A 144179-nucleotide genomic window follows, 5' to 3' on the forward strand; every position below is an offset into this window, starting at 1 on the left:
ACTTGGCTCTGTCATAACCTCACATGGTCTCTCCTATCATTGCTATGCAGACGCCACACAATTAATCTTCTCCTTTCCCCCTTCTGATGACCAGGTGGCGAATCGCATCTCTGCATGTCTGGCAGACATATCAGTGTGGATGACGGATCACCACCTCAAGCTGAACCTCGGCAAGACGGAGCTGCTCTTCCTCCCGGGGAAGGACTGCCCGTTCCATGAACTCGCCATCACGGTTGACAACTCCATTGTGTCCTCCTCCCAGAGCGCTAAGAACCTTGGCGTGATCCTGGACAACACCCTGTCGTTCTCAACTAACATCAAGGCGGTGGCCCGTTCCTGTAGGTTCATGCTCTACAACATCCGCAGAGTACGACCCTGTCTCACACAGGAAGCGGCGCAGGTCCTAATCCAGGCACTTGTCATCTCCCGTCTGGATTACTGCAACTCGCTGTTGGCTGGGCTCCCTGCCTGTGCCATTAACCCCCTACAACTCATCCAGAACGCCGTAGCCCGTCTGGTGTTCAACCTTCCCAAGTTCTCTCACGTCACCCCGCTCCTCCGCTCTCTCCACTGGCTTCCAGTTGAAGCTCGCATCCGCTACAAGACCATGGTGCTTGCCTACGGAGCTGTGAGGGGAACGGCACCTCAGTACCTCCAGGCTCTGATCAGGCCCTACACCCAAACAAGGGCACTGCGTTCATCCACCTCTGGCCTGCTCGCCTCCCTACCACTGAGGAAGTACAGTTCCCGCTCAGCCCAGTCAAAACTGTTCGCTGCTCTGGCCCCCCAATGGTGGAACAAACTCCCTCACGACGCCAGGACAGCGGAGTCAATCACCACCTTCCGGAGACACCTGAAACCCCACCTCTTTAAGGAATACCTAGGATAGGATATGTAATCCTTCTCACCCCCCCCTTTAAGATTTAGATGCACTATTGTAAAGTGACTGTTCCACTGGATGTCATAAGGTGAATGCACCAATTTGTAAGTCGCTCTGGATAAGAGCGTCTGCTAAATGACTTAAATGTTAAATGTTAAATGTTAAGCCCAGTACTGAGAGGAAGCCCAGTACTGAGAGGAAGCTCAGGCAGGTAGTAGGCTCCGGTAAATCCTGGCTGGCTGGTGGAACTGGATGATTCAGGTTGTCTGGCCGATCTAGAAGATCTTGGCAGACTGGCACTTCTGGCGGATCCAGGCAGACTGGTGACGCTGGACCGACTGGCGGCGCTGGGCAGACTGGCGGCGATGGGCAGACTGGTGGCACTGGGAAGACTGGCGGCGCTGGCGGCGCTGGGCAGACTGGCGGCGTTGGGCAGACTGGGAGCACTGGGCAGACTGGGAGCACTGGCGGCGCTGGGCAGACTGGGAGCACTGGGCAGACTGGGAGCACTGGCTGCGCTGGGCAGACTGGGAGCACTGGCCGCGCTGGGCAGACTGGGAGCACTGGCCGCGCTAGGCAGACTGGCGGCGCTGGGCAGACTGGGAGCACTGGCCACGCTGGGCAGACTGGGAGCACTGGCCGCGCTGGGCAGACTGGGAGCATTGGCGGTGCTGGGCAGACTGGGAGCACTGGGCAGACTGGGAGCACTGGTAGCGCTGGACAGACAGGAGACTCCGGCAGTGCAGGAGAGGAGAAAAGCTCTGGCTGCGCTAAACAGGCGGGAGACTCCAACAGCGCAGGAGAGGAGAAAAGCGCTGGCTGCGCTGAACAGGCGAGGCGCACTGGAGGCCTGGTGCGTGGTGCTGGAACTGGTGGTACTGGCTCGAGGACACGCACAGGAAGCCTGGTGCGGGGAGCTGCTACCGGAGGACTGGTGTGTAGAGGTGGCTCTGGATAGACCGGACCGTGCAGGCGCACTGGAGCTCTTGAGCACCGAGCCTGCCCAAGCTTACCTGGCTCGATGCCCACTCTAGCCCGGCCAATAGGAAGGGCTGGTATGTGCCGCACCTGGCTCTGCACCCGCACTGGAAACACCGTGCGCTCCATAGCATAACACGGTGCCTGCCCGGTCTCTCTAGCCCAACGGTGAGCACAGGGAATATGCGCAGGTCTCCTACCTGGCATAACTATTCTCCCTTCTAGACCCCCCCCCAAAAAAAATTTTGGGGCTGCTTTTCCGGCTTCCAACCGCGTCGCCGTGCTGCCTCCTCATACCTGCGCCTCTCTGCTTTATATGCGTCTATTTCATCCTTGGGACGGCGATATTCTCCCGGCTGCGCCCAGGGTCCTTTTCCGTCTAATTCCTCCTCCCATGTCCAAATCTCCAAGTGGTGCAGCCTCTCCCACTGCAACTGCTCTTCACGATTAACAGGGAGAGTAAGCTCAGGTCTGACTCCTGACTCAGGCACTCTCTCTCTGCGCTCTCCCCCGTTACTTTCGGTTTTCGCTCTGCGTCGCCGTGTTTTCCTTTTTGACTCCATTAGCCTGTAGCCCTCTTCGCACTGCTGAAGCGAATCCCGGGCGGGCTCCTGCACTCGCTCTGGGTCGGCCGCCCACCTGTCGGCCTTTTTTTCTTCCCACGACGTATACTCCATGCTTCTGCTGTCCATAACGTCCTCCTTTAGCTCCTGCCAGTTCACACGCTGCTCGGTCTGTGAGTGGGGATGGGTGTTTCTGTAAAGACGTTCGTCTGTTGTAAGAAGAGAGTCAGACCGAAATGCAGCGTGTAGGTTACTCATGACTTTAATGAATGAAAACGGTACATGAAATAACTGAAATACGAAAACAACAAACGAAACATGAAACTAATTACAGCCTATCTGGTGACTACTACACAGAGACAGGTACAAACACCCACAAAATACAACGCGAACTCAAGCTACCTAAATACGGTTCCCAATCAGAGACAACGACAAGCACCTGACTCTGATTGAGAATCGCCTCAGGCAGCCAAGCCTAACTAGACACACCCCTAATCAGCCGCGATCCCAAATATTACAAACCCCAATGCGAAACACAACATATAAACCCATGTCACACCCTGGCCTACCCAAACATATAACAAAAACACTAAATACAATGACCAAGGCGTGACAAACAAGCAATAATGGAAAAGTACTGGGTAAATGGACATGTACTGCTTTAGTTCTCAGGCTGAGAATTTCCTGCAGCTGCTGATAAGTCACGCGGAATCAAGGCCAAGATAGTTGAGTGAAAAACCACAGTCTAGACATGTTCTTCTCATCTTAGATACTTTGCATGTAATCCAATGCAACAACGTTAAGATATGATTGACGGTAGGTTGTATAAAGAGTGTTGTCTCCTGTTTCGCCACACAGATGTTTACTATCGACTACTGAGGTACTCTGTATGTGAATCTCTGTTTGCGATTGCATTTTATTACTAAAGAGTTTCATACCAAGGTTCCTGTGTTTGTGTCATCCATCTGGAAGACTGACTGTTAAAGGAAACTTACCCCCCCCCCCATGCAAAGGACCACCAAACACTAGACAGTGCATTCGGAAGGTATTCAGACCCCTTTTGACTTGTTCCATATTTTGTTACGTTACAGCCTTATTCTATAATGGATTCAATTGTTTTTTCTCCTCATCCATCTACATACAATTACCCATAATGACAAAGCAAAAACAGGTTTTTAGAGATTTTTGCTAATTTGTTGAAAACAAAAAACAGATATCACATTTACATAAGTATACAGACCCTTTACTCAGTACTTTATTGAAGCACATTTGACAGTGATTACAGCCTCGAGTCTTCTTGGGTATGACACTACAAGCTTGGCACACCTGTATTTGGGGAGTTTCTCCCATTCTTCTCTGCAGATCCTCTCAAGCTCTGTCAGGATGGATCGGGAGCGTTGCTGCACAGCTATTTTCACGTCCCTCCAGAGATGTTCGATCGGGTTCGAATCCGGGCTCTGGCTGGACCACTCAAGGACATTCAGAGACTTGTTCCCCGAAACCCCTCCTGCATTGTCTTGGCTGTGTGCTTAGGGTCATTGTCCTGTTGGAAGGTGTACCTTCGCCCCAGTCTGTATCCCAGTCCCTGCCACTGGAAAACACCCCCACAGCATGATACTACCACCACCATGCTTCACCGTAGGGATTATGCCAGGTTACCTCCAGACGTGACACTTGGCATTCAGGCCAAAGTGTTGAATCTTGGTTTCAACAGACCAGAGAATCTTGTTTCTTATGGTCTGAGAGTCCTGTAGGTGCCTTTTGGCAAACTCCAAGCGGGCTGTCATGTGCTTTTTATTGAGGAGTGGCTTCTGTCTGGCCAGTCTACCATAAAGGACTGATTGGTGGTGTGCTGCAGATATGGTTGTTCTTCTGGAAGGTTCTTCCACAGAGGAACTCTAGAGCTCTGTCAGAGTGACCATCGGGTTCTTGGTCCCCTTGGTCACCTCCCGATTGCTCAGTTTGGCCGGACGGCCAGCTCTAGGAAGAGTCTTGGTGGTTCCAAACTTCTTCCATTGAAGAATGATGGAGGCCAATATGTTCTTGGGTGTCCTTCAATGCTGCAGAAATGTTTCAGTACCCTTCCCCAGATGTCTGCCTCGACACAATCCTGTCTTGGAGTTCTTCAACCTCATGGCTTTGTTTTTGCTCTGACATGTACTGTCGACATCCACTGTCAACTGTGGGACATGTGTGTGCCTTTCCAAATCATGTCCAATCAATTGAAATGACCACAGGTGGACTCCAATCAAGTTGTAAAAACATCTCAAAGATGATCAATGGAAACCAATATCGAGTCTCATAGCAAAGGGTCTGAATATTTATATAAATAAGGTATTTATGTATTTTTTATACATATATGCATTTGTAAACATGTCTTAAAACTTGTTTTCACTTTGTCATTATGGGGTATTGTGTATAGATTGCTGAGGATTTTTTTTATTTAATCAATTTAAAAAATAAGGCTGTAACATAACAAAATGCGGAAAAAGTCATCAGGTTGGAATACTTTATGAAGGCACTGTATAATAATATATTCCATTTGGCTGGATGCTTTTATCCGAAGCGACTAACAGTAACAGGTGCATACATTTGAATAGCACCCACTTCTGGCATTGCAAGAGCCATGCTCTTCCAACTGAGCTACAGAGGAGCAGATACTGAAGCAGTTGTGACGGACTCAAACATGGAAATATGGTCACGAATATCTCAACAGGAGACTTACTGCCACGATGTGGTGTAATATGGAATAGCATGGTGGACGGCAGGAAATTAGAACGAAAACGGAACATTTTCCGAAAAAAAGACTGATTTCATCATGTTTCATTCACAAGAAAAAATTATGTATTTATTTATTATGCAGTGCTAGAAGGAAACCCTTTTGCTCACCATCCTCATTTTCAAATTGTTTTCTAATACACGCTAAAACACACAAAACAACGGACTTTGAAAACCCACAGCTGCACGCAACAATGGCTTCATTGGCTCTGTCGGTATACAGCAGGCGGTGGTGCTGATTTAGGACTGTGTGAGATCATATGAAAAAATCTCACAAGTATGATCTCACACAATAACTTCACTGTGCAACCACCAACCACAACCAAACTCTGACACCTCTTTGACTCTTCCTCCCAAGGCCTCTATCCCTCCTCTCTCTTGTTTTATTTTCTTCTGATGACAGGATGCTAAGATACTCATTAAAATTCCTGCCTTTACGATCTTCTGGCACGAGAACAAGGCGAATGTCACTTGGCACTTGTGAACAAACCTTTAAAAACAGGCATGTTTTTTGTTTGCTATGGCCTCCATGAGTCCTAAAATTTGCCATGTGCGTTGTAGAATGCACCGATCTCTACCATGATGGATGGGGTTACTTAGAATAAATTGTATTTGATTTCAAATGTTCTGCACTGTAAACCTGGAAGCTACGGGGGCCTTGTTGATAGCTCTCTAAATGTCTTTGTCCTTGCAAGTTATCCATTGCTCCACTAGATGTCGTTATTTTATATGAAATGACCATATTCAGCCTTGCTACTGGACTATTGGTTAAATACAACACAGTTATGTTCTATTGGTGTCTCACCACATACATTATTAATATATGAACATATTTTTAACGACTGAGTTATGAAGTAACAGACCGTAGGCCTACCTATATGCTTGTATTGAAACACTAACTGAATTTTAAACCGGAACTAGTCTGAATGGTTAGAAAGGAAAAGGGCCCGTGCTGTGCTGTCTGCAACAATCACGGCAATTACTGGAAGAGGACCTTTCAAAATGTGTCAATCACCACCAGGCCTGTACACAACAAATACAGTTCTGGCATGTAAATACAACGTTTCAATGGTCTAAGAAGCAATGGACATCATCCATTTTTTGTTGTTGTTAGATTCAATTCTAGAAATGAAATAAACCTATATTCTACAAATGTCCAAAATCATTAGTTCGATTGATTAATAACCGCGCAACGAAAAAAATCATCCAAACACAGGTGCTCTAGAGATTTGGGCTAGACAACATGCCGTGGATTGATATGATTGTCCAAATGAATACATTATTAATAAATTAGAGTAAGACTAAATACCTATAGCATACATTAGGGTAATTACCTTGTTATGGCAGATTTGGTTTCTTGGCTCCAATACACCAAATAGGCATTAATGATCATATTTGTTATAGTTTATGTAATTCATTTAATAAATCGTTAAATTGGGCTACACACGTTTCAGTGTCTGCACTTCAAGGTAATAAGAAGGGCTGGAATTCGGGTGGCAAGGACGTTGGTTGTTTATTATTGAGGATGAATAAATTGCATACATTTCAGCTCACAGAATGACTCCAGTTTATTCATTTATCTAAATGTAATGTTATTATTATGCAATTATTTCTTAATGTTAAGGCCTATCTACACATACCATATCCTACACGTACAAACTAGTCTAATATGTTTTAAATAAAACATCATAATTAAAACATGTATATTTCAATTGGCTGAGACAGTAACATCGTATAGGGAGCTTGGATACAGGTCAATCACCTAATATTAAACAATGGTGAAACGTTTACACAACTTTTCCCTAAACCTTGAGCCTTAGTTGGTTTGGCTAGACCGGCCCATCTGGTACAGCAAATGGAAACACTCACCAGAGAGCTAGAGCAGTACGAGAAGAGAGAGAGGAGTGAGAGAATGAGGGGGACCAGATTGAAAACATATCAGCCTGGCGTCTCAAAAGCACATTTCTGACGAAGAACGAACCACCCTCAAACCTTTCAGACCTCTTTAGGCTACAAAGTTCGATATCCTGCAATGTCTTGTTAGTAAGGGAGGATCGATTTCAAGAACTTGTTTCGTTATTCTCGGTGATGGATTGGATAAAAGTTGAGACGGCGCACATAAACTCTACGGTGAACTTTATGAGAAGTTGAGAAGAGGAATGTAGTTAGTCTTGATCGTGTTTAGGCTACTAGAATATACTTTATGGATTTCATCCTTGCATTGGAAGGAGTTTGTTACTTCTTGCTTTTTGACGGAGAAAGTTAGACCTAGCGGTAATCTTCGATAGCGTTGCTGAAACTTGTACAGAACTAGTGGACAAACAGAACGGAGGGAGGCGCACCGGGTCAGACTCGGACCATACCGACCACAGGCATCACCACTGAGGTAGGTGGACTGGACATGCATGTGATGATGAACTCTGGAAATCATCGTTCTTATTCATTATTAGAACATTATTCTTATTATGAATAGGCTAGTAAATCATTTTAGTGCACATCTGAAATTGTTACTTTGAATTGCCTAAAATAGTATTTAAACGTAACCTTTTAAAATAGCGGGGTTTTTTTATATTTAAAATATTGATTTTTTTTACTTTAAAAAATGTATTATATACCCATTGATTCTTGAAGAATATAACTTATAAATGCCTTATGAGTTTAGTTCAACTGTCGTACCCCATCATAACCCCAAATATAAGCTTGTTTTAGTCCAATATTTGTAAATGTAACAAACGCTGTAAAACCTCAAAACATGGTTAAAACTATCATTTCGATACCATGGAGGGCCAGTCCTTGCATCCATAGCTATGCATGAGTTTGAGAGTGGTTACATTTCTCCAGGCGCATCCCTCAGCTTTGTACCAAAACAGAGGCTGGATGTTCGCTTTGTTATTGTTTCAATTAAGGAGTCTAGGTTTAACTTGAGCTTTCGTGAGTTTAGGCTGCTTGAATGAAAGAGACCCTTCCTAAATCCCCTCAATCTGAAAGGTACCCAACTCGCAAAAAGTTACTGTGTTTGCTACTGAGAGTCATTAGCAGTCACACCCAATGCAGGAAAATGTACATTGCTGTGCATTTCAATGGCTGCAATTAATATGCATTGTTAATGTTTCCCTGGTCTGTTATCAATGTGTGAATAAATTACAATCAAAACATGAAAAAACATTTGAGTATGCATTTAATAGTCATCTTTATTTGAGAGAAAATAAGCTGGGTTCGTTGTTAGTAGAGATAAGCATTATAATCAAAATGTACGAAGATGAGTAATATCAAAAACATATTCTAAATAAATCAATACCTTCCTCTACTATGTTACCACTGTCTGTTTCCAAACAGAGTTGGTTCTGGCCTGGGACGTCTGTGTATTTTTATGTGAATGGCCCGTTGGTTGGTTTAGTTCATTTGCATTAGAAAAAAGTTTTAGTGCATTTTCTATTGTGCAGGATGAAGAGTTCCAGCAGTCAGGCTGCGAAGAGTTGAAAAGATTTAAAGAAATGATGGGCCTTTCACATTATTCAAAGGGGACTGAGGCTTGGGGCTGCGGTCATCAGCCTACCCCCACTTTCATCTCAGCCTCTCAAATGGCATCCTATCCAGCCCTGGTCAAAAGCAGTGCACTATATAGGGCAGTGCACTATATAGGGAATATGGTGTCATTTGGGACGTGGACACTCACCAAGCAGAGCCATTCTGCAGCCGTTTTCACACCGCTGGCCCACTCCACGAATGCCTTTATTGATTCTGCTAGCTTTTCTCTTCTCCAGAGAACACAGACAAAAAGAGAGGGACTTCCTGGTTTCTTAAGTGTTTGAAAAAGTGGAATAAAAGTTGAGTCTGGTATTCAGGAGAGAGAGAGAGGAGCAGGGGAGATGTCTGAATGAAAAGTGAGTCAAACTCCCCACTGAGAGGATTGAAAAGTATCTTATCCCCCATAAACAAGAACACAGCACCAATTAAGCTATCTGGCCTGGTCATTCAGGCAGGGGAAAGGAAATGCCACTGGCTGAACACTAGAAATAACAGGTTGGTTAAGGCTTAAACCATTGGCATTACCATGTAGCGAAATAAACTTTCCATTGGATGCTACCTTATTCTTATTTCTGCCTGTTTGAAAATATGAGACATTAGTATGAGATACCTACAGTATACACAGTTATCTTTAATTGTATTCACATTTTTAACGTTATCTGATGTCCAACTGTTAAGAAGTGTCCATAAACCCTTCCTTCCCTCTCTCAAATCAAATTATATTTGTCACATGCTTCGTAAACAACAGGTGTAGACTAACAATGGAATACTTATTCTCTCTCTCTCTCTTTCTCTCTCTTTCTCTCTCTTTCTCTCTTTCTCTCTCTCTCTCTCTCTCTCTTCCCACACAGAAAAGAGCAGTAATTGCTGCCATACCCTCCAGAAAACTAATATTTTTGTTTGTTCAGAGAGGCCCCTGACCACAGCAGTCTGCCCTGGAGGCTGTGCGTGTGTGCGTTCTGTGTGCACGCGTGCTATGGCTCTATCGACAAAGGCAGCATTAACTGTCTCTGTCCTAAGGGGACGACACTAGAACCACTAGAAAACAGTGGCTCACCTCACATATTTCTTATGGAATAGTCCTTATGGATTACATCATGTGAAGTGAGTACATTTTGTCAGGTTGCTTAGCTAGACGTTTTTCAGAGGAAAAACTATGACCGTAAAGTTTGAAACTGTCACTGTTAATACCATGAATTTTCACCTTCATGTAAACGGTATTCTACAGTTATCCAGCTTGGCTGTTTCTACAGCTTTGGCTCAGACAAAGGCGTGAACATTTTTGCACTATTCCTCTCAACATCACATCACATCTGGCTCAGGTCAAACCAAATGCTATCTTTGGAGGGAATTGGAATATTAATCAAACGTTGTTAATTCCATTGTTTAACTTCGCCTCCATCAACTATTTATCTGCTTGTTACACTACCTTGTCTAATATAAGTGTTGTTTAATTTGCAAATATGTTAGCAAAAAAAAGAGGCCAATATCCCAGCCAGCACATAACGTTCTGAGAACCATATGTTTGTTAGAGCTTGGTGAGAGTGTGGTTGTCCTACGGTTATTTTGCATACAACCTACCCACAAAGTTCTGGGAATGGTGCAGGATACCCAGCTAGCGCATAACATTCATGTTTCTTAGGTGTGAATTTCAGGACTTCAGCATAACCTTTCTTACACGTTTCCTCGTGGTTCTACTTAAGCAATGTTCTCAAATTGTTCCGAAAGCGTTCCTCTGCGGCAATTTGAGTAATTCAGCATAACATTTTCTATAGGTTTCGTCATGGTTCTATTTAAAGCCATGGTCTCAGAACATTTCATAAAACGTTCCATTAAAACCACAAGAAAACAGTATCATTCAAAGAACGTTGTAAGAATGTTGTTTAAAAACATATACTTTCCGTTCTCAGCGTAAACAAATCGCTCTCTATGCTCTATTTTGTTAAGTGTGTTCAGGGGTGTTGGCCACGCCCACTAATTGGCCACACCTGGTCCTAATAAGTGCTTTGTTTCTTTTGAAATGAGGTCTGTTTGAACAGACAAAAATGACCAGCTCTGTATGAGTTTTTTAAAAACACATGGCATGCAAGCTGAAGATTATAGTTTTGAATCCCCCTGAAATCTCCCACAATGAAAAAGAAACGTGTTTGCATGATTGCCTAAGCAAATGAATGATTGCCTAAGCAAATTCATTTCTGTCGGAGTTCAAAACTGTTAACTCAAGCTAGCAGTATTTTTAGGTCTTATTGAAACATGTTCTAAGAACATTAAATCATTATTCAAATAAACTATAATATTAGTTCTCTGAACATTAATACAACCTCAGAGGAAAACTTTCAGGGAACCACAGTAAAACGTTCTTACCTCCCTGCAATCTAAAAATGAACTTTCCCAGAACAGGCCATATTTTTACTTCCGTTCTCAGAACGTTTGAAATACTTTCCCTTTTACCAGTCAGGAAATGTATGGCTTCATTCCCAGAATCAATGGGAAACCTAAAATGTACGTTCCCACAACTTCCAAGGAATCAAATGTGCTAGCTGGGATGTATCTTGCATTATAAAGACCATCTTAACAATATATTACAATTGCAGCTTTAAGGGGCTCAGCTCAACCACTGTGTTTGAGGATATCTACAGGTCATATTTATTTCATTTCTTTTGATCAAACAAACAGTGAGTTGTGTTTTCTCTCTCAGCACTCCACAGGAGCAGGGTCTCTCTCTCTCTCTCAGCACTCCACAGGAGCAGGGTCAACGACACAGAGCTCAACTCCAGAATCAGTTTGGTCTCACAGCTAGACTGCCTCTATTATTCTCTCTTTCTCGCTCTCTCATCTTTGTTTTTGCATAATCTAGATTGTAATTGTTATTCATCAATCCCAACCAGTTGTGTCCCTCATACTAAGATACTGCATCATATGCAGAAAGATCTATTTTAACGCAAATGCAATTATACATGATGAAAACAGAGCTCCATTTCATGCAATGGCATCACAGATTACACACACATGACAAGACATTACACACAGACCAAGATACATCACACACGCATGCACGCTCGTAAGCAGACACACACACACACCAAGAGACATGAGAAATCAAAGGTCCGGACCAGAGGGCCACAGGGGACATGGGCCTCTCTCCTCCTCTGCTCCTCGTCCTCAATACTGTATTTAATGTAGTATGGCTCTGCTTTGATTCACCAGTTAATTAATTCCTGAAGGGACGCTATAGCCCTGACGATCTCTTCTGACTCTTTTTGACAGCAACAGTGTGTGTGTGTGTGTGTGTGTGCGTGATATCAGTAATAGAAATGTCCTCGTGCAGTGAAAAAAAGTAAACAGTATCAACAACACCAACCATTTCAAATGCAGCCCAAAACCAGTGACGGGTGCCAGGGAATCAGTGGACTTTGAATGGTGTCAGAGGGTAAGGGGTCGTTTTGATTTAGCTTAAAGAAGTGCCTTCATGATTTGGCCATGGCAAGGCAAGAAACTTGAGATGTGATAACTTATTTGTCAGCGCTGAATAGCTTCAAAGCAGGCAACCCAAATCCTGCCTGTAGGGGTTCTGTATTAGATCAGAGTTAAAATGCTGCCAAGCCACAGACTCCTTACTGACAGACTAGAGAACCCAGGACAGGGCTTGTCTTACATGTGGTATACACCCAGCCCATGTGTTATCCCTTAGCAATCAATCCCCTTTGCCTTCTTCCCCCCACAAGGCAGCACACTCAGCTCCCAGCTCCTACAATCAGGCGCAGGGTCAGGACATGGTTGGGGCTCTCCGTGGGCCCTCTGAGGCCTCACTCCTCCCTGTTGAAGGCAAGGACTGCATCCTAAAGGGTGACCTATTCCCTATTTAGTGCACTACTTTTGACCAGGGCCCATAGGGTAGTGCACTATATAGGGAGTAGGGTCCCACTTGGGACGCAGCCAAGGACTGACAGAGGCAGTAGTAGTCTTCATCCTGTGGGCCCTCATGCCTTCACATTGAGCAACAGAGCCTCGCTGGGGTCACTGGGCTTTCCACTGTGTCAGTGGCCATTAGTACCGCATGGCTTTAAGGTGAGCTGTGTGTGTTTCACTCTGTTATGCCGCTGTTTGGCAGCTGTGGCTGGTGGACTGGAGAGTGGTTACAGCCATGGCTTAAGGGTGTTTGAAGAGATCCCCCTGGCTGTGGTGCTTCCCTGTCATGGCGACAGCTTCCTCGGAGCAGGAGCTTACTGGTTGGTTAAGAGGTTAATGTTGTGCTAAATGGGGAGATCAGGGCGTTGCTGATCAGGGTGGCGTTTTGGGGATTAACAGTTACTCACCCTTTTAGAGCCTCAGCTGCCAACAGCAGAGATGACGGAAGGAGTCCAAACTGTGACTAAAACATGAGGTGTGTAACACAGTTTAACACACCATTTGGCATCCGGATAAAAAGGCATAGCGGTTAATAAATGCCCACATGCCATTTCACTGTTGATCAGGGATATGAAGGGCCAGGGTGTAACCCTCGTTGCTCTGGGCAATACACTTAGTGGAGCGAGTCCTGTTTGCTACTGTGAATCTCCTCTTTGCCTGAAGAGGCCTACATCTCTAGCAGACGAGAGAGGAGCAGGGTGACAGGCTAAATCCTCTAGTAGGTGATTTCTCCCCTGAAGTGGAGTTGTAAGCCCAATATCTGCCAGGACCTGAAGAGATCACCCACAGGATACTGCACTTACAGACAGGGGTTGGGTTCCTCTCTTCGTCTCGTCTCCTCTCTGCTTTGTCTGTCCACAACAAGCCATCCAACCAATCTTCAGAGAGAGAGAGAGAGAGAGAGAGAGAGAGAGAGAGAGAGAGAGAGAGAGAGAGAGAGAGAGAGAGAGAGAGAGAGAGAGAGAGAGAGAGAGAGAGAGAGAGACCCCTCAGTCTCACTTCCCTAATTGAAGTGAAATAATAATGATATGGATCGGGTGATAGTGAATAGCGTGCTTCAGTGTGGATTCCAAGGCTCCGGTCTGCTCTTATGCGGTAGTGGTGCGTGGGTAAAAATCACTGTGGACGCCAAGCCAGGATAATTGTGAAAATTGCGTTGTTTGCTCTATAACCTGCCTTGCCGCCGTGAAATATAGGCCGAGACTAAATTCAACCACACCTTTGTTTCGTCACAAAACCAGAGAGTAACCTCTGTCCTGTGTAGTCCACTAAGCATATTGCATGTAACAGACAGTTAGTTACATGACGTACAGCATGGTCAAGCAAGTTAATGTTTCTGACATTTTCGAGACCACTAAACAACGACTGATTTAGAACCACGGGGAGTTACCTCAAGTTGCAAAAAAAAACAGGATCTGCCTCCTCTATTCCAGCACCCTTACAACATCATCAAATCACCTCTGCTTAGTCTAGTACAGTGACATCTAAAAGATACCAAAAACGATTTCGTCCAATCAACGTAAGCTAAATATGATGTGGCTGTCCATGGTTCTGATATCTGTGTGTGTGTGTCTGCGTGCGTTTCTTGCAATTAGAAAAAACATGTTGACAGGCATCCTCTTTTTTATGTTGACGGAACGATCTATGACTCTGTCATAGAGTACACACTTTTATTTTTTGTTGTCCTAGGCTACCTGGCTAAAATACATGCTCACTAGCCTAACTCCCTTTTTATGGGCAACGTTAGCTAGTTAATGTTAGCCTTCTACATCTAGCTACATATTGAACTTCCATTCTCTCAGGCCAGGGCCACAATCTATGACTTTATGCTTGGATCAGAATCACTGTTAATATCATTGGCCAGTATGGAGAATTAAGTAAAACCACAAGTCCAAATCCCTATCTCCAGACATACATAATTTAGAAAAGGGCCAATTTTAGCTAGCTAGCTAGCCACCGGACAACAACACAACGAGATGCTACAATTCAAGTTGATTCTGTCAATGATGTATTGCTTTCGATGTGATGTGATTGGAGTGAAGCCAAATCCAAACTGGCTTCCCTTGACCCTTTTTTTGGTGAGCCAGGACCATTCACAGTTCAGCTCACTCAGCTCACTCAATTTAGCTCAAAGCCAAATTCTTGCTGGCTATTCCTTGCATTCAATGCTATGGGCAGCAGCAATGTCATACTCTTTTTGCCCAGACAGCATCATATAGATGGGCTAAACATACAGAGACAGAGGGGCGCTGTTTCTCTCACTCGGATGCTTTCTCCGGTGAGATACATTCAGCCTATTGCATATTGAAGGAACATTATGAAACACAGAGAGACGAACGAATGTTTTCATGGTAAATGTTTTAGGGATGCCCGGCTTCCCTTGGCATCCATGAATACACGCCACTGCTCTTGTGTCAACGATAGCCCTTGTTGTGATGAAACGTTTCTAGGCTAGAGACTCGTCCAGTGACTAATACACTCCGAGGAGTGTGTTCTCAGGAGACCCTTGGTGGGCCTTTTGAGAGGGAAGTGATTCACCTATTCAAATTGTTAGGCACAACAACCTTGTTTAACTTGACATTTTCTGCATACATAACAGTACTCCGAATGGTAAAGATTCTTCGTATTCAAAAGCCACACCACAAGTGATCTCCCTACTTGTGCTTATAGGTCATAAGCAGTATGTGGGCTGCTTTTACGTGACTACAATTTTTCAGAAGGGGGGGGGGACACGTAACCATAAATTCCAGAAAGTGCCTGACGTCCGGGCTTCAGTCCCTTCAGAGAGAGGCTCGGTAGCGGTCCTGACTCTGCTCTGTGATTTTACTGCACTGCTGTGACCTTTCAGTGTTCAGTCACAGTCATTTGTTTGGCCGACAGCTCGCGGTATAATAACTAAGCGTGGTGATGGTTTGTGGGAAGCTGTAAGTAATACTCTGTGACGTGCCAAACTGCATTCTGCTCCCGGTAAAGCAGGAGACCAGCACCTGGAATGCAGAGACGTACATTTTTCCCAGACACTGGGAATACCCTTCTCTCTCACGGCCATTTTGAATCCTAGGACATTTCTTACAAGAATAACAAATGTATGTCAGAGTAACTCAGAACTACACCCAGATATTTTTGTTGCTCAGAATTAACCATATGATTCCATACTTTTTCTCCAAGTTTCTTTTTCATACAACTATGTCTCACGGTCTAACGATCATGGCTAATGTTTAGTTCATTTCTGCCCTTGGAATTAAGAGGATTAGATCAACAAGAGGAAAGTCTCCATTGGTTTAGCTATGAGTGGTTAAAGCTGGCCTTGCATGTTTAAGCTGTGTTTTCTCCACTTGAGTTTGCACACAGGAAGTGGACTGGACAGTGGGTTAACTGGATAACTGTACTCAATCACTTCTCAGTCTCATAGGGATGAGGAACATCTTTGCATTCCTATCTTATTCAGACAGTTTCCTGATTATTACGCTTTAATGACCTGAAACTACACTGACTCATAAGTACCGAGGCCATGTTAAATATATAATAGTTGAAGAGTAGGAACAGAATACAGCGCATTAAATCTTTACCTTTGTAGCTCTAGTAGGGTGTGGTTTAGAGGCACATGGGATAGACCCTGTACAAAATTGCAATACCTAAAACAAAACAACAAAAAATCCGGGAAGAGGCTTGAGCTTCTTCTCCTCTCAGAGGAAAGGAGAGCTGAACCGTATCGGAGGGAACATCAGTTAAAGACCGAGGTTCTAAAACAAACAGGCATTGGTTTCAACACACAGACAGAGGCTGAATGAGAAAAGTAGTTTGAGGAGGAGTTGTTCTTCTGTCATAAATATCCTTTTTCTGTTAGGCTTTGCATTGTTCGTTTTCACGGTTAAATGGAACATTGGGTGTCGTCTTTAAAGGTAATGGCGGTTAACTATAGGAGGTAGAAGTTCATTATTCCTCACAGCTGCGTATCTAAATCTACTGCTGGGTTTATTATCATGGTAATTAACCATCTCCTTAGCTACTAAAATAATACTTGTCTATTCCCTCGCGTTTATTTATTTCGCTTTTCAACTTTAATAAAGGTATGATTTATTGTTTCTACCATCAATAGATTTAGCTATGACTCTCAGAGATAAGAAATTCATATCTTGACACAAAGGCACACACAAAAGGAACACGAGCGCGAGCGCATGCACGCGCACACACACACACACACACACACACACACACACACACACACACACACACACACACACACACACACACACACACACACACACACACACACACACACACACACACACACACACACTTGAAATGAACTGAATTTCTTGTGCCATCCTTGAGAACCCATTTAGTTTTCACAGACTGAGTCACAAGCAGTTAACAGAGTGAAACAGTTAAACACGCCGAACAGAGAGTGAATTTGTAGGTCTACATTGTTAAAACACAGTTTACTGCCCCTTGAACAAGCTGGGAGGGTTGGCAGGATGTAAAAGCCTGATGGACAGCTTTGTCTACTGTCTTTACTGTTGTGGTGTCTCTTTGAGACAGCCTAGCAGGTGTGGGGGGCCAGGGGCCCTTTTTCTCCACCGACGCTGCATTGTGGGAAGGTGGTAAATGTGGCACATGAGACAGTAGTGTCGTGGCATTCATTCATGTCCCAGTCAGCCAGTCCTTTGGTGTATTTTGGTTTTCATTAGTAAACATCAGTCAGGCTAGAGATTTTAGCTGCTCAATCCCCCTTCTGGTCATTCATTTCACCTTAGAATTAATATGTGCCATTCACACATTTAGGTGAGGTTGGGATTAGTCTCACAGAGTGTTGAAAGTCTTTAAACTATCCGTGGATCTTATTGACATGCCCTCCTCATCAGTGTCATGGAACAAGAGAGAGGAGAGCAGACAAGAGCAGACAAGAGTGGAGTGAGCCCTGGTGACCAACAGGAGAGATCAAGCGTGCCCCTGGTCATTTGTTTACCTTGGTTTCCATCGGTCAGTGTGGTGTCTGACACCTGTAGTGTCCCATAGCTCTGGCTCTTCTGTCTCCTGTCTCCTGTCCGTCCGGCCAGTCTCCGCTGGGGGAAGATATGACCATGTGTCACAGCTCTTCAGAGGAGGGACAGTTTACCGCTCCTCCTCCCCCATCTCCACATACCCCACTTGCACGTAGTCTGGGCTGGAGGCTAGTCTTATTAATAAGACACCCATTATGATCTAGATACACTAAGGCCAGAATTGACAACACCTTCAAGGAAAAATGGTTTAGATGGCTGTTTGAGGACGTTGATGACTGTGCTCAGGTCAGTTGATATTATAGTTTGCTACACCTGCTTTACACAATATAGGGTAGATAGATGGATACACTAAGCCCGGCCTTCACAACAGGTTCAAGGAAAAACCTCCCCTATATTGTGTAAAGCACGTGTAGCAAACTATAATATCAACTGAACTGAGCCCAGCCTGCAGTCTCAAACAGCCATCAACACGCTCAAACAGCCACCTAAACGAAGAATGACTTGGCAGGCAGCGCGTCGCTTGTTTATCTTTGTTGAACCTAGCCGCTTATCTTTGGTTGCAGTGCAAACATGTAGTGGTTTTGTCCTGAAAGAAATCTAATTTGAGTTGCTGCTTTCTTCCAGGACCCCAGTGATTCGTGCTACGGTTTGCTGTCTCCAAAGGTGGTTTAGCGTAACCGAGCCTGGCTGGCATCCAAGTTTATTTAACTGTGGATCTTTTTATCAGCGCTATTTGAACTGATTGTTCAGCCTCGCTTGCTAAGAATAATACACCCTTATATCTTCAAACGTGCTGAGAAAACACATTGGATCTCTTCAGAGGATGCAGCCTACTGTTTAATGCGGCCTACATATCACTGGCCTACTGTATACAAATCACTGGCCTACTGTATACAAATCATTGGCCTACTGTATACAAATCATTGGCAGACTGTATACATGTCACATAATGAAATGATAATGACGATGCCACCCCATGTCGTTTCCTTCAGAGCTTCTGATGTCCGGAATGGAGACCTCTGCCCCGACGACCACAGAGAAGAAAGGCTCTGGTCTGGATGGAAACGGCTTCACTGACCTGCCGAAGAAACTCTCACCTTCAGCTGTCACCAGAGGTACTGTCCACTTTTCTTCAATGACTTTAAAGAAGGGGGGGGGTCAGTTTTACTGGAAGGATAAGGGTCCGTCTCTATTCTTTTGTGCACATCCACTCCAGGTCAGTTTCTCCTGTCGACACAGGTTTTACTGTAAGGATAAGGGTCCCTGCATCCCTACATACTGTAAGACTGTCACACAAGCCAAGGTCTTACAGAGACTGACAGGGCCCGGGGGTAGGGAGAAGGTTTGAGAGAGAACATGCACATGAAATATACATATCAAAGATAAAACGCGGTCTTGGGAGAAGTTGCTCTGGGCTCTAATCGTCCCTGATAAGGCTCTTCCTGTAGCACCTGGAGCAGTCAGAGGTGACTTACAGTAGAGCTGATAGGAATCAGTAATGTAACGCAGGGCCCTGTTAAAGAGCATCATTAATACTGAACAGGTACTGCAGCACGTGTGCGCGTGTGTGTGTGTGTGTGTGTGTGTGTGTGTGTGTGTGTGTGTGTGTGTGTGTGTGTGTGTGTGTGTGTGTGTGTGTGTGTGTGTGTGTGTGTGTGTGTGTGTGTGTGTGTGTGTGTGTGTGTGTGTGTGTGTGTGTGTGTGTGTGTGTGTGTGCGCGAGAGCGCGCCTCTGTCACAGGGAGAAGTTCATAAAGACTAAAGACAGCGACGTTGCTCGATTTGGCGGCATAATCTCTGATTAATGGTTCATATAACTACACGGGGCTGGCCTGGGAAAGGTAAAATGGCTGTGTTTGTTGAAATTAATGAAAAGTAGCAGTGTGCCTCTTTCATAGGGCGGCCGGGAGAGACAGAGAGAGAGAAGGCATGTTTTAAAGATGTCAGTGAATGTGTGATGAAAGGCCAGTATAATGAGGTTGAAAGACCTTGTTCTTACCTCCAGAGTATCACACTGATGAATTTCTAAAAATGGCTGGTAGAGCAGAGCTCAGTGGGCGAGACGGACCTTCCTTCAGAGATTGACAGAGATGCAGATTGACGGCTAACTTTGAAATGGTAATACAACTTCTTGTGATTTTTAGTGACATTTTTACTCTTTAATGAAGGGCTTGGTGACCTGCCATGATAAAGAAATATCCATTAATTGTTTAAGGGAAGAACAAAGATAAAAAATAGGCCATCAATTTTCTGTCCCTAACGATTGACATCAGGCCCAATTTTTTTTTTAAACCTTCTACAGACCTCAAGTTTGTTTTCATAACCTTGTGGAGTTGCAGCGCAATGCCCGTTAGTCCAACAATAAATGAATGATTTTGTGTAAGAATAAGGAAAGACAATTTGAGTTGACAAAGAGTAAAATAGTAGGCGTCTATAGGGGCGATTCTGTGATGTCTTAAATGTCTACTAGGAATTCCTGCAACAGAATCCAGCAGTTTTTCTCCTAATGTAATTCAGAGTGAACCCTAATTCCTTAACCTATCAGAAGGGCCAAAGCTAATTAGTTAATTTGACCAATTTCAAGATGTCACTGATAACTTCAATTAATACACGTGTATGATGACACGAGGATAGTTTGTCTTTGAAATGACATTCAAGACTAGTGTCCACCACGATGAGGAGAAACAGACAGATAAAGAATGCATGTTTTAAAGATGTCAGTGAAGACCAGTATAATGAGGTTGAAAGACCTTGTTCTTACCTCCAGAGTATCACACTGATGAATGACTAAAAATGGCTGGTAGAGCAGAGCTCAGTGGGCGAGACGGACCTTCCTTCAGAGATTGACAGAGATGCAGATTGACGGCTACCTTTGAAATGGTAATACAACTTCTTGTGATTTTTAGTGACATTTTTCATTCTTTAATGAAGGGCTTGGTGGCCTGCCATGATAAAGAAATGAAAGACAAATTGTTTATTAGGCTAAATGAATCTAGGACGTATTTTACATACACTATAAATGGGACATGAATCAAGCGGGACTTTGTTTTCAATGACTTGTTTCATGTCGACATCAATATCGTTAACTCAATTATATTGACCTACCATTTTATTTCCAGCTAACTCATTAATTTTTTATCACTCTACAATTACTTCAATCATATAACTGGCCATGAATAAGCATTTCTAATATGGAGCTTGGAATGTCTGAACAATGGTTCTTTTGTCGTGAAGGTTTCCAGACCTGAGACTTCTGGCAATTAAGAAAACATTTGACTGGCTACAAACCTAAAATTCTAATCTGTTAATGTGATCACCCTCTCTAATTTAATCTCAGTATGCCTTCCTCAATGGAGCCAATTCACACACGCTGAGGTCATATGTGGAAATACTCTCGGCCGCAGCAAGCGATAGAGAGGCCCTTCTGTTTGGGCCAATCGTCTTCTGTGGATAAGCCCCCTCAGCCCTGTAGAGAGGGTCTTTTTAAAGTAGGTTGATTTAACTTTCAAAGGGGCCTGGAGAGAGAATCTTGATTACCAAGCGCAGGGTAACAAGGCAGGCCCCCTGTGCCACCCCACAATCTGTCTCCTCCCTGCCCTGCTATAACTATGCTTTTCCCTGGTCTACAATGGCTCTGGTTCTGCAGGGTCTCTGCCTGGTCTGCTTGGCCCAGAACAAGTGCTGTGTTCCAGGCTTGTGTTGCTCTGTCCCCACCCCCTAAAGTGGAGCTGCTGTGTTAAACCCGCATCCAACGTCTTCTCTCGTCCCATAACTCCTTTACCCTATCACTATTAGAATAGTGTCACCGTCCATATTTTAATCTTAATAACACCACACACTCCCACCCTCAGTCCAATAGAATCGGGTCTGGGTAGAACCAGCTTATAGAGTCGCAGCTTCATAGGTCTAAAATCTGCCAGCACACCAAGACAGGGCAATTCCTTATCTCAATAACATGCATTATTATTCCTGTTTGCCAGACACCGATAAGTGAATATGCAGTGAGAGTGCAGCCAAAAGAGACAAAGTCCTTGAAGTTAAAAAGCACATTCCCGAGCAGAACCGCCTCCTGCTTTGGAATGAAAAGTAGACCATTGTAATATACCGCCTCTGTTCCCGGGCGCTGTAGCTTTACTGTCAGTGTGTAGTTTACTACGGGCTGGTGGATCCTTGTCAGCTAAGTCGGGCCCACCTCAGAGGACCAGACATGGCCGACCAGCTCCATTATAGAATCCCCCCTGTTTTCATTCTCCTGTCTGTGTTATTTATTCACAACAATATCTTCTCTATCAGAGGACAGGGCTAATGCAGAGTTTTAATGTTATTTACGCGTTTAAAAAAAAAAAACAAGCGCTCTATGTGTGTAGACCAGAAGGGTGGGGGTGAAATGAATGGTGCGCTCCCATCTTTTATATCAGAGTTTAACAATCTGGATTGCTAATAGAACCATTTATCATGGAGCGGTCATTTATTTGATGTGAACATGCAGGCAGCCCAGGTCTGGTCTCATATCCCAGAGGTCTATGGAAATGGGGGGGGGGGGGGGGTGGAGTCGACGCGTGCACACATTGGACTCAAGTAGGAGTCACTTTGTTTAAAATGGGGGCCCAGGTGCACCGACCGACTAGCCTGTCTGGTCCTGTTGATGATGTGTGTGTGTGTGTGTGTGTGTAAGTACGTGGGTGGATGGATGGAGCTTTAGTTGCTGCTCCTGTCCTCAATCTGTCATTTATATTGGTGGAAGGACCAGGAAGGTGATGTTAACTGGACCTATAAAAAGTCTGGCCTGTGACTTCCGGACTGCAGCCCATGTTGCTTATTGAAGCATGGCTGGCCTCCCTTTCTGTGTGTGTGTGTCTGTATGTGTGTGTTCATTGGTAACTGCTGGGCCTGGACACAGCACAGCTAACCCTCACCACTGGGCCGTGCACAGGGTTTTGGTTCCCTTTAATGAATTGAAATGAGCTCCTGTATTTTCTGTGACAGCCCGCATCTGTCTGGTTAGTGGTTATAAAGGCTGCCGGCCCAGGCAGACCGGGTGTATAAGGTTTATGGGGTTTCATGCATGACTTTTATGATTTCAAATCCGTTTCATAATTTGGAAGGCATTTATAGACATCATACATTGTCGAAATTGTACTCAGATTTTCGGGAAGAGGTGAATATTTGCTATAATTTTATTCAACACTTATTGATATGTGCTGGTGAATATTATTTTGTTCTTTGAATAAATAAAAAAAGTTGTAAGCGGGTGAAATATAGGAAGGTCTAACAGGGGTTGAGAAACCGGAAAGGGGCAACGTTTGTTTTCAAAGGATTAAGCTATTTGAATTCCTTTCTCACCTGTCTATCCATGTTTTCTAACCTATGCCATGGGAGCCTGGTGCTATTCGCTGGTAATGATTTGATTCACTGGCTTTGGTGGGCTGGGTGACACCCACTACCGTTAAAAAGTTTGGGGTCATTAAAATGACATCAAATTGATCAGAAATACAGTGTAGACATTGTTAATGTTGTAAATGACTATTGTATTTTTTAATGGAATATCTACATAGGCGTACAGAGGCCCATTATCAGCAACCAACCATCAGCAAGTTTATCAATAGAAAACCATTTTGCAATTATGTTAGTACAACTGAAAACTGTTGTGATGGATGATTAAAGGAGCAATAAAACTGGCCTTCTTTAAACTAGTTGAGTATCTGGAGCATCAGCATTTGTGGGTTTGATTACAGGCTCAAAATGGCCAGAAACAAAGAACTTTCTTCTGAAACTCGTCAGTCTATTCTTGTTCTGAGAAATGGAGGCTATTTCATGCGAGGAATTGCCAAGAAACTGGAGATCTCGTACAACGCTGTGTATTACTCCCTTCACAGAACAGCGCAAATTGGCTCTAACCAGAATAGAAAGAGTAGTGGGAGGCCCCGGTGCACAACTTAGCAAGAGGACAAGTACATTAGAGTGTCTAGCTTGAGAAACAGACGCCTCACAAGTCCTCATCTGGCAGCTTCATTAAATAGTACCTGTAAAACACCAGTCTCAATGTCAACAGTGAAGAGGCGACTCTGGGATGCTGGCCTTCTAGGCAGAGTTCCTCTGTCCAGTGTCTGTGTTCTTCCAGTGTCTGTGTTCTTTGCCCATCTTAATATTTTCTTTGTATTGGCCAGTCTGAGATATGGCTTTTTCTTTGCAACTCTGCCTCGAAGGCCAGCATTCCGGAGTCGCCTCTTCACTGTTGATGTTGAAATGGGTGTTTTGTGGATACTATTTAATGAAGCAGCCAGTCTACACTGTATTTCTGATAAATTTGATGTTATTTTAATGGACAAACCCTAACCTTTCTGAACGGTAGTGTACATCTTGTTGAGAGTGAGTTTGTCATTGTAGAGTGTGATTGATGTGGCCCGGCGAGCACCTCTGGCCCCCTTGGTTCTCCCCTGCAATGCTCTGGCTCTTTCTGCTGAGTCGGGCCGCCCGTAGGGAGGATGCCAAGTACTTAGCACCTCCCAGTCTAGCCCCCTGGACCCGGGACCATGCCTAAACAGAGTCCCACAGCCCCCACAGGCCAAGCCTAAAAGGGCTCAGAGAGTCCCACTGCGCCAGGGGAGAGAAGCAGAGAGGGAGAGGAGCGAAGAGGGAGATGAGAGACCAGGGACAAAACAATGAGATATATTTTCTTCTGAGCCTGTTTCCTCTTAGACAATGCCTTATGCCTATGTTATTCTTGAGGTAATAAACAGAGGTAATGATCAATGACGGGCGGCACTGTCGTAGCTATCTTTACCGGGCTAAACATTGCTGGCTGTTAAAGTGCTTAGGTCCTCTCATGCCTTAGCCAGTATGAAGGTGGTTAGAGCTACAGTAACATTATTTTGATTGGCTGGGAGGAATGGAATCCCAGACCCTGGTCATTGGAATCCTCTGCTAGATGGATGGAGATGGAGGATGGGTCTGGGCTGTGTAAATAGTGTTTTAAAGAGAGGTGTGTTAGCGATAAGGATGCTTTCTTTATCACCTCCTTGATGTCTGGTCCTAGGGCCGGGGGCTGCCTGGCTACAGCAGGAAATAATTGATGGCGGCTGAGGCTGGATCGAGGATGTACGGGCCCCAGCCCCCGGCCCCCACCACTGGCTCCCTCTGCAGCAGCAGCACATGAGCTACTGGGGGACAGGCAGGGAGCACTTGGGGGTCAGGCCGCTGGCAGAGAGAAATGCAGCAGAAAAAGCCTCTGCATCCCCTAGTCCAAAAGGACGGCCACTAATCTTCCTGAGAAGGAAATTTTCTTTTCTTTTTTCTCTCTGTCTCTCTCTCTCTGTCTAAATGAGGCCTTCTCAGGGAGGGTTCACAGGGCTTGGGAGAAACGAGAGGGGAAACGAGAGGAGAAACGAGAGGAGAAACGAGAGGAGAAATGAAAGGAGAAGCGAGCCCGCTGACACTGAACTAGGCAGACTGGAATCTCTCATTCTTAACAGCCTTGTGGCATTTTATATCCCAAAAAGTTGGATATAAAATGCAATTAACAGTGAACAGTAACATGTACTGTGCATTTGAGAGAGGATAAATAACCATAGAGGCATACTGTGTCAGTAGTGTCTAATATGAGCATGTATTGATTAAGAAGTCAATGGAATGAATTACAGTTGCACATTTTCAACTGGATTTCCTCTAGTTAGTTAGGTCATTTGTAGCTGATGTGCTTTCAGGTAGTAGTGGCTGTAGTCTTTCAATAGAGCGTACTAGTCTTTCCACATGGAAACACTCTGTTGTTCTGAGGACAGAATAATCGGCTTGGTAATGGGATTTCTTTCCGCACAAATACATTTCTGTGGCTTTTTTGTAAACATTTAGCTAGATGGCTTTCCAAGATGCCCTCTTCCTTCTCCCTTTTATCTGAACTTGTACTTGGGGGACTGGCTAGCTTGGAGGCAGCCATTAAGATTAGGTAGACTAAGTGAAAACAGAAGTTTTTTCTAATTTTGCTGTCCATTTATAGGCAGGGCAATTGATTGCCCAGATAAATATATACTTAAAATCTCTCTCTCTCTCTCCCTCTCTCAAGAAGTTGTTTCTTGTTGTGCTGGGATATCCTTGTGATTAGAGAGAGTTAAAGTTTAAAGATGAATGGCCCAGATACTCAAGATATCAGATATATTTTATGTTGCGTGATTTTTGTCTTCCTCAAGCAAAACAACTAATGGGGAAAAAACCATAGCCACTGCAGCTGTATTGAGTATCTAAGACTGAATTATTTCAAAAGGTGGGACCTGTTATTAAAATATCCCAATACCGAGGTGACTATAGTAAACTATAAATCTATGTTTTGTTAGCTGAAGTCTTGGTTTTCCGGTTCATCACTGTGAATCAAGAGCAGATTTCTAGACCTTCTAAACAATCCCTGTAATAATGGGTATCAAAATATACTTGTCCCATTGGTTTACTTCTATTCCAAGTTCAAAGTCTAATGTAATAGTGAGCTTTGGGCAACAACGTCTAGAAACATCAATCGATCAAAACCATTAAACTGAGTTGGCATGCACTGAGCCCCAAAAACAACATGCTACATTCCTGGAGATTTACAAGTGTTGGAAGAGAGGTTTGGAGAGGTTGAGAGAGGTTTAGAGAGCGATATTTGGATGCTTCAGGGGATTAAGAGTCTAACCCCCCACTTCTTTTTCCCCTTCATCTTCTTCTTCAAGAAGCGACATACCGTTCCCAGCAGGTTCTGATTTAGCGCTGCTTTCACTGTCGTGTGTTGTGTTGTGTTCTTAGAAATTCAAATGACTCCTTGTCGTCTCTGAAGAGGGTCCATGTCTGAGTTTTGGGGCAGGTTGGTTGCATTCTATTGTCCTCTTCAGATCACCATATTGCTCTTGTAGGCTGCAATACAGACCCAGTGAGCTACCCTTCTCAGACAGAGAGGAAAGGGCTCTGCAGTCCAGAACATGGGAATCTGCTGCCACTACCAGCGCCCCAGTGATCTCTTGCTCTAAGTCAGGGATCTAGCCCAGCCCCAGACTGCCACTGTTAGCTCACTGTCTGACAGCGTAGCCACAGGGCCTGTGGATTACCCAAACCATAATAAACACAGACAGGGGAAGGGGAGCACGTGGGAAAGGACACGACACACACACACACACACACACACACACACACACACACACACACACACACACACACACACAGAACAAGGGCAGCTAGCATGGTGCACTTGTGTAAACAGGTCAGGGCGTGGGACCCTAGCGAGGGGCGGACGGGTCATCTGAGCTCAAACCAGACTGACTAAAATGTTCATAACGGACCTCAGCTTAGACACATCTGCCCTCTGCACAATTAAAACACAACACGTGTGTGTATGTGTCCGTTTAGCTCGTAACCTCATACGGTCAACCGAGGTTCACTTTACCATGACGCTGTGTGTTTATCTGAAACATGGAGTCTTCATTGCAGTGGGCTGGGTCAGTTGCTCAAAGAAGAGACAAGCTGAGGCTACACCTCTCTCAGCCTCTCCCCAGACAGAGCCTCTCAGAGCTCTCTCTCCGCCTGTTCAGTAGTTAACTGTTAGGGTCAGGACTGGAGCACCAGGCAACAGGACAGCAGATGTACTCATGTGGTACTGATCTGTGATACTCAACCATCCAGAAAAGAACACATCAAGAGTTATTGAGCATTGCAAATCACTGTGGCTGCAGCAGGAGTCTGTGTCTCAGGCGCTGTAGTCGTGTGCTGGTGCTCGCCCTGCTGCACACAGTGCTCATTTGCATGATGAGGGGATGATAAACAGGTGAAGGGGAGGAGAAGAAGAAGCGAGTGAGAGGGAGGAGACAAGAGGACACCCTTGGGTGAGTCCTGACTGGCCCATGCGAGACACTATCAGAGTATTTGTGTTGTGGTGTAATATTGCTTTGTTTTTCTCTCTTCCTCTGTTTTTCTTCACTCGATCGTGTTGCGTTGTGTAGACATTACCCTGCCAAGGGTAGTCTGGCTGGCAGCCAGTTGTCCCTGGGCTCCAGGTAAACCCTCCCTCCTCCGTTAGTCAGTCAGGCAAGCCTCACCCTACTGGGGGAGACGAGGAGAGGAGACTCCCAGGCGTCTTGGATCTGTGAGGGCCGTCACGGCTGTGCCAAACCCCAAAACAGGCCCCCGTCCTCTCACGTCATTCTGCCTGGTGGTGCTGGTGGGATCAGTCTGGCAATGCTGTGTGTGGAGTCGATCCATTCACACCTTCAGGCACCCTACAAACATTGAGGCTTATACAGTACAGTGAGGGGAGGAAGTCCTTCATGACTAAACATGTATCGAAATATTTATCACATTAATGCAAGTAATGAATTAGGGGTCCCTACATTTTGTTAACTGGACCTGAAATAGTTAATTCACTTGATAACTCGGTACTTTGAATAGCTTGTGGCCTGACCCAAGTTGTTGATTTACATCCCCCAATTATTTTTCTAAAAGTATAGTGAACAAATAAGAAATGCTACTTGGAGGAATGATAATAAAGGCCCAAAGTGTTGATGTGGAAATATTTCCCATCCCAGCATGGACCCGTTCCTAACTCCATCTGACAAAAGAGAGAGAAGGAGGAGGGAAATGGAAGGAAGGAGGGGGGCAGGACATGAGGAATCTGTGGGCTGAAGCAGAGAGGCAGAGGGAGACACAGGAGACTGGATGGGTGGGTGTTGAGCAGGGTGGTGAGTCGGAGGGGGTTCCGTTTGGATCAACAATGAGACCCTCTCACATCTATTCAAGCCTCCTTCTTCATTTGTCCATCATAATGACATGTGATTCTTTGGGGGGATTTAAGACTGGTTAGTGGTAACACCAGCGTTCCCCATGCGTATTCACCCCCATACAGTGGGGAAAATGCAGCTTCTATGAGGCAATTTGTCTTTGTAATGTTATCAAAAGGGAAAATATGAGCTATGAGGTGAGATATTTGATATTTCATTTTATATATATGGTCATTTTTTGAGACATTTACCATTAACTCCTAGCCACCTCAGTTCCCTCAAACTCATTTTTTGATCTGATTTTGAGGCATTACCATTCATAGGAAAAGAAATATTGTAGAAAAGAAATGTGGGGGACCTTTTTTTTAATACAAAATAGTAATAATTTGTCCCCTTTTGTATTTCAGTTGCAATATTTAACTGCTTTACTAGTAGTGCAATAAAGTTTTACCTATTATCACACTGCTTAAAGGGGATTTGAAATAAGAGAAGGCGGACTAATTGCCCTGTAACTACGGAGACAAACAGCTGGAGATGAAGCAATAACATCTCATTAAAACTGTCAAGAGTTTAATACACAAATCAAAGCTCAAAGGAGGATAAAACACCACAGCAGTGTATTTGTCTGCTAATTATGAATCACTACAAAAAGACCAGGTTCTTACAGTACATTTATGGTTTGAAAATAAACCTTAGGTGTTCCACCTCTGTTTTTGTTTTGTTTTACTGTATAACCTATAACGCATCCAGTCCACACATCACCAGTGGCCCATGGCCAACAATTAATGACTATTAAACAAGTGCAGGGGGTTTCATTCCCTGATTGAGCCGTATTTTCCCTCATAAACACAGTGAAGTCAACGGGCCCCTATTAGCAGGCCTTGTTCTCTCTCCGAGAGAACCAGAGAGAATTAAAAAGACTCCAATTAAAGGCTCTTCGTTGGAGTGTGAACCCAGACCAAATCCAAATGTATTATACATTTCTTGAGCATTAGATTCAACGCTCTCACACCCCTCGAGTAAATACATACGTGTATAATGTACACTGATAATGTGAAAGCAATAATCAAATAGTTTAGTTCATCAATCGAGTTATAGTCCATAAAACACAGAACAAGTACACCCTTGCAAATGTTGGAACTTCAAGTCAGTCAGCCTCCAAAATTCCGGCTAGACCCCAGTAGAGCTGGGAAGTCCCACAAACCTTCAGTGGAACTGACAAATCTAGGCCCAACGAAGGTGACCATATTCCCCTCCGGTAATGAACGTCTCTTCCCCTCAGGGTTGACGAAAGACCTGCCTTTCAATGAGACCCTTTGTACTTCCCCCAAATGGGGGTTTCTCTCTCTCCCTCTCTCCCTCTCCTCTCCTCCTCCCGTCACTGCCACTCCTCCTGATCCCCCATCATCAGTCAGTCTGCCTGCCTAAAAAAGGCCTGGGACGAGAAGGGAAGGGGAAGGAGATTCCAATGGAGAAAGTCAAAATACCCAGTTGCCCTTGAGTGAAGTGGCAGGGAGGGCAAACCGAGGCATAGGGGCTGCATCCCAAAAGGCAGCCTTTTCCCTATTTAGTGCACTACTTTTGACCAGGGCCCATAGGGTAGTAGGGTGCCATTTGGGTCGCACACAGGGTTTCCATTGATCGCGGTGGTGGAGGATGTAGAAAGTCAGAAGGTGAAAGAAGACTAAATAGTGAGAGATTGATCTGTTTTCACTAGCTAATGACTTGGCTAGCAGTCCTGCAGATTTCACTGAACAGCGTGTTAAAAACAGGGCAGGGATGGATGGACCTTTTCTCGAGTTCAAGATCAAATACTGATACGCATATTTAACAAAATAAAATAATTTGACCGACAAAATCTAACTAACTCTAAATTTAACTTACTTGATACGCTGGCTTTTTCATTTAAATATTATCTCTACCCCATGTGGTTGGAACTCAACTAAAAACACAGCGGGAACACCTTTTGGAAAAACTCGTCTCTGAGCTGTGGGTGTAATGACACATTTCTCATTGAAGGCAAAACTCAATCATATCTCACAACCTGTCAGCTCTATTACCTTGTAGTGGTTGGAGGTTGTAGTTGTACAGAGCCGACCCAGCGTCTGGGGTGTAACCAGAGTAGAACTGATAGTCCTGCACAGCAGCACTCTCTCTGCTTTGGCTGTGGCCCCATAGTCACACACACACACACACACACACACACACACACACACACACACACACACACACACACACACACACACACACACACACACACACACACACACACACACACACACACACACACACACACACACACACGTGTGATGCAGCAAGCAGGGTTTAGTGAGCATCGCTCTCTAACCAGCAGGACCCATGATTTCTCCCCTCGTATCACAATCAAGGGGATTCCTCCCTTCCTCTCTCAAATTATATTGGAATCACTGAGCTCTAGTCCATGTAATTATGAGAAAGTGGTAAGATTGGTAAGATTGATAGTAGCTGAGTCTGAGGACAACTCACAAACAGGGTCTCAGGTCGGTAAAAACCTTCACTTGTTCAGTTCTTTCTTTTGAGAGTGCAGCTCAAGATTGTAGTATTATTTGGAAAACTTGAATGTGTCACGCCCTGGCCATAGAGAGGCTTTTATTCTCTATTTTGGTTAGGCCAGGGTGTGACTAGGGTGGGCATTCTAGTTTCTTTATTTCTGTTTTCTATTTCTTTGTTTTTTGCCTAGTGTGGTTCCCAATCAGAGGCAGCTGTTTACCGTTGTCTCTGATTGGGGATCACATATATATGTTGTCATTCTCCTTTTGGTGTTTGTGGGATCTTGTTTTTTGTTAGCTCTGTGGAACCTGCAGAACGTGACGTTCGTTGTTGTTTTTGTTTGGTGTTCTGAGCTGAGTAATTAAAGAATCATGAACACTTACCACGCTGCACCTTGGTCTCCTTCCGACGACAAACGTTACAGAATGAGGATTCTCACTTGTAGCCCTTTACTGCAGTCAATGACCAAAAGCGCCCTCTTTGGCCTCATGGGTGGATTGTTATTCATAATTAATAAAAAATAATTTAAACAACGTAAATCTGGAGTTTCAATGTCAAACCATTTTGTTATATTTCAGCCTTCTGTGATGTATATAAAGTGTAATATTGGGATGCAAACTCAAAATGTAATACATTTAAACTCTATATCTGACATGGTACAGGTGTCTTCTTTTATTAAGCCCATAACCACGTGTCTGAAGACTACCGAGTATCACTCTGTGTGACCCTGATTTAGACCACTGCAGTAGGTTAGAGCAGCAATATTCTCTAATGGGCTTTTATTTGAATATTGGATTATACATGTGAATGTTCTTTCTGTACAGTATGTATGTTAATTAAGGTATACGACAAATGGATGAAATGAGTGTCGTGTTTGTTATTACTGTCTGATGCTCTCAGTAGGCCAATGGTCCTTCTGTAGACTAATTGTTGGTGTAACATGCTTTGCCTACCACTGCTTTAGTTGATTGGAAAAATATATATTTTTATTAAGCATTGTTTGAATCTCTTGTTAAAATATCCCCCATCTGATTTGTGAGTTGTTGAGATCTCTGTTAATCTTATACTCGCTTAGATGAGAGGTTTGAGTTCCGTGTTTTGACTGTGTACTCTTCTCTCTTTGTGTGGCCAGCCACTTTCCCAGACTAAGCACTGTCATTACACACTGCTCTGTTTGCCTGGTTTGTGTGCCCCTGCCATTGGTATTCAGCCCCTGAATTACGGGGGTCAGGGGTGTCCTATTAGGGATGTGTAAGAGAGGGATGGCTGGAGAGGGTGGTGGAGTCAAGTCACTGCTGCAGTCTTAATAAAGGCCTGGCCCGAGCCTCATCCAGGCCCATAATGTTGCAAGTGTGCACAGGGCTTGTTCAACAATATTTGCCAGAATGTTAGAGATTTTGAATAGTCTAGTGTGCATGACCAAAGGAAAGCTAGGCGGGATGTAGCCTACTGACACACAGAGACAAGCAGCTGCTACTGCAGCCAGACTACAGAACATGTCAAAGGATGTGACTAAAGTTCTTGGCCAGGGTTCTGAGACTAGAGTGGAGGTATCCTCCTGGCTGAGCCCCGTTGGCTGGTTCGATGTGTGGCCTGGCCTGCTGCTTAGTGCTGAAGTGAGAGCGACAGCAGTGAGCACGACACAGGCAGAGCTGGAGCAAGAATGGAGCAGGCTCCCGTCGCAATGTCCAAAGAAAGGGGGATGAAAGCAAGGCAGTGGCGGAGCAGGGTCAGGAGAGCGATAATACTTGGTCCTAGTCAGAAACACTGGTCTGAGATTCACAGGCTAGTGAGGCTACAGGCTCCTGCCATCATCTCTCCATAAAAAGCAAGTGTCACTCTCCCTCGTTCGGGCGGAGTTCGGCGGTTGAAGTCACCGGCCTTCTAGCCATCGCTGATCCTCTTTTCATTTTCCTTTGGTTTTGTCTTGTCTTCCATCACACCTGGTTCCAATCCCATCAATTACATGCTGTGTATTTAACCCTCTGTTCCCCCTCATGTCCTTGTCGGTGACTGTTTATTGTAAGTGCTTGTTCACGGCTGTCCTGGTGTGCGCGGGTTTATATACCCATTTGATTGTTCTGTTTTCCGGTGTTTTCTTTTTGTTATTAAACTGCGCCGTTCGGAAACTGTTTTCGTTCTCCTGCGTCTGACTTCTCTGCTGCCAGTACACACTCCTTACAGCAAGGCTGTATTCAGTGGTTTTTTTCCTGTTCATGTAAACTCTTGTGGCAATTTTCATATGTTCGGGAAATAATCCTTTAGTAGAAAATGTTCTGGCGTTGGTCATCTTTAATAAAAACAACAGTCGTTCCTCATTAACTGTTGTGATAACAGCTGACGTGAGGTGCAGGCGAGCCTCTTTTTTGTTTGTTTTTTTTGTGCCATATGAATAACAAGTTTTGGGTCTTTGTTTTTTAACAGAGTTTCATTTCTCATTAACAGTGTGTGTTTGTTCTCTTTACTCTGCCCTTTATGTTTGAAAACGTTCCATGAGGGCATTAACTCTTTATTCTCCTGTTCCTTATCAAGGTAGTTGTTTACGAACTTGGAACGTTTCCATCCCATGTTCAGCTACGTTCGTACCTTCTAATTGTAAACTTGTGTGATGTTCTTCTGCTGAGGAGAGAGCAGAGGACAGCACCGAGCGGAGATCTAGGAGGGGCAGCCAGCTGATCTCTGAATCGCATTAAAAAGTCTTTGGGCATCACGAGCCCCGCCCTGGGGGTACCAGCGGGAGTCGCGTTATAGGGTGACCTGGGAACGCAGGGAGCAGAGAGTCAGAGAGGTCACTGCCACAGATCGTTATCTGTACCTGTCATGCACACTCGGGGCCTCTGGGACCCGGCCGGGGCCCCACAGAGCACAGTGTAGGGACAGAACCTGTGTGAGTCAGCATTCCAAGGCCATTCCTCTCACTTTGTAGTCTGACAACATGATGGACAGGCCCGTCCCCACGACACAGGAAATGGCCCCACTCCAGCAGGTCTGCACAATGCCACAGAGTATTGTGATTTAAGAGGAGTGGTTATTTGAGGGTATATGCTTTGTCTCAAGATGGCAAATGTTTGTTTTTACCTTTCCTCTCTCTGGTGTCTGAGCTTTATTTAGTTTTAGAGACTAGCAACAAAAATGCAAGCTCTGGTGAAAAAACATATGGCTTAAGAAATGTGATTGTTCTAGAATAAGGATGGTAACTTGACTGATTGATCATATTAAGTCATTGCTTTTCAATTGAAAACACGATTCAGTCCTACAGCCACAGCGCATAGTTACTGTAGTGTTCAGTAATGTTTTGTACTGCGGGGCTTGGGCTTCTAGTGGCGTTCTACCACAGCGGGGGCCTTTTAAAGCTGTTGTGTGAGTGACTCATGCCTGAGTCATATTCCGCCTCTGAAGTGTTCGTCATGGAAACATGCCCGGGGTTCTGTTTAATTTATCTAAAACCTCATAAAACAAAGTACACCTGACATTCAAAACTCCAGCAGACAGACAGACAGGCAGGCACAACAATAATGCTCCACAGCTGTTTTTAAACACAACATGGAAAACAGAGGAGCGTTGCTGCTGTAACTAACTCTCATCCCCTCAGCAGATCACTGTCTGTCTTCTCCGTAGTCTGTAGCAGTGGATCTATCTGACCGGCCTCTGTGTCTTTCTCCCCTGTGTGTGGGACAGGCGTTTTCCACCATAGTGATGTTTTGACACCAGAATAATAGCCCTCTTTGTGTGACTGCTTAGGGTGGTTGAGTGGGTGCAAACCAAACAGGCTCATTCAATGTGCCGGCCAAGTTAATGCACCATTAATAATGGTTGGGGGTGAATTATGGGAGGGGATAATAGGGGAGCGAGGGGTTGAGGGGTCGAGGTGGGACAGGAGACAAAGAGTAGCCAGAACTAGGTCACCTAAACATGACGGAGCGAACAGGCTCCCAACACCACACCATGGTGTGACCACACTCAACACTCACTGACCTATTCCGGAAAAGTGACTTTACAGTGACAATGAAAAAGACTGCAATCTGCTATTTTAATTCCACAAGCGTGCATACAGTGTTGGCCACTAATTCCATCCCTTACGGATACCTGCTATTACATTTCTCACATGTCAACAAAAAGGCTTCACTACTCGGGGGGGGGGGGGGGGGGCGCCGTCTGTAGCGTAGCCCTGAGAGAGCCCCGAGGCAGGCTGAAGAGGCAGCATGGGCGTCCTGAGCTAGTCAGCTCAGTGGACCAGTGGGGGGGATTGACCAACCCTGAGCAGGGTTTATTCCATCACCCAGACAGGTCCATTGTTCACACGCAGCGGGGGAGAACAAAAGGCGAGCGCTCTGGAGAGTTCAGGAGGCTGCATGCGTTCACCTGATTCACTGACTGGGCCCAATCCCCCCCATGGGGGGAAACAGTGTTGGAATGTCCCGGTGCTTAGGCCCTCACATCTATTAGTCTTTGGGTGATAACATTTGTTTTTACATCTGGTGGAGCACCGCAGCAGGCCCTCTCACTTTCTCATAGTCACATACACACCCTTCCCCACACACACACACACACACGCACACATGCAGAAACACTGGTTTCTAATGGGACCGGACTGTACATTGCATTGTCTGAACTGGCCTGGCCTGAAGCACTAACACATTTGATGGTGGAAAACTCGTTTATTGTTTAAACGTTACAACTCTTCATGCTATTTCACACAGAGATCCATCCACTTAGGGACATTCCCACAATTATACGAAGTGGAATCCATTCTGTGTCTGTCTTTAAGTCAGCGTATACTTACATCAGGTGTTGACAGTCCTATTGCTTTTCTGTTATACAGGCAAAAATAAATCCCTCTCGTTTCAGGTCCAAACTGATCCCAGATCTGGAGGGCGTAATAGGCTCACTGGGATTAATGGATATCCTGGGAGGAGAGACCTCAGCAGTGAAATTAAAAGCTTTTCTGTCTTACTAGCAGAATGATGGGGGGAAATTAGCCTCACTCAGACAGGAAATACCTCCAGTACAATCTGCCTGGGGTCCTAACTACAAAACCCCATGCCAACTGCTGTTACACGCAGGGCCTCATGCTGCACGGCACTCTGGGAGATGACAGGGGAACAAGCGGCTTTAGATTTTCCGATTGGCTTTCGGAATAGCTCTCAGTAGCCTCTCAATTTTAAAGCTTTGAAAGTACAAATGTGATTATAAGGAATTACACCAAAAGCTCCACCATGTCCTTCCTGTTATTGGTCAATTTGAATTGTTACCTTCAGTGTAATATTTACGCTACCCCACCATGAGCTGCGGGACAGGGAGAGAAGGGGGAAGTTATCAGAATTTGCCAGCTGGGTCCTGAGCCACCTACCAATAACCTCCATGCATCACTGTGCTGTGTTGTGCTGGTGGCTACCTGGCTGGCATTACCAAACATCCTGATGGGCCTCTGTCCTCCGCCACGGCCCGATACAAGCGGCGTGTTGTTAGCATGCTGTTTGTGTTAATTTAGGAACTTAACGACAGCAAGGGTCTCCCAGAGACTGATTACACAGTGGATGTAATCGCCCAGCAGCATCACACCATCGCTACAGGTCTGATTAATCACCACACTGCCTAATAGCACTGCTTAACACACAGGTTTGTCCTGATTTAAGTAATTACCTTAAACCAGAAGTTTATTATCTTTACGACTGAGCCCAGTGATAAAAAAAGGAGACTGTCGAGAAAAGCCAAGGAAGATTGTACCTGGTGAATGAGGGACATAATTCAAATACAATACATTAAATATGGCGCTGCCGCGGCTGTCAAAGTGCTCGCCTGCCAACATTCATATTACCCCACTGGAACACTTTACAGGGGGCGGCTTGGATTACACCTCAGTGAAGGGTGTAGGTACCAGCTGAATGGGGAATTACTCCAAAGGCCCATTTAGATCTGCACCTTTAAACAAGGTCCTAGTTCATTTCAAACAGAAAGGGGGAAAAACATTGTCGAGCTCTGAAGAGAACAACTGAAAACAAGTGACTGTTTGACGGCGTGTATATAAGACTGTGTATTAGCTGTGACCATGTCAGCTGATTTAATGGTGTGAAGTGGCGTCTTGATGAGGTTGGATCGCAGTCGGGCAATCGGAGTGTTCTCTTTCCATGGTGTGGGACGTTACTGAAAGGAGGGGGAACTAAATAACGAAGCTGGGACTGTTTATGAATGATGCACCATTCTTCTCTTCTTCTCCTCATTGTATACAGCCCTGTCGGTGATGGATGGTTGTGAGCCAGAAATAGCCCCCGCTTCCTGCCTCTTCGCGCTTCTCACCACTCCTCTCCTGCTTCCTAGTCTGATCGCTAAAACAACGCTAAAATAGAACCAGTCTTCCAACGGCCCTGTCCTTTCAGCACTTTATAAACAGTCTCTTCTGACTCGATGGGACGCTGCCCAGTATCCATGACCTGCCAAGTGAAATGTGCAACTCTATAACTTCTGTATTTGCAAACAAGGCAACGGTCTTCATGACACATATCCCGTGACCTTACTAGTGCTGCCTAGTGGTTTGACTTCTCACTGTTTGTTTTGTCCGAGGTACTTCACTGCTGTTTGTGATGTAAAGCAGGTCCCCTCTCGACTGGCTTTTATACAGGGATGTTTAGAAAGAGCACCAAGTCTTCCCAGAATGGAAAGCTCCACTACAACTAAGCCCTTCAAACAGGCCAACAGTTGTGGCCACTACAGAAACCACTCTGTGGTGGTGGGTGGACAGAACAGCTCCTATTTCAGCCCAGATTACCAGAGGTCTCCTCTGTGAATGCTAGTATAAGAGGATTGGCCCGGCTCCTCTCCGCCCACATTGTCCTCTGACCTCTGTGTCCTTAGCTTATACAAACTCTGCCCTCTCTACACAAAGAACTTGTTCAGCTGCTCAGGAGTGACCTGCCTACCCAGCACTCTCTCCATTAAAGAGGTGTGGTCAGGAGAGAGATAGAAGCTAAAGTCCCCCCCACTAACCTCCTCACTGAATTCCATTTGATCACCCTCAGGCCAGAGTCATCCAGGGTTGCTTTAGAAATCTCTGCTGTGAAACACGGCAATGCTGTTACAGTTGACGCAGCATAGCGTTCACTTCAACAGGTTCTGGATGGAGAAACAATCTCAGCCAGGGAGTTTCTTGTAAAACATAAATTAGGACCAGCTGCTGTGGGATGCCGCATGCAGAGGGATGCCTCCTGTTAGTTTGGATCCAAGACTGACCGGTACCTTAGCAGGGGGGAGTTCCCGGTTGGAGACCGGCCTGCTCCTTGACTGTCTGCTTGGGGGCCCTCAAATTTGTCTTGAAATGCCTAACACCAATGTTTTATAAAAAATGACCTGACCCTCATAAAACCTCAATTTCTTTCCTTGCTTTTTTCCGTTTTCCTTGCGTGGCCAGCTGTGCTCTCTTGTGTTTCCGGACATAAATAATACAATCCCTGTGTCCCTGGGTCTGGTTTTGGTTAAGAGACTGTAAAGCTGTTTTTAAAGCCGTTTCATGCTAACCCTAATACTTTTCAAAGTCACGTTAGTGTATCTTAAAATTATCTGTGTGTCTTAAACAAAAATGAGGTCTCTTCCAACAGCCTTGCTGAGAAAGCGGCTTCAATTACTAAGCACTTACTAAGACATATTTTGTAAATGTACTAATATATCTTAAGTAAATTAAATTACAATTTATTTCATGTGTGTTTCATTGGGCTCTGACTCTGAGCTGTAATCCTGTATAACCCTGAATAATAATTTGTCTCACAGCGAAATAATACTGTGGCATTTCGGGAATTTGATTCTGTCATGTTCACAAGCATGATTTAGACTAGAGTGTGACTGAGTGAGTAGCTGGGTACACTATACTACCCCGTCAGTGCTGTCTACGGTGTCTACTGTCTACCGCCTGCTCAGACGTCAGAGGTGCTGTTACTGTTAGGATGGGTAGTTGTTGTTGCAGGGCGCTAGAAGAAGAAGCCTCTTCCCAATGCTGTCAGGCCCAGTTTGCGTCGGGACTCCAGTTCTCCTTGATGCAGTCCATCATCCCTCTTAGTTCAAAGACTGACTAGCTGCAGGTCTTTGTCAAAAGCCCAGTTGGAGATCTTTTATGTTCAAGATGTAGGATTTCTTAGGATGACTTTGATTATTTATTTATTCCACTCCTCTTGTGTGATAGTGCCAATATTTTAGGCGAAACTGCTCAGCTTGCAATGAAATTCATGTTGCTTTATTGTAGCCCCGTTTTGCCTTTGAAACTAAGCTTTTGAAAAGCCCAGCTCTTATTTATGAGTCTGAACAATTTTTCTCTCCGTCTCGCCCTCTTCTTCTCTGTTCTGCAGCCCCGCACCACGTCTTCCCGACGTTCCACACGCCCATCCCGATTGACATGCGTCACCATGAGGGAAGATACCTCTATGAACCACACACCCTACATGCCATGCATGGGTAAGTCAGGCTGGTTTCTACTGTATACACAACCTGTTTACACTAATAGATAGAAATGAGCTATTAGATGGCCTTGTTTTAGCCAACACTACATAGTATTTATTATTATTATTATTAGTATTTAAAGGGCAACCTTCCCTTTAAAGGATGAGAGCAAAAGTGTTGGCCAGATTTAATATCACAGGTGAAATATTATTATCTTTACAAATTACTATCCAATGTCATTTCATACAGAATGTTAACATTGTTCCTTACATCTCTCGTTTCCTATAACAGTTGATGATTATGGGGGACAGCGTTGCTTTTTTGCCAGGTATCAACCTACAAGCCTGTGGCCAGCCAATACACATCCTCTTTCCATTAGTTAGCTGTACAGGGCTGGATCCATCACAAATGACTTGACACACACACACACACACACACACACACACACACACACACACACACACACACACACACACACACACACACACACACACACACACACACACACACACACACACACACACACACACACACACAACCTTTCCCCCTCTACCTACAACAGTCCTCTACGTTCCGTACTGTGTTATAGTGGACCTAATCTGTTTGGTCACAAGAAAACAACATCATTACTCTCCCACATAGTACAAGCTTTTTTTATGTAACGGTTTTGACTTGAGGTTATTATTTATAGGGGTGCCAGGTAGGTTGTGCCTACCAGAGAAAACATTGGTTTCTCCTTTTGGTTTGGGAGGGAATGAGTCCCATCTGGTACGTCAAGTCTACACCAATTCAAAGGACTTATGTAAAAGTCAGGATGGAAATAAACATTTCATAAACCCTTAAAACATTGGAAAGAACTTCAAAAACAACTATATTATTTTGCGTGGGTTGTATTAGAAACACCAATGATTACACACACACATATATAATAATATCACAATGAGTTCTGGTTCCTCCAGAAATGTCCTGTACCTCGGGCCTAAGAGTCCAGCCCGGTAAATGGAGTTCAGGGAACTCCCGTGACCTTAGTCACGCAATGTTTGTCCGTTCATTCAAGTGTAGCGTAAACCCAGTATTAATCATACAATCAATATAACCATATTTTACCACAGAACTTTAAAGCGTATCAACTCTTACTAAGTCCTCAAACTACAACTAACTACATAAATCATCACAGTATACATCACATCAAAACAAATGAAATACCGTATGCAAAAAGGTGGTGGTCAGTCAGACAATCCAATAGATCTCCAGCGGAGAAAGACCACGAAGAACGGAGAGGTGTAGTCCACGGACGCAAAGAGTGGATCCGATCCTGGGTAAACTCTCTTAGGCTACAAAACACACGTTTAACAGCAACAAAACAAACGGAATAGAGAAGCTTCGGAACTGAGGGTTGAACACATTTACTCCCTCAGTGAGATTGGTCTGTGGGTGATAGGCCGTGGTCAACTTCTGTCTCAGGTTCCATCTTTGGCAGGTCTCCTCAAAGAGATCAGAGACAAATTGGGAACCTCGAGCAGACAGGATGTAATCAGGCACTCCCCAGCGAGTCAGGATCTCTTTCGTGAGGATGTTAGAGACGGTCCTTGCTGTGGCCTGACGCAGGGAAAAGAGTTCCACCCACTTTGAATAATAATCAACAAAAACAAGCATGTACACATTCTGAATGGAGCTTCTAGGAAATGGACCCATCAAATCCACTCCTAACATTTCCCAAGGTCGGGTAACCACCGTTTGCTGCAACTTGCCAGCAGGCTTTCTACCTTCTGGTTTGTACATTTGACAAACCTGACAGTTTCGGATGTGTGACTTCACATCCATGCTCAGATGTAGCCAGTACAGTAATGCTTGCAACCGCTTGTAGATTTTGAACCTGCCCAAATGACCAGCTAATGGGTCTTCATGGAAATGTTGAAGCAGTTGAAGGCGTAGAGTTTCAGGTATGTACATTTGGTAGAGTGTTCTGTGAGGTAGTTGTACAACTCAGTAGACTTTGTCTTCAATGATGGTAAGCTTTGTGGTAGGATTGACCATCTTTTCTCAATCTTCCAAGATAGTCTGGTACAAAGCCTGTACTTCTGGATCATCCTGTTGGGCTTTCCTTATGGCCTCATCAGAGATGGGAAAGTCAGTTTTGGGCGAGTCTCGACTGCTTGACAGGACAGTAGCACATGTAAGATGAGGGCCACCGTTATCACAAGCAGGAGCTCTGGACAAGGCATCTGGAACAGTGTTGTATTTTCCTTTCCTGTATTCTACTGCAAAGGTGAACTCTTGCAACCGTAGAGCCCATCTTATGAGTCTGGTGCTTGGTTTGTTGGTCTTGAACACCCACACAAGGGAGGAATGGTCAGTGACCACAGTGAAGTGTCTTCCCTCCAGGTAGTACCTCCACTTTTCCAAAGCCCAGACAACTGCAAGGCACTCTTGCTCGGTTGTGGAGTAGTTCCGTTCTGCTCTATTCAATGTCCGACTGGCGAACGCTAGCACTTCTTCAGTGCCAAGTCCAGTCTGTTGGACTAGGACAGCACCAAGTCCAACATAACTTGCATCAGTGTAAACAACAAAAGGGCAATCAAAGTTGGGATGACCTAAAATGAGAGTTGTGACGATGTGTTGTTTCAGGGTTTCAAAGGAGGTCTGGCACTCTGCCGTCCATTGGAATTTCAGTCCTTTTCGCTTCAACGCGTTGAGGGGTTCTGCCACCTGGGAGAAGTTCGACACAAACCGATGGTACCATCCAGCCATACCAAGGAACCGTTGAAGGGCCTTGAGTGTGGTTGGCACAGGGAAGTCTTGTACAGCATTTGTCTTTTCAGGATCCACATGAATGCCGTCGAAAGACACAATATGGCCAAGGAACTTCAGGGAGGTTTGGCAGAAGTTGCTCTTCTTCATATTCAAGGTCAGACCAGCTTCTCTTAGCTTGTCCAACACCGCTTAAAGATCTTGAAAGTGTCTTTCTCTGTTCTGAGAGTAGATAATTATAATCGTCCAGGTAGATGAAACAGATCTTCCCTTTGAGCTCACCTAAAGCAATCTCCATGAGTCTTTGGAAAGTGGCAGGTGCATTCTCTAATCCAAAAGGCATCACCTTAAAGGAAAACAAGCCCACTGCACAGACAAAAGCAGTCTTGTCCTTGCTTTCCTGGTCCATCTCAACCTGCCAATAACCACTATTGCGGTCAAGGGTAGTGAACACAACAGTGCCAGACAATGACTCCAGGATCTCATGGATGGTGGGAAGAGGATAGGCATCAGTCTGGGAAACATTGTTGGTCTTCCTATAGTCCACACAAAATCTAAGACCACCAGTCTTTTTTTGGGATGAGGACAACCGGAGCAGCCCAGGGAGAGGAGGAACGTTCTATTATATCTTGTGTTAACATATCATTAATGAGTCCCTTTTGGATGATTAGCTTCACTGGGGACAAACGATATGGCTTTTGCTTGATCGGCATTTCCTGTGTAAGGAATATTTTGTGCTTCAGGAGCCCGGTGCGTCCCAGCTTTGAAGTACATACATCAGCATTATTCTGCAGCTGTTCCAACAGCCTTAACTCCTCTGGCTGTTCCAGTTGAGCTCTTCTCACAGCCTGTAAAAGGAGATCGTCGGAAGGATTATCAAGGGTTAGTGGTACCGGAGCAACAGCTGAGAAGAGTGCCCCATTTGATCCCCAATCATGTAACTTTGTAGCTTCTGATTGGAAGAAATGCTTCTTGCTCGGATTGTATGGAAACCAGTAGCAATTGTGTGCGATATTAATCTGGACACCACTGAAGTACATGAAATCAATTCCCAACACGACAGGAAAAGCAAAGTTCTTGGTTTGTAGGATAACAGAAGGAATCATATAGGAGCGGTTACACAGGCGGAACTCTACCTCACTCCATCCAAGTGGTCGTCTAGCCTCACCATCTGCCAGGTAGAGTGGACCTTCTGTCCACGGCTTCAAGTTGTAGAGTGGACCTTCTGTCCACGGCTTCAAGTTGTGTTGTGGACCTTTAACCTCCTTCCACAGTTTCTCATTGAGCAGTGTGTAGGATGACCCGGTATCCAAGATGGCTCTTCCTGTCCATGGGTCTATGGACAGGGGTAACACCAGTTGGTGCGGTATTAACTGAAAGGAAGGGGATGTCGATGGGGGGGCGTAGGCAGTGACTCTTGGGGTTTCAGCTCTGGTTAAAGCACCCAGAGTAGGATGGTCATTCCTGCGAAGAGAGTTAGGTGTGTTGGCCTGTTGTGATTTGTGGTTTCTGGAAGGGTTTACTTGATACGGTCTTGGACATGTAGCTGAAGAATGTCCCTTTTGGCTACATCTCCAACAGAACATGAGAGGGGTCTTGACTGGAGACTCTGGCTGTTGTTGATGGTCTGTCTTGGGTAACTGTTTGGGTGTCTGTTTCTTTCTCTGGTCATATTGCTGTTGGCATTCTCTGTCCTTCTCAAACTGCTGTCCCAAGCGAACCAGTCCATCGACAGTGGTGAATCGTTCTCGGAGTTGACTGGCTAGTAGTGGGTTGATGTTCTTCAAGATCAATTTAACCTGTTGCGACGAGCCATCCCGGATCCGGGATCGTGAATACAGCCTCAAGCTCATTACCATAACGCAACGTTAACTATTCATGAAAATCGCAAATTAAATTAAATCAATATGCTAGCTCTCAAGTTTAGATTTTCGTTAACAACATTGTCATCTCAAATTTTCAAAAATATGCTTCTCAACCATAGCAAAATAAGCATTTGTGTAACAGTATTGATAGCCTAGCATAGGATTATGCCTGACATTCAGCATGCAATGCATTTCACAAAAACCAGAAAAGCATTCAAATAAAATAATTTACCTTTGAAGAACTTCAAATGTTTTCAATAAGGACTCTCAGATAGCAAATGTTCAGTTTTTACAAAAATATTATTTGTGTTGACATATCGCTCCGTTTTCTTCATCACGTTTGGGAAAAAAAACGAAAATTAAGTCATTAAAACGCAAACTTTTTTCCAAATTAACTCCATAATATTGACAGAAACATGGCAAACCGATGTTTAGAATCAATCCTCAAGGTGTTTTTCACATATCTATCGACGATAAATCCATCGTGGCAGTTGACTTTCTCTTCTGAAGAAATGGAACGCGCATGGACCTAAAGATTACGCTATAATTTCGACACAGGACACCGGGCGGACACCTGGTAAATGTAGTCTCTTATGGTCAATCTACCAATGATATGCCTACAAATACGTCACAATATTGCAGACACCCTGGAGAAATGACAAAGGGCAGGCTCATTCCTGGCGCATTCACAGCCATATAAGGAGACATTGGAACACAGTGCCTTCAGAATCTGGGGCATTTCCTGTATGAAACTTCATCTTGGTTTCACCTGTAGCATTAGTTCTGGGGCACTTAGATAATATCTTTGCAGTTTTGGAAACGTCAGAGTTTTTTCTTTCCAAAGCTGTCAATTACATGCATAGTCGAGCATCTTTTCATGACAAAATATATTTTTAAAAACGGGAACGTTTTTTTATCCAAAAATTAAAAGAGCGCCCCCTATCACAAATAAGTTATTGACCTCTTCCTCCTCAATGCCAGGTTTCCACCTTCTGCACAGGGAGTGGTAACCGTATGCAAAATCACGGATACTCTCTTTCTCTCTTTGTACTCGATTTCTGACTCTTGTCTACCAATTCACCTGTGTAGTCCTCAGACAGAAATGCAGAGGAAAACTTGGCCTCAAAGTCAGCCCAGGAGGTAGTGGTGAGACGTGCCACATCCCACCAGTCTCGAGCTGTCCCATGCAACACATTCCTCAATGTGGCAAGGAGTTCTTCGTCAGCCAGGGGATTGAGGGCAAGAAAGTCATGACATCTTTCTAGATACATTAGCGGATCAGGACTGTCATCTTTTTTCCCAAAGGTGGGAAATTGCAATTTAATGGGCATCGCCCCCACATGACGTCGACTCAAATCACCATGAACAAACGAGCTAGGAGGGGATTGAGGAAGTAGAGGGGGAGGGCATTATCGGACAATGAAAATGAACACCAGGATGCATGGTGGATTGCATCCTGCAAGGGGTGGCTGCAGCATGGCCTGGTCTTGGCTGTTCAGAGGTGCCAGCTTGGCCCTCGGTGGTCTGAACTGAAGTGGACACCAGAGAAACTCTGTAAGGAGTTGTGCCTAATGGAGGCCATGTCCACAGACACGTCATCCAACATTTTAACACAATTAGAGAGTTCTGTCTGCAAGTGGCCTACAGTGTTAAACATGGGAGAAAAAACACAATTAACATCCTTGAGGACCTCAGTGTGGTGATGTTGCAGGTGCCATTGGAGAGTGGCAGTGAGTTGGTTTCTTTGGTAGTCAAACTGCCTGTCCATGGCACCAGTAATTTCCCGTCTTCCACTCTCACTGAGCTCTGTCAGCGTGTGGGTTAGAGTGCTCAGTGAGTTTCTGAATTCCATGGCACTCTGTTGTTGCTCTTCCCTCAGACATTTGAAATTATGGTGGATAAGAGTTTGGAGATGTTGTTGAGTCCGACGAATATCAAGGATGTCACCTTGAAGTTGTAAGACTACAACCTCTGGAGATAAACCAGACAATGGAGGAAGGTTGGGTGTCAGAGGGAGGGCTAGCTCAGTACTTTCACACAGATCCATGTCAATAAGTGAGTAACTGGTTAGACCTCCTGTGGCCTGTGGTCCAGACCGAGCATTCAGATTCCTAGGGCTCTGGCCCAAATCAACTCCATTATCTCCATTCACATTATGATTTGTATTGTCAGCTTGATGGTCAGAATGGCCCTGTGTATTCCCATTGACAGGTATGACATGGATGAGCACATTATCTTGGGGTGAATCCATTATTTTAATTCCACACAAAAGATTTGCTTTGGTTAGTTGTCAATGTTGAGCTGTCCCATCTGGGGTGCCATTGGGAGGGAATGAGTCCCATCTGGTCCGTCAAGTCTACACCAATACAAAGAACTTATGTAAAAGTCAGGATGGAAATACATTTTTCATAAACCCTTAAAACATTGGAAAGAACTTCAAAAACAACTATATTATTTTGCGTGGGTTGTATTAGCAACACCAATGATGCCACACACACACACACACACACACACACACACATATATATAATAATATCACAGTGAGTTCTGGTTCCTCCAGAAATGTCCTGTACCTCGGGCTTAAGAGTCCAGCCCGATAAAGGAGTTCAGGGAACTCCCGTGACCTTAGTCACGCAATGTTTGTCCGTTCATTCAAGTGTAGCGTAAACCCAGTATTAATCATACAATCAATATAACAATATTTTACCACAGAACTTTAAAGCGTATCAACTCTTACTAAGTCCTCAAACTACAACTAACTACATAAATCATCACAGTATACATCACATCAAAACAAATGAAATACCGTATACATAGATCTCCAGCGGAGAAAGGCCACGAAGAACGGAGAGGTGTAGTCCACAGACGCAAAGAGTGGATCCCATCCTGGGTAAACGGAATCGAGAAGCTTCATGTCTCCATCACAACCCCACTTTTGCGCAGCGGATGCTGGCTATTTAATTGGGAATTAAAGGGAAAGCGTCCTATTGGAAGGAGAAGCACTGAGACGGTTCAGAAAAATTCAGGGCCGTCACAAAGTACAGAGGTCACCAATACAGTATCGTAATTGGTTATGTGATGCTTACATGTACATTCATTCAACTTTCAGGTTATTGTGCTGTCTGTTGGATATTTAGCTTGCTTAGTAGTGGCCATGATTGGTTTGGTAGCAACATCTCAGTTCTTTAACAAGTGAAATTGAACCAGAACGTTTTTTTGACTTTGCTATAGAAACGACGTTATCTTTATCTTAACAATGATAGTAGTAAAACACAAAAAAGTCAATAGAATTCTGGAAATAGTGTTCGGCTTAATTTCCATTTCAATTCAGTAGATTTGATGGTGATACATACTGTTTGCCTGGCTTCAGCAGGGCTATTTATCACAGCACCAGGGAAGTAGAGGGGGAAGAAAATCTGTCTCTACACACGGCCACCTTGATTAATGTGATTTGATCTTGACAGTGGACCCCTAATTCATCAAGACCTTGATCTAGCTGTCTTTCCCCGTGCCTGTGCCAAATTCACTCTAATTACAGGAACATTGCACAGCAAATTAAGTGTGGTGTCATTTGTCGAGGAGACGCGGCAGTCAGGCCCACTTTATTATACGCTGGTGGTTGCGTGTCAGAGGTCCCCTGCTTGATTGTCGAACATGACATCTCCATACAGTCCCCTTTATCATTGTTTGCATATAACATAATGAGAGGGCTGGTTATTTTGTCACAGCTGTCATAAAGTGGGGAGGAAGCGGCGGCAGTGGGAGGAAGTGGGAAGAGTCTCTTCTTCTGGGGTTTTTCTACTGTATGGGGGAGAGATTTTTAATCACTGTCAAATGAGAGGACAGGAGCAGTCCTGGGCTCAAAGCAGTGGTTCAGCTAGAGACCGAGAACAGTAGGGATGGGGATACTAACCTCCTTTGCTGTGCTCCTTTCCGGGTAGCTATGCAGGAGCATAGCTATGATACAAACCACCCGCATGGAGTGTGTGCGTTGACACAAGCTGTCCCGGCATTCATGACACTATGACAAATCATGGCTGTTCTAGAAACCTCTCAAAACTTTTTAGGAGTAGTTTTTCACCTGTTGTAAGATATAAGCACAGCTACAGCAAAGTTAGGTACTTTCCAACGAATGACAATCCAGAGAGAATATGATATCATTTTAACACGCATTATTCGCAGAGAGAATCTTTTTTTTTTTTTTTTTACCTTTATCAATATGATCATTAAAACAAAGTGCACAAGTTGTGGTTCAGTTTCTTTAGATGTTGTTGCTCCCATCCTGAGTATCCCAGACTAGGGGGGGGGAATAACAGTGTCTCAGTCTGCCCATTATTATCTATGAGGCGGATTACGTCTACTAAACTGCCCAGGGCTATAAGATCAGATCAAGTCATTGACAGAGGCTGCCAGTGAGTGCAACACTCCCATTAATATCCTAACACTGTAGCTTCTGGCTCTGTTGCTCTGTGACTTCAGTTCTAACGACTCTATAATCGCTGTCTCATTCCCATTTCCCATCTGTTTGTTTATGGCTATCAGGAACAACTCTGCAGAGATGACTTGTTTGGTTGATTGGTAAAGTGTTGTCAGCCCAGAAGGTACAATTTTAAAAAGGGCAAATCATGTAGTTTCTTCCCACAGTGGATCGCTATGAGTCAGGCAAGCAAGACTATTTCTAATGTTATTACGGCAGTGCTGTTTCTACAGTTTTACCTGTCAGCTCTAGTTTTAAACACAACAATTAGTAGATGTTTTATCAATCAGCAAATAATGCTACAGGTTGACCAGCTTTCCTAGTAGGTAGAAGTCAGTGGAGGCTCCTCAGAGGAAGAAAGGGAGGACCTGTCATGTTTGTCATTTATTATCATGTCTTGTCCCTGTGCTCCCCATTCTGTTCGTTTCCCTCTGCTGGTCTTATTGGGTTCTTTCCCTCTTTCTATCCCTCTCTCTCCCCCTCCCCCTCTCACTCTCTCGCTCTCTCTTCTCTCTATCGTTCCGTTCCTGCTCCCAGCTGTTCCTATTCCCCTAATCATCATTTAGTCTTCCCACACCTGTTCCCGATCCTTTCCCCTGATTAGAGTCCCTATTTATTCCTTTGTGTTCCGTTCCTGTCCCGTCGGTTCCTTGTTTTGTATTCACCATGCTGTGATTGCGTTTCGCCCTGTCCTGTCGTGTTTTTGCTGTGATTGTGTATCGCCCTGTCCTGTCGTGTTTTTGCTGTGATTGTGTATCGCCCTGTCCTGTCGTGTTTTTTGCCTTCATCAGATGCTGCGTGTGAGCAGGTGTCTCTGTCAACTACGGCCTGCGCCTACCCGAAGCGACCTGCAGTCTGTGGCCGCTTCTCCAGTTATTCCCCTCTACAGACTAGAGGATTTCTGTTATTCCCTGTTTGGACTTAAATAAACTCTGTTTCTGTTAAGTCGCTTTTGGGTCCTCTTTCACCTGCATGACAGAAGGAACCGACCAAGGAATGGACCCAGCGACTTCAGACGCTCGTTACACTGCCGTCAAGATCCAAGGAGCCATGCTCGGCAGACACGAGCAGGAATTGTCTGCTGCTCGCCATGCCGTGGAGAACCTGGCCGCTCAGGTTTCCGACCTCTCTGGACAGTTCCAGAGTCTACGTCTCGTGCCACCTGTTACTTCCTGGCCTGCCGAGCCTCCAGAACCTAGGGTTAATAACCCACCTTGCTACTCCGGGCAGCCCACTGAGTGCCGCTCCTTTCTCACGCAGTGTGAGATTGTGTTCTCTCTCCAACCCAACACATACTCTAGAGAGAGAGCTCGGGTTGCTTACGTCATTTCTCTCCTTACTGGCCGGGCTCGAGAATGGGGCACAGCTATCTGGGAGGCAAGGGCTGATTGCTCTAACAAGTTCCAGAACTTTAAAGAGGAGATGATTCGGGTTTTTGACCGTTCAGTTTTTGGTAGGGAGGCTTCTAGGGCCCTGGCTTCCTTATGCCAAGGTGAACGGTCCATAACGGATTATTCTATTGAGTTTCGCACTCTTGCTGCCTCTAGTGAGTGGAACGAGCCGGCGCTGCTCGCTCGTTTTCTGGAGGGACTCCACGCAGTGGTTAAGGATGAGATTCTCTCCCGGGAGGTTCCTTCAGATGTGGACTCTTTGATTGCTCTCGCCATCCGCATAGAACGACGGGTAGATATTCGTCACCGGGCTCGTGGAAGAGAGCTCGCATCAACGGTGTTTCCCTGCTCCGCATCGCAACCATCTCCCTCCTCTGGCTTTGAGACTGAGCCCATGCAGCTGGGAGGGATTCGCATCTCGACTAAGGAGAGGGAACGGAGGATCACCAACCGCCTGTGCCTCTATTGCGGAGTTGATGGACATTTTGTTAATTCATGTCCAGTAAGAGGCCAGAGCCCATCAGTAAGCGGAGGGCTACTGGTGAGCGCTACTACTCTGGTCTCTTCATCTAGATCTTGTACTACTATGTCGGTCCATCTACGCTGGACCGGTTCGGGTGCTACATGCAGTGCCTTGATTGACTCTGGGGCTGAGGGTTGTTTCATGGACGAAGCATGGGTTCGGAAACATAACATTCCTTTCAGACCGTTAGACAAGCCTACGCCCATGTTTGCCTTAGATGGTAGTCATCTTCCCAGTATCAAATTTGAGACACTACCTTTAACTCTCACAGTATCTGGTAACCACAGTGAGACTATTTCTTTTTTGATTTTCCGTTCACCGTTTACACCTGTTGTTTTGGGTCATCCCTGGCTAGTATGTCATAATCCTTCTATTAATTGGTCTAGTAATTCTATCCTATCCTGGAACGTTTCTTGTCATGTGAAGTGTTTAATGTCTGCCATCCCTCCCGTTTCTTCTGTCCCTACTTCTCAGGAGGAACCTGGCGATTTGACAGGAGTGCCGGAGGAATATCATGATCTGCGCACGGTCTTCAGTCGGTCCCGAGCCAACTCCCTTCCTCCTCACCGGTCGTATGATTGTAGTATTGATCTCCTTCCGGGGACCACTCCTCCTCGAGGTAGACTATACTCTCTGTCGGCTCCCGAACGTAAGGCTCTCGAGGATTATTTGTCTGTGTCTCTTGACGCCGGTACCATAGTGCCTTCTTCTTCTCCGGCCGGGGCGGGGTTCTTTTTGTTAAGAAGAAGGACGGTACTCTGCGCCCCTGCGTGGATTATCGAGGGCTGAATGACATAACGGTTAAGAATCGTTATCCGCTTCCCCTTATGTCATCAGTCTTCGAGATTCTGCAGGGAGCCAGGTGCTTTACTAAGTTGGACCTTCGTAACGCTTACCATCTCGTGCGCATCAGAGAGGGGGACGAGTGGAAAACGGCGTTTAACACTCCGTTAGGGCATTTTGAGTACCGGGTTCTGCCGTTCGGTCTCGCCAATGCGCCAGCTGTTTTTCAGGCATTAGTTAATGATGTTCTGAGAGACATGCTGAACATCTTTGTTTTTGTCTATCTTGACGATATCCTGATTTTTTCTCCGTCACTCGAGATTCATGTTCAGCACGTTCGACGTGTTCTACAGCGCCTTTTAGAGAATTGTCTCTACGTAAAGGCTGAGAAGTGCTCTTTTCATGTCTCCTCCGTTACTTTTCTCGGTTCCGTTATTTCCGCTGAAGGCATTCAGATGGATTCCGCTAAGGTCCAAGCTGTCAGTGATTGGCCCGTTCCAAGGTCACGTGTCGAGTTGCAGCGCTTTTTAGGTTTCGCTAATTTCTATCGGCGTTTCATTCGTAATTTCGGTCAAGTTGCTGTCCCTCTCACAGCTCTTACTTCTGTCAAGACGTGTTTTAAGTGGTCCGGTTCCGCCCAGGGAGCTTTTGATCTTCTAAAAGAACGTTTTACGTCCGCTCCTATCCTCGTTACTCCTGACGTCACTAGACAATTCATTGTCGAGGTTGACGCTTCAGAGGTAGGCGTGGGAGCCATTCTATCCCAGCGCTTCCAGTCTGACGATAAGGTTCATCCTTGCGCTTATTTTTCTCATCGCCTGTCGCCATCTGAGCGCAACTATGATGTGGGTAACCGTGAACTGCTCGCCATCCGCTTAGCCCTAGGCGAATGGCGACAGTGGTTGGAGGGGGCGACCGTTCCTTTTGTCGTTTGGACAGACCATAAGAACCTTGAGTACATCCGTTCTGCCAAACGACTTAATGCCCGTCAAGCTCGTTGGGCGTTGTTTTTCGCTCGTTTCGAGTTTGTGATTTCTTACCGTCCGGGTAGCAAGAACACCAAGCCTGATGCCTTATCCCGTCTGTTTAGTTCTTCTGTGGCTTCTACTGATCCCGAGGGGATTCTTCCTTATGGGCGTGTTGTCGGGTTAACAGTCTGGGGAATTGAAGGACAGGTTAAGCAAGCACTCACGCACACTGCGTCGCCGCGCGCTTGTCCTAGTAACCTCCTTTTCGTTCCTGTTTCCACTCGTCTGGCTGTTCTTCAGTGGGCTCACTCTGCCAAGTTAGCTGGTCATCCCGGTGTTCGAGGCACTCTTGCGTCTATTCGCCAGCGCTTTTGGTGGCCGACTCAGGAGCGTGACACGCGCCGTTTCGTGGCTGCTTGTTCGGACTGCGCGCAGACTAAGTCGGGTAACTCTCCTCCTGCCGGTCGTCTCAGACCGCTCCCCATTCCTTCTCGACCATGGTCTCACATCGCCTTAGACTTCATTACCGGTCTGCCTTTGTCTGCGGGGAAGACTGTGAGAGCCGCCAATAAACGCAGGATTAAGAGTCCAAGGTATTGTTGCGGCCAGAGAGTGTGGCTTTCCACTCGCAACCTTCCTCTTACGACAGCTTCTCGTAAGTTGACTCCGCGGTTCATTGGTCCGTTCCGTGTCTCCCAGGTCGTCAATCCTGTCGCTGTGCGACTGCTTCTTCCGCGACATCTTCGTCGCGTCCATCCTGTCTTCCATGTCTCCTGTGTTAAGCCCTTTCTTCGCACCCCCGTTCGTCTTCCCTCCCCCTCCCGTCCTTGTCGAGCGCACCTATTTACAAGGTACATAAGATCATGGACATGCGTCCTCGGGGACGGGGTCACCAATACTTAGTGGATTGGGAGGGTTACGGTCCTGAGGAGAGGAGTTGGGTTCCGTCTCGGGACGTGCTGGACCGTTCACTCATCGATGATTTCCTCCGTTGCCGCCAGGATTCCTCCTCGAGTGCGCCAGGAGGCGCTCGGTGAGTGGGGGGTACTGTCATGTTTGTCATTTATTATCATGTCTTGTCCCTGTGCTCCCCATTCTGTTCGTTTCCCTCTGCTGGTCTTATTGGGTTCTTTCCCTCTTTCTATCCCTCTCTCTCCCCTCCCCTCTCACTCTCTCGCTCTCTCTTCTCTCTATCGTTCCGTTCCTGCTCCCAGCTGTTCCTATTCCCCTAATCATCATTTAGTCTTCCCACACCTGTTCCCGATCCTTTCCCCTGATTAGAGTCCCTATTTATTCCTTTGTGTTCCGTTCCTGTCCCGTCGGTTCCTTGTTTTGTATTCACCATGCTGTGATTGCGTTTCGCCCTGTCCTGTCGTGTTTTTGCTGTGATTGTGTATCGCCCTGTCCTGTCGTGTTTTTTGCCTTCATCAGATGCTGCGTGTGAGCAGGTGTCTCTGTCAACTACGGCCTGCGCCTACCCGAAGCGACCTGCAGTCTGTGGCCGCTTCTCCAGTTATTCCCCTCTACAGACTAGAGGATTTCTGTTATTCCCTGTTTGGACTTAAATAAACTCTGTTTCTGTTAAGTCGCTTTTGGGTCCTCTTTCACCTGCATGACAGGACCATCCTCCTCAGTGAATTTAATACAAATAACATTTTTAAAACATTTAAAAAGTTACTTTTTAGATACAACTATGCAAAATATATTCCCATGTCAACAAATAGTTGATTAAAACACTCTGTTTTGCAATGAAGGTCTACAGTAACCTCAACAGCAATCTGTAGGATAGCACCATGGTGTAGCCGAAGGAGAGCTTGCTTCCTGCCTTCTCTGGGTACATTGACTTCAATACACTCCCTTCCATAGACACTAATTATGACAACTTCCAGAGGAAGCCTTTCAGAGCTCTTGCAGAATGAACTGACATGTTGTCCACCCAATCAAAGGATCACAGAATGAATCTAATACTGAAAGCATAGCATCCAAGGAATACACCATGGATGCTATGAAAGTGAACTGTGTTTACGCATTATCAGGGGTGTACTCATTACACCGATTCTGTTGGAAAAAGTTTTTTAAACGGAAGCAAAAAAAAAAAACTGAATTTGTCCAATAGAAACTCTCGTTTGCATCTGTTGGACTAACGATTACACCGTAGATAAGCTCTCTTGACCTGTGCGCACTGATGTTGTAAAAATAATATATACAAATTGTCCTCCCTCATCATAAACGGCACTGACCGCCACTGGGAGCAATACCATGCTGACCCGAGTCAACAAATGATGGTTGTGTCCACAGAAATAGTGAAATGTTAACGTTCCATTGTTTCAAACCCCACAATCCAACTGTTTGTTGTAAGTCATTCCCCCCCTCTTGGAACTGCTGAAAGTATTGCATGCTAAGTTTAAGCCCAAATCATCCATATCATGTTGCAGTCCAGGCCCATATAAATCTACTGCAGTAGTTCATTCCAGCCCTGCAGTGGACGATGTGATTTATCTAAATCACATCTCCAGCACTGAGGTAGCTACAGAGGAGACACCGTCACATTGTAATTCATCTCTAGTGTCGCTCACCGCAGAGGCCCAGCGCAGGGTGATGACACACACAGACAGGCACACACAAACACACACACACTAGCCCATACATGCACCACACACACCCGCACCACACACACACACACACACACACACACACACACACACACACACACACACACACACACACACACACACACACACACACACACACACACACACACACACACACACACACACACACACACACACACACACACACACACACACACACACACACACACACACACACACACATTATTATCCACACCTCATTATACAACTGATATCTCATATTGAGCACACTTTTAAATCCAGACAGCCTATATAAAACCACCGTCAACTGAACAGCCGGGGGATAACATTCACTGTTCAATTACCCAAAGTGTTTCAGACAGAACACTAAGTGGACTAATTAGAACAAGTATACAACTGTATAGGCTAGGCTAGCAACTCATTGGTCTAGTCCTAACAGCCAGGGTAGGACTGGAGGAGCCTCCTGCTCTGCAGGGCGACTGAGAACCCCACAACCTCCCTGATCTCACACCAACCGGGCGCCAGGCCCAGATACGCTCCACAGCCTGGCATTGTATGTTTGAAGCTCCCGTCGCATCTGAAGCCCAGGCCTCTGCAGAGTAATGATGAAACCATTCCACGGGAGGGCCTTTAACATTTGAATATTGTATTACTTATTTAGGGTGCTGCTCTCTCTACATTGTATCATTTTAAGTAAAGGCCTTACTCTTCTTTGTGGACGAGGTTTTTGTTTAAGTTAAGCATTTCTCGTTTTTTGCATGACTGCTGGCTAAAGAAATCAATATTTATGTGATTCATATTTAAAAGTCAGTTAAATCTATTCAGGTCTATGATCTTGTGAAGGGAGTGATGCCTGATGTAGGTGCTTGCTATTGTTATGATTTTCGAACATCTCAGGTCCTATGCAAATAGCTTACTGTAACCCCGGCAACCCTGGGGTATTCTATGACAAGTTCTTGTCAGTTCATGCAGATGAAGGTGTTAATAGTTCATGGTGGTGCGAGGGTTAATGACGTTGAGGCATTTTAACTATCAATCAGATTGTTATCTCCTTCAAATCCAACAATAGGTCTTGCTTCACTCGTGACGCAATCACACTGTATTGCTGCAATAGAATACGACCGTTGGCTTCTCTCTCGAGTCACAATGTTACATAGACTACATGACCAAAAGTATGTGGACACCTGCTCGTCGAACATCTCATTCCAAAATCATGGGCATTAATATGGAGTTGGTCCCACACTTGCTGCTATAACAGCCTCCACTCTTCTGGGAAGGATTTCCACTCGATGTTGGAACATTGCTGCGGGGACTTGCTTCCTTTCAGCCACGAGCATTAGTGCACTGATTTTGGGTGATTAGGTCTGGCAGGCAGTCGGCCTTCCAATTCATCCCAAAGGTGTTCGATGGAGTTGAGGTCAAGATTCTGTGCAGGCCAGTCAAGTTCTTCCACACCGATCTCGACAAACCTTTTCTGTATGGACCTTGCTTTGTGCAAGGGAAATGTTATGCTGAAACAGGAAAGGTCCTTCCCCAAACTGTTTCCACAAAGTTGGAAGAACAGAATCACCTGGAATGTCATTGTATGCTGTAGCGTTTAGATTTCCGTTCGCTTGAACTAAGGGGCTTAGCCCGAACCATGAAAAACGCCCAACCATTATTTATCCTCCACCAAACTTTACAGCGGGCACTATGCATTGGTGCAGGTTCTCCTGGCATCCACCAAACCCAGATCCGTCTGTCGGACTGCCAGATGGTGAAGTGTGATTCATCACTCCAGAGAAGGCGTCTCCACTGCTCCAAAGTCCAATGGCAGCAATCTTTACATCATTAAAGCCAATGCTTGGCATTGCGCCTGGTGAGCTTAGGCTTGTGTGTGGCTGCTCGGCCATGAAAATCCATTTCATGAAGCTCCCAACGAACAGTTCTTGTGTTGACGTTGCTTCCAGAGGCAATTTGGGACTCGGTAGTGTGTGTTACAACTGAGGACAGACGATTTTTACGCCCTATTCACTTCAGCACTCGGCAGTCTCGTTCTGTGAGCTTGTGTGGCCTACCACTTCGCGGCTGAGCCGTTGTTGCCCCACTTCACAATAACAGCACTTACATTTGACCGGGGCAGATCTAGTAGGGCAGAAATTTGACCTCTTGACTTGTTGGAAAGGTGGCATCCTCTGACGGTGCCACGTTGAAAGTCATTGAGCTCTTCAGTAAGGCCATTCTATTACCAATGTTTGTCTATGGAGATTGCATGGCTCTGTGCTTGATTGTATACACCTGTCAGCAACGGTATGGCTGTAATAGCCGAATCTGTGAGGACAGATGCTGGGAGACGAGAAACAAGTACAGGGAGTGAATATTTAATAAATAACGTACATGAAACAAAACAACATGAATGCAGACACGGGGAAGAAACTGAGGAAGTGACAGATCTAGGGGAGGCAATCAAAGATGTGATGGAGTCCAGGTGAGTCCAAAGAAGTGCTGATGCGCGTAACGATGGTGACAGGTGTGCGTAATTGTCACGTTCTGACCATAGAGAGCTGTTTATTCTCTATGTTGGTTGGGTCGGGGTGTGATTTAGGGTGGGTTATCAAGGGGAATTGTGTATCCATGTTGGCCTGATATGGTTCCCAATCAGAGGCAGCTGTTTATCGTTGTCTCTGATTGGGGATCATATTTAGGTAGCCATTTTTCCATTGTGCTTTGTGGGATCTTGTCTATGTATAGTTGCCTGTTGAGCATATTATTAGCGGCATGTTTCGGTTGTTCGTGTTGTTTTGTTCTGTAAGTTTTCTATACAATAATAAAGGATGGAAACATACCACGCTGCATCTTGGTCCACTCCTTATAACGATCGTGACAGTACTGATGGGCAGCCTGGCACCTTTGAGCACCAGAGCAGGAGAGCGGGAGCAGGCGTGACAGAATCCATTAATTTGAAGGGGTGTCCACATACTTTGGTGATTCCTTTTGGCTCTCTGGACCTAGTAGACTCCTTCCCATGGTACAGGTAGACTCAGGGAGATGAAAAGGTCTGTGGCTAGAGCGACTGACTGAGCTATAGGCAGATAATATCATTTACATTTTTACATTTAAGTCATTTAGCAGACGCTCTTATCCAGAGCGACTTACAAATTGGTGCATTCACCTTATGACATCCAGTGGAACAACCACTTTACAATAGTGCATCTAAATATTTTAAGGGGGGGGTGAGAAGGATTACTTTATCCTATCCTAGGTATTCCTTAAAGAGGTGGGGTTTCAGGTGTCTCCGGAAGGTGGTGATTGACTCCGCTGTCCTGGCGTCGTGAGGGAGTTTGTTCCACCATTGGGGAGCCAGAGCAGCGAACAGTTTTGACTGAGCTGAGCGGGAACTGTACTTCCTCAGTGGTAGGGAGGCGAGCAGGCCAGAGGTGGATGAACGCAGTGCCCTTATTTGGGTGTAGGGCCTGATCAGAGCCTGGAGGTACTGAGGTGCCGTTCCCCTCACAGCTCCGTAGGCAAGCACCATGGTCTTGTAGCGGATGCGAGCTTCAACTGGAAGCCAGTGGAGAGAGCGGAGAAGCGGGGTGACGTGAGAGAACTTGGGAAGGTTGAACACTAGACGGGCTGCGGCGTTCTGGATGAGTTGTAGGGGTTTAATGGCACAGGCAGGGAGCCCAGCCAACAGCGAGTTGCAGTAATCCAGACGGGAGATGACAAGTGCCTGGATTAGGACCTGCGCCGCTTCCTGTGTGAGGCAGGGTCGTACTCTGCGGATGTTGTAGAGCATGAACCTACAGGAACGGGCCACCGCCTTGATATTAGTTGAGAACGACAGTTTGTTGTCCAGGATCACGCCAAGGTTCTTAGCGCTCTGGGAGGAGGACACAATGGAGTTGTCAACCGTGATGGCGAGATCATGGAACGGGCAGTCCTTCCCGGGAGGAAGAGCAGCTCCGTCTTGCCGAAGTTCAGCTTGAGGTGGTGATCCGTCATCCACACTGATATGTCTGCCAGACATGCAGAGATGCGATTCGCCACCTGGTCATCAGAAGGGGGAAAGGAGAAGATTAATTGTGTGTCGTCTGCATAGCAATGATAGGAGAGACCATGTGAGGTTATGACAGAGCCAAGTGACTTGGTGTATAGCGAGAATAGGAGAGGGCCTAGAACAGAGCCCTGGGGGACACCAGTGGTGAGAGCGCGTGGTGAGGAGACAGATTCTCGCCACGCCACCTGGTAGGAGCGACCTGTCAGGTAGGACGCAATCCAAGCGTGGGCCGCGCCGGAGATGCCCAATATCAAGTTGAAGTTTTAAGTTGCCCAGTAATCTAAAGGCTTTCTGTGTATGGAATATCTGTTTCTTCTCAGGCCAACGACAGAGCCCTTTTATGGTCATCCGTTAGCTAAGTCCCATGGCAGAAAGCTGGCTTTGAGACAAGCCTTGGTCGTCTGGGGGGCATTTACTGGAAACGGAGTGGACTCACTTTGGGTCAAGCACAGACCAACCAGCCCCTAGAGACAGACAGTACTGGGGATAACTGAGAGATTGAGGTCAATATGGGTCTGTATTCAAAAAGCGTCTCAGAGAAAGAGTACAAACAGACAAAGATTCCAGCTTCAGACACTAAACTGTACACTCATTTCTCATAGGGTAACTAGAGAAACTCTAGAAACTCAACCTGCTTTAAGTCTTCCGTCTGAGTATATCTATATTTGAATGGAGGTAGTATGTACTAGTTTCTGGTGTGCTGAAGGAAAATGAGTCTGGTATCTCCTGCATATTGTGTAGTCTGGCTTTCCAGACTCATAGTTCCAACCCCAGAGGTTCAGACATACAGTGGCTGTGGGAAGAGACTACCTGGACGTGTGCTACTGTATCCTCTGATCTTCAGCCTGTCAGAGGATCTATCTGTACAGCTAGCAGCAACCAGGCAGGAGACACACCTCGCATTGACATGCCATGAGTTCCTCACTTTCTCCTCTCCGGGTCAGGTTAGAACTCATATCAGTCACACGGTGTCTGATATATCTTCAATATCATCCCTATCTGGGATTAAAGGAACAATAACAGTTGAAATGCTGAAACCAGCTACAGTGCCAGAGCCAGACCAATGTCTTTTAATGTTGAGGGTTGAACCTTTTGTCTATCTGTCTGCCTGCCTGCCTGATGTTACAGTATATTTGTCTGTGGATGAGGTAACTTAGGGTGAATTAGTGTGACATCAGGTAATGCCGTAGGGCTGTAATATCATTACATTGCATGGTTGCGTTACACACACACACACACACACACACACACACACACACACACACACACACACACACACACACACACACACACACACACACACACACACACACACACACACACACACACACACAGTCTGCTCCATGACCCCATCTCACAGGAAACCACTGTTGCAACATATTTCCAGATCAAAGCCCTGATAGGATGAGGAATGACCTGCGTCCCAAATGGCACCCTAATCACAATACAGTGCACTACTTTTGACCAGGGCCCTATAGTGCACTAGGGGATAGGGTGCCATCTGGGATGCAGGCCATGATATTAGACGTGATCTCATTCTCATTCCAGTCTATAGACACAGAGCAAGGAGAAAGAGCGTATCAGATTCACCTTAGATTCATTATTCAGGCTTAGACCTGGCTGGCTGATACACTTATACAAACGTCTCAGGTGTGTGTGTGAACGAGTGCTCTGACTGCATCGCGCAGCGCGGTCTGCACCGCTCTGTAGTATCAGATGGGGAAATGGTTAGGCCTTAGGCTATGTCATGTAAGGACTTAGGTCAGGTGAGATACAGCAGAGGGTCCCGTTGTTTTACTTTCAATTGCAACTGTTTTTATTTCCATTGTAACTTAAAGAAAAGCACAGGAACTTGAGATACAAGAAACTGTTCAATAGTTTCCGTCTAAATACGTCATGAACCACAGTGTACGTGAACTAAGATAATAACACTCTCTCTCTCTCTCTCTCTCTCTCTCTCTCTCCCTCCCTCTCCCTCTCCCTCTCCCTCTCCCTCTCCCTCTTCCTCTCCAGTCCTGGACTAGGTGGCAGCCCGGTCATGTCAGACATCTCTCTGATCCGTCTGTCCCCCCACGCAGCCGGAACGGGGGAGTCCCCCTTCAGCCCCGCTCACCCCTACTTCAACCCTCACATGGAGCACTACCTCCGCTCCATTCACAGCAGCCCAACCCTGTCCATGATCTCTGCGGCCCGCGGACTCAGCCCTGCAGACTGTGAGTTCAACTGCATGCCTAGATTGTGCAACATACAGGTGGGCATACAGATTAGGTTAGACAGAGACGGTGCTACATCGTTGCATAAATTAGTCTTATATGCGACATATTGCTCTTTGTGAAGCTCTGACCTCCTTCTTCTCACCACGTGATCAATATAACACGGGGGTTATTGGAAAGCCATGGAAATTGATCAAACAAAACAGTCCCAATGGAACTCCCCCCAACTTTCCCCCTTTACCTCAGAGCTGAATTACAATAACGGGTGGAGGCGAGGAGCCAGAATAGGAAATAAATCACCTTTTACAGTCTGTCAACAGTAATGTGGTCCTGCTTCTAAAGTTAAATAAGCAGTGCAGGGTTGGAGATCTCGCAGTGATAAAGCCATGGGAAAGAGGGAGCAAATGAAGGAGGCTATTTTCGGTTGAGGGAACGCAAATAGGTGGTTTGGAGAGAGAGGAGAGACGGCCTTGGATTTCAGTGAGAGACGGCGGACATTTAGTTTGACGTTTGATGTTCCTATGTGAGCCTTTTCAAAAACAACTGTTATATCTTCTAGAATAGGGCAACCGTGTTTCAGTCTGGATTTTGTTCCGATAGTTTTCAATTAAAACTGATTTAATATAGAACACTACCCATAGAAATGAAATGGGTTCAGGAAAATCTCTTCTTAGTTGCTGGCCAACGCATATAACAGGGGTATAACAGGGGTAGAACAGGCAGAGTTTCTGCTGCTCTTTTCTTATTGCCGTTCCTGCGCTACATCCCATTAGCATGACATTAGCATTGACAGGCCTCAGGATTCCTTTGGGCCCAGTCTGCTGTGTTCTATTCGTCATTCACATTCTCTTTCTATGGACTTTCTGTTCATTTGATTGGAGAGAAAAAAGAACAGTTGCACGGCAGGGACGGCTCAGCTCTGCTCGGGCCTTCATCGGACTGCTTCAAAAGATATGTTCCTCATTGTGCTGATCCAAAGTGACTCCCTCCATTTAAGTGGTTATGTGATCCAGGAGAGAGAGAGAGAGAGAGAGAGAGAGAGAGAGAGAGAGAGAGAGAGAGAGAGAGAGAGAAGGAGAAAATAACGGTCTGGTTCTGCTATATGAAGTCAGTACAAGCACATGTCTGTTTTCTTTTAGCGCAGCACGGCCTAATTGTCTCTGAAAGATCACTTACAGTGAGAGAGGTGACACATTAGGGGGAGAGAGAGAGGGGAGCGAGAGGGAGAGAAAAAGAGTCCTGGTCTCTTCCTCCCCTGGACCATGACCCAAACTATAAACAGAGCAGATATTTCCTTCTAAATTCCTGGAGAAACAGATGGACTTTGGAAGCCTCTGGGACAGAGTGCTGCTATTCAACAGCAGCTATAGGCCATATCCCGCTCTTATTGCCCCTGACACTTTTAAAAGGGCTTTACTGGGTGTAGTTGTTAACAGACTAACACCATTGTCACTGTACGATTCAGGGTGCTCCTTCAGGGCGTGTGTGTGTGTGTGTGTGTGTGTGTGTGTGTGTGTGTGTGTGTGTGTGTGTGTGTGTGTGTGTGTGTGTGTGTGTGTGTGTGTGTGTGTGTGTGTGTGTGTGTGTGTGTGTGTGTGTGTGTGTGTGTGTGTGTGTGTGTGTGTGTGTGTGTGTGTGTTCAAAGAGAGAAACCCCAACACTACTTTGTTTCTGAGTTGGAGGAAATGTGCAGGAATATTGAGTGGGGCCCTCCCTCTCTCTCTCTCTCTCGCTGTCTCTCTCGCTCTCTCTCATTCTCACTCGCTGTCTCTCTCGCTCTCTCTCACTCTCTCTCTCGCTGTCTCTCTCACTCTCTCTCATTCTCTCTCTCGCTCTCTCACTCTCTCTCTCTCTCGCTCTCTCTCTCCTTAATCTGCAGGACTTCTGACACGCCTCACTGCACATCACTAACCTCACTGCCCAGCCAGCCTAGCCCTCCCATTCCCTCCCGTTCCTCTTGTCCTGCATCAATGACTGCATTCCAAATGGCACAATATGCTCTATATAGTGCACTACTTTTGATCAGAGCCCAGGTCAAAAGTAGTGCACTATATAGGGAATTGGGTGCCATTTGGGATGTAGATAATGTCTCCTTAGGACAGGGCCACGATGTCGCCAATCCTAACCCTAACCCTTTTCAAACTGCTCTGGCAGCATGTGGTGAGACCAAGTAGACCAACCGGGGCTGGAATCTGGAATGTCTTTCTCCCCCCTCACTCATTATCTCTCTCTCTTCATCTCATTCATTCCCCCTAAACCTTCCTTCCTCTCCCTGCAATGTTCTTGTCTTGTCATTCTCTCCCTGGTCTCCTCCTTCCTCCCCTCACTCACTCTCCCTTGTCTCCTCCTTCCTCCCCTCACTCATTCTCTCCTTCGTCTCCTCCTTCCTCCCTTCACTCACTCTCTCACCCTCCTCTCCTCCTTCCTCTCCTTTAATGTCGGTCTTCCCTCCCTCATTCTCCTCCTTCCTCTCCCCCTGCAGTGGCGCATGAACACTTGAAAGAGCGGGGTCTGTTTGGGTTGCCCCCTCCCCCTCCTGGAGCCAGCCCTGCTGAGTACTACCACCTGATGGCCAGCCACCGTAACCCCTACGGAGAGCTGCTGATGCAGGGGGGTGGGGCGGCAGCTGCACACCTGCCAGACTACATCACCCCCATGGATGGTGAGTTAGACTGGGACCACAGAGGCCCACTCCTCTTTACCGTATATCTGTTGTATCTACAACAGGTTGATACTGTCTGTGTGGGAAGGGCTGGAATGCATGGGAACAAAAGGGGAAACATTTTTACGAGTATTTTTTCACTCAATTCCTGGTGATTTACAGTGGGGAGTTCTCAGACTTCGCCAGTTCCCAGACTTCCACCCGTGGAAGTGTGTGGGTATGAATTGTAACATTCATTTTAGGGGAACAATTTTCTTTGTGTCCCCTGCCCCTTCCTCTGTTGGTGCCAGTGTGTACTCTAAGACTATGATATGGTGGCATTTGTATCGGAAGGTATTTAACTTTTAAAAGCAACCCTGAGATTGCAACGACCTCACCTTAGGAGAATGATGAAACTCCAGATCAATGGAACTGTAGGCAGCAGAACATTAAAAAAAAGGCTTTTATACATTTTTCATTACAAACAACTTCAAAGGGCGGGCCAGAAGCCCTCAGGTACTGTAACCACAGTATAGCTTCAGTAAGTATTTTCCCTCTCTCAAGTCTGTGCCAGGACATTCCATAAACTACAGACCTGATTGTACCGAGACGACATTTACTGGAGGAGGTTGCTCATTCAGAGGGGAGGAGGGGGACAGGGGGAGGAGGGGTGAGGCAGAGGGCGCCTGGGTCAGAAATATGTTTTAATGTAATGAATGCCTACTTTCATCCTCAACTACCTCTGTCACCTTAAAAGGGTAGGTGTGTCTAGGGGGAGACGGACTATTATACACAGGAATAGTGTTACCGTGCAGTGGCGTTACCCATTAGGCTATAGTGTGGTGTGAGGGAACACGACAATAAAAACCACCCGATACAGAAGTGTGGATATCAAACGAGTTGACTGTGTCTATATAACAGATGGGTTCAGATTAGCACAGCCACTGATATTCACTTGCCTTTTACTGTATCGCTGCGTGACATTTACAGGAATCCCGAAAGACGTTAAGGCAATAGGAGATGCTGTCAGCCCTGATCCGTCACCATATGAGGCTCACTGCTAACGGTGTTGCTATGGTAGCTACTACTACTACTGCGTCCTCGTCCGATAAAACACACAACTCACCCCATAGATGTCGCCTCAAGCAGCTCACACTTCGCTCCAAACACACAAGAGAAAGAGAGATCGAGCCCCTGCCCCAGGTGAAGGGTAGGGTTTGATTTGACACACAGACAGTGAGTTTTGCTACCTGTCCTGTACAAGTGAAATTATTGCTCTGAGGCTAGTCGGTCTACCTGGGTGTACTGTGAGAGAGTAAACATTGTCCTCCAGTCTCTGAGTTGTACAGCATCCAGCAGGCCCGGGGTTCTGAATGAGCTGTTGTGCTGCATTGTGTCTGGGCCAAGCTTCTGCTTGCTCAGGCCAACCAGGGGCACGCAGCCAAAGGCCTCAGCTTGCTGTGCGTATAAAAACTGTCATAACTTAATTCCCAAACAGTGAAATACACTGAGCAGGCCTCTCTGTAGCCCAGCTCCCAAGACAAATGCTGTGTACTGTATGATGCATTTGGCTTGTTAGTAGTGTAATATCTATGCTACACAGAGACACAATGGACCTTAACTACCAGGAGAAAAAAAAGTTTAAGTAAGACCACAGACACTTTGGCTCACACAGCTTCTCCAGGAGGCCTGGCCAGAGCAGGCCGTGAGTGTGAGAGCCAGCCTTATTTAGTGACATGGCCACTCAGGCCTCAAGGCCAGCTCAGCCTCTGGAGGAGGAGGGGTCCACTTCACACACACACACACACACACACAACCTAGCAGTCGGTCGTCCACACACACAACTTAGCAGTCGGTTGTCCACACACACAGCCTAGCAGTCGGTCGGTCGCTGCCTGGTGCCTGGCTTGCTGACATAAATCACAGGGGAAAAGGGAGGCGAGGTGCTGCGAGGGGAGGGGGACGAGGAGAGGGGACGAGGAGAGGTGTGGTGAGCGCCAGGCCCGGCTTTCCATTACCTCATTTATCAGGGGAAGTGGCACATTAATAAACACATCTCCCCCGAGGTGAGCCGCTAACACAGATAAATAAGGCTGCCATTTCTGAATGGCTTGTCCCAGTCACTGAAACTATAGAGCCAGTAATGCAATGTAAATACTAAGGGCTAAATTCACCTCAGCTTTTTTTTAGATGAACCTGAGTTATTAACTAGTTAACTACCGCTAAATTACAACACGTCTTCTCCAACGCAAACCCCCTCCCCCGATCGTGTGCTCAATGTCTTTAACAGCTCATGTGAGAAATGTATTTATACTACGTTTGACAGCAGAAATATCCCCTGAGAGACAGTGGTGGAGTCCCTTTCAGGGCTGAGATCCATTTTAATTTAAAAGTGATTTATTTTTATTTTTGTGTAAATGGAAAACTTTAAAAATAAATATCTTCTACTCATCTGTTTATTGAGAAGTAATTGAAAATAGATGCATTTAAAAAAATATATTGTTGTTATTCAAGTTGACTTCCTGAACTGACTGCCTTCAATTCGAATTGACCCCAGCCCTGGTCATTATGTCCCAGGACATTTCCGAAAGTCCCAAAACACTCAAACTGAGCACGTGTGTGTTACTGTATTGGAGATAAAATGTAGAAATTACAGTTAGCCATTATAGCTTCTGCTAAGAATAATGGCTCAGCATGTTATTCTCTGTGGTGGTACAGTAGCCTGAGTTTAATCAGCCGAGGCACTGTTTGTGTAGAGCTGCTGGTGCAGTGCCTGGTGTTGGCACACATGTTATTGAGCCATTATGGACGTCCGGTTGCAGTGTCTTTGGTTATTATCCCACAGGTCCTAATGACACTGTTGCTCTGGACCGGCTCCACTAACACCACTGCTAATGTCTAGCACCTGTTGAGCCCTGAACAACTGGCTGACTGGCTCCCCTGCTGACATCACTGGCTCCCCTAGAGCAACGGACTCCAGAAGCACACCGGTTACATATGATAGGAAATTAGATGATAACCAGCTTTATGAATTTCACCTGTGATTTGGTGTTTTCATTATTTATTACTTTTTTTTACAAAATGCCATTACCGATACAGTTTAAGGCTTTTATTCTTAAAATATGTTTAAACAGCTGGTTACAGTAACTGCTGTACCTGGCTAGTAGCAAATTAAACACAGTGGCACATTTTCATGAAGTAATTATTGGATAGTTATTATGTAATTATCATCCTACCGTGTCATTTTTCAAAGTATGACCAGGTAGCTTAGAGACGTATACAAATCAACTGTGACAAAATGCACATTATAAACCATGAACATAAGAGCGATCAAAAGCACTTTGCATGCATTTCAGTTGAAATCAATTCTCTAAATTGGCCTCATTTACCAAAGGGAAGTACAGAATGTTATTTTCGATCACAGTGAGATTTTTATCTGTTTTAATTCAAGTACATTATTTAGGCTTAGATGTATTATCCTTTACACTGAATCTTAATGAGGTCACCGTGGCATATGGGTGCATCCCAAATAGCCCCCCTATTCCCTTCACAAGGCCCTGGTCAAAAGTGGTGCACTATGTAGGAAATAGGTTGCCATTTAGGATGCATCGATTTTGAAAGACAACAGAGCTAAGATCTTTTCAAACAGAATAGAAGCCATTTGTTTGGGAGCATTTTGTGTTATTGAAATTTTAGACCGTGTACGCCGAAAATGTGTGTCACTAGGGCACATTAAAGTTGTTTGAGGATTGTTGTTTTAGGTTTTTTATTTTCATCTTTCATCTCCATCCCCGTATCCGTCCTCTGCTTTACTTCCTTCCCCTGCTATAATTCCAGCACCGGATAAGAGATGAGTCTATTTTACTGCAACAATATCTTCTGCCAGGCTCGGTTTCCATCACCTCAGACAAATTGTTTACTGTATTAGCTGGGAATCAATCTTGAGCACTTATTGATAGTGCTGCTCTTTTCCCAGGGGGTTTGGGTGTCGCAGGGAGGCTGCGTTAGCATCCATCACCCAGTCCCAGGCTGGGCTAGAGGCTAGGCTGAGCTGGAGCGCTCCTCTAGGTCTGTCTCTCTCGCTGGGGCTCCAGAAATAGCACAGAGTTGGGCAGGGTAGGATGGGGAAATGACACAATGATAGTGAGGGAAAAAAGATTGACTCGATATAATTATTTCTGCCTGTATGAAATAAACACAAATAATTGCAAACATTCGTAATATCTCACAGTGGTAAAGTGGGTGCCTTCCCTTAGGGAGAGAGAGAGAGACACTGGGCTTTTAAATTGGCTTGGAGTGAGTGATAAGGGGGAGGAGCAGTAAGCAGGCTACAGACATGGTATAAAAGATTAAACTGATAGCCATTATAGATCAAGCATGGTGTGGGATATATATGTATATGTGTGTGTGTGTACAGTACCAATCAAAAGTTTGGACTCAACTACTCATTCCAGGGTTTTTCTTTATTTTTACTATGTTCTACATTGTAGAATAATGGTGAAGACATCAAAACTATGAAATAACACATAAGGAATGTAGGAATCATGTAGTAACCAAAAAAATATATTTTATATTTGAGGTTCTTCAAAGCAGCCACACTTTGCCTTGATGACAGTTTGCACACTCTTGGCATTCTCTCAACCAGCTTCATGAGGTAGTCACCTGGAATGCATTTCAACTAACAGGTGTGCCTTGTTCATTTGTGGAATTTATTTCTTCCTTAATGCGTTTGAGCCAATCAGTTGTGTTGTGACAAGGTAGAGGGGTGGTATACAGAAGATAGCCCTATTTGGTAAAAGTCCATATTATGGCAAGAACAGCTCAAATAAGCAAAGAGAAATGACAGTCCATCATTACTCTAAGACATGAAGGCCAGTCAATACAGAACATTTCAAGAACTTTGAAAGTTTCTTCAAGTGCAGTCGCAAAAACCATCAAGCGCTATGATGAAACTGGCATTTATGAGGACCTCCACAGGAAAGGAAGACCCAGAGTTACATCTGCTGTAGACGATAAGTTCATTAGAGTTACCAGCCTCAGAAATTGCAGCCCAAATAAATGCTTCAGAGTTCAAGTAACAGACACATCTCAACATCAACTGTTCAGAGGAGACTGTGTGAATCAGGCCTTCATGGTCGAATTGCTGCAAAGAAACCACTTCTAAAGGACACCAATAAGAAGAAGAAACTTGCTTGAGCCAAAAAACACGAGCAACGGACATTGACCAGTGGAAATCTGTCCTTTGGTCTGATTTCCACATGTGTAGTTCCCACCGTGAAGCATAGAGGAGGATGTGTGATGGTGTGGGGGTCCTTTGCTGGTGATACTGTTGTGATTTATTTAGAATTCAAGGTACACTTAACCAGCATGGCTACCACAGCATTCTGCAGCGATACACCATCCCATCTGGTTTGCGCTTAGTGGGACTATCATTTGTTTTTCAACAGGACAATGACCAAACACACCTCTAGGCTGTGTAAGGGCTATTTGACCAAGAAGGAAAGTGATGGGAGTACTGCAACAGATAACCTGGCATCCACAATCACCCAACCTCAACCCAATAGAGATGGCTTGGGATGAGTTGGACCGCAGAGTGTAGGAAAAGCAGTCAACAAGTGCTCAGCATATGTGGGAAGTCCTTCAAGACTGTTCAAGACCTTCAAGTCCTTCAAAAATATTCTAGGTGAAGCTTGTTGAGAGAATGCAAAGAGTGTACAAAGCTGTCATCAAGGCAAAGGGTGACTACTTTGAAGAATCTAACATCTAAAATGTATTTTGCTTTGTTTAACACTTTCTTGGTTACTACATGATTCCATATGTGTTATTTCATAGTTTTGATGTCTTTACTATTGTAACGTCGTTCTTCGTTTGTCGAAAGAGAGTCGGACCGAAATGCAGCGTGGTTGTTACTCATGTTCTTTAATGAATGAAATGACGATACATGAAAATAACGTAATATACAAAATAACAAACGGAACGTGAAACCTATTACAGCCTATTTGGTGAACACTACACAGAGACAGGAACAATCACCCACAAAATACAAAGCGAAACCAGGCTACCTAAATACGGTTCCCAATCAGAGACAACGAGAATCACCTGACTCTGATTGAGAACCGCCTCAGGCAGCCAAGCCTATACAACACCACTAATCAGCCGTGATCCCAAATACTACAAACCCCAATACGAAATACAATAACATAAACCCATGTCACACCCTGGCCTGACCAAATATATAACGAAAACACAAAATACAATGAACAAGGCGTGACAGATCCCCCCCCCCTAAGGTGCGGACTCCCAGACGCACCTCAAAACCATAGGGAGGGTCCGGGTGGGCGTCTGTCCATGGTGGCGGTTCTGGCTCGGGACGTGGACCCCACTCCATTAAAGTCATAGTTCCTCCTCTTCGCGTCCTGGGATAATCCACCCTCGCCGCCGACCATGGCCTGATAGTCCTCACCCAGAACCCCACAGAACTGTGGAGCAGCTTGTGACTGAGGGGCATCTCGGGACTGAGGGACAGCTCGGGACTGAGGGGCAGCTCGGGACTGAGGGGCAGCTCGGGACTGAGGGGCAGCTCGGGCCTGAGGGGCAGCTCGGGCCTGAGGGGCAGCTCGGGACCGAGGGGCAGCTCGGGACCGAGGGGCAGCCCGGAACTGAGGGGAAGCCCAGTACTGAGAGAAAGCCCAGTACTGAGAGGAAGCCCAGTACTGAGAGGAAGCCCAGTACTGAGATGAAGCTCATGCAGGTAGTAGGCTCCGGTAGATCCTGGCTGGCTGGCGGATCTGGAAGATTCTGGTTGACTAGCAGATCTGGAAGAGACTGGTTGACTGGCAGATCTGGAAGAGACTGGTTGACTGGCAGATCTGGAAGAGACTGGTTGACTGGCAGATCTGGAAGAGACTGGTTGACTGGCAGATCTGGAAGAGACTGGTTGACTGGCAGATCTGGAAGAGACTGGTTGACTGGCAGATCTGGAAGAATCTGGTTGACTGGCAGATCTAGAAGATCATGGCTGACTGGCGGATCTAGCTGCTCTATGCAGACTGATAGCTCCTTGCAGACTGATAGCTCTGACTGCTCCATGCAGGCTGGCAGCACCTTGCAGACTGGCAGCTCCTTGCAGACTAGCAGCTCCTTGCAGACTGGCAGCTCTGGCTGCTTCATGCAGACTGACAGCTCTGGCTGCTTCATACAGACTGACAGCTCTGACTGCTCCATGCAGGCTGACTGCTCTGACTGCTCCATGCAGGCTGACAGCTCTGACTGCTCCATGCAGGCTGGCAGCACCTTGCAGACTGGCAGCTCCTTGCAGACTAGCAGCTCCTTGCAGACTGGCAGCTCTGGCTGCTTTATGCAGACTGACAGCTCTGGCTGCTTCATACAGACTGACAGCTCTGGCTGCTTCATGCAGACTGATAGCACCTTGCAGACTGATAGCTCCCTGCAGACTGGCAGCTCAGGCTGCTCCATGCAGACTGACAGCTCAGGCTGCTCCGAACAGGCAGGAGGCTCCGGCAGCGCTGTAGAGGAGGAAGGCTCTGATAGCGCTGAACAGGCGGGAGACTCCGACAGCGCAGGAGGGAAGGAAGGCTCTGGCTGTGCTGAACAGGCGGGAGACTCCGACAGCGCAGGAGGGAAGGAAGGCTCTGGCTGTGCTGAACAGGCGAGGCGCACAGAAGGCCTGGTGCGTGGTGCTGGAACTGGTGCTACAGGATAGAGGACACGTACAGGAAGCCTGGTGCGGCGAGCTGCTACCGGAGGACTGGTGTGTGGAGGTGGTTCTGGATAGACCGGACCGTGCAGGCGCACTGGAGCTCTTGAGCACCGAGCCTGCCCAAGCTTACCTGGCTCGATGCCCACTCTAGCCCCGCCAATACGAAGGACTGGTATGTGCCGCACCGGGCTATGCACCAGCACTGGAAACACCGTGCGCTCCATAGCATAACACGGTGCCTGCCCGGTCTCTCTAGCCCACCGGTAAGCACAGGGAGTTTGCGCAGGTCTCTTACCTGGCATAGCCATACTCCCATTAAGCCCCCCCCAATATTGTTTTTGGGCTGCTTTTCGGGCTTCCATCCGCGTCGCCGTAATATACAAAATAACAAACGGAACGTGAAACCTATTACAGCCAATTTTTTTTTTTATATAAAAAATAATTTATTATCTTCAATACCATTCCTTCTTTACAACTCATAATTTACATACATACTCAAATAATGGTATTTTAATTAAATTAATTAAACTAAACATAAACCACAAACAAAACCTCAGGGGAGCATCTTCCCTCCCCGTCACCCTACAAAATACGTTTCCCTATCTCCCCGTCCCCAATCTATCCCCTTACAAATCTAAATGACACCCAGCCCTAAACCCCCCTTCCACCTCTCCCGAGCCGCATGCTGCCCCCACTTCCTCTCCTCCCTCTTCATCCTCCCCCTCAAATCTCATTCCACCCTCCTCACTATCCCTTCCACCCCCCAATCTCTCCCTGTCTTCACCATGTTCTGCCTTGCTTCCCACAGCCCCCGTTTAAAGAGACTCATGAGAAGCCAGAGCAGAAACCTGTCCCTATCCGTCCCTCTTGCTCTCCCTACACCCCTCTCTAACCTGGCCCACGTCAATACAAAATCCCCCTTTACCAAACCTAACAACACCCGTGCCCTAGCCCATACTACTCCGGCAAAGGCACAGACCCAAAAGACATAGCGCACAGTCTCCTCCCTGCCACAAGAGGATCACCAAACTATACCATACCGGCAAGCACTTATGGAGGCTCAATCAATTCAGGTCCTTGAGCCTGTTGTCCAGACCCCGCGCCTGCACTCCCGAGATGCCCACTACAGGCGCCGGACTCCCTGCCTTTCTGACCTCCTCGTACAGGTGCGTGTGATCTAAACCTACTCGGGCAACTTCAACCTCAGGGTGCGCACGCAGCCACTTGGCCGCATGACCAAAGTGCCACGGCAGCTGTTCCGCCCGAGGACCCGTGTTAGACCACACCATTATGCTTCTCGCCTGATACGAGAAGAACACCCGCAGGAGGTAACCGGACGGGTGTATCACTGGCTGAGCAAGCTCCGTTAACAAGAAAGAAAAAAAATTGTGTCCAGCTTGAGGGGGAAATGTGGTACCCCCCTACCTCCCTCCCTGATGGGACAGATCATGTGTGCCCTGGTGACCCACTCGCACCTGCCACTCCACATAAACTGAAACACAAGCCTCACTAGAGGCCTCCTCAGACAAGCCGGCAATGGGTAGATGTATGCCAAATACAAAAGAGACAGCAACACATCCACCTTTAGGACCAGGACTTTGCCCATAAAAGACAAATACCTAGCATTCCACATTGCTAGCTTCCTCTGTACCACTGCGATACGCATGTTCCAGTTTAGCGTCGCTGAGCCGGAGGTCTCAAAATGGACCCGAGAATCCTCAGGGCCCCCTCACAGAGAGATAACCCCCCAGGCACATCCGTTCTACCGCGCCATCTTCCGAAAAACTTGACGGAAGACTTTGCATGGTTCAGAACTGCTCCCGACGCTCGGGTGAAATCCCCAAAGATGGCAAGGGACCTTGTCAGGCACGAGTCCTTGCACAACAGCAAGGAAGTGTCGTCGGCGTACTGCGTCATCTTAACACGCAGCCCACCACTTCCAGGGATCAGCAAGCCTTCCACCCCTGTGTCTGCCCTAATGGCAGCCCCCAGAGGCTCCATGTACAGAACGAAGAGGAGAGCCGAGAGTGGGCACCCCTGCCTGACCCCAGACGAGAGGTCAAAAACGTCACCCAAGTGACTATTTACACTAATTCGGCACCCCGCTCCGACATATAATGTACAAATCCATCCTATAAACTTCTCCCCAAATCCTAATCGACCTAACACTCTGAATAAAAAGGATCTATTCACGCGATCAAAGGCTTTCGCCTGATCTAGCGCTGCTACCATTAAAGGCAGTCCTCTATCTTCAACCCAAGCGATGGAGTCCCTGATTAACTGTAGGTTCCATATAATAGAGCTGCCCTCTACCCCGCACGTCTGATCCTCATGAACGACGTAGGGAAGGGCTGTGCGCAACCGGTCTGCTAAAACCTTTGCAATTAGCTTGTAATCTACACACAGCATGGTCAACGGCCGCCAGTTGCCAAGGTCTGTTACTTCCCCCTTCTTATATAAAAGTGACAGCACACCAACAGCCACTTCGAGGACCACTGGTCCAAGTATACCCCAAAACTTGAGATAAAACTCAGCCGGCAGCCCATCCATCCCAGGCACCTTCCCTTTTCCCATCCTCCTAAGAGCGCTCTCAACCTCTTCTAGTGAGATCTGGGCCTCCATCACTTCTCTAATGTCCTCCGGCAACTGCCTGGACAAGTGTTCTAAAAACACATTTCCCTGCTCTACATCTATTTCCCTTTCCTTAAATAAACATTGGAAATGATCAGTTGTCACCCTGACCATATCCTCTGGTTCTCTAACTATACTACCATTTTCTTCCCTAACACCATGCATTACCTTCCTACTCTGTCTGGCCCTAACCAACTTAAAGAACATAGCAGAACAAGTCTCATTATGTTCTAGAAAGCCACTATGCGCACACTCCAGGAAAGCTCGAGCCTTCCGCTCCTGCAGCTCCCTGAGCTGCGCCTTTAGGGTTGCGGATCTCTCCCAGTCAAACGACCCGCCGAGGTTGCCTGCCTCGTATTCGAGTTCAATTAACCTTTGGATACGATCCACCTCCCTCCTCTCCTCCCTTTTTTCCCTCTTGCAATACCCTATTATAAAAGCCCTAATCCTCACCTTAACTAATTCCCACCACTCGAACACCCCCTCGCACATGGACCGGAGGCCTTCAAGCCTCCAAAAGAAACCATAAAACCCGTCAACAAAAGCCTGCTCCTCCAGCACATCCCGATCTAACTTCCAGTACCCCCTACCAAAGAGGCAGACTGGCGACCCCACATGCAGGAGCACCCCGTCGTGATCCGAAAAGAAAGCAGGCAACAGCCGCCCAGACAACTTACCCAAAGACCTGGGTACAAAAATATAGTCGAGCCTCCGCTCAACCTCCCTGGAGTTGCGCCATGTAGGACCGTCCATTTTCGGAGTAGTGTGCAGACCACCATCTACCAGACCATGGCAAGCCATTAGCCCGGCAATGGCGCCTGCACTGCTATCCCCCCCTCTTCCTAAATCTGTATTAAAATCCCCCCCTATCACTAATTTCCTATTTGTGACACACAGGGGCGTCAGACAGTCCACCATCTTCCTCCTGTCTGCCACCACCTGTGGCCCATACACCACCACTAATCTAAATTTACAATCCCTTATCGTGACATCCACCCCTATAACCCTCCCCTGCAATACCACAAAAGAATCCTCCACTTTTACCTCCCTGTGCCCTAATCCCTACCCCCGATGAGTGCACCCCCCCAATACCCCAAACCGACTCCCCCTTGTCCCACTCCCTCTTAAACCTACTAACATCCCCTCCATCCCTCAGATGAACCTCCTGTAAAAAACAAAAATCAAACCCCACACCCTCCAAATAACTAAAAACCGCCCTCCTCTTAACAACATCCCTTAAACCCCTTACATTTAAACTAACAAAAGTAAAATTAGACCCCATGAAAAAATAAAAACATGTAATACACTCAAATTCTAAACCCAGACAGAAAAAAACAGGAGACTCACCCGATGCTCCCCTGCTCCATATCTACCGGTGAGAACACCATCCGTACTCCCGACATCCCCCTCTCTTCCTCCATCTCACCAACCCAGGATGCAGGAATAGTGTTTGGCTCCGGGGTGCCCTGGGTCTACCCCCACAATCCTCCCCCTCCCCAGTGCTGCAGCTGGTTTGGAAAAAAATTGGGGAGGCTGAGTCCCCAAACAAAGAATCCCCACCTCCTCCTGTACCCAGTCCTGAGTCTTGTTAGGTGTGTCCCCACCCAACAGAAGTTGAGGGCCTGGGGAAACCAGCAGCAACCCAGAGGTTTCTCCCACCCCCATCACTCTCTTGGCCATCCCCTCCCTCTCACTGTCGGCCAATCGCACCCTCCTCTTCATTCTCTTCTTTGGTGATGACGGCAGTGGAGAGATACCACCCTCCCCCCACCAGCTCCTCCACCATACCCCTCATCTCTTCCACCAGGGCACTTTCCCCCCAGTCCACTTGCTCTTCCACCGTCTCCTTCTCCACCACTGCTCCCTCGCTTTCTTCTCTCTCATGCTCCTCCACTCGGTTGCCTTCTTCCGCCGCTTTTCCTGGTTCTCCTACTCCCGTGCCTTCCGTTTCCTTCTCTTTTTCTTGCTCCTCCTCCTTCCTTGTGGCCTTCCCCTCTGGACCTGTACTCTGGTCATGAGGCGTGCTTCCTTCCCCTCCTCTTCTTCCCCCATCCCCCGTTCCTGCTCCCCCCCAGCCGCAGACGCATATGACCTCTGACGGGCCGGGCACCCCCGCCACAGGTGTGCTGACGAGCCACACCCATGGCACGTCTTAGGCTTGTCACAATCCCTCGCCTCGTGTTCCTCAGATCCACAAAATCTGCATTTTCTTGTGCTGCACGAGGCGAATATGTGTCCGTAGGCCATACAGCGCCTGCAAAATGGGGGCTGACGTGCATAAAACAACGTCCCCTGTCAGCCCCTAGGGAGAACATAGCAGGAGGATGGAGGTAGCCACCATGTCCCTTTGGGTCCTCTCTGAGGAGGGCCTGGAAGCCTCTCCTCCCATTCCAAAACCCAAGGGACTCTTTGAGGTGCCTTGCTGAGGAGACGTTATCCATGTATCTCCCCAGAAAAGCCCTCACCTCTTTGTCCTTAACGTAAGGGTTGTAAATGTCTGACAGTTACAACCCTAAAGTTATTCTATGTGTTGTTGTGTATTACACCACCAGCCAGGCTTGTTATTTCATGTGTTTTTGTGTAGTGGCTCATCGTGCCTCTAGTCCTGTGACCTCCCACTGCTCTTGCCCTTCTCAGGATATCATCCCCTGTGTTTCTCCTCTGTATATAGCGCCCCTAAAGTTATTCGTTGTTATTTCATAGTGGCTCATCGGCCTGCTCCCTCCAACGAGTTGCCTTGGAAACAAAACACATCCTTCACCGTCAACTTTAGAATCCCCATCAATATTATCCTTCCAAAAGTTTCTCGTCCTAAAGGCTCCAACTCCTTTTCCTTCCAAGCAAACCGAATCGTGTTGGCCAGCCCAAACCCAGGGACCGACCGTGTTGATGTATTTAGCACCATCTCCGCAAGGAGAATGGCGCTCGTTCTCTTCTCTTCCAAAACAAGGAAAAAAGAAAAACCAAAGTGACCGAGCCTATCTGGTGAAACTACACAGAGACAGGAACAATCACCCACGAAATACAAAGCGAAACCAGGCTACTTAAATACGGTTCCCAATCAGAGACAACGAGAATCACCTGACTCTGATTGAGAACCGCCTCAGGCAGCCAAGCCTATACAACACCCCTAATCAGCCGCGATCCCAAATACTACAAACCCCAATACGAAAATACAATAACATAAACCCATGTCACACCCTGGCCTGACCAAATATATAACGAAAACACAAAATACAATGACCAAGGCGTGACAACTATCATTATACAATGTAGAAAATACTAAAAATAAAGAAAAACCCTTGAAGGAATAGGTGTGTCCAAACTTTTGACTGGTACTGTATATATACTGTATGTAATGCATGTGTTACAGGTCCCAGTTTTGGGACTGGTGGAGCAGATAATCGTTCCTGTAACACAGGATAAATGATGAAACAGGAGAACATGGCTTCTCTTTCAAAGGTTCTCTCAATTATCTTATTCAACATTTTCTAAAGTACAAATCGTCTTTTTCTGTCTTTTCATTGCATTTACATTTTATGTTTTGTTTTCTTTAAGGTGTATTTAATCATTTGTCTCATAAATCCCTGACATATTATTTCATAAACATGTCAAAAATACATAAATTCACACATAAAAATGATTACATTCCAATTGAATTCCAATCCAAAAATTCCTTACATTTATACCCCACACATTTCAGTTATATTTTTTAACTAAAATGCACTTGTTTAGGTTATAATTATGTGGTTGACTGTTGCTCACTATAGCCCCATAGGAGACTCTAAAGCATGACAACTTTTAAAGACTGGTATAACTTATTAGAAGTTACTTCATACCCATGCTCAAAATACATTCATCCAAGTGTAAGAAGGGATAATAGAAAGACAATACTATTGCAACTGAGATTAATGCTAATTATTGAAAAATAACTGAACAAGCTAGCACAGCGCTAACCGAAGTTAGCAATAAACTGACCGGAACTAGCCAAAAGCTAACCGGAGCTAGCTCTAAGCTAGCAGCTTTTCTAACATTTACAGTACACCAATTACAAATTTATTAAACCTCACAGTTGCAACATTTCATTCTCTAAATCCTTAGGATATTGTCAGGAGTGTCTTTTTTTCTATAACAATGTTCAGGAGTTAACTATTTGTTTTCTTCTAGATCAAAGGTATTCCCCGCCATCATTTCACTTTACACTCGACATGTGTTTTCCATCTAGTACAAAGTTATACAATTACTATGTTGTTCAAAATCATTACATTCACTTCAACGGACAAGTTACAAAACTATATTGTGATATTTAGTGTATTTTTGCACTTTACTGACAGGATAAATTATGAAACAGGAAAACGTGGCTTCTCTTTCAAAGGTTCTCTCAATTATGAGCAGTGGTGTAAAGTACTTAAGTAAAAATACTTTAAAGTACTACTTAAGTCATTTTGGGGGGGTAACTGTAATTTACATTACTATTTATATTTTTGGCAACTTTTACTTTTACTTCACTACATTCCTAAATAAAATAATTGACTCTTTACTACTTACATTTTCCTTGACACCCAAAAGTACTCGTTACAATTTGAAATGCTTAGCAGTACAGGAAAATTATCCAATTGACGGACTTATCAAGAGAACGTCCCTGGTCATCCTGACTGCCTCTGATCTGGCAAACTCACTAAACACAAATGCTTAGCTTGTAAAAAAAAATATATAATAACAATAAAAGTAAGGAAACCGTGTCGTCTGGTTTGCTTAATATAAGGAATTTGATGTATCGCGTTTACTTTTTACTTTTACTCAAGTATGTCACTTCAGTACTTTTTCCACCACTGTACTTAAGTACATTTAAAACCAGATACTTTTAGAGTTTGAATCAAGTAGTATTTGACTGGGTGACTTTCAGTTTTACTTGAGTCATTTTCTATTAAGGTATCTTTACTTTTACTCAAGTATGACAATTTAGTACTTTTTCCACCTCTGATTATTAGGACACACAGGTGCAGGATCACATATAGTTCCAGTGCGAAGCGAACACTTCTCACTGCCCCCTACTGGCCAACAGTAGTATCAACGCATAGCAATGGCGAAACCTTGGAGGACTGACAATTCAGTCAAAGCATTCTTCCCCAATACAAAGAAACAATACATGAACACGAATGTGACCATACATTTTGTCTGCGTCACACATGTCACACATGTATACAGTATATGTAAACTACGACAATAAGTCTCTGCATACTTGAATCAAATGCAACTATGCCCAGCTGAGAGGAGAAGTTCAGAGGTGGTCAGACTAACGGTCTGTATGTGTCTGTGTGTTTTTCTTTTCCACAGCGTCACGGTTCTCCAGTCCCAGACTGACGCCCAGGCTGAACAGAAAGCGAGCCCTGTCCATCTCCCTCTCTCGGACGCCAGCATCGACCTGCAGACCATGATCCGTACCTCGCCCAACTCTCTGGTGGCCTACATCAACAACTCACGCTCCAGCTCTGCAGCCAGCAGCTCCTACGGACACCTCTCTGTTGGAGGCATCAGGTACCCAAGCCAGTAACTAGTCAATATGTAGTAATAACTGATTGCTCAAACTATTGACATAAGATGTTTGGATAGGGTTAACTGATATACTGGTCACATGATTATAAACTCCATTTAAGTCATATAAAGTTATACATGCCTCCGGAGTGGCGCAGTGGTCTAAAGCACTGCATCGCAGTGCTAGAGGCGTCACTACAGACCCAGGTTTTTATCTCAGGCTGTGTCCCGACCGGGAGACCCATAAGGCCTATCCCATAGGCCTATATATTTGGATAAAGATTGTATCACAACTAAAGTGGCCAAATAACGTCATAAAATGAAGCACATGAATCCGCTTTACAAGGGGTGTAGAGCCTAACTGGCATAGTTTCAAGTTTGGGGAAGATCATTTTCACCATAACAATGCACCTTGATGATAAAAGCATTACATGCATAATGGCATTTGTGGTCACTTTTGAGAATGGTGTTTTCCTGCCTATGGAACATTCGCGCTTATAGCCTACTGCCATGTGCATATTGCTGCGCTTATAATGTGAAGAAATTGCCTTTTTTAGGCTAAACGTTCTCATCTGTTGCATAACGCTCATTGCTTAAACAGTTTCTTTATGCTAATGTCCAAGACTATGTTTGGAATATTTATTTCTCGCACAGAATAGAATGTAAACTTTTGTACTATGGGGGATAGTAGATTGACATAGGCTAGTGCTTTTGCTGTTTGTTAGGCCTACTCAGTACTCGTTAGGCTGACGAAAAGTAAATGTGGACAGTTCTTCCAATATCTTCAATATGCGCCTCGGAATTGGATAAGGACGCGCGTAGTTGAGTCCCCGATGTGTCTGTCTTCACTTGTAGCCTGTGAGAAAGACCTGATTACTTGACAGAGAGCCATGTGAGTGAGAGGTGCTTCAGCAAGGAACCGGGAGAAGGGGATTATAATTATTATATTCAGCCCAACGGCACCACGGCCACAAAAGGCATGGATTTGTTAGGGGGCATTATGGCCACACAAAGGTGATGCAGCCAGGAAATTTAAGGCATTATCAAGTTCTTGTCAAATTGTGAACGAGAGACTGATGAAGTGTGTACAACCTGCGTTAAAAAAACAAAGCCGAGCTCATGCCTTTCATGCAAGTTTTTTCAAATCATCATTAGAGTCGCAGTATGCAGCCTTAGAATGTATTAAAAATCCAAACATAAAGCCCAATGTTTGTATCACAACTAATGTAACTCTAAATTAAGCATATGGGAGGACCTGTTTCATTGTTAAAAACTCAACACATAATAGCCACTTGTGCACTCCCTCAAATTGTTTGGAGAAACTATCATTTCTATTTTATTCAGCTATGTTCAATTGTATTCTTCATACTATAAAATAATATCAAAAATGCTATGGAATTCTAAGCTAATCTTGTCTGCTAAATGAACTAGTGTAGCCCAGAGCCATCAGGGCCTAGCATCAGGACAACTCAGAGTATGCTATTCTGTTCTTCTGAAATAGACTACTTTTCCTTAATTAGTATCATGTTTCTTTAGACCTGTCTAAAATAAATAATGGATTTATTGTGAAGGTGTACACTATATTACATGGGTGTATTAGACATTTTCAAATGTAGATGTTCCAAAGGTCTGCATCAGTGGCTTGTAGGCTGCGTGTGGAAGCCAGGAGTTGCTAAAAGTGCTTATTTTAATTCATGTTCAATTACCGTGAGACCGACAGTTATTTGCTTGACAATCACCGGCTGACAGAACTTCACGGCTGCCACAGTCTTATACATGACTAACATTGGGTTCAGGTGAAAAGTTTGCGACGTGTGAGTTACATTTTAGTCATTTAGCAGACACTTGAATTCCAGGAGCAATTAGGTTTAAGTGCCTTAACTCAAGGGAACAAGGGAATATATTTTTCACCTAGTTGGCTCAGGGATTCAAACCAGCAGCCTTTCAGTTACTGGCCCAAGACACTTAACCTCTAGGCTACCTGGGTTGAAAGTGGAAGTTTGTGTCACAGTTGGGGATAAGAGACACATCTCTCATGTGCGTTAATGTCTTGTGTTCCAGTCCGTCCTTTACCTTCCCCCATCACATCAACCCCATGGCCTACCAGCAGCTCCTGTCCCAGCAGAGAGGCCTGAGTGTGTTCGGCCACACCCCTCCTCTCATCCAGCCCCCACCCACCTTCTCCAGTCGCCAGTCTGCCCTGGGTCTCTCCTCTCTGCCCCCCGCCTCACACAACCACAACAATGGTTCACAGTCAAAGGTGAGACTGCTCTTCTTCTTTGGTAACGGTGGTATGCAAACCAGCTTTGATGTGCGTAGACTTTTTCCTCCAGTTTGTCAATCTTCTTCCTGAACTGTGCCTACATTGTCTGGTACGAGGTAGATCTTCTCATTATCCATAACCGCCAAATGTGAGCCTTGCCCTGTGGCCTTCTGGAAATCCTGGTATTGTGTGGGACGCTCAAATCAAACCAGCATGACATCTATAGCCGTACAATTTTCTTCTGTTTGTTTGCGTTGTCAGTGAACTTGTTTTAAGATGATTTAAAACATAAATACTGCTGTCCCTTTCCCTCACCCATTGTATACGTCCACTGTGGTTTGTGGTCGTCTCTGTGGTTCTTATCATACCATTCACTGAAATGCCCCTCCGTAAGGTAAACTCCATACCCATGAATAAGGGGCCTGGGGACGTTAAACCCTCATTCTCCAAACACACACGATCCCAACCCCACGGTTCTGTTACAGACCACAGTAAACACAGTGGGATGCTGAGGAGAAGCAAAGTCTTCCTCTGATTAGGAACACTTTGCTGTGGTTTAGTGCAATCCCAGAATCACAGTCTAGCATGACTATTAAAGTCAACTGCCAGATACGGCCAATGTCAGCTTATTGTGAAGCATCAACTGTGTAGGTGGTGGGGTGTGCCTACTCTCGTTTCTCCAGGAGTCACCTGAGGTTTACACTGAAGCCCCGGGAAGTGGTCTCACTCTGTAGATGGATGGGATGTTTTCATATTGTACTCCACCCTCTCATCATAAAACACTTGAAATTGTTTAGTCTCTGTGGTGACTCAACTCTGATATATGAATGTCTATTTGACTCGAGCCCTGTATTAACCCCTAACTTTTCTTCTCATCTCGTCTCCTCTCCTATTCTCTCCGCTCCTCTACTCCAGAACACAAGTGGGGACTCGGCAGTGAGCAGTACAGTCAATCCCATGATCACCAAGAGGTCAAAGGTGAAGACAGAGGTGGAGTGTCCGAGGCCACTGTCCCCATGTTCTCCGGTAAGAATGGGATTAGGATCTACTACTTTATAAATCAGTTGTCATGATGAACTTTGTTGTCCTGTACAGGAAGTGAGACGTACGGGCTGATAGGATCTAAAGAGAATGATGTGTTGAGGGTAATTAAAAAACTGATCAAGAAAAAAAAAACTGTTTCCTTTACTTCCTTTCCTCTGCCCAAATACTCCTCTGTCCTGAATTGACACAGACCCCTGGGAACCAGCCAGTCCCCTGACCCCGTTTCTTTCTCTGCTACGGCTGAAAGAAGAAAAACTCTGTGTGATAAGAGCTTTGCATCCATTCGTTTGTTCCTCCCTCTCTTCTTTTCTCCCTGGCCGCTGTAAACTGTGCCACAGCACTTCATTTCAATGAAATATTGGCCCCACGTTATTGTCATCTGAGGTGCTTTTTTTTCTCTCTCCCTCGCTCTCTCTTTCTCTCTCTATCTCTCTCTCTCTCTCTCTCTTTTGACAAATTTGCGGAGTCCTCCTCTTCGACTCAGAGGCAGGTTTGATGCATGGGGATGGCGGTGTACATAGTCGTCTTGGGGCCAGTAGAATTGATGAAGATAGCGGCGAGGTGCAGAGATAAACATGCTGCAGTCAGCACATTGGAGCAGGGAAGGGTGGGAGGCTGGCGCTGTGGAGAGGGAAAGAAGATACCAGGGGATGTGCTGCACGTCACACAAACACGCACACGGCCTGCAGGCCTGGGATCTGTCTTAGCCGTGTCAACGAATCCCTGCCTGGTCAGAAACTAAATGAACACATCGGTCTGTCCCTCCAGTCAAGTCAATCTGGGCTCTCTCAGATAATGCCAGGGTGTCCCCTCCCCACATCAGTAACAGTTAATAGTGTTAATGGCTTGTGTTGGGTTAAAATTAATATGAAATACACATTTCCTAGACAGTAAGATAGAATGGACTATAAAGTCTTCCTCTTTTCTTTTCTCGTAACAGGATCATCTAGGTGGGATGCTGGACATGAAGGAGGACTTGGATAAAGATGAATGCAAGCATGAGCCAGAGATGGTGTATGAGACCAACTGCCACTGGGAAGGATGCTCCAAGGAGTACGACACGCAGGAACAACTGGTCCATGTAAGGAGGGGACGGGGGACAGGAGGGGACGGGGACACGGGACAGGGGACAGGCATCAGACAATAATTTCCTTATCTTTAACTAGCTCAGAAAATATTCCTGCTTGTTTTAAATCAACCAACCTGGAGCCGGTTTCCTAAAAGCACCTTAAGGCTAAGTATGTTACCTGTGGTTCTAACGAAGAAACCAGGCCCTGGGCCAAGAGCGGAGGAAGGTCGCTATCTGATCAGTGTGTGGTGAGAGAGAGGAGGTCTGCCTTTCAGTGCAGCTGGAATAAGTGCAGAATAAATCCCACTGACCTCTTGGTCTATATGTGCTCCCTAACCTCTGACCTCTGAAGCCCAACATAAAGCCGTCCAGCCAGGAACACTAAACCCTTAACCCCTCCCTGATTTCCCTGTCTCCACAGTAACCTCTAACATACTTAAGAGTCCATATTTCAGTGCTTTCTAAGACTGAGGCTTGTCAATGGACTTCAACTGGGCTCCTGTTTTATTATGCGTTCCTCCAGATAGATACTGAGAGTCAGATGATTCATTGGTTGTTCACATAAAGTAAGCTTCGCTAAGTGTTTAGCTTCCATGAGACTGGGATTGTTTTACTCGATTGGACTTTTTGGCATGTAGAGTTTTGGACGAGCAGGGGCATTCCAGGCCGTCACTGAAGCAGAGAGAGACGGGGACAGATGGAGAGAGAGACTGAGAGAGAAAGAAAGAGAGGGGTGGCAGAGAGAGAGAGAGAGGGGGGGAGAGAGAGATAAAAGAGAGAGGAAGAGAGAGGGGGGGGGCACTGTGACGCAGAGCTCAGAGTAAGGCCTCCATTATCTGTCCTCATTGTTTCCCTCAGTCACCAACAGTTACACTCAGCTGAACGTTAAACCTCTCGGAGATCCTTCCTAATGATAGGCACACACAAACACAAACACCTTCCTAATGATAGGCCAGGATGGTTTAGGTTAGGCAGTTACGGACAAAGAGCTGCTTGTCTGAGAGAGCAGTCAACGCACGCTCAACCGTGTCTTTGGCTTAATTATCATGGGCCAGACATCAAACCAACAAGTAGAGAGAGTAGCCTAAGGAATATGCTGGCATTTCGCTACCACAATGATGGCACTTTGGCACTGAAGTGTGTGTGTGTGTGTGTGTGTGTGTGTGTGTGTGTGTGTGTGTGTGTGTGTGTGTGTGTGTGTGTGTGTGTGTGTGTGTGTGTGTGTGTGTGTGTGTGTGTGTGTGTGTGTGTGTGTGTGTGTGTGTGAATGCATACATGCTTGTTAGCTCTATAAGCTTGCATGGTTGAAACCCACGCCTCCTATTGGTTACCTGGTTGTTAGTAATTCCTGATGTTCTCAGGTTATTAGGTCTATTTCTGCAGATGTGCTCATCAAGGGATCCCAGGAAATGGTGGTGTTTGAGATGTAATCCCCCCACGCTCACTGGGCCCCTGCACTTAAAAACTACAACCCTAATGAGGGAAGAGCACAATTCCTGTCCAGACCCATTTGTCCTAGGCTACGCACGCCAGCCAGCGGGATGCCACATGAGTCTTGGATAAGAGAGTTGGAAATCCGTCACGGGGCAATTCCATTAAATTATAGTGTTGCCCCTTTAGACACATACAAACAGAGTGGAGCACAGGAGCATTTGCTCGTTTGACGACTGATTTCATTTCCCTAACCATAGAACCCCTCTTGTGGAAAGAGTGTAGACCAGTGGAACTCATCTATCAAAGACTAACGGAGCCACACTGCAAATAGTGCGTACCCGACAACACAATCACGTCGTCTTTCTTCACTGTCTGACAAAACGGAAAGTTGACCGGCAAACTTTGATTGATGGCTTTACTCCGAATTTCTTCGAAAGGCAAATGGCTGCTCCGCCTCTGTCACAAGCTGAAACGGACTGGTTCTAACGGACCTCTGTCACAGTGAAAACCTCTGTCTCCAGGTGATAGTGTGTTCTCTCGAAGTAGTACAAATGCACTCAACGACAGACAGAACAGAACACAACTAGAGGCCTAGTAAAAAAAGACAAACCTCAGAGGGACTTCTGTGGGGAGAGAAATGCTCAATCAAAACAAAACTAATTGTGTTGGTCACGTACACGTTTAGCAGATGTTATTGCGGGTGTAGTGAAATGCTTGTGTTTCTAGCTCTGACAGTGCAGTAATATCTATCAAGTAATATCTAACAATTCCACAACAATACACACAAATGTAAAGTAAAGGAACTAAGAATATATCATATTTGGACGAGCAATGTCGGAGTGGCATAGACTGAAATACAGTAGAATAGAATACGGTATATGCACAGTCGGAAGTTTACATACACTACGGTTGGAGTCATTTAAAACTTGTTTTTCAACCACTACAATTAACAAACTATAGTTTTGGCAAGTTGGATTAGGACATCTACTTTGTGCATGACACAAATCATTTTTCCAACAATTGTTTACAGACAGATTATTTCACTTATAATTCACTGTATCAAAATTCCAGTGGGTCAGAAGTTTACATACACTAAGTTGACTGTGCCTTTAAACAGCTTGGAAAATTCCAGAAAATTATGTCATGGATTTAGTAGTAGTTTCTGATAGGCTATATTCACCCAACTTATTGTGGGAAGCTTGTGGAAGGCTCCCCGAAACGTTTGACCCAAGTTAAACAATTTAAAGGCAATGCTACCAAATACTAATTGAGTGTATGTAAACTTCTGACCCACTGGGAATGTTATGAAAAAAATAAAAGCTGAAATAAATAATTCTCTACTATTATTCTGACATTTCACATTCTTAACATAAAATGGTGATACTATCTGACCTAAGACAGGGAATTTTTACTAGGATTAAATGTCAGGAATTGTGGAAAACTGAGTTTAAATGTATTTGGCTAAGGTGTATGTAAACCTCCGACTTCAACTGTACATATAAGATGAGTATATGTACAACAGGAGAAGTTGCAGGCCATGCACAGAAAGAAAACCCCACCCCCTTCCCCTTAGTCACTTATGTAGATGTAAAATAATTACTACAATCAAATGACTGTTGCTTTACACCTATCCAAATCCCTTAGATCGACACAAGTGTTTAGGGGCTAGGGGTGGTTACTGGACAGGTCCGCAAGTCTCACAGGCTGTAGAGATCCAGTCTCATCCGGGCGTGTCTCCCCCACAGCACATCAATAACGACCACATCCACGGGGAGAAGAAGGAGTTTGTGTGCCGCTGGGATGAGTGTTCCAGGGAGCAGAAGCCTTTTAAGGCCCAGTACATGCTGGTGGTTCACATGAGGAGACACACGGGGGAGAAGCCACACAAGTGTACCGTGAGTAACTGATCGTCGCCAGGCTCGGCCTTTCGCTGAGCATTTGCCTCTCTAAACACTTGCAGAGTGTACCGTCACACACACACAAATATAGAAATGCCGTTTGGGCTTTTCTCAATATTTCACGTGATCATTCTAGAAAAGAAGGAAAAATGTGCTCACGGTTTGATTACATCACATATTCGCATAGAGGATGTCCCTAAGCTGGTTAGTAGGGTGTATGTTAGTAGTTCCAGCTGTTATTACCATTATATCATGTAAGGGCAATGGGTCCTTCTTACAGTAAGACCTAGATATATACTCTACGGTACTGTATTGTAAGTCCCTCATGTACAACATCTAAGATTTACTCTCTTCAGGCCAAATCCTTAACTTTTCACATAAATCATGCACTGGTGTCAAGGGGAGATTTGTTTCTGAAGTTTGGATTGGTGACTATGTACAGTGCATTCAGAAAATATTCAGACTCCTTCACTTTTTCAACATTTTGCTACGATACAGCCTTGTTCTAAAATGTATTCAAATAGTTCCCCCCCCTCATCAATCTACATACAATACCCCATAATGACAAAACAAAAACAGATTTTTTGACATTTTTTCAAATGTATACAAATGTATACGGGAGCAGACGTGACAGTACACCCCCTTGTAGGGGCGAACCGGCCGAGTCATGGGCACTGGGCAAGCCGTTTGGGGCATGGAAGCCCAATGAACCGGCAGGAAGGTGAGAGCAGACGTGACACTGTGTTCTTGGGGACCTTCAATGCTGCAGACATTTTTTGGTACCCTTCCCCAGATCTGTGCTCTATGGACAAGCCAAGCCATGTCAACTGTGGGACCTTATATAGACAGGTGTGTGCCTTTCCAAATCATGTCCAATCAATTGAATTTCCCACAGGTGGACCCCAATTAAGTTGTAGAAACATCTCAAGGATGATCAATGGAAACAGGATGTTCAATAGCCCCCAAACAGGCTTAAAATAGCCCTGCAATAACCCCGAAACAAGAAACAGGTGAAACCAATAAAGACATAACCAACAGAAAAAAGAAAAGGGAATCGGTGGCAGATAGTAGACCGCCGAGCGCCGCCCGAACAGGAAGAGGAACCACCTTCGGTAGAGGCTGTAACGTAACAGAATGTGGAAAAAGTCAAGGGGTCTGAATACTTTCTGAATGCGCTGTACATGTCTCCACACCAGAGTGTCATTCATTACACAATAATTGCAAAGGTCATCTTTATAGAAATGAATCGGAAATGGAAAACAAGGATAGATGTGAAATAAACTGTATAAAGATCCTGTGTTTGACTGCTTTGGTGTTTTCCTTTCTCTCTCTTGCAGTTTGAGGGCTGCTGTAAGGCCTATTCTCGCCTGGAGAATCTGAAGACCCACCTGCGATCTCACACTGGGGAAAAACCATATGTGTGTGACCACGAGGGATGCAACAAAGCCTTCTCTAACGCCTCGGACAGAGCCAAGCACCAGAACCGCACACACTCCAACGAGGTGTGCGCGCGCGCACACACACACACACTTCATTGAGGTTCTACTGGGGCAGTCTCCCAAACACCACCATATTCCCTTCATAATGCACTACTTTCAGGGCCATGGTCAAAATCTGTGCACTATGCAGGCAATAGGGTGCCATTTTGGATGCAGACACGTTCCCACACTACACGGCACTGCAGCTCCATTCTGTCCTGCCAAGACTTCAGACAGACTCACTTATAGAGCCCATTAGATATTCTCTTAGACAGACATCCGTAGGATCAATACTCTTCTACCTTTTGTGACTTACTGTAAGGTCCTAGGCCAAAAGATTGTGGCATCAAGAAAATGAGAACGGACGTAGATATCTTCAATCTGTTGTCTGCTAGACTTTTACATATTCAGGCTGAAATGAGATGTGTGGACTTTATCTCATCACGCACAGTGATTGTTCTTGGATGTCTATACTTGCCGCATTAAACCATGGCCGTGCGTGTGTTCCTAAGTGTTTGTGTGTGTGTGTGTGTGTGTGTGTGTGTGTGTGTGTGTGTGTGTGTGTGTGTGTGTGTGTGTGTGTGTGTGTGTGTGTGTGTGTGTGTGTGTGTGTGTGTGTGTGTGTGTGTGTGTGTGTGTGTGTGTGTGTGTGTGTGTGTGTGTGTGTGTGTGTGTGTATGCAGGCGTGTGTATGAGTAAATAATGATGTACAGAACTAATGAGCGTGGCAGCCCCACAACGGATTAGTGTGAATCAAGCGTAGGCATCCCTAATGGAGACCCAGACCACCTGCAGATCACCAATACAAAATGAACCCTGGAACCGTTTCAAGCCTCCTACTGGCCTATCCATCAGGAGATAGAGGAGGGAGGTGTAGGGGGAGAGCACAGCATCCCATGGATCTACACACACACACACACACACACACACACACACACACACACACACACACACACACACACACCCCTCGGTATGAAAAATAAGACTGGATCCATCCCACCAATATAACTAACTTTATTACTGGAAACCATATAAATCTTAGTGATATTCCGTGGCTGTAAGCAGAACCAACAAGTCACTGGTCTTACATACGTAATTTATACACTCTAATTGCGTGTTTACAACGACTGCTAGTCACAGCTAATCTGAGTAAGTAGGAGGGGATGGATATTCTAATTCCCAGTCATGTATTTGTGTTATTAAACAGAATATGAACTGCATGATATTCATCTCCCTCTGGATCCTGTGTGGCTCACTTGGTAAGAGTGTGGTGGTAACAACGCCAGGGTTGTCGGTTTGCTTCCCGCTGGGGCCACATTTAAATGTATACACTCACTGAACTGTAAATCGCTTCAGATTAAATACAGTTGGAGTTGGAAGTTTACATACACCTTAGCCAAATACATTTAAACTGTAAACAATTCCTGACATTCAGTAAATGTAAAAATTCCCTGTCTAAGGTCAGTTAGGATCACCACTTTATTTTAAGAATGTGAAATGTCAGAATAATAGTAGAGAGAATGATTTAATTCAGCTTAAAAATATTTCATCTCATTCCAGGTGGGTCAGAAGTTTACATAATTTCAATTAGTATTTGGTAGCATCGACTTTAAATTGTGTCAAACGTTTCAGGGAGCTTTCCACAAGCTTCCCACAATAAATTGGGTAAATTTTGGCCCATTCCTCCTGACAGAGCTGGTGTAACTGAGTCAGGTTTGTAGGCCTCCTTGCTCCCACACGCTTTTTCAGTTCTGCCCACAAATTGTCTATAGGATTGAGGTCAGGGCTTTGTGATGGCCACTCCAATACCTTGACTTTGTTGTCCTTATGCCATTTTGCCACAACTTTGGAAGTATGCTTGGGGTCATTGTCCATTTGGAAGACCCATTTCACGATAAAGCTTTAACTTCCTGACTGATGTCTTGAGATGTTGCTTCAATATATCCACATAATTGTTCTCCCTCATGATGCCATCTATTTTGGAAGTGCACCAGTCCGTCCTGCAGCAAAGCACCCCCACAACATGATGCTGCCAACCCCGTGCTTCACGGTTGGGATGGTGTTCTTCGGCTTGTTAGCCTCCCCCTTTTTCCTCCAAACATAACGATGGTCATTATGGCCAAATAGTTATATTTTTGTTTCATCAGACCAGAGGACATTTGTTCAAAAAGTATGATCATTGTCCCTATCTGCAGTTGCAAACCATAATCTGCCTTTTTTATGGTGGTTTTGGAGCAGTGGCTTCTTCCTTGCTGAGCAACCTCTCAGGTTATGTCGATATAGGACTCGTTTTACTATGGATATAGATACTTTTGTACCTGTTTCCTCCAGCATCTTCACAAGGTCCTTTGCTGTTGTTCTGGGATTGATTTGCACTTTTCTCACCAAAGTGCGTTCATCTCCAGTAGACAGAACGCGTCTCCTTCCTGAGCGGTATGACAGCTGCGTGGTCCCAAGGTGTTTATACTTGAATACTATTGTTTGTACAGATTTCTTTTGATTTTCCCATGATGTCAAGCAAAGAGGCATTGAGTTTGAAGGTAGGCCTTGAAATACATCCACAGGTACACCTCGAATTGACTCAAATGATGTCAATTAGCCTATCAGAAGCTTCTAAAGCCATGACATCATTTTCTGGAATTTTCCAAGCTATTTAAAGGCACAGTCAACTTAGTGTATGCAAACCTCTGAACCACTGGAATTGTGATACAGTGAATTATAAGTGAAAGAATCTGTCTGTAAACAATTGTTGGGAAAATTACTTGTGTCATGCACAAAGTAGATGTCCTAACCGACCAAAACTATAGTTTGTTAACAAGAAATTTGTGGAGTGGTTGAAAAACAAGTTTTAATGACTCCAACCTAAGTGCAAGTAAACTTCCGACTTCAACTGTAGATGTACATGACATGTCTCTATTGTAATGTATTTGATCTCTCTGACTATAACCTTTATAAATAAAGGTGAAATAAATACACTTGTGCCCACAGAAACCCTACGTGTGTAAAGTCCCGGGGTGTACGAAGCGCTACACGGACCCCAGCTCTCTCAGGAAGCACGTGAAGACAGTCCACGGACCAGAGGCCCACGTCACCAAGAAACAGCGCAGCGACCTGCCGCCCAGCAGACCCATGCCACCCAAAGAGAATGGAGAGAACGAGACAGGCCGGGGCATGGAGGAGAAGATGGACAGCACCTCGAGAGGTACGGAGGACTACCTCCAGGCCACGTCTATCAAGACGGAGAACTCTGTGGTAAGTGATCATCTGGTGTTGCAGTCTATCATCCAATGAGAGATCAATTGGGGTTGCAGCATGTCATCCAATGAGAGATCATTTGGGGTTGCAGGCTATCATCCAATGAGAGATCATTTGGGGTTGCGCGTGTCATCCAATGAGAGATCATTTGGGGTTGCAGCGTGTCATCCAATGAGAGATCATTTGGGGTTGCAGCGTGTCATCCAATGAGAGATCATTTGGGGTTGCAGCGTGTCATCCAATGAGAGATCATTTGGGGTTGCAGCGTGTCATCCAATGAGAGATCATTTGGGGTTGCAGCGTGTCATCCAATGAGAGATCATTTGGTGTTGCAGCCTATCATCCAATGAGAGATCCTTTGGGGTTGCAGGCTATCATCCAATGAGAGATCATTTGGAGTAGAAGTATAATTCAGCAAACAGACAGTTTTACCATACGGTTAGGTTTACCATACGGGCGCGGCAAGTAGCCTAGTGGTTAAAGATTTGGGCCAGTAACCGGAAGGTTGCTAGATCGAATCCACAAGCTGCCATGGTAAAAAGCTGTCGTTCTACCCCTGAACAAGGCAGTTGACCCACTGTTCCTTGGATGTCATTGTAAATAACAATTTGTTGTTAACTGACTTGTTAAATAAAAAATGTGTGCCTCCCAATCTATGGTTAAGCCACTTTATAGATTTGTGCAGTCAGATAATGCCCTTCTACTTTCTCAGTCTGAGCCCCTACGAACAATGGCATGCAAATCTTACCGAACAAACTTTTATCCTTCCTATTTAACACTCTCTGCACATTTCCTTTCCATTTCTCTTCTCTTTGAACTTTTCCTTAAGGACAGACATTACTAAGGTGAGCACAGCTTCAGTTTGAGCTTCAGTTCAATACAGAATATCTTTCATCATTTCATGCACTACTGCTGTATGACAAGCCACAGCCAGTAAGGAACACAGTCCAAAAATGTGTATAATAGTTATTACAGAATTTTAAGTCCCACATACTGTAATACTGTACACCATAAAGAGGGACTGGGGAACCCAACAACCCAGAGAGCCATAGATTCATAGCCCCGTGTGCTGGCTTAGCATGTACTCAAGCATCCTTTCATCTCCCCCATTTCTAATTCACAGACGGTCTTAAGGGAGCTGTAATCTGTAGCCACCCCAACCAACACTCGTTATTCACAATTAAAGTTGTGGAGAAAAGAACTTGCATGATTCACTGTACATCTCCTTATGTTGCTCTGTTATCACTGTTCCACTTTCTCTTCGTTAGATGGCGATCCCTTTCCTTTTTAGATAGTTTATAAACATGTTGTCTCTCTCTCTCTCTGCTTCTCTCTCTCCCACTCTCTCGCTCTTTCTCCTTCCCTCACTCTCCTTCTCTCTCTCTCTCTCTCTCTCTAGATGTATCAGTCCAGCCCTGGTGGTCAGTCGTCATGTAGCAGCGAGCCGTCGCCACTTGGCAGTTCCACCAACCATGACAGTGGAGTAGAGATGGCCCTCCACAGCAGCGGGGGAAGCATGGGGGACCTGACTGGGCTGGACGACCCCTCAGGGCCCCTCATGGACTCCTCCTTCTCTGGCCTCTGGTCTGGGACAGCAGGGGTCGGGGTGGGCCTCCACCTCCGTCAACACCTAGGCCTCAGCCACATCCACAGACTAGAACACCTGAAGAAGGAGAAACTGAAGACGGTGAGGGACTCCTGCCAGTGGGCTAATCATCATCCATCTCCTCCAGTCCAGAACACCAAGCTACCGCCCATACCAGTAAGCGGTGAGTGACCGTAAAAAGAAAGAAGTAACCAGTGTTCTCATAATTATCCTTTTTGAGTATTCAGTACATTCAGAAAACCACTCAGGCTATATTTCTCCTGTGTGAAAACCATTTTTTCTTCTCTTCAGGGTCCCTTCTGGAGAGAGGAAATATGGATGGTGGACCTGGATCGTTCCTCAGCCTCAGTGAGCTGTGTTCCAGTAAGGTGACTGTCCTGGACCAGCTGGACCATCTGATGGAGCGCAGGGACAGCGCCACCAGCACCGTCTCCTCTGCCTACATCAGCCGGCGCTCCTCTGGCATCTCCCCCCTGCCACTACAGCCGCCGCTCCAGCGACGCCTCCACGTTCAGTGGCCACCGCCACCACAACATCAGTTCCACCGGCTCCTACGACCCCATCTCTACAGACCTGTCCCGGAGGTCCAGCAACGCCAGCCAGAGTGGAGGAGGGGGAGGGCTGCCCAGTCACCTCAGCCTCACCCCCGCCCAGCACTACCACCTCAAGGCTAAATATGCGGCGGCTACAGGCGGAGCCCCACCCACACCTCTACCCAACATGGAGAGGATGAGTCTCAAGACCTGCATGGCCCTCTACAGGGATGCTTCCCAGGGAGACTCGTCGTCTGGTTACTCCTCCTTCAACCCCATTGCCCCCAGTGGTGTTCCCAGGCGCTGCAGCGGCGATATGGGAGGCTATAACGGCCGCAGCATGATGCCCCACGAAGCTCCGTCCAACATTCCTCGTCGGGCTAGCGACCCCGTCCCACGACCGCCGCCCCTGGACCCGCAGTCCCATCAGCCTCAGGTACAGCGCTACAACAGCACGGGCAACATGCAGAATCTCCACCCACACGCCTCCCAGCCCAACCAGGCCCTGTCTGCAGCCGAGCGGCGCCACCTGGCACCCCAGAGCCACCAGCCGCGCTCCGACAGCAGTCTGCAGCGATACCCTTACTGCCCCCGGCCGCCCAGCATCTCTGAGAACGTGGCCATGGAGACCATGGCCGGCGACATGAGCGGTAGTCGCAACAACAGTGAGGAGGAGATGATGGTACTTCCGGATGACGTCGTTCACTACATCACCTCTCAGGGCGGAGCTGGAGAGTCAGACTGTGCCAACGGGTACAACCGACAAGCACAATGTGGTTTCCATGGAAACACAATAAACCCTAACCCCCAGCAGCAACAGCAGTTTTACCACCAGCAAAGGATGGCTGTGGTGGACACCAATATGAATATGAACCCCTTGTCTGCACCACAAACCATGCCCCTCTTCTGTGCCCTAAGCTCAGGCCATCCGCAGCAGTCTTTCCCCTCCTTACCCAGTAAGACGAGCACCATGCCGGTGCAGTGGAACGAGGTCAGCTCAGGTACTGTGGAAGCTCTTCACAACCCAAGGCAACAGCTGGCGTTCGGTCGAAGCAACCCAAACCTCGCCATGGTCCAACAGAAACAGAACATTGTCTCATTCCAGAATCAGAATCTTAACTCCAACCAACACATTGCACAGATGATCCACAACCTGGCTCACGCAGCCCAGCAGGGGAGATACATAGAGCTGCAGAAGGCGGACTCGAGGCTGAGCTGTGTCCAGCAACAGAGCCTACAGCAACAGCAGCCCGCTAATGCTAACCTCAATGAACCAGTGAGTCTCGGGCATGGGTTTAACCAGGGTCTTGGTCCTAGCGATGCTACCGCTAACGCTAACCAGCGGTCCTCCTGTAGTAGTATGGCAGTTGGTGGCACTCTGGGTATGTTGAGCCAAAACAGTAAACAACAACAGACGGTGCACCCTGTAGACATGAAGCAGAACAGCCGGCTGGAGGCGCAGCCAGGGGGGAGTCAATCGTCTCAAGTCACATTTAAGGATAGCGGTGTGAATTCTTCACGGATGATCTCACAGAAGTATACTATAGCGTCCCAGGTTCAGTATCCCATCCAAAATGGAGGTCAAATACTCCTCCAGCCAAGGCCGCCCACAGAACCTAAGTCTCTAAGCAGACAGCATTCAGGGTCAATGACAATGCAGCGACAAAACTCAATTGGCAATCACTGCAGCAATGGCAACAACAAGGACAGCAATGTTATGTACTACACAGGACAGATACACGTGTTTGAGCCAAACGGGAACGTCAACATGCAGATGATGGCATCATCAGTAGTGGACGATCTTCAATGTCCCTCAGACAGCACTGAGACCGCCATGACCTCACCGGGAGTAAACAACCAGGTCTCTAGTACGGTGGACTCGTCCAATGGGACAGGGGCAGAGGAGCCCCAGATTGACTTTGACACCATGCTGGATGACGGGGACCACTCCAGCCTGATGTCGGGCACCATCAGCCCCAGTATCCTCCAGAGTCTATCCCAGACCTCCTCCAGACTCACCACCCCCCGGAACTCTGTCACCCTGCCCTCCCTGCCCCTCCCTGCAGGGGGAAGCAACATGGCCATCGGTGATATGAGCTCCCTGCTCACCGCGCTTGCAGAAGAGAACAAGTTCCTCAACATGATGTCATAAGGACAATCCCAAATACACTGAAGGCAGACACAGGTAAAACCTTGGTGTATTTGGCCCAGGACGTATGTTAAAAGAAATGACCTATTGTGACCCAAGCTCTATGAACGATAGTATATCTACCACCAAGAGTTTAAACTGACTGTGTGAATGACAAGAGGGGGACCTACTAGTTAACATTGTTGCAGAGGTCCTCCTGACCATGTGATTGAACACTAAGCACCTCATCGGAGAACTTTGACGACCACCAGAGACTAAGGAACCTCTGAGATTCTGAAGACTTCATGCTGAAACACCACTATGTTTGTGCTACTTATTGTATGATCCTGTACAGTATCATTATGAAGCTAATATGGCGATTTCATATCTATTGAGAAGCCATATTTTGCCTTAGATGAGTAAGTAAGTATAATGTAATCCACAGCACAATGCTGTTAATGTTGTACATGAGATAGTGTGCAGTTCTGCAGTAAAACAAGTTTACCAAGTGCCTGGCTATGCCGCAGAATATGCAAGACGAGCATATGACACAGTTCACGTTGAAACGCAACCAAGTCCTTCTGTATGATACGGATTTGGGATTTTTCGATCTTAAAGACACACGTATATATGTAAATAGTGTAAATGACTTGTTCTAAAATGGTTTGATTCTTTCTTTCAGATCTTATTTGAAACTCATTAAAAAACATTCTGTCGGTGAAATTGCTAAAAAAATATTTTTTTTTTTAAATGGGAGAAAAATTATTAAATAATTCAATAGAGTCAGAAGAAATCTTTTTTTCTAATCTATTTAGTCATGTCAGGTCTATTTCCATACAGTGTCTTCGATATGAGCCATTGTCTTATTTGTCTGTTTGGTTGAGTTGGACTATTGAGATGAACAGTGACGTCTCAGTGTGGGGGACAAGTCGTGACTGGAATTAAGCAACCATTTCTGAAGAATATGCAAATACTTGATATGATGCGTATTCTGGGGGTGATAACATTGCCATTAACTCTTGGTGATGAATTAGGATAAAATCGAAAAGGGAAAAAGGATCCTCCTTTTCAGTGTCAAATGACTTTTTCTCCGGTCCTTGATGATGACGAGGATAATAAGATATCATAGAGTATTAGGAATCAAAGTTTTTTTGTATACTTCCATGCAACTCTGTTGTGTTGGATATGTATATATATTTTGTACATTTTTATGAAATACAATATTGTTTTTTTTTTACAGAATTGCTGTCTGGTGAGTTATTTCAAACTATGGGTGTTTTTGTCTCGTGGAATATGACATGTTTGAAACGAGGTTGCGTTGTTTTAGCTCTCTCGTATACAGTGCCAGGCCGATTTGAATTCAAATTGGCCTGTAAATTCATGTTACACTTACCTAGAAAAGTAAAGTACAGAAATCCCCGCCACAATATAAATGGTACGTTGTTGTATTTCCCACTCCTTGGTTCAAAACTGAACAAGGAGACAGTCGACACAATAGACAGTAGCCAGTACATCAGAGACTTGTGAACTCTTCTCTGTTAACCTCTCCTTTAATCTCCTTTAATCTTAGAAGTATATGAGTGTTGATTGCTTAAATAATTCAGGAGAAAAACGGTCTTCTTTGAAGCCACACAAGTTCTCTCCCTCCTTGCTGACAACAAAGCATTTTTCCCCTCCACACCGTATACCCATCATATCAGACATTTATAAGACACCGGCTATCTTTCAAGGTGATTATGGAGGCTTTGAAATAGGCTCTTCTGACCCTGTCTTGCCCCTGCTTGTAATGTTGGCACGGACACAATACTAGTTTCACTCTAGAAACCGATGAGAAAGGACACACTTGTAAAAGCGCAGAGCGCATACAGAGCACTTTAAAAAGTTAGCCTGTGTGTAGTCCAACATTAGCATTGTCAGATTGGCCCAAAGGAAATGCCTGTTGAAACCACATAAAACACCCACCAGTTGGAGAGAGAGAGAGAGAGAGAGAGAAAGAGCGAGAGAGAGGTCCAGGGAGGGACAAAGCGTCAAGCAAGAGTGTTCGCGCTGAGGAACAAATGATTTTATTCTGACAGCTAATTCAGCCGAGAATACGTTTGATCTGAGGTTTTTGAGAGCTTTTGCCACTGGAATTCCTTATTCTCTCAGAAATGAAAGCGAGAAAATAGCCCGAGGATATGAAGTCGTATCAGTAAAGGGGTTAGTGAGACTCAAGTCATAAATTAGCAACACCTCAATATATTGGTAGATCTAATAGTATGATAATAGGGAGATGTACTGACTTGTGCAGTATGCATAGACTACAAACACATCATCTATATTGGGCAGACATTGAGGGGAAAAAAACTTTGGTCCTTAGAAATCTGGAGATGTTTCAAAAGAACCCAGGTTTATTACAGGAGGCACCAGCCTTAACCTCAATCCTAGCATCCCTAACCCTAGCTTCATGTCCACATCCTGGTTCAACACTAACCCTAGCTTCATGTCCACATCCTGGTTCAACCCTAACCCTAGCTTCATGTCCACATCCTGGTTCAACCCTAACCCTAGCTTCATGTCCACATCCTGGTTCAACACTAACCCTAGCTTCATGTCCACATCCTGGTTCAACACTAACCCTAGCTTCATGTCCACATCCTGGTTCAACACTAACCCTAGCTTCATGTCCACATCCTGGTTCAACCCTAACCCTAGCTTCATGTCCACATCCTGGTTCAACCCTAACCCTAGCTTCATGTCCACATCCTGGTTCAACCCTAACCCTAGTTTCATGTCCACATCCTGGTTCAACCCTAACCCTAGCTTCATGTCCACATCCTGGTTCAACACTAACCCTAGCTTCATGTCCACATCCCAGTTCAACCCTAACCCTATCTTCATGTCCACATCCCGGTTCAACCCTAAGCCTAGCGTCATGTCCACATCCCAGTTCAACCCTAACCCTAGCTTCATGTCCACATCCCAGTTCAACCCTAAGCCTAGCTTCATGTCCACATCCCAGTTCAACCCTAACCCTAGCTTCATGTCCACATCCCGGTTCAACCCTAAGCCTAGCTTCATGTCCACATCCTGGTTCAACCCTCAACCACAACCCCCTAACCCTAACACTAGCTCGATGTCCACAAGTACCAGTTTGGTTCTCAGTCACAGAAACAGTAACCAACGGTGCAGTAAGTCCTCGGGCCTCTGTGATATTATTAGCCGAGTTCATTTTCAACCCTTTCTCATCACAGGGCCCTCAAAGGAAAGCATGTCCCTCTAAACCCTGCAGTAAAGCAGACACGTCTGTTGTGAATTAAAAGGGCTTTCGAAGTATGCGTTTTACAGCATGTCCTGCATTCTTCAGTCCCCAAGGGGAGAGGAATGTGATTTACAGGGTCTCCTTGTGAGTGACAAGGTATTCTGAACACACACAACTCTCCATACAGCTGCCCACAGACAGTCTGGCACACGGCACAGCGGGGCAGCTAAATGCTGACTAACAATGGCACTGGTCTGGACTGGTCTCCACCGCTGCTGACCATTGGACCTGGAACAACTCAAATCAAATCAAATGTTATTCGTCACATACACATGGTTAGCAGATGTTAATGCGAGTGTAGTGAAATGCTTGTGCTTCTAGTTCCGACAATGCAGTAATAACCAACAAGTAATCTAACTAACAATTCCAAAACGACTGTCTAATACACAGTGTAAGGGGATAAAAAATATGTACATAAGGATATATGAATGAGTGATGGTACAGAGCAGCCTGTATCCTGTACAGGATACAGTAGATGGTATCGAGTACAGTATACATATGAGATGAGTATGTAAACAAAGTGGCATAGTTAAAGTGGCTAGTGATACATGTATTACATAAGGATGCAGTCGATGATATAGAGTACAGTATATACGTATGCATATGAGATGAATAATGTAGGGTAAGTAACATTATATAAGGTAGCATTGTTTAAAGTGGCTAGTGATATATTTACATCATTTCCCATCAATTCCCATTATTAAAGTGGCTGGAGTTGAGTCAGTGTCAGTGTGTTGGCAGCAGCCACTCAATGTTAGTGGTGGCTGTTTAACAGTCTGATGGCCTTGAGATAGAAGCTGTTTTTCAGTCTCTCGGTCCCAGCTTTGATGCACCTGTACTGACCTCGCCTTCTGGATGATAGCGGGGTGAACAGGCAGTGGCTCGGGTGGTTGATGTCCTTGATGATCTTTATAGCCTTCCTGTAACATCGGGTGGTGTAGGTGTCCTGGAGGGCAAGTAGTTTGCCCCCGGTGATGCGTTGTGCAGACCTCACTACCCTCTGGAGAGCCTTACGGTTGAGGGCGGAGCAGTTGCCGTACCAAGCGGTGATACAGCCCGCCAGGATGCTCTCGATTGTGCATCTGTAGAAGTTTGTGAGTGCTTTAGGTGACAAGCCAAATTTCTTCAGCCTCCTAAGGTTGAAGAGGCGCTGCTGCGCCTTCTTCACAATGCTGTCTGTGTGAGTGGACCAATTCATTTTGTCTGTGATGTGTATGCCGAGGAACTTAAAACTTGCTACCCTCTCCACTACTGTTCCATCGATGTGGATAGGGGGTGTTCCCTCTGCTGTTTCCTGAAGTCCACAATCATCTCCTTAGTTTTTTTGACGTTGAGTGTGAGGTTATTTTCCTGACACCACACTCTGAGGGCCCTCACCTCCTCCCTGTAGGCCGTCTCGTCGTTGTTGGTAATCAAGCCTACCACTGTTGTGTCGTCCGCAAACTTGATGATTGAGTTGGAGGGGTGCGTGGCCACGCAGTCGTGGTTGAACAGGGAGTACAGGAGAGGGCTCAGAACGCGCCCTTGTGGGGCCCCAGTGTTGAGGATCAGCGGGGAGGAGATGTTGTTGCCTACCCTCACCACCTGGGGGCGGCCCGTCAGGAAGTCCAGTACCCAGTTGCACAGGGCGGGGTCGAGACCCAGGGTCTCGAGCTTGATCACGAGCTTGGAGGGTACTATGGTGTTGAATGCCGAGCTGTAGTCGATGAACAGCATTCTCACATAGGTATTCCTCTTGTCCAGATGGGTTAGGGCAGTGTGCAGTGTGGTTGAGATAGCATCGTCTGTGGACCTATTTGGGTGGTAAGCAAATTGGAGTGGGTCTAGGGTGTCCGGTAGGGTGGAGGTGATATGGTCCTTGACTAGTCTCTCAAAGCACTTCATGATGACGGAAGTGAGTGCTACGGGGCGGTAGGGTTAGCTCAGTTACCTTAGCTTTCTTGGGAACAGGAACAATGGTGGCCCACTTGAAGCATGTGGGAACAGCAGACTGGTATAGGGATTGATTGAATATGTCCGTAAACACACCGGCCAGCTGGTCTGCGCATGCTCTGAGGGCGTGGCTGGGGATGCCGTCTGGGCCTGCAGCCTTGCGAGGGTTAACACGTTTAAATGTCTTACTCACCTCGGCTGCAGTGAAGGAGAGACCGCATGTTTTTGTTGCAGGCCGTGTCAGTGGCACTGTATTGTCCTCAAAGCGGGCAAAAAAGTTATTTAGTCTGCCTGGGAGCAAGACATCCTGGTCCGTGACTGGGCTGGATTTCTTCCTGTAGTCCGTGATTGACTGTAGACCCTGCCACATGCCTCTTGTGTCTGAGCCGTTGAATTGAGATTCTACTTTGTCTCTGTACTGACGCTTAGCTTGTTTGATAGCCTTGCGGAGGGAATAGCTGCACTGTTTGTATTCGGTCATGTTACCAGACACCTTGCCCTGATTAAAAGCAGTGGTTCGCGCTTTCAGTTTCACGCGAATGCTGCCATCAATCCACGGTTTCTGGTTAGGGAATGTTTTAATCGTTGCTATGGGAACGACATCTTCAACGCACGTTCTAATGAACTCGCACACCGAATCAGCATATTCGTCAATATTGTTATCTGACGCAATACGAAACATATCCCAGTCCACGTGATGGAAGCAGTCTTGGAGTGCGGAGTCAGCTTGGTCGGACCAGCGTTGGACAGACCTCAGCGTGGGAGCCTCTTGTTTTAGTTTCTGTCTGTAGGCAGGGATCAACAAAATGGAGTCGTGGTCAGCTTTTCCGAAAGGGGGCGGGGCAGGGCCTTATATGCGTCGCGGAAGTTAGAGTAACAATGATCCAAGGTTTTTCCACCCCTGGTTGCGCAATCGATATGCTGATAAAATTTAGGGAGTCTTGTTTTCAGATTAGCCTTGTTAAAATCCCCAGCTACAATGAATGCAGCCTCCGGATAAATGGTTTCCAGTTTGCAAAGAGTTAAATAAAGTTCGTTCAGAGCCATCGATGTGTCTGCTTGGGGGGGGGATATATACGGCTGTGATTATAATCGAAGATAATTCTCTTGGTAGATAATGCAGTCTACATTTGATTGTGAGGAATTCTAAATCAGGTGAACAGAAGGATTTGAGTTCCTGTATGTTTCTTTCATCACACCATGTCTCGTTAGTCATAAGGCATACGCCCCCGCCCCTCTTCTTACCAGAAAGTTGTTTGTTTCTGTCGGCGCGATGCGTGGAGAAACCCGTTGGCTGCACCGCCTCGGATGGCGTCTCTCCAGTGAGCCATGTTTCCGTGAAGCAAATAACGTTACAGTCTCTGATGTCCCTCTGGAATGCTACCCTTGCTCGGATTTCATCAACCTTGTTGTCAAGAGACTGGACATTGGCAAGAAGAATGCTAGGGAGTGGTGCACGGTGTGCCCGTCTCCGGAGTCTGACCAGAAGACCGCCTCGTTTCCCTCTTTTCCGGAGTCGTTTTTTTTTGGTGTCGCTGCATGGGATCCATTCCGTTGTCCTGTTTGTAAGGCAGAACACAGGATCCTCGTCGCGAAAAACATATTCTTGGTCATACTGATGGTGAGTTGACGCTGATCTTATATTCAGTAGTTCTTCTCGACCGTATGTAATGAAACCTAAGATGACCTGGGGTACTAATGTAAGAAATAACACATCAAAAAAATATAAAAAACTGCATAGTTTCCTAGGAACGCGAAGTGAGGCGGCCATCTCTGTCGGAGCCGGAAGTACAAATGATACACTGGCAACATCCACAGGCTGATGAAAGACAACTGAGATACATCATCTCCATCCAGTCAAACCTGTGGGACATGGGACTAGTGCTAGAGCAGTGTACTGAGGCACAGGCCCAGGAGAGGAGCACAGTACTAATGATGCTTTAATATAGCGCTGCTGTCCTCTGGAACAGGCCCTTGACTGATTGGATGAGCAATGAGAGCAGGGCAAAGAGCTGCAAGCACCATGCTGGAAAATCAATCAATTAACCAAGCAGGCAGATCCAGGCTGGCTCGATTTCAGGCAGCAGGCAGGCAGGCCCCCCTAATTACCACACAGGAGTAAGTCCTTACATCGCTCAGCATGGGGTCTAAAACAACCATCTTTGGGTCATTGAATAGAACAACAATTGGATTTGATTATTCAACAAATGAAGCATTGCAAAAGATTATGTATGTAATGATTTGTAATTTTAACCTCAGTAAAATTGTGCTGTGACAGTTTCCTAAACCAGCCCTGCCTGATAAAAATTCTGAACACCTAGTTTGTCTTCTGCAGCACCCTAGACCTTCATCAGAGAAGGCTTTCATCCTCTGTCCCCTAGTCAGAACATCACCATCCACGCTGGTGCATCAGATCAGCCTCAACACACACACTTCCCCCTGCGGAGGGGCCTACACATGTCTGTTAGTGATCTGCCGGAGATCTGAGGGTCTCTCCGTTCTCACCAGGCCCCCGTGAGAGCTTCCAAGAGGGGCAGCCAGCCCCCCCCCCCACCGCTCCACTCTACTGGTGCTCGCTCTCATTTAACTTCCAGAGTGAATAGCATTTGCTGCATGAGACACACCCGGGCCAACACACTTGAAGTGCCTCTCCTACATCTCCTGGATGTTGTTAATTAGATATAGCACAATACCAAAGCCCTCCTCTCCCAAAGTGGTGTCAGGGGCTTCTGTCAGAAAGAGAGAGAGAGATCGAGCGAGCAACCGCAAAGTTGTCAGCACAAGCACCCCCGATGAGGAGGAGGAGAGGGGGGAGATGATGGTTTTCCCTGCATATAGGATGTAGCAGTGCCTGGGCTGGTCCTTATTAGGGAAATTATTGTGTTTGAAATGTGATTGTCCCAAGGCTGCTCAGATGGACCAGCACATTTTATGTATGGGCAGCCAGTCTACACGACGACAGTGTTGCTCTCTGTTTGACTGGCCGCATGGGAACTCAAATTGATTCATAAATGAACGTTGTCTTTCAGTGGCAAAGAGGCCCGGCTAGAATTTAGAGAAACGTACATGATATTATTTTAATAAAAAGGAATGCCCTATCAGGGATTTCCGTGCATGATCCGTCAAGTATGACATCCCAAGCAGTAACTAAAGCTGCGGGGCTATTTGTGGGGAAGGTTCGGCATTGTTAGCATATAATATGTAATAATATGTGTGATAATGCAGGGCTGGGGCTTGAATGGTGTAATGTGGTGTTTGATAAGCAGCACAAGGGAGTGTAATGGAGGGGGGGTAGAGGACATGCAGTCTCCTTCACCATCTCCTTTGTGACAAAGTAGATTTTCTTTGACAGGGTGGATCCGGTGCTCATTGGACCAGCAACATTGCAATCATTCATTTAATCAGAATTCTCCATCGGTCAAAGACACCATTCAACCCAACAACTAGCATTGGCTTTGAGTGACACCATGTCTGCTTGATATCCCTGGTCATTATATGATCTCAATGATGGTTAAACAACCACATTACAGGATAAGCCAAAACAGCACATGAATATATATTTTACTGCTAAGTTTTGTCAAATGCACAGTTAACGTGAAATGCTTAACTTGTATGCTCTTGCTAACAGTGCAGCAATCAACATAAATTTTTAATTCATCAAATAAAAAATATATATAATAAAGAAAAGATGAGAAATAAGAAGTTAAATAAGAAGCTATAGTGGTTCAATGTTAAGTGAGCACTGTCTTGGAGTCAAACACTAGATTCTGAGCAATAACAAAAAAGTTGGTATGTTTTATTGTTAGACATAATGTAAAAACACCAGCAAATCCACTCCAAGTGATTTCAATTTTTTCAAAAATGTTCCAAAGTATTCCCAAGCATAACAGAGACATACAGTTGAAGTCAGAAGTTTACATACACCTTAGCCAAATACATTTAAACTCCGTTTTTCACAATTCCTGTAAAATTTCCCTGTCTTAGATCAGATAGGATCACCACTTTATTTTAAGAATGTGAAATGTCAGAAAAGTAGTAGAGAGAATTATTTATTTCAGCTTTTATTTCTTTCATCACATTCCCAGTGGGTCAGAAGTTGACATACACTAAATTAGTATTTGGTAGCATTGCCTTTCAATTGTTTAACTTTGGTCAAACGTTTTGGGTAGCCTTCCACAAGCTTCCCACAATAAGTTGGGTGAATTTTGACCCATTCCTCCTGACAGAGCTAGTGTAACTGAGTCAGGTTTGTAGGCCTCCTTGCTCACACACGCTTTTTCAGTTCTGCCCACAAATTGTCTATAGGATTGAGGTCAGGACTTTGTGATGACCACTCCAATCCCTTGACTTTGTTGTCCTTAAGCCATTTTGCCATAACTTTGGAAGTATGCTTAGGGTCATTGTCCATTTTGAAGACCCATTTATGACCAATTTTTAACTTCCTGTCCAATGTCTTGAGATGTTGCTTCAATATAGCCACATAATTTTCCTGCCTCATGATGCCATCTATTTTGTGAAGTGCACTAGTCCGTCCTGCAGCAAAGCACCCCCAAAACATGATGCTGCCACCCCCGTGCTTCACGGTTTGGATGGTGTTCTTCAGTTTGTTAGCATCCCTTTTTTTTCCTCCAAACATAATGGTCGATGGTCATTATGGCCAAACAGTTCTATTTTTGTTTCATCAGACCAGAGGACATTTTTCCAAAAAGTATGATATTTTTCCCCATGTGCAGTTGCAAACCGTAGTCTGGCTTTTTTATGGCGGTTTTGGAGCAGTGGCTTCTTGTTTTACGGTGGATATAGATACTTTTGTACCTGTTTCCTCCAGCATCTTCACAAGGTCCTTTGCTGTTGTTCTGGGATTAATTTGCACTTTTCGCACCAAAGTACATTCATCTCCAGGAGACATCGCGTGCGCGAGCTCAGCAAAATAAATGTAGAAATCTATATTATTCAATTATTGCACCCACACTGCTCGCGAGCATCTGAGTTGCCAAGGGCAAAAATAGAAGTCAGTTCTATTTCTGACGCAGATCGCGCTGCAAGTCCTGCCTCTCCCATCTCCTTATTGGTTTATAGAAGCTGGTACCCGTGTGCCATCTCCTCATTGGTTATACCCACGTGGGTGACTGAAAGACAAAATAGGTCGGTGGCGGTAATGCACCTAATTTATGAAAGTTGACAATCGCAATATAAAGTCAAGAGAAGAAAAAGCCTGGAAGGAGGAGAGATGACTAGAAACGATTCGGTTGACTTTTTAACGTATGGATTAATTGGTGGAGTATAGGACCTTGTGCATTTCAGGTAAAATAACAACTGAATGTTTATATCCCAGGACAAATTAGCTAGCAACTGCAAGCTAGCTAAATAGGACAAATTAGCTAGCAAGTGCAAGCTAACTAGCTAAATTGCCATAAATGTTTAGTGCTTTTCGACCTGTCCCCAAATTAATAATTTTCTAAGCTGTTTAAAGGAACAGTCAACTTAGTGTATGTAAACTTCTGACCCACTGGGTGAATTACAGTGAATTATAAGTGAAATAATCTGTCTGTAAACAATTGTTGGAAAAATTATTTTTGTCATGCACAAAGTAGATGTCCTAACCAACTTGCCAAAACTATAGTTTGTTATTAACAAGGAATTTGTGGAGTTGTTGTAAAATTAGTTTTAATGACTCTAACCTAAGTTTATGTAAACTTCTGACTTCAACTGTACATGTATGTGCTCATGAACAAATGTAAGCAAGGTTTGAAATTATTATGTTTTAGTCAAATGATGATCCATGTTTTAGAAGGTCCAAAGAGAGAGAAAGATCTCCTTGAATATTATTCTCCTGCAGCACTGAGGTGAACGGTGCAGCAACCTGGGAGTCATAAACCCTTCTGAGGTGGTTTATAAGGAGAATTAATTATATAACTCATGGTGATGTCCTACTGACTTCCTGACTTCTGATCCGCTCATTACAATAGGACCACCAAACAGCCAATAGGAGGAGAATGGCTTGGAAGAATAGGACGTCAAGGGCCATGTCTCTGTACCTGGTGAATATTAACAACGCTCCCTGCATAATCTACCTCTGCTGAAAGGTCAGAGTGGAGTGGGAAAGAAAGACACCCACTGGCTGAGTTAGTGAGGGAGAGGGAGTCACTCACTTCAAAAGCTGGTGTCTTACTCATGATAAAGTCTTATAAAATGGCCAAGTTCATGGATTTAAATAGCTGCAAACTTGTATTTTATACGTGTTTGAATGTGTGTATCTACCAATACTGTACGACCGTGTGTGTGTGTGTGTGTGTGTTTGTGTGTGGGTGTGTACTTTAAAGTACTACATAAGTCTTTTTTTTAGGTATCCGTACTTTATATTTAGGACTACTTTTACTTTTACTCCACTATATTCCTAAAAAACGATGTACATTTTACTCCATACATTTTCCCTGACACCCAAAAGTACTCATTACATTTACAATGCTTAGCAGGACAAGATGGTCCAATTCGCTCACTTATCAAGAGAACATCTCTGGTCATCCCTACTGCCTCTGATCTGGAGGACTCACTAAACACACATGCTTTGTTTATAAATGATGTCTGCGTGTTGTAGTGTGCCCGTGGCTTTCCATATATAAAAATACATATATATTTTTTTAAATGTGCTGTCTGATTTGCTTATAATTAGCCATTTGAAATTATTTACACTTACTTTTATTTTTGATACCTAACTATATTTGAGCAATTACATTTACTTTTGATACTTAAGTAACATTAAAACCAAATACTTTTAGACTTTTACTCAAATAGTATTTCTCTGGATGACTTTCACTTTTACTTGAGTCATTTTCTATGAAGATATCTTTACTTTTACTCAAGTATGACAATTGGGTACTTTTGCCCACCACTGGTGAGCACCTCTGTCATGCAGTCATGTTGTAAAGCTTTGTGGGGAATGTCAAATCAGATGGCGTGGTTTAAAGTTGAAAGATTTACTGAAAATGGATTCCAGATGCAGGTTCAACAACACCAAGTCCCAGTTGTGATGCTCTGAGCAGCTCAGCAGAACTCTGGTGGCAGACGGCCCCTATCCAAGCAGAGGAGGCTAAGCAGTAGGCACCCTCCTACAGAAGGTCCACCTTCTCCTCAACACACAGAAACACCAACCCTGCGTCCCAATAAAAATTAATTTCTCCGGCAGGGTGTACTTTTTAACCTCACTTCATGGATTTGAAAGAAAATGACTGGTGGAAGAAATAGGCTTTTAAAATCGCGGTGAGTAGTTCACGAAGGCAAGAAAGGACGGGTTATTAGAGGGTAAAAATTGTCTTTGCGTCAAGCAGAGGCCCGACAGTGTCCAGCTTGGTCCCACATCCACAGCCCAAAAACAGGCTCTTTCACCTGGGACCCACCTACTTACACAACAGTCTGTCAAGAAGGAGTGGAGGCTTTCTCGTCTCTCTGCTCTGCAGCTTAAATGCAGAGGTTTTGGGGGACCTATTCATCCTAAATCCCAGACAATAGGGGTGGGGAGAAAGTGATAAAGGATGCAGGGGGGCGTCAAGTGAAATTGTTGTCCGTGTTAATCACGCGATGGAAATGAGAACATACAATGGAAAGGAAAGAAGTCTTTTAGTTTTGAACATTTTTAAACCAAGAAGTATTCATTGATTCTTATAAATCAAATGTGATAGAATATGACAATACAGTTTCCCAACAAAAGCAGTGTTGGGTTTTAATTTTGACAAAGAAAAAGCATCACAGCAAATTTGATGAAAATATTGCAGCACAAACGTCACAGCACCATTTTAAATAATGTATATCAGTATAATCCCGGATATGTATCCTAGTATTTCAAAAACAGTTGAGAAGGATTATCCAATCGGTTGCGAGGCCATCAGTGTCATTAACTAATATAACATACATATTCATGATGTGTTGCTATGCAAAATAGCATCTGTCTTTCAATAGCCTACCATCTGTTTAAGGGACTTTGTAATATTTATTGTTTATGAGAGAAATACCACACAATAAGGTGTTTGGAAAACAATTGTGATGCTCATTACCTTGAAAGTTTATACATAAAAATAGGTATCAGTGGTATTTTGATGCATAGTAATTTATTGATGTCTGATGACGGAATGTCCAATTTAGTATTCGTACAAAATCGAGAGGAGAGGAGAGAATGAGGGGGCAGTGTAGTGAACCTGAAGTCAGGCTAGGTTTTTTTTTAATGAGTGCTTCCTGAAGCCCCAGAGAGGGAGACCTGGAAGTCCTGTGAACAGCAAGGTGGCATTCCTGACCCCCCTCTGCTGCTGCCACTACCCTGGCTTCCTGACTCTCATAGACCCCGCTATCTGCAGAGTTTTAACACGCTCCATCAATCCCATCCCTCCCTCACTGTCTCAGCCTGGAACTTTCCTGAAATGCTACTAAGGGCCTGGATATTAGAGTCCAACAGCTGATCACTACTGACCATCACTGCAGTGGGACTGGGCTAGAGATGCTAGATGTACTTTGACCGTGGTCACACTCTCTCTTCCTGCATTACCCAGGATGTCAAGCGATGCCTCATGCCGGAGATGTTTTCCCACCTAAAATGATGAACACCTTTCAAGTGCTAAAAGCGGAGGTTTTGCTGTTATTGTCAGGTTCAGCATTCAACTAAAAGGGTATCCAGTGTTTTTACCACCCTCTCTGGGACAGACTAACAGTGGATGGTGATGTTTATACAGCCAGGATGGTGGTAGTGTTGTATCACTGGCAGGGAAGGGCTAATGCCCTTGATGGTGTGATTGTCCCTGGACTGTGATGAGCAAGGACACAGTAGTACCAAGGCCCTGAGACGGTTACTACGGAACTATTTCAATGAGCAGAACTGATACAAAATCTATTTAATTTGAGATTCTTCCAATCAGGACAGAGGATTTCACTTCTGTGTACTTGGGCACCTTTTCCATGTATTTGTTTGAATGTTTCTTGCTTTGTCACGAACAAATCTATACTGAAAGGGATGTTTCATAAGGCCTCGATAGAATAAATTTCATAAAAACTACATCTGCCATACAATATAAGTCTGTGGAGTACGTTGTTTTCTACATCTAGTGCTGGCTTGAGAAGGTGAAATAAAGGTTTGACTGGGAATGCAGTTGAGACACAGAATATCTTAACCATGAAGCTGTCAAGACAATCTCTCCCAGAACATAACCACTTACCCCATAACGGAGCAAACCTCCCCAAAACTCTTGACGTGTTCCCTCAGAGAGCCAAGACCCAAACAGGAACCATCCCTCTTTGATCTGCATGGCACACAAGGTCAACAATGTAACGGTGGTTTGGTTCAAACATGAATAATATATTTCTACATCTTCACAAAGAATAGCTGGTTTGAAGATTGCATTCCGTTGCGGTCTGAGAAGACAGGTTCCCCTGAAAGGAAGTTCATTTCAACCCGGAATTTCAAAACAAAAGTGTACTGTAGCTAAGGCCCAAAATAACAAAGGAGCCCTGTGTTGGCTACATTGGGTGAAAGTGAATGTCCCTGTCGACGATGGGATTGTGTTCCGCCAGTGGCAAAGACTATACTGTTTAAAGTAGTTTAAACTATTGTAGCCATTGAAAATAGATACAGTTAATGTCTCCATGTAGAAAATGATCTTATTTGTGAAAAGGATTTAAGTGACTAGGCTACTGATATCATGGATTTATAGACTGATGCAATAACTCCACAGTAACACATGCTAATGGTTTTCCTAGCGAGAAAATAATTCACGCCTGCCAAAAATCTACCAAGTAAAAAGGCTCCAAAACATGATTATTTTCCTATTTTTTTGGGTTGAAGAAAACCTACAGTCATTCTCAGTTTATAAATCACTGTGGCTATTAACACGCCTTTTCAATAAGCAGGAAAATGCAACATCATTTTCCACAGCAATTAGACAGCCTGATGTAAAGTAACTTGGCTGAGGCACCAGGCATGTTGTATGGCTCCTTCTAGCCTTGCTGGAAGGACTTAACAGGGCTACAGCGGCTGAGCAGCGCATGCTTTGGCTGGGAAAGCAGGGCTGGAGTTGGGCAAGAGTACATGGTGACGTAACGCTGCTTACAGAGAGCGAGCTGGCCTCCTCTCCCCCTCTCCTCTCCTCTCTTAACCCCTTTTCCTTTCCTCTGTTCTCCTATCCTCTCACCACATCGCCTCTCTCGCCAAAGAAAACCCAGTCCCTTTTTCTCCTGTCTGATTATCAGCACAGTAATAACCTCACAGAAGGCCTCTGCAGACAGACAATATCTAAAATCGTGGCTATGAAAAATAGTCCTTCTTTCGCTCTCTCCACCCCTCGCCCCTCGTCCGGACTGCCCGGCATTAGAACCCAGTTATGCAAAGCAGCCAGAGCCCGATGCCTGTCACCGGCTAATCACCACAAGGATGATCGATGATGTTTATTTTGTGATGACGGAACGCAGCCCCCCGACTGATGATAATTGTAATAAAAAGGACAGATCAAGCCTCTAAAGTTAAATAATCAGCCCATAATTTGCATTAATGTCTGGTTGGGGTGTTGGGGGACTTGACAGCTATCTAGGGCCCCCGCGCCTCTCTGGTTTGTTAGGACGAGTCCACCTTCAAGAGCACCCGTTGTCCTTGGCCTCCAGAGAGTTATTGTCTTACATCCCATATGATGATGGTCACTATCATAAGGACTCATTACTAACCTTGAGAAAGATGGCCTGAACTTTGCTTCAATCCCACTGGGCACAGCCGTCAATTCAACGTATATTCCGTGTTGGTTCAACGTTATTTCATTGAAATGACAGTGGGATGTATTCAACATAGTATTCTTAACAGCGTAACGTGTCCTGATATCTGTACTCCATTGGTTTGTTGATGTTAGTCCATTGACTCCATTCCAGCGATTATTATGAGCCGTCCTCCCCTCAGAAGCCTCCACTGCTGTACTCATTTTATACCGATTTAGTATATACAGTTGAAGTTGGAAGTTTACATACACTTAGGTTGGAGTCCTTAAAAACTAATTTTTCAACCACTCCACAAATTTCTTGTTAACAAACTATAGATTTGGCAAGTCAGTTAGGACATCTACTTTAAGTAATTTTTCCAACAATTGTTAACAGACAGATTACTTCACTGTATCACAATTCCAATGGGTCAGAACTTTGTCATGGCTTTAGAAGCTTCTGATAGGCTAATTGACATCATTTGAGTCTTTTGGAGGTGTACCTGTGGATGTATTTCAAGGCCCACCTTCAAACTCAGTGCCTCTTTGCATTGACATCATGGGAAAATCAAAAGAAATCAGCCAAGACCTCAGAAAAAACATTGTAGACCTCCACAAGTCTGTTTCATCCTTGGGTGCAATTTCCAAATGCTTGAAGGTCCCACGTTCATCTGTACAAACAATAGTATGCAAGTATAAACACCATGGGACCACACAGCCGCCTTACCGCTCAGGAAGGAGACGCGCTCTGTCTCCTAGAGATGAATGTACTTTGGTGCGAAAAGTGCAAATCAATCCCAGAACAACAGCAAAGGACCTTGTGAAGATGCTGGAGGAAACAGGAACAAAAGTATCTACATCCACAGTAAAATGAGTCCGATATCGACACAACCTGAAAGGCCGCTCAGCAAGGAAGAAGCCACTGCTCCAAAACCGCCATAAAAAAGCCAGACTACATTTTGCAACTGCACATGGGCACAAAGATCATACTTTTTGGAGAAATGTCATCTGGTCTGATGAAACAAAAATAGAACTGTTTGGCCAAAATGACCATAGTTATGTTTGGAGGTAAAAGGGGGAGGCTTGCAAGCTGAAGAACACCATCCCAACCGTGAAGCACAGGGGTGGCAGCATCATGTTGTGGGGGGGGGGGGGGCTTTGCTGCAGGAGGAACTGGTGCACTTCACAAAATAGATGACTTCATGGGGAAGGAAAATTATGTGGATATTTTGAAGCAACATCTCAAGACATCAGTCAGGAAGTTAAAGCTTGATTACAAATGGGTCTTCCAAATGGACAACAACCCCAAGCATACTTCCAAAGTTGTGGCAAAATGGCATAAGGACAACAAAGTCAAGGTATTGGAGTCCAAATACTAATTGAGTGTATGTAAACTTCTGACCCACTGGGAATGTGAAATAAAAAATTCTCTCTACTATTATTCTGACATTTCGCATTCTTAAAATAAAAGTGGTGATACTAACTTACCTAAGACAGGGCATTTTTACTAGGATTAAATGTCAGGAATTGTGAGAAAAAAAACGAGTTTAAGTCTATTTGGCTAAGATATATGTCAACTTCCGACTCCAACTGTATTTCCAATATGCACAATTCTCTGTAAGCACATACGTTCCTACGTCTGTTTCTTTCGATAAATATATACAGCAGTATCATCATACCAAAGCTAGACACTGACCATTCATCTGACCCTCCATCTGTCCAATATCACCGACTAGAGTGACCCGAACCGCAGACGTTCCACTGGAACAAGTCCTTAAACCCCCTGAGCAGAGCAATGTTCATTAGACGGCCAAGCAGCCAAGGACTTGGAAACATTTGCCTCAGTCAGTTCAGTTGTCCTGTTTTTACTAAGTGTTTGAACCGAGGGGTCTCCAGGGGAAACGGAGCCTCTGATGGAGAGCCAGCTGGACTAAAAAGAAGAAGGCAAAAAAAAAAGGAGTAGGAAAATAAGAGAAGAAGCTAATGGGGCTCCACTTTTAAGTGTGATGTACCAGAGGAATAGATGAATGTGGAGAATTCCCCACATGCACCAATTCACACTAAGGAGGAATACTGTTTCTTCTTCTCCTTCTCCGTCTTTTGGCTGAGGAACTTTCAAACCTATATCTAAATTAGGACTGAGGTTGAAGTTAAACAATATCCTGAAATGAATACAGTGTTGACATCCATCAACTAACGGAGATACTGGATTGAGACAAAATAATATTGCTGTTTTTTTTTTTTTTTGGGGGGGTGTATCAACGTGCTTCTTTTTAGATATTCTCTTGAAGATCAGAATAGTATGTGTTGTACTCTATGTATAATACATGAGAATTTAGACATGAGAATTTAGACTTTAACTAGCATACAAGTCATACAAAAATTCTACAAACTAAATGAAACAAAATGGCCCTTTCTATTTTTACCACGGATGTCGATGTCATCGGAAGGAGTTGTGTTTGCATTCATTCAGAGGATTGTTGAAACAAAATGTGATTCTCCTTCCCCTCATATCACCTTCATGAATATTCAGTAGCCTCAGCGCTGAGGGGAAAAACAAACAAAAACAAACACAATTATCACAAGTGGCAATTTCAACCAGATGTCTGTAGGATTTGCCGGGCTGCGGCTATGGTAACTACAGTGTTTGATGGAGAACAAGCGTTCCAGAATCCTCCGTCCAGCCAATCGGAGAGACTCTGGGGGTTCTAATGACCCCTAGGTCAGAGGGGTCACCAGAGTAAAAAGCGGATCTGAGAAATGGCGGGCCCACTGCCAAGACAGGCCCATAAATCCCCTCTCTCAGAGGAAGCCATCTTGTATTATGCTGTTAAATCAAACCATAATCACAGCCTTGCATTGTGCTGCTGGCCCCGACCCATGGCGCAGAGAGGAGGCTACAATACGGAGGGAGATCAATTAGCCTGTGAGCTGAGCAGGAAAATAATGTGCTGCCTCCGAGAGAGAGAGAGAGAGAGAGAGAGCGAGAGCGAGAGAGCGAGTTCTGCTGCTTCGCAAAAATACATTTTGGCAGCTTTACCAATTTTTTTAATAAAATAATAGTCTACATGGAAAAATACTAAACAAACTATTTTTTATATGAATATATACATCCTATAAATGATAACATATATCTACTTTGAAGTGCTTACTGTAAATTGAGAGAACATTATACAGACAGAATAACAAAAACATATTATATAGCCTACATATGAAATGGTGTTTGTAGAATGCATGTATCCATTGTAGAATGCATGTTCAACAGGTTGAAGTGTCTAGCTCAATTTAGCAGCCCGTAAGCGCTCCCTAGTGGACACACATGGAACAGTTTTAACTCAACCAATTTGACAGAACACCTTTAAGATCTTTACCATACTGTACATACAGTGTGTAGAATGATTATAGTTTAATTACAGTGTAATTAAATTACTACTTTAAAAACATATTCAGTACTCTTTTTTACAAGAGCGTGCAAAGCTGTCATCAAGGCTAAGGGTGGCTACTTTGAAGAATCTCAACTATAAAATTATTTTGATTTATTTAACACTTTTTTGGTTACTACATGATTCCATATGTGTTATGTCATAGTTTTGATGTCTTCAGTATTATTCTACAATGTAGAACATTTTTTAAATAAAGAAAAACCCATGAATGAGTAGGTGTGTCCAAACTTTCAAATCAGACATCTTCAGAAGGGATACAAATCACAACAGGCGTTGAATTAAACTGTTTGTAAGGTGTTCTCGTTTTTTAAAAATAATGTCAGATTGAATTATTTTCTGCAGAACATCCTTTTAACTAGAAGTGGCTCTCTGCTGGCTTGAAAGGACATGAAACGCAGTGTGTTCAAACTGCTTAAAACACTGAATATCACATCAATCCCTGAATCCTACTTTGTTCCAGTTTCTTATCATCCTGTATAATAAAACAGAGAAATTCACCTCCTGGATTCCCAGATCAGCAGACATCTAGGTGTCAGTTTGACACTGGTGCTGCTCTGCTCTCTACCGCTGGGGGACTAAGCCAGGGGCCTGATGAGGGCCCTTCCATATTAAACAGGCAGATTAGACACCTTAAACGGAGAGCAGCCTGGAGAGGTGCTGTTACCAAGACCTCCGGGGTCCTGCTGCCTCTCATCAGGCAGGTACGGAAGTGAGGTCACTCACACACACACACACGCACACACACACACACACAACATGGGCTACAAGAAGAAAACCTCTCCTCTCTCCCCCACTGCCTGCTCTGCCTCACTGTCTTCCTCTCCTCACTGACCTCTTAGTCTGCCAGCGTCTGCTGCCGCGGTAATGCTACCACCATTCCCATCATGCACAGGGGCATACGAGCTCCCATGAGTCCCCACACCGCTCCCTGCCATCTGCCGTGATTTATAGAAAATGGCCGATGATTTATGGCCTAGTCATCTCACAATGAAGTTGTTTTCTTTCATTATGGTGACCTCCCGACCCAGCCGCCACTCCCCTGCCTGCTTGGGGAAATGTGTGCTAATCACACACCATAAAGATCTTTAAACAGAAGGGGGTTGGCAGGGGCAGGGGCAGTGGAAATGGAGGGGGCTTTAGTAGAATACATTTTCAACAGCGTGTGAATACTAATAGAGCTGAGTTGAGCAGACCTTGGTGGTGGCGTTTCGGAGACGAGACACGGCCACCGCAGAGAGATACCTGCCTTAATGAGACTGTTTTAGGGTATTAAGGACGGTGGAGACTGGGTAGCTGCTTGACAGGCCGCTCACTGCAGCTACTGCACTGTTTCTCCTTCAGCTTTCATCTCTAAATGAAAATGACCTTTTTGGAGTCTTGGGTGATCCAGAAGAGTTCAAAGATTAATGTCTAGTTCAAGCTTGTAAACCTGGATGTCTCAGCGGTCACACATTTGCCCCAATGTTAATTGAATCATATGCCGCTGATTGTATTGTTTGTTAGAGGGAATCCACTTCAAAGCTGGCCAGCCTACTAACACTTTCTTTTTGATCACTAATGATGCAGGTGGTGATAGTGTTTTTCCACTCTATTGGGGAGCCTTCAGATGACTGGAGAACGCACACAAGCCAAAGGTGCTGCAGTGACAAACGAGTGGCTGTGGTCTAATTGCCGATTCACCACATCCTAAGCGTAATGGCCTGTGCCCTCTATCCTATGGTGCACCTGTGAGCCCATAAGAGTAGGACAACTAATAACTGTTCAATTCTACTTTCAGTTTGCCTCCTCTAAATGCCCCGTGTACACAAGCACGAAGTGCCGCGCGGTGAAACACCGCTTCCCATTCATTTTCAACGGAAGGAAAGCGGTGAGAAGCAGAGAGGGCGGGGTAACGTGGTAGCCTACTTTTGCTGCTAAAATTATTTCAAAAAAAATAATTCAATACACAGAGGATGCTTTTTTTCCTCTCAAGAAAATGCAAAGAGCGCCATCTGCTGCTATTCCCATGTCCTGCAGGAGATGTTTCCTCCCACATTCTCGAGAAGATACTGTATGTCTGCTCTCAATTTATACTTCAAATATACAACATATGTGATTACATGCTTTCGGACAGGGACTGAAGTTGGTTTATTTCAAGTTTAAATTTCAACAAATTCTATCAAGTGAGAAAGAAGTGAACAAAACATGAAATATGTACAGCTGTCATAATACACAGAAAATAGAACAGACTGCATATAAATATAGGTACGGGAGGGATAAAACAATGACTGAAGCTAAACAAAAGAAGCATGCATTGTAAGTGGTTCACAAGGAATAGAACAGCCAAGCCAATATTACATCTGTGGAAAATACTGCCATTAAACTATTGGCTTTATTTACAGCAGCCTTAGGATGCATCCCAAATGGAACTTTATGCCCTATATAGGGCACTACTTTTGACAGAGTCCCATAAGACTCTGGTCAGATGTAGGGCACTAGGTAGGGAATAGGGTGCAACTTGGGAAATAACCTTGGTCTTCAACGCAACACATTTCCTGTATAATTCATGACATATAATACAGTATTTCAAAATGGGGGCAAAAAGAACAATTCAAAAGCAGTATTCAGAAGCTATTAGTATGGATTAATATTGCCAGGTGTACTGTAAAAAAAACAAAACAAGGCACAAGCAAATACACGCTCAAGATACATGGCTTGAGGATAATAGGGTTTGGTTTTTGATACAGGCCAGTGTGTGCACACAGCATACAATTACAGTATAGTATACAATGTTTGGTCTGTTAAATCAGCCCTAGCTTGGTAGCTGTGATGGATATCAATAGTGTGTGTGTGTGTGTGTGTGTGTGTGTGTGTGTGTGTGTGTGTGTGTGTGTGTGTGTGTGTGTGTGTGTGTGTGTGTGTGTGTGTGTGTGTGTGTGTGTGTGTGTGTGTGTGTGTGTGTGTGTGTGTGTGTGTGATATAATACAAGCTGACCAGACATTCATAGATTAGAAGCAATGTTTCTTCAACATAAAGTCAGAGTTGGGAATGTTAGTTAATCATTGAGGTTGCTGGGTATAATATTGCATGTTCCCTCACATGCAAATTAGGTCTCTCTCTGACTCTCTTTAACAACAAGTTTGTGAATCAATGATTAAAAGTACTGTACAAAACACTAATTTTGAGTTTCATTTTTGATTCAATTGCAACAGGCAGGTCTAACAAAAGAAATACTGTGTTTTGTATTTGACAACATTTTGGACTTGGTCATAGCCAATATTCCATCTAGTCTGTAGCTGATAAAATTGCTAAGAGTTCTCACATTTGAGAAAAAAATAAATCATTGTGCACTGTTACAGTACATTTTAACAGTCAATGTAGTGAAACTATACTACAGAAACAGTAAGGCCCGATAGTGTTCTCAGTAACACGCCACCTTTATCTGGACTTTCAACAAGGTTGGGCTCAATTCCTTTCAATCAAATCAGGAAGTAAACTGAAATTCCAATTTCATTTTTTAAATCCCCGTAGACAAGCATTGAGGAAAATTGGGAAATGAAATTTCTGAATGGATTGAATTGAAATGGAATTGACCCAAAATAAGTAGAGTAAAATACATTAGGTTTAACGCCATGATTAGTATTTCTAAAGCAGCAGTAACATTTCATAGGAGAGCTAAAAAATGGCATCTATACATTTCAAACAAGGCCGGTTAACTTACAATGGTAATTTACAGTGATTTGACAAAGAAAGTTCATCCAAGTAGTTGGATTTTATGTTACTAATTCATTATTGCTGGATTCAATTCAAAAGACTATTTATTTATTTTTTTGCCTCCTATGTCTTTAAATGGTAAAGATTTTTTGTTGAGCACTGGCACTTACAATGTCCTTAGATTCTCGACTAATACGTCAGATTGTCAAGGTGTTTATACTATATGACAAATAGGTATTGCCATTATTTTGTTCTTAGACAAAAATATTTCACATTTGAAAATTCTAGGACTCGTCATTACGGTTTTACATTGCAAGAATACTTCAGATCCCAGTAGTTTTGACTCATTACAACGTGCCCGAATGTTAAAGCACAAAAAAACAGCAGACTCAAAACCTCGACCAACTCTACCAATAACTCCCCTTTCATAATAACATATTGTAATCCTTGTGAAAATGGAAAATATTCCTTCACAAGTTGTTGGGGCCCAAACCACACAGTCAACACAGGTGTAACACATAGGCAGTTTTACAGAGGCTTTTCAATACAGCTTTTCACTGCATGTACTAATCATTGGCCAGCCAAATGATCTTCTCCCACTAACGGAAATGAACGTTTTTAGATTCTCACTAACTGAGAAATTCTACAAGGATTATTCTTTAAATACAGGCTTAAAAACATCGCATCGTCACCAAGAACAAATTCTTCAGGCGCCAAATACTATGGAATAATTACTATCAAAATCGCCATTTTTAAATTGCCCCTTTACAAATAACCAAACACGTTTCCAAATAAGCCTCTCTGTCCATTGTGAGAAGGAACACTAGAGGCAATGAGGCGGTCGTGTACAGAGCGACACTCGGCTTCCATCAACATCAAAACCTTTCAGACGGTTTAAAAAGGACTCAGGTTTCCTTCAAAGCTCTTTACATTCATTTGACTGGGTGTGAAGTAGTGTTGCATTCAAATCTTAATAAAATGTGGAATTAAAAGTATTTACAAGACGACAAAACAGAGGGAAATAAAATGTTGATTGTGACAGGCATAGGGTTTCCCAACCAGGAACAGCCTACAGCCTTTATTATAATACATTAAAAACGACAAGGAGGTCTGGAAAGAAAGATTGAGGCACAACTGTTTCCCTATCTGGGTCGCGTTCATTAGGGCACGCCATGGAAAATATTTCAAAACGGTAAAAATATAATACAATTAGTGTTTCTGATTGGACCAGTAGTCCACGCAGTCCCTTCCTGTTTCAGTCTGTTTTGCACCGTTTGGTGCCCTATGAACACAACCCTGTACTGTATGTACCTGCACATACACACGGATGGAGCCGGAGGGTCATGTTCATTAGTATGAGGAGATGTCTGAGGAGCTGCTACTGTTGCTGGTGGACGTCTGGGCTCTCTTTATGTACAGGTTCAGCAGCTTCATCTGGTGGGATAGTAAAGACGCTGAATGAAACCAACCCTTCCTAACACGACGTTTCAAGACATTGAAAAACATTCTGCAACCTGTAGATCTTGAAAAAAAAACAGAAGGGAATTAAAAGACATTGATTGTCTACATCCCAAATTGCGCCCTATTTCCTAGTGCACCACGTAGGGAATAGGGTGCCATTTGAGAGCGAACCAGACAGGGTGCTGAGATGAGACGGTAGTGTACCTTGCTTCCTGTGAGCTGGGCCAGGTAGGGCTTCAGCTCTTCACCAATGACAGAGTAGACAGCCACCAGACAGAACACACTGGCCTTCCTCACACTGCTCTCTGTGTTGTCATACCCCTGTACACAGAGAGACATCAGAACAATATTAGACATACTCTGAATACACCAAACATTAGGAACACCTTCCTAATATTGAGTTTCTGCCCCCCCAATGTTTCTATTGAAAGTAGATACATTCCAAGTGCTTCTATTGGAAGTAGATACATTCCAAGTGTTTCTTTTGGAAGTAGATACATTCCAAGTGCTTCTATTGGAAGTAGATACCTTCCAAGTGCTTCTATTGGAAGTAGATACATTCCAAGTGCTTCTTTTGGAAGTAGATACATTCCAAGTGCTTCTTTTGGAAGTAGATACATTCCAAGTGCTTCTATTGGAAGTAGATACATTTCAAGTGCTTCTATTGGAAGTAGATACCTTCCAAGTGTTTATATTGGAAGTAGATACCTTCCAAGTGCTTCTATTGGAAGTAGATACATTCCAAGTGTTTCTTTTGGAAGTAGATACATTCCAAGTGCTTCTATTGGAAGTAGATACCTTCCAAGTGCTTCTTTTGGAAATAGATACATTCCAAGTGCTTCTATTGGAAGTAGATACATTCCAAGTGCTTCTATTGGAAGTAGATACATTCCAAGTGCTTCTATTGGAAGTAGATACATTCCAAGTGTTTATATTGGAAGTAGATACATTTCAAGTGCTTCTATTGGAAGTAGATACATTCCAAGTGCTTCTATTGGAAGTAGATACATTCCAAGTACTTCTATTGGAAGTAGATACATTCCAAGTGCTTCTATTGGAAGTAGATACATTCCAAGTGTTTATATTGGAAGTAGATACATTTCAAGTGCTTCTATTGGAAGTAGATACATTCCAAGTGCTTCTATTGGAAGTAGATACATTTCAAGTGCTTCTATTGGAAGTAGATACATTCCAAGTGTTTATATTGGAAGTAGATACATTTCAAGTGCTTCTATTGGAAGTAGATACATTCCAAGTGCTTCTATTGGAAGTAGATACATTCCAAGTGTTTATATTGGAAGTAGATACATTCCAAGTGCTTCTATTGGAAGTAGATACATTCCAAGTGCTTCTATTGGAAGTAGATACATTCCAAGTGCTTCTATTGGAAGTAGATACATTCCAATTGCTTCTATTTGAAGTAGATACATTCCCAGTGTTTCTATTTGAAGTAGATACATTCCAAGTGCTTCTATTGGAAGTAGATATATTCCAAGTGCTTCTATTGGAAGTAGATATATTCCAAGTGCTTCTATTGGAAGTAGATACATTCCAAGTGTTTATATTAGACATAGATACATTCCAAGTGCTTCTATTGGAAGTAGATACATTCCAAGTGCTTCTATTGGAAGTAGATACATTCCCAGTGTTTCTATTTGAAGTAGATACATTCCAAGTGCTTCTATTGGAAGTAGATATATTCCAAGTGCTTCTATTGGAAGTAGATATATTCCAAGTGCTTCTATTGGAAGTAGATACATTCCAAGTGCTTCTATTGGAAGTAGATACATTCCAAGTGTTTATATTAGAAGTAGATACATTCCAAGTGTTTATATTAGAAGTAGATACATTCCCAGTGTTTCTATTTGAAGTAGATACATTCCAAGTGCTTCTATTGGAAGTAGATACATTCCAAGTGATTCCACGTCAACCAATCAGTAAGTACATCAATAAATCAACCAATGGACTAACCAATCAGTCAACTTGATCTATAAAGCCCTTTTTACCTGCAGTAGTCCTGGTATGATGTCAGGCAGCAGCTGGTGCAGGGACTCCTTGGTGATGCGTTCGATCACCTTGGTCTGCATCTTGATGGAAGCCAGGTTGATGGGGTAGTCAGCTGTCTGGACGATGGGACACAGCACCTTGATACACTGTTCTGGGTGGATGGAGCCGGCCAGGGTGGAGGCTGACTCCTCTGCTGCCCGCACAACCTGGGTAGTGAGGGAAGGGTGGAGTGAGGGGCGTGAAATGTTTGATCATGGAATGGGATCATTTTGGTTTACTGACAGAGAAGGGTACATGGACAGTACCAGTCAAAAGTGTGGACACGGCTACTCATTCAAGGGTTTTTCTTTATTTTTAAAAACTATTTTCTACATTGTAGAATAATACTGAAGGCATCAAAACTATGAAATCTTGTAGTAACCAAGACAGTGTTAAACAAATCAAAATATGTTTTATGTTTGAGATTCTTCAAAGTAGCCACCTTTTGCCTTGATGACAGCTTTGTGCAAGAGTGCATACATTCTACATATGGGTGGTCCCGGGGATCGAACCCACTACCCTGGCGTTACAAGCGCCATGCTCTACCAACTGAGCTACAGAAGGACCATAAACAACTTACACAAAAAAACTAACACATCATCACAGAGTTGAAAGCTGTTAATTCAAGAAGTGTAGACTTAGCATGTCCTCTAAAGCAGAGCCTCATAGACGGAGAGAGCCAGTGAGAGCTACCTCTTTGTGGGAGTCTTTGTGTAGCTCCAGGGTCTTCATGATGGTGAGTTCTGCGTAGTTCTTGAAGCGGGCCGGCTGGTTGCGTAAGATCTCCTTCAGCACTCGTAGCGCCAGTGCCCGGATGGTGTGCTGCAGGTTGGGGGAGAAGGACACGACATGATCAGAGACAGTGGAAGGAAGAACAGTGGATTCAAGCATCAGATTGTGGCATTGCTCCTAAAACAGAGTTAACTTGGTTGATTGCTGTTGTTAAAGTAGTTTTTCTTCCTCTCTCTCTATCCATCCATTTATCCAGTCCTTACATCTTGGTCTGACAGAGTCTCCAGCAGCAGGAGCAGCATGGTTTTGAAGTGTTCCTCCCACACTGCCAGGCTGTCCTCCCGGGCTATCTTCAGCAGCTCCACCAGGGCTCCCCTCCTCTCCTCTGGCCTCTCACTGGGGTTAGACAGCTCCTTCAGCAGCTCACCCACCTTTCAACGACCACAATAGATATTAGTCAGTGATATTTAGTGATCTATAGAATTACATATAGATCACTAAATGGAATTTAATAGGACCTCCATGTCCGTGACTTCAAAGTGTTATTATGTAGCTATTGTAAAACATAGAAAACATTGTCAAATTAATTCAGTCAATCACCAGTCCCAGCTGCTCCGCAGGGGAACTGTTCTTGGTGTGCAGCATCTTGTTTTCTCCACCACACTCTTGGCGGCCTGCGAGGAAGAGGGTTGGGGGGTCTCCCTTACAGTTAATATATAGCTTATTATAAACAGGGTGGTTCAAGCCACGAATGCTGATTGGCTGACAACCGTATACCACGGGTATGACAAAACGTGTATTTTTACAGCTCTAATTACGTTGGTAACCAGTTTATAACAGAAAAAAGGCACCTCAGGTGTTTATGTTATATACCACACCTGGGCCTTATTGCTTAAATGTATTATGACCATCCAAAATGGCACCCTATTCTCTATACAGCTCACTACTTTTGACCAGAGGTGGTCAAATGTAGTGCACTATATAGGGAATAGGGTGCCATTTCAGAAAAGTAGCATAGGGAACAGGGTGCCATTTCAGACCCTTGAGACAGCCTCACCATCTCGAAGCTGCTCCACGTCGTCCTCGTACACAGTCTCTCTCAGGGCAGCCTTGTCGTAGGCGCTGATGGTGTCAGAGTAGTTGTAGGGGTTGTAGTCGCGGCCCCGGGGGCCGGAGAAGGAACGGGGGGAGGGGGTGTTGAGTAGGGAGGTCTTGTTGTCCAGGGCCGTGCGACCCCCGGGCCCCTCCACCACGTCGGCACCAGAGTGTGATGCTGTTCCAACACCCGGCTGAGGAGAAACAAGACTATTGTTAAAACGTGACATAACAAACATTTTTATAAAACTACAACTAAATGTATGTCCATGTCCATTCTAGAGAAAATAAATATATTGACCAGAGAACAGTTGCCAAACAAGTGCACTTGTTCAATCCCCCCTCTGGATTTAAAAGGAATGGGCTGTTGGAAGATACTCCCTCTTTCTAGGGAGTTTTTCCCAGCCACCGTGCTTCTACACCTGCATTGCTTGCTGTTTGGGGTTTTAGGCTGAGTTTCTGTACAGCACTTTGAGATATCAGCTGATGCACAAAGGGCTATATAAATACATTTGATTTGATTTGATTCTAGTCCATTCTAACAATCCAAATCTTTTAAATTAATGAGGGAGGGAGTGAGTGGAGAATAGTAGGGAATTGCCCAAGCCTCTCACCGTGTCCTCTCTCTTGCCTCTGCCCGGCTCCATGAGGTCCTCCTGACTGCGGAAGCTGAAGTTCTGGATGGCCTCAGTGACGCCTCGCAGGGAACTATAGATCTGATCGGTGTTCAGGTTCTCTGTGTCGTTCTCCAACATGCTTCAGGTCACACCGGGAGGGGAGGGTTATTATTCAAGTAGGACACCAATATACAACACCACCACAGGAAGAAGACTTCTGCCCAGTGGGAAAAGCGGGGGGCTGGTTGAAACGACACCATTTTATTTACCTAGTATGTAAAGATGTCATTTCAAGCAGTTTATCCCGCTACACGACCATCCTTTTCATATAAAAGATCAACCGTGCTTAACAGTACGTGTTGACAGAGAGAGTGGAACAGGCTGGTGAGTCAAGGTGTTAATGTGGTGAACTGCTGCTGCGGAATGGAGGGGAAAAAGGAAGTGAAAGGAAAAACAAACTAGACCGTGGGGTGGGGACAAACCACGGGTGACACAGCTATGTGACATTGTACCTGGGGGAGTAAGCACTCCGTAGGGTCTTGAGGGAGGGGGCAGCAGGGGTGGAGGAGAGAGAAGGGAAGGGAGGGGGGTACTTTGACAGGCCATCAGCACTCCAACCCCATAGCCGGCTGTAACGTACACAGAGCACGGCAAGGGAGGGTAAGAGGGAGGAAGGGAAAGAAAAGGGGGGAATAGAGTCGCAAGGGAGAAAAAGAGAAACGTGAGGAGGGAACAGTGCGGAGAGGGGGGACTGCTTGTTGTCGTTGTTAGTAGCAATGTAACTAACTTCTATGGTGTGTTGGGGACCAGGTATTAAAGGTCAGACCTACCTGGGAGAGAGCCCCCCATGGGAGCAGTTGGTGGGAGAGGTGAGGGGGCTGCTGCGACTGCTGGGGTGGCGAGGTGGGGGAGGAGTACGTCCCATGGTGCTACTGGGAGAAGCCTGCGGATCACACAGAAATCGGAGAAAGTACAGTACATTATAACCTGGGTGGTTCGAGCCCTGAATGGTGATTGGCTGACAGCTGTAGTACATTACCCGTATACCACAGGTAAGACAAAACATGTATTTTTACTGCTCTAATTACATTGGTAACCAATAGCAATAAGGCACCTCAGGGGTTTGTGGTATATGACCAATACACCACGGCTAAGGGCTGTATCCGGGCACTCTAAGAACAGCCCATAACCGTGTTATATTGGCCATATAACACACCTCCTCTGTCTTTATTGCTTAATTATATAATGCTATCCCAGTATATTTAGATTACAATACAACTATTGTCCATGTGACAGCATGCCAGTGAGAAGATGTTCAGTGTATTCGAGAGGACCTTCCTGAGCAAATGCGTTATTCAAGTTGCCCTGTGTAAATTCACTGCTCATCTTCTCATGGCGAGTAGATATTTGGGACACAGCCATTTCATCCCTGCTCAGTCTCATCCTCTCGACGATGTGGATTTACACGTGAACGTCAGAGTCAGGTCTTACCACTCTGGTGTTGCTGGAGTTCCGCAGGTGGCTATGCAGCAGTTTAGTGGCTCCGTCCTGGAAGGTCTTGGGCAGGGCCCCCAGCAGCATGGTGAACTCTGGGGTGTTCAGCTCAAACAAGGCGATCAGAACCACCTGAGCCGCCTGGGGATTAAAGGGTCACAGAGAGGTCAATGGCTAGAGGTCATCAAAGAGGGCGTTCACTTTTTCCCAGTAACATCGACATATGATATCACCCAATAATGTGCATTTCAAGGTAATTTCTGACGCTTAAGAGAAGCGACGGAACAGTCGACAAGCCCATTCTGCTCTTACGGAACCATCAGTCAATGGATTTACAAATACATGAGCCAATAAACATTGCACAGAAATACAGTAGCACATATTTGTTTAGGTTCCGTTAGCATTCAGTTAGTCAGGCGAGTTAAAACCATTGTCAGTTCTTGTAAAACAGTTAAAAACCCGTATCAATGTTTCTCTCGTGTGAATCCCATGCATGTCGGTCAACCAAACCTGGTCAACGCAGATAAACAAGACAAGAACCATGAGGAACAACTAACAGCAGCACAGGCTACTATCAAAACGCAATATTACCACACATTCAGAGCCATTATGTTGCCCATTCCCACCCCGTCGCTTAAAGGGGCAATCTGCAGTTGCTAGATGAATGTTTTGACTTCTACGTGAATTGTATATGCACCCATTGATTCTTGAACTTAAATGCCTCATGAGCTCAGCTCAACTGTCGTACGCCATCAGAATCCTAAATGTAAGCTTGTTCAACGCCTCCGTTTGTAAACAAAGTCAATGTAAACAAACCCGGTATAGCCTCAAAACATAGTTAAAACTATCATTTTGATATCATGCATGGCCAGTCCTTGCATCCCTAGCTCTATGAATTTGAGAGTGGTTGCATTTCTCCAGCCCAATCGCTCAGCTTTGTAGCGAAACAGTGGTGGGGTCCACACCTTCGTTATCATTTCAACTGCTGATTGCCACTTTAACATTCACTCATTATGAAGAAACCTTTGAAAGTAGAAACAACTGTTATGGCTCATTCAGAGCCAATTCAGTCCTCAATCCCACCCCTGCACTGTCCTTTACATCCCCAGTTATAAAGCAGAAACAACTCTGTGTGCCAGCAAGGCGAAGTTGTGTTAGAGACAGAGAGCCCAGGCTTGAGGAAGTTATGTGAGGCAGACTGCAGACCGTGCAGCTGACTGATGGGTCGGGGGGCTCTACTACCTGCTTGCACCTCTCCTCCACGTTCCCCTCTCCAGGTAGAGAGGCTACGGTGGTGCTGGGCCTGCCTGACAACTCCTCACCTGCCCAGCTATGGTGGAAGCTCTGGGGTCGGGGGTCCACCGACAGGTAGGTTGGGGAAATTATCAGTTTACATTTTTTTTTAAATTAAAACAACCAAAAATGGATGAAGCCAGCAAACAATAGTTATTTTGGAGCTTTGGATGATCAGTTGAAAATTGTCCAGCTGGTTAAATCTGGGACATTTACAGAAATGCTGATTAATGTGCATTGTCCCTGTGAAATATAAAGTCAATTCAAAGAAAAGTGCCTGACGCTTTGCTATGGAAACAAACCCAACTCTGCCCACCTTCCGGACGTCGGAGCTCTTTGGTTCCGTGGTCCAGGTGATGATGCGGGAGACGGCCAGGCGCGTCTCGCTGGAGTTGACAAAGTCTGCGGGGTCCATTTGACGGGCCAGGCACTCAATGTACCTCAGGATGGCCACCTTGACCTTCAGGTTGGGGGTCTGGGTCTGGTCCACGATGAAACGCATCAGGATGTTAAACTGCTGGTCGAACGGGAACGAGTCCCTGGGAAAGAGAGAGGAAAAGAAATAGAAAAGGGCATGAGATGGGAGGGATTGATCCACTAGAACAGGGATCAGCAACTAGATTCAGGCAACGGGACGATTGTTTTTGCTGAATGGATTTTCAGGGGGCCGGTACATAATTACTCATCACTTGTAGACTGCAAATTGACTGCAAGAAGACCAAACAGATATAATATTTGACTAAAACATAGTTGGTGGAATTGTGCTGAAAAGCAAGAAGTGGGGAAAAAGACCTGTGTGAGAACAGAAACAGAGATGACGCTTTAGTTCTGACCTGGTGACGTCCAGAGCCTTCTGGACCTTGGCCTGTACGGAACCCAGGAGGTCAGCTCCCATCTTCTTCAGCAGCTGGGTGAGCAGGACAAACAGCCAGTCCTGCACGTCCTCTCTGTGCAGGGTGATGAAGTCTACCAGGGTCTCCAGAAACATGCTGAACACCTGAGATCAGACACAGTGACCACCCAGTCAGTCACTCAATAATAGGCTATAGGTATTTGTTCATTGTTAATGATTATTACAGTAGGACAACATACAGAACAACAATAATTCATCAATCTGAATAGTCGGATTCGATTGCATTACTATTCAAAAAGGTGTCGGACAAAAACACTTACTCGCTGATGTTACAAGTCCACCGCAAAGACCACCATGCGACACAAAAACAGACCGTTAGTTAGTACAGTAACTACATTAGCTTCACGTCAGAACACAGGTAATATCAGACATGGGGCGTTTCTATTGTGGGCTCACCTTGCTGTGTGGGTCAGCAAACATCCTTGTGAAGATCTCACACAATCGCTTCAGCTCCACACGACTGAGACACACGAGCGGGGGGAAAAAGGTAAGGCGATCAATCGCACAACACCTTTTGGTTTCAGACAGATTTTTCATCTAGAGGACAGTTGTCTCGGTGACGTCCTCAAATGCATCACATTACAAAAGTTCAAAAACAGACGGTCTCTATCCCACCTGAGAATTCTCTGGCTAACGAGCAGGTTCTGTAGTCCCAGCAGCCCCTCCTTCCTCTCAGACCAGTTGGAACTGGCACAGTGGTTCAGCACCTCGGCCACGTCCTCCGTCTGTCTCATGTAGTGGGGCGGGCCGCCGTTCCGCGAGCCATACGAGCGCTCAGAGCAGGCGCTGCTGGCGTCGCTGTTCGCGTCGTCGTCTGAGTAGATCCCCGGGGACTCGTACCGCCGTCTGACTGGCCGCCGCTGGAGGGGTCAAGGGTTACGAGGTCAAATGTTTGTGCGGGTACATACACAGCGTGCTCACTAAATTATGCCACCGAGTGAAGAGAAATCGATGACACTTCCTGTTCAACAAGCTGCCATAAGATTCGAGAGGCAAATATGAGTCAACATAGACGTAAATCAAAACAAAATGTCCCCCCGAGAGAAAAAGCCGTCAAAGCTATTATGATCAACATACGCTATGATTCAGATGGTAAAGAAGATAGAGAATCTAAGTCGCACGTGACGAGGTAAACATCCACCTTGTTGTTCCTGGCGTCGCCTAGTAACAGGGCGTCGGCTACAGCTGCCTCCACCTCGGTCCCAGTGTTGAGGATCCTCATGGCGTTGACAGAGGCCGAGATACGGGCCTGGTGGGCCAGACCTAGACGCTCTGGAGGAAACAGAGATATTATAATACTTTTAGAATACTATTGCAGTATTATTAGGAGCACAGTAATACAGTATTACAAAGGAAAAGCAGTCGACCTATAAACTAAAATGGGGAGTAAAAGTCATGGGGGGAAAACAAATGAAGCAAATTACATCAGCAGGTCATGAGAAACTCAAGAGAAGATACTGTGTATAGCACAAAATAATAATATGATGAATTGAAGTTTTATTTTACAGCACAGTATAAGGACCAATAAAAACAAACGCGTACTAACAAAAACAGTGAAACAAAACAACACAGATTGACTTGAAAAATAAGACTCATCCAAACTGAAATAAGGAGGATGCTCAGCTCTCTGTCGTCCCCTGTGGGTGATTGAGGTGAACTGCACCATGGAACACTGACATGCCATTTGTCTGGTCTAATAGAGACATGCAGGACAGGTCACCTGAGTGGCCCACAGACTCAGCCGAGTGGAGAGCACTGGTGGAGCGGGAGACACGTCTGGATGCTAGAGGAGGAACATGGGAGGGAGTGGGGGGGGGATACTTTATTTGGATAGTCCATCTACTAACCCTAACCCCTACCCTAACCCTTACCCTAACGCTTATTCTAAATCTAAACGTAACCTTAGCAACCAGTTGCTTATCAATAGATAGTATGACCCTCTATACAGCTACAGATGGAAAACCCGGACTATCCAAATAAAGTCTGACCAGGAAGTGAAGTTAGACACTTCTACAACTCATACAGTACATGCCTGTCAACCTGAGGAGGAGGTATTCTACCATGTGACGACGCTAACCGGCTTCATGCAAACATTGGCGCCAAGAATGCTGAGAGGCATCCCGGCATTGGACACAAAGGCTCTGATCGCAAGTCTATAAGCTGACAGCGGACACCAGCGTCAACTCATCCCATGTCATCAAAGACTCTGGCATGATTAGTAAAATAAAAAATGTTGTTGTCACTCAGGAGTGAAAGGGGAAATTTGAAGGACAAGTAAAAGGCATGCAGAAGATGGAAGCAGAAGAGGTTCGTTTCAGTTGATTTTCTTGTGGTCTGATGATGGCCTTTGTGTTCTACTCTAGATAGGGCTAGTCAGGGTTCAGGCCCCCGGCAACCAGCCACTGAGGGTCTTGGTGGCTATGGACTCTGGGCTGGGCACGTTACTATACTGTACTCACCCAGAGGAGAGAATCCCCGAGCGGGGCTGGTATCTCGGCTGCTCTCCCTAGAGGTGTCCCTGCTGCAGCCCTGACTCATGCTGGGCCGGGGGATACGACTCCTCGCTAGCATAGTGGTGGTGGTGGGGGGGGGACACACACAGCGAGAGAGAGCAGCAGGAGGAAGAAAGAGCTTTATAACACACAGCCAGATAGACAGTCCAACACACTCAGAGAGAGAGAGCTCAGCGGAGGTAGAGGAGGAGTTGAGTTAGCCAGAACAGAGGAGGAGACAAGGTTGCACTCAGTGTCAGACAGGAGATTAGGTGGTTCAGAGAGCAGAGAGGTTGGAGAGGAGGAGTACAGCTGTAGAAGGCTGTTTTCTGTCCTTCGTGTGTCTGTGTGTGTTGTCCTTCCTGGTCCTTACCCAGGCCTGATCTGTCTGGACTGGTGTCTCGGCTGCAGCCATGGCTGCGGGGGACTTTAGGCCTCCTTTCTGCTGGCGTTGTCCCTGCAGTGGCCCTGGAGATCCTGCCGTATGTATGGCTCAGGAGACGACCAGGGGAGCCAGAACGACTGCCAGCTGCAACACGACATAGCATGGTGTACTTATAAAGGGAGAAGAATGCATACCGACACAATGCTGAAAATGTGGTAAAAATGTCAAACAATTGCTCCAGATCAGTGTTTCTTGATCCCGGGGACCCATAGGTGCACATATTTGTTTTTGCCCTGGCACTACATACCCGATTAAAAGTTTGATGACTTGATTAGTGGAATCAGGGCCAAATCAGATATGTGCACCTATGGGTCCCCGGGATCAAACACTGATATAGAAACCGTGTGTATTTTTTAATTCCGGCATGATGGACATATATCGGAGGAAGATACTCACGTTGAGACACTGACACCATTTTGGCTCGACTCCTCCCCCTACTGTCTATGACAGAGGGACTGGCCCCCACGCCTCCCCGAACTCGTTCTCCTGGTACGCACACGGCCTGGAAGTGAGAGAGAGAGAGAGAGAGACAGAGAGACAGAGAGACAGAGAGAGAGAGAGACACAGAGAGAGCGAGAGACACAGAGAGAGAGAGACACAGAGAGAGAGAGAGACAGAGAGATAGAGACACAGAGAGATAGAGACACAGAGAGAGAGACACACAGAGAGAGAGACACACACAGAGAGAGAGACACACAGAGAGAGAGACACACACAGAGAGAGAGACACACACAGAGAGAGAGACACACACAGAGAGAGAGACACACACAGAGAGAGAGACACACACACAGAGAGAGACACACACACAGAGAGAGAGACAGAGAGAGAGACACACACAGAGAGAGAGACAGAGAGAGAGACACACACAGAGAGAGAGACAGAGAGAGAGAGAGAGACAGAGAGAGAGACACACACACAGAGAGAGACACACACAGAGAGACACAGAGACAGAGAGAGACAGAGAGAGACAGAGAGAGAGACACAGAGAGAGAGACACACAGAGACAGTGATAGAAAGAGACAGTGATAGAGAGAGACACAGAGACAGAGACAGAGAGAGACAGAGAGAGAGACAGAGAGAGAGACACACAGAGACAGTGATAGAGAGCGACAGTGATAGAGAGCGACAGTGATAGAGAGAGACAGTGATAGAGAGAGACAGTGATAGAGAGAGACAGTGATAGAGAGCGACAGTGATAGAGAGCGACAGTGATAGAGAGCGACAGTGATAGAGAGCGACAGTGATAGAGAGAGACAGTGATAGAGAGAGACAGTGATAGAGAGAGACAGTGATAGAGAGAGACAGTGATAGAGAGAGACAGTGATAGAGAGAGAGGTCGGGGAGGGAGAAAACAGACTTCAACTTCACGTGGCACAGACCCATTCAACCGCAGACACACCCAGCTCGGCGACACCAACCCTCATCACCTACAGTCAGAGACTTCATACATAGACCACACAGAAACAGAGACACACTCGCTAGTCTATACTTGCAGGTAGCTACCAGCCATTACAACAGACACATGCACTCAAATCTCGATTAAGCTGGTTCGAGAAATCTCAAGTCACAAATGTCTCATCCTCTATAAAAAAAATGTTTCATCTCAACATATTCCCTCACCACAATAGATACAAATATAGAAACATAATTCACAACAAGTATATTTCAGTATTCTGTTCTAGGTAGGACAATGGATCATTCAGGGGAAAAGGAGAGTACAGCACAACATGACTTCATGAAATTAGAGTTAAACAGGCAACGATAAAGGTCAATAACCCGACAGACACTGAGGCTGCCCGTCTTTACAGTCACGTGAGTTGGACAGATCTATTTGTGGATACAATCAATGTATCGGTCTCCTCTCTGGCTACCAACGCCAGTCCTGATGACCCAGTTCAACGTAGTTCTACCATGCAGACAGTCCATGCAGAGTTCCACAGATGAGCACCGTAATTCAACGACGTAGCACACCACAAAGACGACCACTGTAAACATGGTGCAGTACATTACACAGACCAAAAGGGGACAGAGAAATCTGGATGAAGTCCTCCAGCTCCCACACAAACACACAGTTAGCCATCTCATCTTACCCACTGGTCTAAAGTTACCAGGTGTGTTGTCTAAGGGCAAAAACAAGAGGAGGAGAGTCCAGGAGAGAAAGGTTAGCAGAAGTTAGCAGGATAATCCCCATATGGAAGACTGAGGGAGGTTACAAGAATTTGGAAAGGCCTTAAGATGTATTTTAATCATCATATTTAATTAATAATAAAAAATAAAAGAGTTAAATAGAAATGAGGTTTCAATCTCCATGCTATGGTCCTATATCCCTCGTAGTCAGTAAAAGCGTCTGCGAGGGTATGAGGCTCATAGAAAGAGTATTATAAATGGGGTATGAGGCTCATAGAAAGAGTATTATAAATGGGGTATGAGGCTCATAGAAAGAGTATTATAAATGGGGTATGAGGCTCATAGAAAGAGTATTATAAACTGGGTATGAGGCTCATAGAAAGAGTATTATAAACTGGGTATGAGGCTCATAGAAAGAGTATTATAAACGGGGTATGAGGCTCATAGAAAGAGTATTATAAATGGGGTATGAGGCTCATAGAAAGAGTATTATAAATGGGGTATGAGGCTCATAGAAAGAGTATTATAAATGGGGTATGAGGCTCATAGAAAGAGTATTATAAACAGGGTATGAGGCTCATAGAAAGAGTATTATAAACAGGGTGATTCAAGCCCTGAATGCTGATTGGCTGACAGCTAAGATACATCAGACCCTATACCACATAAATGACAAAACATTTATTTTCTACTGTTCTAATTACGTTGGTAAGTTTATAATAGCAATACGGCACCTCAGGGGTTTGTGATATATGACCAATATACCACGGCTAAGGGCTGTTCCAGGGACACATAAGAACAGCCCTTAGCCGTGGTATATTGGCCATATACCACAAACCCCTCGGACCTTACTGTTTAATTAGAACACACACAAAGACAGAACACATGATTTTGGTTCACCTAGAGAGGCATAGGAGCCGGGTGGCAGAGCCGAGGCAGCGCTGAAGGGGGCGGGCGAGGCGGGCACGGGAGTCATCCTGGTTTTGGCACTAGCGGTGGCAGCAGCGTTCACGTCCACGTCGCTACGGGAACGCTGGAGAGAGACCGGGGTGGAGGGACCTCTGGAGGGAGCCGCTTTCGCTTCGGGGAGAAGAGTGAAGGGAAGAGAGGGAGGAGAGGAAACAGAGAGGGAGAAGAGAGGAACAACGGTTAACAGCCAAGTTCTCCACCCAAACGTATTTCATAAAGAGAGGAAAGAGAGGGTGAGAAAAGAGGGAAAGTTAACAGTCATTAACCAAACTCACGATGTAAGTCGTAACGTCACGTGCACAAGTACAGTGAAATGCCTTTCTTGCAAACTCTAAACCCAACAATGCAGTGATCAACATCAATGTAGTACCACAAATAACACGGAGGTAGAACCAAAACAAGAAGAACGCCAGAAAGTAAGACGCTACATACAGGGTCAGTTCCAATACTAGATTTACAATGTGCAGGGACACTGGATAGATTAGCTGTTGTTGTCTCACCTGTTGTTTTAGCTACCTATCCCAATCAACACCTGCGATTACTGTATGCCTCGCTGTATGTCTCTCTCAAATGTCAATATGCCTTGTATACTGTTGTTCAGGTTAGTTATCATTGTTTTAGTTTACAATGGAGCCCCTAGTTCCACTCCTCATACCTCCGATACCTCCGTTGTCCCACCTCCCACACATGCGGTGACCTCACCCATTACAACCAGCATGTCCAGAGATACAACCTCTCTTATCATCACCCAGTGCCTGGGCTTACCTCCGCCGTACCCTCACCCCACCATACTCCTGTCTGCGCATTATGCCCTGAATATATTCTACCATGCCTAGAAATCTGCTCCTTTTATTCTTTGTCCCCAACGCTCTAGGCGACCAGTTTTGATAGCCTTTAGCCGCACCCTCATACTACTCCTCCTTTGTTCCGCGGGTGATGTGGAGGTAAACCCAGGCCCTGCATGTCCCCAGGCACCCTCATTTGTTGACTTCTGTGATCGAAAAAGTCTTGGTTTCATGCATGTCAACATCAGAAGTCTCCCTAAGTTTGTTTTACTCACTGTTTTAGCACACTCTGCCAACCCTGATGTCCTCGCCGTGTCTGAATCCTGGCTTAGGGAGGCCACCAAAAATTCTGAGATTTCCATACCCAACTATAACATTTTCCGTCAAGATAGAACTGTCAATGGGGGACGAGTTGCAGTCTACTGCAGAGATAGCCTGCAAAGTAATGTCATACTTTCCAGGTCCATACCCAAACAGTTCAAACTACTAATTTAAAAATGACTCTTTCCAGAAATAAGTCTCTCACTGTTGCCGCCTGCTACCGACCCCCCTCAGCTCCCAGCTGTGCCCTGGACACCATTTGTAAATTGATCGCCCCCCATCTAGCTTCAGAGTTTGTTCTGTTAGGTGACCTAAACTGGGATATGCTTAACACCCCGGCAGTCCTACAATCTAAGCTAGATGCCCTCAATCTCACACAAATCATCAAGGAACCCACCAGGTACAACCCTAAATCTGTAAACAAGGGCACCCTCATAGACGTTATCCTGACCAACTGGCCCTCCAAATACACCTCCGCTGTCTTCAACCAGGATCTCAGCGATCACTGCCTCATTGCCTGTATCCGCTACGGGTCCGCAGTCAAACGACCACCCCTCATCACTGTCAAACGCTCCCTAAATCACTTCTGTGAGCAGGCCTTTCTAATCAACCTGGCCCGGGTATCCTGGAAGGATATTGACCTCATCCCGTCAGTTGAGGATGCTTGGTCATTCTTTAAAAGTAACTTCCTCACCATCTTAGATAAGCATGCTCCGTTCAAAAAATGCAGAACGAAGAACAGATATAGCCCTTGGTTCACTCCAGACCTGACTGCCCTCGACCAGCACAAAAACATCCTGTGGGGGACTGCAATAGCATCGAATAGTCCCCGCAATATGCAACTGTTCGGGGGAAGTCAGGAACCAATACACGCAGTCAGTCAGGAAAGCAAAGGCCAGCTTCTTCAAGCAGAAATTTGCATCCTGTAGCTCTAACTCCAAAACTACTAGCTCTAACTCTAACTTCTGGGACACTGTAAAGTCCATGGAGAACAAGAGCACCTCCTCCCAGCTGCCCACTGCACTGAGGCTAGGTAACACGATCACCACCGATAAATCCATGATTATCGAAAACTTCAACAAGCATTTCTCAACGACTGGCCATGTCTTCCTCCTGGCTACTCCAACCTCTGCCAACAGCTCCACCCCCCCCCCCCCCCCCCCGCAGCTACTCGCCCAAGCCTCCCCAGCTTCTCCTTTACCCAAATCCAGATAGCAGATGTTCTGAAAGAGCTTCAAAACCTGGACCCGTACAAATCAGCTGGGCTTGACAATCTGGACCCTCTATTTCTGAAATTATCCGCCTCTTTTTCATATCGTCTGAGATCCCCAAGGATTCAGGGTGTCTTCCCCTGGACCCAAACTGTTACAGACCTATATCCATCCTGCCCTGCCTATCTAAGGTCTTCGAAAGCCTAGTCAACAAACAGATTCGACCATCTCGAATCCCACCGTACCTTCTCCGCTGTGCAATCTGGTTTCCGAGCCGGTCACGGGTGCACCTCAGCCACGCTCAAGGTACTAAACGATATCATAACCGCCATCGATAAAAGACAGTACTGTGCAGCCGTCTTCATCGACCTGGCCAAGGCTTTCGACTGTCAATCACCATATTCTTATCGGCAGACTCAGTAGCCTACTTTGCAGACAGAGTTCAGTGTGTCAAATCGGAGGGCATGTTGTCCGGTCCTCTGGCAGTCTCAATGGAGGTGCCACAGGATTCAATTCTCGAGCCGACTCTTTTCTCTGTATTTATCAATGATGTTGCTCTTGCTGCGGGCGATTCCCTGATCCACCTCTACGCAGACGACACCATTCTGTATACTTCTGGCCCTTCCTTGGACACTGTGCTTCTAACCTCCAGACGAGCTTCAATGCTATACAACACTCCTTCCGTGGCCTCCAACTGCTCTTAAACTCTAGTAAAACCAAATGCATGCTTTTCAACCGTTCACTGCCTGCACCCGCACGGCCGCCTAGCATCACCACCCTGGATGGTTCCGACCTAGAATATGTGGACATCTATAAGTACCTAGGTGTCTGGCTAGACTGTAAACTCTCCTTCCAGACTCATATCAAACATCTCCAATCTAAAATTCAAATCTAGAGTCGGGCTTTCTATTCTGCAACAAAGCCTCATTCACTCACGCTGCCAAACTTACCCTAGTAAAACTGACTATCCTACCGATCCTCGACTTCAGCAATGTCATCTACAAAATAGCTTCCGATGTCTTTGGTAGTAGTGTCTGTGGTAGTAGTGTCTGTGGTAGTAGTGTCTGTGGTAGTAGTGTCTGTGGTAGTAGTGTCTGTGGTAGTAGTGTCTGTGGTAGTAGTGTCTGTGGTAGTAGTGTCTGTGGTAGTAGTGTCTGTGGTAGCCGTGTCTGTGGTAGCCGTGTCTGTGGTAGCCGTGTCTGCGGTAGCCGTGTCTGCGGTAGCCGTGTCTGCGGTAGCCGTGTCTGCGGTAGCCGTGTCTGCGGTAGCCGTGTCTGCGGTAGCCGTGTCTGCGGTAGTAGTGTCTGCGGTAGTAGTGTCTGCGGTAGTAGTGTCTGCAGTAGTAGTGTCTGCGGTAGTAGTGTTTGCGGTAGTAATGACTGTGGTAGTAGTGTCTGCGGTAATAATGTCTGCGGTAATAATGTCTGTGGTAGTAATGTCTGTGGTAGTAACGCCAGTCATGTAATGCCAGTGTCCTTACTCCTGGTCACGGTGTTTCCCATGGAGCTCTTGGCAGACTGAGGGCGGCTGTGGAGACAGAGAGAGATAGACAGTGATTTATTCTCCTTCAATACTACTACTTCTCATATCACAGACAGACTAAGAGGGAGAGAGAAACTGAGACCAAAAAATAAACTCTCTACTAGAGAAAAAACTGAAACAAACAGACATAAGGAGACAGAGAGACAGAAAATGAGAGAGAAAGACAGAAAGGGGTCCAAGTAAGAGAGACGTGGCGAGAAAGAGGGAGACAGGAAGACAGAGGGGGAGAAGGATAGAAAGGGTGGAGGTTCTCACTTGAGGCTCTCCTGTGAGGAGGAGGAGGAGCGGTCTGAGGCAGGGAGGGACAGGATGCTGTCAGAACTCTTCATGTGGGACTGGAGAGCCTTCTGATAGGACGACTCTAGAGCCTGGAACAGCTGCTCTGCCTCCCGGCTGAAGTGGCCGTGGAACGTCCAGTAGCACCTGAAACAGTGAGACAGCCTGTCGTCAGCGGGGCAACGTATCAGGTTGGCGGATAAAATATCAAACGTGGAGGAAAAGTTGTTGCCGTGACAACATGCGATGTTGGTGAACTCATATTTTCAAATAGAAACATGGTTCATGCATGTCCGACATGGCGTGAGAGCGACTTACTTCCTGGCCACTGATCTGGCCTCGGAGTCTGCATCATGGACTCCTTTCTTGATGGTCTCTGTCAGAACAGCTACATTCCTGTGAGGGATCAAGAAGAGTAGGAACACCAGCTTCATTCTCCCTGCATGCAGCATGACAATACCCCCCCTCTCCACCAAAACCATCGCAACATAAAAAGCTACAGTTACGTCCCAAATACCAACACTATTCCCTATATAGTGCACCACTTATGTCCAGAGCCCTATGGCACCCTATTCCCTATATATATAGTGCACTGCTTTCGACCAGGGCCAACAGGGCTCTGGTCAAAAGTAGTGCACTATACAGGGAATAGGGTGCCATTTGGGGCGCAACGTAAATCAATGAGAAGAGGACCCGAGAGGTCCCCTGGCCTCCCGGTTAGAGATTTGGTTTCAAATCAATGATGAAGCACAGTGTGCTTTTATGGGATAGATATCCCTTCCTGGCATTGCCATGGAAACTGCTGAGATGAGGAGCCACTCACTGACAACAACGTTGTTTCATATTACCCAGACGGGCTCATCACAAACTCACTGGACAGTAGCTAGAAAAAATGTTTACAGTACAGTACATCTACAACACGGCAGTACAATATTGTGTTGTTGAGGAAGGGGGACAACTCTAAGTATGAGTCTATAGGCCTGTCTAGTAGCAGCCATTGAAACATACCTCTCTAGAGAGTTGGTCTGCCACTCCTGCAGCAAGAGGTCCAAAAACTCAAAACAGCGCCTGGAAATAGAACAAGAAGACTGTCAGGGAACACAAACAGACGCTCAGCTGGCGTGCGATCAGGGATAAGTCTTTCTGAGGCTATTTCTTTGTTTTTTGTTTACCTTCTTACGGCCACAGATTTCGACTGGCAGCTGCTGGTCACGATAGGAATGAGACGAGGGTAGTGTGTATGCTGGAAGACAGAGAGAGGACAGAAATATAGTCATCGTCATGTCGCAGGTCCAGTGTACACTCCTTACGTTACTAGCTGTTCTAGGATAGAAGTGTGAGGAACACACGAGGCATCTTTGGAGAACAAATCGCAATAACCACCAACAACGAATGCCCACATGGGAATGCGGTGGAATGTCATTTGCAGCCATTCGGGAAGGAGAAATGTGTTCGCGTTCCAAACAAAAAAAGGCTAGCCCCATGACCATCTTGTCTGACTGACACTCAACTCAACTGAACCCCCCCCCCCGCCCCAGCTCAATTCAAAATGTAAATAACTTTATTGTTCACTCACCCTGATGATGAGTCGTATGACAGCGATGCCGGATGTGGCCATGACCTTGGCCGAGTTAGAGACCAGGGTTAGGAGAGTGGGCATGATGGACTCTGCACAGTGGTCAAACCTGTTCCCCAGGATGTAGGACAGGTGGCTGCAGGATAGAGGGACAATACGTACACAAGTTATTATGATATCAATACTATCTTATTTTATACTGATGGGGCTGTACAATGAAGAGTGTAGGGGGGGGGGTATTCTTAAAATTCTTTGTAGTTTAAATTTTTGTTTTTAAATTGCATTGATATTGTATAACGTAATCATAGAATGGCTTTGGTGACATTAAATAAAGCTGGTTTGCTTTTGAATTGATACCGTGAGTAAGAGAACAGGACGAGAGGTCTCCTTACCCCAGAGTGATACAAGCCTCTCTGACCACCTGAGAGCGCAGGTCTTTAGAGGACATCTTGAGGGCTGCCTCTGTGAGACGCAGCTGCTGGGAGAAACCGTCAAACTCCACCGCTCCCGCCAGGAGCAGAGAACGCATCTTCTTCAACTGGAGAAGAAGGAGACGCAGCGAAAACCAGCAAGCCGTCAATCGACGTCACACTTCCAATCAAATGATAGACGTGACTGCTTAATAGAAACAGCCACCTAATAGTCACTGGCTACAATCCAAAAATCCACACTTGGAATGCCTGGCCAATACATGGCGTCAAGTGGTACGCTAGCGTGGATACTGGAAGGCAGCCAGTGTGATGAAGTCATCTGGAGGCGAGGGACGATTGGTTGGACATCTCTTACCGCAGTGACTCTGTGCTCCCAGTCTCGTTTGTCGTCAGCCAGCACCTCTCTGATCTTGGTCATGGCGTCCTCCATTTCCCTGTTAGAGAAAAGCTGAGAGGAGGAGAGAAGAAGAATCACTTAGCAGAAGCACATTCCTAATGGGTTTAATATACGACGTGTAACATAGGACCAGTTTCACGTGCCCAAGTGAGAATAGCGCAGAATGATTTTGCTATTGTGATTAAAGTAAACACGTACTTCCATAGTGGACACTTCCTCGAAGGCACGGATGAAGTCCTCCTCATCCACAGCCCCTGCAGCAGCCGCACTAGGACCATCTCTCCCTGATACAAGCAGAGGAATACCGGGTCGAATTGTTAACTTTACCAGGAAGCTATTCTAGTAGGCTATTATTCACACAAATGTTAAACACTTCCTCAAAGGCACGGATGAAGTCCTCCTCATCCACAGCCCCTGCAGCAGCCGCACTAGGACCATCTCTCCCTGATACAAGCAGAGGAATACCGGGTCGAATTGTTAACTTTACCAGGAAGGTATTCTAGTAGGCTATTATTCACACAAATGTTAAACACTTCCTCAAAGGCACGGATGAAGTCCTCCTCATCCACAGCCCCTGCAGCAGCCGCACTAGGACCATCTCTCCCTGATACAAGCAGAGGAACACCGGGTTGAATTGTTAACTTTACCAGGAAGCTATTCTAGTAGGCTATTATTCACACAAATGTTAAACTTGGATTGGCTGCAGCCTTATGGAGTTCATGCCGGGTATATCACGCTCAATGCTCATTATCCCATGTTTCTCTCTGCGTTCTGATTCCATTACATCATCCTCACCATCTGCACTGTTCCAAGGGTACAGATAGACACTAGACAGCTCCAGTCTCTATAACCCAGTGACTGGGTTATAGAGACACTATCTCTGTTATAGACAGCTCCACAGTGACTGGGTTATAGACACTATCTCTGTTATAGACAGCTCCACAGTGACTTGGTAGTAGAGACACTATCTCTGTTATAGACTGCTCCACAGTGACTTGGTTGTAGAGACACTATCTCTGTTATAGACAGCTCCACAGTGACTGGGTTGTAGAGACACTATCTCTGTTATAGACAGCTCCACAGTGACTGGGTTATAGATACTATCTCTGTTATAGACAGCTCCACAGCTCCACAGTGACTTGGTTGTAGAGACACTATCTCTGTTATAGACAGCTCCACAGTGACTGGGTTGTAGAGACACTATCTCTGTTATAGACAGCTCCACGGTGACTGGGTTATAGACACGATCCAGTGTCTAGCTCCACAGTGAATTATCTTCCATACAAATCCTGGACAGAGGTCATTATTCAAGGCTCTACGCTGACCTTTTTTACAAAAAGTTGAAAAATGTTTGCGCACACAAACAAATTTAGGAGCACAATGAAAAGTATTTGAGATATTAAAGCTAGAATCATTCATTTTTCGAGGCACACTGGTGCTCCTAAATGAAAATTCCATGTGCATACGTGAGTAAAATGGTTGCAATGCAGAGCCCTGTTATTACCCGTTGCCAAATAAAGGCTTATCTCGATAATCTAGTCATCATAATGTCTAAAAAACAGAAACAACGCACGCACACAGACAAGGATTCTCGAGGAAGCAAATGAAAGGAATACTGTGGTAGGTGAAAGAACAAATCACATTTGACAGTGTTAAAATACACATGGCTCGACGTAACATCACTTATACTGCTGGCATACTGCTGGTTCTGCTGGTGCGAACCGGAAGGGGCGTCTCACCTGTTGATTTGGTGCTGGAAGCAGAGCTGGGCCTACGGAACGACCCCATGCTCACTGCCTTCTTCCCTGACGAGGGGCCCTTAGAAGAGGAGGACCGCCCCCCGTCCACCGAATCATCATCATCATAGTTCTTATCTGGGAGGGAAGGCAAAACAGAGGATTCAAGTTATTTACAGTCCGGCCCAATTTGAATGCTGACTGTACTAAAAAAACTAAGAACGTTTTATATCAGCACCATGTGCTCAATCCCATCCTCTCCTACAACAACACAGAAGCCTGCATAACCTTTTGGCATTTACACACACACACATTGTGGGGAGGGGTCATCAGAGTTCATTATGTAGGCGATTGTCTCGGCCTGATTCCTGTAACCGGTGGTTGCGCCCTCGTGCTGTGGAAGTGAAGTGACTACCCCCCCCCCCCCCAAACGGTAGTGTACTGAACACGTCAGTCCCGGTCAGTCGGCCCGGAGGGAGCAGAGTAATCTGCCGGACCAGCGATCAATGAAACACAACCCTGTGCATTATTCAGAGGTCCACACAACACAGGGGCAGCACACCAACACATCACATCAGTTATGTGCCATCTACCTCACATTGTTTCTCTCCCCCATTGCAATATTAAAACGAGGCACGCTGTCAATATCACAACAAGGCGAGTGTCGAATAAATCAGCCTCATATAAAATCATATAAAACCCAGCGCTGAGCATACCGCTGTCATCAACACCAGCTGTGATGAGCGTAGCTCATAAATTCCAGACGTTGTTACCGATAGCCTTCAGATTGTCTGAACCTTCAGTCTTTATAGTGCATACTGTGTACCCAGCTGTCCTCTCCGGTCTGTCACTCCTCAGCTGAAAATGTCTGTCTCCCCAATCTTCATCTTAGTGACAGGTGACTCCCTCCCACACTTTTGACCTGACCCACATTCCTCCACGGCGCTCATTAATA

General features: G+C 45.4%; 1 protein-coding gene and 1 pseudogene across 2 annotated transcripts in view; one reads left to right on the forward strand and one right to left on the reverse strand.

Moving 5' to 3' along the window:
• Positions 1-7062: 7062 nt before the first annotated feature.
• Positions 7063-97420, forward strand: LOC124008454 (zinc finger protein GLI2-like). Its single transcript, XM_046319746.1, is given in 16 exon segments — positions 7063-7585; positions 18635-18757; positions 39234-39339; positions 60744-60943; positions 63426-63605; positions 79273-79332; positions 79335-79473; positions 81532-81730; positions 82649-82759; positions 83718-83858; positions 87026-87175; positions 88516-88680; positions 91645-91908; positions 93311-93680; positions 93809-93993; positions 93995-97420. Coding segments are annotated over 15 exon segments (4593 nt in total). The 5' UTR covers positions 7063-7585; positions 18635-18642; the 3' UTR covers positions 96203-97420.
• Positions 97421-117683: 20263 nt separating this feature from the next.
• The window catches only part of LOC124008880, a 39235-nt pseudogene continuing 12739 nt past the window's right edge, over positions 117684-144179 (reverse strand). The window contains exons 8-38 of the transcript XR_006834175.1: positions 143228-143362; positions 141687-141772; positions 141447-141539; positions 141053-141198; positions 140661-140796; positions 140257-140327; positions 140093-140152; positions 139403-139480; positions 139064-139231; positions 138747-138793; positions 134881-135060; positions 132253-132358; positions 131785-131940; positions 131379-131483; positions 130640-130702; positions 130061-130191; positions 129535-129779; positions 129316-129379; positions 129180-129182; positions 128840-129003; positions 128323-128545; positions 126711-126854; positions 126050-126162; positions 125217-125358; positions 124565-124796; positions 124108-124181; positions 123771-123938; positions 123469-123597; positions 122736-122942; positions 120934-121050; positions 117684-120702 (exon numbers count right to left, since the gene is read on the reverse strand). The product of XR_006834175.1 is annotated as a CLIP-associating protein 1-B-like (transcript). The remainder of the gene's footprint in view (positions 120703-120933; positions 121051-122735; positions 122943-123468; positions 123598-123770; positions 123939-124107; positions 124182-124564; positions 124797-125216; positions 125359-126049; positions 126163-126710; positions 126855-128322; positions 128546-128839; positions 129004-129179; positions 129183-129315; positions 129380-129534; positions 129780-130060; positions 130192-130639; positions 130703-131378; positions 131484-131784; positions 131941-132252; positions 132359-134880; positions 135061-138746; positions 138794-139063; positions 139232-139402; positions 139481-140092; positions 140153-140256; positions 140328-140660; positions 140797-141052; positions 141199-141446; positions 141540-141686; positions 141773-143227; positions 143363-144179) is intronic.

Source organism: Oncorhynchus gorbuscha, linkage group LG21 (genome assembly GCF_021184085.1).
Source record: "Oncorhynchus gorbuscha isolate QuinsamMale2020 ecotype Even-year linkage group LG21, OgorEven_v1.0, whole genome shotgun sequence".
In the NCBI taxonomy this organism is placed as follows: domain Eukaryota; kingdom Metazoa; phylum Chordata; class Actinopteri; order Salmoniformes; family Salmonidae; genus Oncorhynchus; species Oncorhynchus gorbuscha.